General features: G+C 34.8%; 1 protein-coding gene across 1 annotated transcript; it reads right to left on the reverse strand.

The window, feature by feature from the left end:
• Positions 1-4,605: 4,605 nt before the first annotated feature.
• Positions 4,606-99,626, reverse strand: LOC138712642 (catalase-like). Its single transcript, XM_069844610.1, has 12 exons — positions 99,572-99,626; positions 91,674-91,703; positions 77,706-77,779; positions 73,810-73,984; positions 72,217-72,355; positions 62,380-62,530; positions 42,935-43,114; positions 37,805-37,996; positions 32,411-32,563; positions 27,160-27,392; positions 14,671-14,800; positions 4,606-4,827 (listed from the first exon to the last, which is right to left on the reverse strand). Exons 1-12 carry the CDS (start codon positions 99,624-99,626, stop codon positions 4,696-4,698), a joined length of 1,644 nt encoding a protein of 547 aa, XP_069700711.1. The 3' UTR covers positions 4,606-4,695.
• Between the last annotated feature and the right edge of the window lie 44,553 nt (positions 99,627-144,179).

A 144,179-nucleotide genomic window follows, 5' to 3' on the forward strand; every position in this document is an offset into this window, starting at 1 on the left:
ATTTTCGCGCTCTTTCTAAGCCTATGACCCGTTTATTTTAGAGGCTGTCATTTACATGCTTTGTGGACGTTAAAATTTGTTCTTACTTTCATAACACTGCGTAACAAATTTTGTGCGAGATCGTGCGTATTTGCTTGGTTTCCGCACAAAACCAATCCGAGGAAAGTCTAAAATTCCACATTCAGTATTCCCAACCTAACACACATAACAATTTCCATCTTCTTACCGCTTAAGTGACATATTGAATAGTTTAGTTCTCCTTGTGTCACTAAATGATGAACTGTTTCTTGGTTCCCTTCAAATCATTAGTACGGCAAACCTCATGGCTAGATTTTTCTCCTTTAACCAGTATTGTAAATTTGAGATACAAGTTTTGCAACAAATATTAGGGGCCCTTTTTTTTATCAAAATCTTCTACTTTGCACCAGGAATAGGGGAGACCCGGGCAAAGCGAATAATCCGGGCAAAGAGGATAATGCCTATTTCTTAGAAACGCCAACAGGTAGCGCCTTTTGATATGTTGGGGAAGAATCTCAACCAGATTTTGCTGCTGGAAGTGACTTGTCGCCATTCTAGCTTGTGAGAGAAGATGTCAGCGTGCGTTTCAAGAAAATTAAGGCCCGTATTCATAGACATTCTTAGCGCGGACTTCCGGTGGATGATCAGCGAACTAACGTTTTTCGTATTCATAAACCAGTGTTAGCGATATGATATGATATGATATGATATGATATGATATGATATGATATGATATGATATGATATGATATGATATGATATGATATGATATGATATATGATATATGATATGATATGATATGATATGATATGATATGATATGATATGATATGATATGATATGATATGATATGATATGATATGATATGATATATGATATGATATGATATGATATGATATGATATGATATGATATGATATGATATGATATGATATGATATATGATATGATATGATATGATATGATATGATATGATATGATATGATATATGATATGATATGATATGATATGATATGATATGATATGATATGATATGATATGATATGATATGATATGATATGATATGATATGTATTTATTTGTTTACACTGCAAGTGGGCAAGCACCCGGTGGCAGTGGTATATACAATATTAACAATACACAATAAAATGATAACCAATACACAATAAAATCTACAATACACAATACAATTTACAACACATATACAATTTTATACACAATACAATAAGAATACACAATACAATTTAACACAATAATAATAAAACATAAAATAAAATACCTAATTTTACAACACAACCTACATAATTATAGTCTTTCACTTTACTCTCACCTCATTCCCTGTAGTGGCACTATGACGCATTTCACTGACATTTTAGCACACATTTCACTGACACTCTGTAACACATTTCACTGACACTATAGAACACATTTCATTGACGCTATAAATTATCACTGATCGGAACTGTTCACTGCACTGTAAAACCATAATTTCACTGAATCACCTCGCTTCACTGATACAACAGTTCAAATAAGTCAAATAATTACATCCTTATGCATACTTATAAACAGAACTACATTTAAACTAAACATTTCTAGTCTAAAGCCCTCTTACACGCTATTTTTAAATAATTTACAATTCAAACCAAGGAAGTACACTCGTCAGGCTAGATAAATACATGTTACCTTAAAAAATTAGATGTTGAATGTCAACTTAATTTTAATTTGCACTTTATACACAACTTTTTAAGTTATTCTTGAATCTCCTTAAGGAAGGACAGCCCTCAAAGACCGCTGCAGGTAGGTCATTCCAATCATTTATAGTTCTATTTAAAAATGAGAATTTACCTACATCCGTTTTCTGTTTCCTACATTTGATTTTAAAATCATGATCGTTCCTACCATAGTACGTTGGCATTCAGTTCCGGTTACACCAAAACCCTCAACATCGTCAGCAGGAGAAGCCAAGTCAGTTCTTTTGATTTAGGCCAGTGCCAAAAGTGGATGCTCGAAAGACAGGAGGTAAACGAAGAAAATTTTAGCGCTCTGAAGTTCTTAGATCTATAGCAATTAAAAACGTTGAAACGGAAGTATGCGCAGGAGCAAAAGCATAAGAAATCCACGTTTTCAGTGCCAGTGGAACGTCGACTTTTTCAAATTTGTATTTTGTACTAATCTAACGTGCTGTAAATGGCTGTAATGACATTTCTTATCGTCTAATATGACTCATTAACATCGTGTTTATGTGTTGATTTAATTTTATTATCAGTGAATAAAAATTAAATAGAAATGTGAATATGTTATAGGGATATTCACTTTGCCCGGGTTAATTATTCGTTTTGCCCAGGTACCCGGGCAAAGCGAATAATTAGCTATATTTTCTTTCTCAAATCATATCACTATCCGTTGGTACTTGAAACGAATTGTTGTTTTTTAAATGTGTGGACAACATGTGTCACAACCAATTTCATGCTGTTTTTATTTCGGGGGCATCAAAATATAACCTGTGGCATTCTTTATTCTTAGCTTATTCGCTTTGCCCGGGTTTCCCCTATAATTCGTATGATTTCTAGATTAATGCGGTTAATTTGGATTTTTGTTTAGCTGGAACGAACTCACCATAAATATAGCAGAAACTGTCGATTTTATTAACACACGAGACATTTTGCACTTATCGGGTATAACATAAACTATTACTTATCATTGAAGCACACTTTAAAGAAATACACGTCTTACACAGAATACTAACACCACGGAAATCTCCTGGTAAACTGAAGCGATTTCTTACGGCGAACCTGTTTCTCTCCCTCCAAATAGAACCGAAAAGGACAATAAAATAATTTCCACTTCTAGAAGTGGTTTTGACAGGGTAGTCTATTGCAAAATATAAACTACAGTAATGTCATTAAAGCTCACAGTGAAAGGAATACACATCTAAAGTAAAATCAGATAAACTCAAGCGAATTCATACTACGAATCTGTTTCATCCCCTCCAAATAGACTCGTAAAAGGGCAATAAAATAACTTCCGTTTCTACACGTTTTTGTAACATGGTGGCCTACTTATATTAATATTGTTTTCACATAATGGACCGTCACATTATCAGTTATTTTTGAAAGGAACTAAGTCCACTTTTTAAAGTTTTGAGATAATCGTAAAAAACCTGTTTTGTGGATAATCTATCGAAGATTAAACCAACATATATTGTACACACATTTTTCATATCTACAATATATTTTGGTTTAATCTTCGATAGATTATTCACAAATCAGTTTTTTTCGATTATCTCAAAACCTTAAAAAGTGAACTTAGTTCCTTTCAACAATAACCGATTTATTTGTAAAACAAAATGGTTACACACGAAATACGTTGATTTTTTAAATAAAATGTATAGAAAATGAATTAGGCTATATTGTGCACCTCAAAAACCCGAACTGATGAAATATTTTGCTTGTTATTTTTTAATTCAGGAAGTCGAAGTTAGTAAGAATTTGTTAGTTTCATGTCTGGCGCAAAATGACTCTTGACCAGTGTAATCGAACACGTCCATATATGACTATTTCAGCCAATCAGGTTGCTGGGAATGACTTAAAACTGTCATAGTGATCAGTTAATGCTTACATTCTGGAATTTCTGACGAGTTAGAAGACTTTAATGCTTACATCCTCTTTCATTTCGAAATTTTATTGAAATATCTATAAAGATTTTGAGGCGCAATGAATTGGAGAGTATGCCTGCACTGGCTAGAAAACGTAAATTTAATCCTAAACCATGGAAACGTGCTAAAGAAAAACAATTAAAATACTGTAGGAGTCAAAGTAAATCGTTCAGATGTGAGTGGAAGGTAAACCCCTGCCTTCAGTGGTATAGTACTGTAATCCAGAGTTCTGATAAAAATGTAGAGATTCATAATGTTACGAAAATTCTTTATAAACATGTAGACATATGGAAAGTGATTTTTTTGAAGACCCTTTAAATGAACCACAAATTATCTGTGCAGAATTACAGTAAAATAAAAACTAAAAAAAGTCAAAGTGTTATTATTATGAGAATTGGATGGAAAAAACATTCTAAATTCAACGTTTCTAAATTTTAGAGTCAAGTATTAGTTTTAGAATGGAGTCATAACTTCCATAGAATTTTCTCATCATTACCCTGATTCTGAGTTCTGTGTGTCAAAAACGGACACTTAGGCCTACATATTTGTATGTTTCAGAAACGTACAAAAGTCAGTCTTAATTTCAAACGTGGACAGTGTAATATTTATTTACGTTTTAAAGTGCTTTAAACTAATATTTTTAAGTGAAAATCTGAATTATTTTGCTAATAAAGTTACCAATATGACACACAAAAATGTTCATAACCTAAAGTAGAAGTTAACGCAATGAATAAAAAAATATGGCTCTACTGACAATTAATAGAAATGGCTCTTGTCCGTCTTTGTTACTAGACTCCTTAAATGCTATTACAATAATAATGTGAACAATTTTAAAAATGCATAGGACATAGCGCATACATGGAGAGACAGAGTTGACACATCAACAAGAAATATTTTCTATAGGAAAACTAGATTGAAATATACAAGTAAGGTGATACAATGTTTTATTGAGTAAGTGCATTTCTTTACATACACAGAGAGTCATTTTAAGAGTTCTCTTATTAACAAGAGTAACATTTTTTTTTTTTCACTTTCTAAACACCCTTGGCTTATTTATCCTATAAGATTTTGTACAGCATGTGTTATATTGTGAGAGTTCTTCATGTAACTTCTGCCCGAAGTCGATGTGAACTTGCTTGAACATATCCACAACGCGGGCCTAAAACGAGAAAAATAATACTGTTAGGGGAGAGTCGGGTAGTATCTGACATCGGGTAATATCGGACAGTGCGTTTCTTTCATCTACCACCATATGGTAGTACTTGAATGACATGGTTACGTTTCTCTATGCGACATCACAGAAACGTAACCATGTCAATTAGGTACTATCATCGTGTGGTAGATGAAAGAAACTCACTGTCCGATATTACCCGATGTCCGATACTACCCGACTCTCCCCTACTCAGTGGTGAGCAAAATGAACGCAACCCACAAGACAGGATTTATATGGTAACTACACTATGGGAGGGGTTGCACTGTACAGTGCAGTGACGGATTTACAGTCAGTTGCGCCACTACACTCCTACCTACCATATGTAGAGGAGAGTCGGGTAGTATCGGACATCGGGTAATATCGGACATTGCGTTTCTTTCATCTACCACCATATGGTAGTACCTGAATGACATGGTTGCGTTTCTCTATGCGACATCACAGAAACGTAACCATGTCAATCAGGTACTATCATCGTGTAGTAGATGAAAGAAACTCACTGTCCGATATTACCCGATGTCCGATACTACCTGACTCCCCCCTAATTAGAAGAGTTCATTCACGTGATATTTAATTAATCATTTTTCAAAGCAATTTCTTCGAAATTGGGATTTATATCTGTGCATGCTATTTTCAGTTGCGCAAGTAGAAGAGCATCGCTTAAGCGGGATTTGTGGCTGGACTTTATAAATTTCATTTTAGAAAACAGCTGTTCGCACTGTTAGGTTGATGAATACATACCGTCATTTCCCATAACGATGGTCTGGAACACAACTATGGTCCACGATACAACCATTCAAAAATCATTGTAGAAGTAACATAAACCGTTCGTAGATAGCTGCAGTGACTTGAATTCAATCTACAGTACAGCAAAAATATAGATAAACGAGGTACTACGTTATGGAGTACAAAATTTGAATAGTGGTATCGTGGACAATAGTTATGTTCCAGGACCATAGTTATGGGAAATGACGGTATTCATTATTTTTTAAGCAAACTGTCTAAGCAGTGGATATGTAGTACTGGACATCTTTAAAAAAATTTTAACCTCCAGCAGATCTTCACATTCTGCTTTCAAGAAGCTATCATTCTGCAAATCCAGTACCTCTAACTGCAATTCTGGGATATCATTTTTAATTTAAACATGAAAAGGAGTGACAAAAATATTTAAATCTTTCTCCATCCTTTGAAAATCACTGAATCTGTGTTCTTTGAACTCGTGTAACAGGTGATCTATTTTAAGAATGTACATAAATTAAGTTCGCGTCCTGAATATTTGTAACTGATCCTAAACATGAGAAATAAAAGAACCGCCTTTCTTGTAAGTGTGATATCCTCTCGATTCATATGATTCTGCGAAAGACATTGTATCACTATTGAAGCTCCGAAGTATAGCAATCCAGTATAATCCGCCACGTACACGCGCAGTATTTTCGTGGAGTGGGGAAAGGGGAAAGTAGGGGGCAAGTTTGATGCTTCGCTGAGGTTTGACGTCACTGCGGAAATGCCGCAGGAATGCCCACCATTGCTGTTACTGAAGATTTAAAGTTATTGTTATCATCATATCATTGTATTATGGTATTAATAAAGATTGGTCGATAAATTCTGTTATTTTGTCTGATATTTCGTTAATTCAATGAAGCAAACCAAAATCCTTGTCATGTCACCTCTGAAACACAAATCGGTGTATAGTAGTTTGCCCCAATCTCCAATAAAACCTCATAAACACCACATATACGTACTACCAACAGTCATATCACACGTTCTGATAGTTTTCTGGTAATTTAATTGAGCTTAACGTACGTTTCTTTTCACGATAGCACAGGGATGTTCTACTGTCGCTCAAGTTCCCTTCTATCCCAACATACCTCCACCATCATCTCATCGCAGATGTAGTGTAGACCAACCTCTTATAATAATAATAATAATAATAATAATAATAATAATAATAATAATAATAATAATAATAATAATAATACTTACTTACTTACTTACTTACTTACAAATGGCTTTTAAGGAACCCGAAGGTTCATTGCCGCCCTCACATAAGCCCTTCATTGGTCCCTATCCTGTGCAAGATTAATCCAGTCCCTATCATCATACCCCACCTCCCTCAAATCCATTTTAATATTATCCTCCTATCTACGTCTCGGCCTCCCTAAAGGTCTTTTTCCCTCCGGTCTCCCAACTAACACTCTATATGCATTTCTGGATTCGCCCATACGTGCTACATGCCCTGCCCATCTCAAACGTCTGGATTTAATGTTCCTAATTATGTCAGGTGAAGAATACAATGCGTGCAGTTCTGAATAATAATAATAATAATAATAATAATAATAATAATAATAATGATTTATTTTAGCTGGCAGAGTTAAGGCCGTAAGGCCTTCTCTTCCACTCAACCAGCAAAAAGTGTATATACATATGCATGAACTTACAAAGAATCCAACAATTTGATTTAGATGAGAGTTACATGTATACAAAAGTTATTTACAAATTAAACAACAAAATACTATGAACTATTAATTAAACACAGAAATAAACTGTGTAGCAGAATTAAACTAAAATACATAGAATGTTAATATATTTCAAATAATATTAGATAATAGAAAGAGATTATTACGAGACAATTAAAATACAGCACAATCAGGATGATGTCTAAAGAAAAAAGTAACAATGTAGTCAGTGATAGTTTAAATCAGTATGATTGGAGTGAAATGCTAATAAGGTTATCTTTTAAGCTGTTCTTAAAGGTGTTTATTGTCTTGCAGCCCCTAATACTTTGTGACAAGGAATTCCATTGACGCGAGGTGGATATTGTAAAAGATGATGAATAACAAGATGTTCTATGAAGAGGTATACTTAGCGTTCCACAGATAAGTGATCTGGTATTTACGTCGTGGTTAGAGTATAGATAAGAGAAACGGCACACCCTGGATGACTCTGTCGGTAAATTGGTCTACAAAACCCGCATCATATGGGAGAATGACGAACAATCAAGAAACCGCCATTAGCAAAAAAAAAAAATCTATGTTTGAAAGTTGCACCATAGTACAGTTACGCTCCGGGATATTTTTCCTTCACAAATTTCCCATAATACACAATGTCCCTTTCAAACTTCCCACATTTTAATTAATCATTGCTAACAAAGTATGCGGAATTATGAAATGAGACCGGTATTATAAGAAAGAGAAACTCAAAGTATTGTTATTTCATTTGTTTGAAGTTAATTCATCTGTCACATGTTGGGCAGCAATGGCATAAAACAAAATGGCGAATCCGCAGAAACTCAAAGAATTTCGGAAAACGAATTTTGTGTCTTCTCGTTTTAAATTTAACACAAATTTAAAACAATATTTCTTGTTAACTTGCAATTTTCCAATTAATTTTAATGTAATGAGTTTGAAATTTAAATATTTGAAACAATGATTAACTTTACTAATAATAGTAAATAAATGTAATTGATTTCGGTGCTTAATCTGCTAATAATCGTGCTTTAATACTATTGGTGTGATATGAATAATGATCGACAATCCGCAGGTACAAATAAGTTATAATGTCTAAGGAGCGGATTCGTATGTAATTAAATAATCCTTTTGCTTGTGACAAAACACAATTAACAAAGTTAAAAATTCCGAACATGTAGTTTCAAGTTTAAAACCAGAATTTTATTTCACATAATAACACACATTTTTACAAAAAATTTTGTAAATACATAGGCTATTTTCAGGAAATCTATTATAAACACATAAATCGTGGAGTTTTTTTACTTAAATAAGTTTTTAAAAGAACTTTTAAATATTTTAAAACTAAATCAATTATATCACTCGAAGTACGTTATCTTTTTTAAGAATTATTGGTTGTTTCGTGTTTCTAAGCGCTATGTGGTGTATCCGTGATCCATTTTCATAATAGTGTCGCCTCAAATTCTGAGAACTGCTAGGCAGCATATCAGTGTTATTATTAGAGAATAAATTTACATGGACAAGGAGGAGAGATCTTGTAACACATAATTAGGAATGTTTATTGTTGCTGAAGATGATTTCATTCCTTGCTTTGTTTGTGAAACACAACAGATAAGAGCTGGGTATGAACATTATTTAATTTAAACAAATCTCTCGCCTCTCGCTCATGTCTATCAAGTAAGGCAATATATCTTCTTGTGATTCCCTGTTATCGGGCTTCGTCAATCGATATCCTTCAAGATATACTGAAAGATGGTTATTTAAGAAAAGAATTTGGCTTTCCTATTAGCAAATTTAAGCTTTTTGTGTGACACCATAAAAAAACTCGAAATATCCAAAAACCTGTTCTCTGAAACAGGGAGGTGCGTGCCATGGAAATTAAACTAGACTCGCTACCAGGTTCAGAAGCACAAATACTAAGGGACAAATTCCAGAATGTGTTTGGGAAAAACAGTGGATATAAAAAAATGTGTAAAGTTGCTCAAGTATTGGAGGGTGTGCCTTTAGGTGAAATTGATGGTGTATGTGCTTGTGACATTCCTCTCTTTAAATATGCACGTCTGACGTCCTGTGATGTGGAAAGATCGTTTTCACGGTATAAGTCGTTGTTCAGAGATAATCGGCATGCATTTGTGATGGAGAATTTGGAGATGACCTTTGTTGTTCACTGCAATTCTCGGCTAACTACTAGCACTCAAGTGTGTTTGGTGAGTACCTAATAACATTTTTTTCAAGCTAAGTAAGGTATTTTTGTCATATTTAAAAAAATATATATATATATATATATATATATATTTTTATTTTTAGCAAATATTTTCGTACTTTTCAGCACATAAAAAATAAATATATTTAAATTTTTTAACACATAAAAAATCCTCTCCCTAATAATGTCACATCTTCACAATATCAATAATCAGTATTATAATTTTAAATATTAAGCCCGTTCTCAAAGAAGTTGTCACGTAAAATTTTCAAATGATAATTGTGTTAAAAGTTGTGTAATAAAGATGTATAGTCAAAGAATTGTTATTCCATGTGTTAGAAGTAATTCATCTGTTACATGTTGGGAAATAATAGCATAAAACAAAATGGTGACTCCGCAGCAACGCGCACGAACTGTTTCCTGGTATGTAGAGATAATATAAATAATAATTGCAGTGCAAAGAAATTACCGGAGAGAATATGGAGGAAATGCATCTGAAGGGAAAACCATTAAGGCATGTTATGAAAAGTTTCTGGCGACTGGAAGTGTGAACAAACAATCCGGAGGTTCTCGTCGACGTGTTTCAGAAGAGAAGATTGGAGAAATTAAAGAGGGATTTCAGAGAAGTCCTCAAAACTCAATCTGGTTGCCACCACGTTCGCCAGACATCACTCCACTGGACTTCTTCCTGTGGGGCCGTGTATACGATCGTGTATTTGCGACTCCAGTACAAGATCTTCAAGATTTACGAACCCGATACAATTGCAACAGCATCAATGGACATGTCGGACAGAACGTGGAATGAAATCGAATGCAGACCTGATATTGTTCGTGCTACCAATAGTTCACATGTAGAGGTGTGTTAATGTGATGTAATGAAAATTCTTTGAGTTTCTCTTTCTTTCATACTAGTCTCATTTCGTAATACCACATACTTTGTTAGCAATGATTAATTAAAATGTGTGAGGTTTGAAAAGAACACATTGTATACAGAGAAAGAAACATAACTCTGAGATATAGCAGGACCAATATACTTCTTAAATTAATGTATTACAATTACAGCAATTCTTGCTTTGTTTATTTTGTAAATGTATAAATATCCTTTCCATCAATGTAATTAAAAACTTCGTAAAAATCAATAAGGAAAATTAATTAAATTCTTATCAGTTTTCAGAAGATATACAACATGAATTTTAGCTTCAGTTGTAATGGGAGTATATTTTAAAAAGTCGAAGAACTTCTACTTTTTTTTATTTGTCATCCGGAAGCTTTTACAGTTTTGCCTTTTGCTGAACATTTCGTCTGACTTACTGATATCACAGTAAAAGGGGAGTCTTGCTTTGAGAGGAATCTCAGAGGAATGAATATACATGTATTTTCCCAAAAGAGGTCAGCATCTCCGGGTAAAATATAGTGGTATTGATGCACATTAAGTCGAATTTTCAGACCACACACGGAACGAAAATTAAAAATTATTTTTTTTTCTGAAATAGTACTGAAGTATGAAGTAAGAACGATGTATAGTGTAATGTAATATAGTGATATTTGTTTCGATATAATAATAAAATAATAATTTAAGGCACAATGACGCTTGGAAACAATGATTTCGAAGTATATTTGCTTGCTGTTTGTTTTAACAATATGTAACTTCACAAGCTTGAAATCGAGACACTGATTCTGTAGTGCCGAATCCTAGATTTTAAAGCTAATGCTCATTTTGAAAGTCATTGAATGTGTTTTGGCTATTATTTCAATGCCATCCTTGTGCGTATAATGCATAGGATAAACATTTCATTATGTTATAATATGATAATTTAACAAAACTATTTTTGATTTTCAATTGACTATTAGGCCTACACTTTTACTACGTCAGTATACTTTTGACCAATAATACGGTACGGAATGACGTGTTCCAACCAATCATGGCTGCTTGTCCTACAATTTTTGTCACCCCCTAGCGTTTGTTCCTTTGTTTGCCAACATCGTACTTTCTATAATTATTGTACCTTTTAAAATTACTTATGTTTATTTCATCATCCTTAATTAAAATTTTTCTATCATTTATATAGTGTATATTATTTAGGTTATGTTATAGCTTCTGCTGTATGAGATTATGGATAGTCACGTATCAGAGATTGTTTAATATACAGGGATTTCATTTCAAAACTTCACACTCTAAATAACTAATTATTAAATTTAATTCAATTTAAACAAGAAACACGTCAATTTAGATATTGAGGGGGAAGTCTGAAACAAAGTTTAATTGCATTTTAGATTTCACCATCCACCCCCAGCCATCCCCATTTGAAATTTCAAATGGCACCCTATATTTTTATACTTAAATATGAAAAAGCATTCAGTTGTTTATACACCTCATTCATTTGTTTTCGCATCTTTTGTTTTCTATCGTCGTCTGGCAACCTGTACTTTTGTTAGTATCAGTTGATTGTAGGATGAAAACACAGCTTATTTTGTGTAATATCCTAAATTTAATCAATAAGAATGATTTATGTTCTCTTGAAGGATACAGGCCTAAACCCTTTTAAAAAAATTAATACACAAACACAACTATTACATGAAACGGTCAATAAGTTTTAGTAGCTTTATTCTCTTCACCTCTAATCAACAATAATAACAATCCAGGTTGTCATTGTTCTAAAACTTCGACACTGTTTTTTTTTTTTCAAAACATACATGTAGGTTTTAAACTTAAGCTGTCATTCTACCCAGCGCAGCGTCTGAATTGTGTTCATACCAAAGACGTTTTGCACAAATCTCTGTAAATATTAGGCACTATAATCTTCCAGCCACAACATCTTTGCTAAACAGAACTAGGAACAGGGCGTGATATCGCACTAAATTACTATTGAGTTAGATTAACACTGTCTACAATACTCTTGGTGTGGCAGAAGAATACTAAAGAATGCATCCGGTACTATATAGCTACTGTACTGCAGGTTCTCAGTTTGGTTACAATAGACAAGCTTGTGTTTTCGCCTCCCAATCACAATGCTAGAATCCACCTGCTAGCGGAGTGACCCCTCTCATCCAGGCAGAGGAAGTCTGTGTCAGAAAGACTATAGATTTCTTGTGGTTTTCTGAGATCATATTACGTCATTGTTTTGTTGTCAATAAATATAGGATATAAGATAAAAATTGATAGCACTTTCTTTTGGGCTAAAGCAAGGAGATGCATTATCACGTTTACTTTTTAACTTCGCTCTAGAATATGCCATTAGGCAAGATCAGGATAAAAGAGAGTCTTTGGAATTGAACGGGTTACATCAGCTTCTTGTCCATGCGGTTGACGTGAATATGTTAGGAGAAAATCCACAAACGATTAGGGGAAACACGGGAATTCTACTTGAAGCAAGTAAAGAGATAGGTTTAGAAGTAAATCCCGAAAAGACTAAGTATATGATTGTCTCGTGACCAGAATATTGTAAGAAATGGAACTATAAAAATTGGAGATTTATCCTTCGAAGAGGTGGAAAAATTCAAATTCTTGGAGGAACAGTAACAATTAATATTATTAATAATCATAATAATAATAATAATAATAATTTATTTTAGCTGGCAGAGTTAAGGCCGTAAGGCCTTCTCTTCGACTCAACCAGCAAAAAGTGTATATAGACTACATATGCATGAACTTACAAAGAATTCAACAATTTGATTTAGATGAGAGTTACATGTATACAAGAGTTATTTACGAATTAAACAAGAAAATACTATGAACTATTAATTAAACACTGAAATAAACTGTGTAGCAGAATTAAGCTAAAATACATAGAATGTTAATATATTTCAAATAATATTAGATAATAGAAAGAGATTATTATGAGACAATTTTGAAAATACAGCACTATCAGGATGATGTCTAAACAAAGAAGTAACAATGTAGTCAGTGATAGTTTAAAACAGTATGATTGGAGTGAAATGCTAAGAAGGTTATCTTTTAAGCTGTTTTTAAAGGTGTTTATTGTCTTGCAGACCCTAATACTTTGTGACAAGGAATTCCATTGACGCGAGGTGGATACTGTAAAAGATGATGAATAACAAGATGTTCTATGAAGAGGTATAATTAGCGCGCCACAGATAAGTGATCTGGTATTTACGTCGTGGTTAGAGTATAGATAAGAGAAACGAGACGAAAGGTAATTTGGTGTTGAGGTATGCAGAATTCGAAAGATTAAAGACAAAGAGTGTAAAGTTCTGCGTTCTTTAAGTCGGAGTCACGAAAGACTTGCGAAGGACGGTGATATGTGATCATATCGTCGGATGTTGCACACGTATCTGAAGCACATATTCTGAGCTCACTGTAACTTGACTGACAGTTCAGAAATTAGGTCACTTAACTGATACTCGGGAGGAAATTAAACGAGGAATAAATATGGGAAATGGGTGTTATTATTCGGTTGAGAAGCTTTTATCATCTAATCTGCTGGCAAAAAATCAGAAAGTCAGAATTTATAAACCAGTTATATTACCGGTTGTTATGTATTTGTAAAACTTGGACTCTCACTTTGAGAGAGAAACAGAGATTAAGGGTGTTTGATAATAAGGTTCTTAGGAAAATATTTGGGGCTAAAAGGGATGAAGGTATAGGAGAATGGAGAAAGTTACACAACACAGAACTGCACGCATTCTATTCTTCACATGACATAATTGAGAACATTAAATCCAGACGTTTGAGATTGGTAGGGCATGTAGCAAGTATGGGCGAATCCAGAAATGCATGTAGAATGTTAGTTGTGAGGCCGAGGGAAGATGATATTAAAATGGAGTTGAGGGAGGTGGGATATGATGATAGAAACTGGATGAATCTTGCACATGATAGGGACCGATGGCGGGCTTATGTGAGGGCGACAATGAACCTGCGGGTTCCTTAAAGCCATTTGTAAGTAAGTAGGTACTTTCTTTTTACTATCAGGAGACTGCAATGCGTGTCTTACAACCAATTCTGCCTTATACTGAACACCTGTGGAATCATAAATACCCAATGACGTTTGCACGAATGTATTGCAATAGTAACATTACATAGTATTAGAAAGGCCTCGTGTAAAATGCAGGAGCACATAATCTCATCCTCATTTTGATTATATTCCATTTACAATTTTTGCTTACCTGAATATTTGGCGAAGCATTTTTAACGTCGGCTGCAATATTCGCCACCAGTCGTTGCCTCTCATCTTCCAGCATGTTTAACCACAAGGTTCTTGGTTGACTGAAATTGTCGTTGTCGCGTGAATCATATCTGAAAGTAACAACTTTAATGAACCAAAACGAAAATTTCAGTAAAATGAGTACATTTGGCTTCTTAAAAGTTACAAATTTGCTCAACAGGCGTTTACTTAAAAAAAAAAAGGCACCCAGCCTTTATTCCTTTACGATTACTTATTCTTCGATAATTTTACGAAATAATATAAAGTCACTAACAGACATTTTGCATAATGACAATACAGTAGAATCCCATCCGGGTCTGTTAAGATTATCGAAATTTGGGATTACGTTTGGTTTGTTTGGCTATAGTTGAATCTGTTATCCAATATGGTTTAACTGGATGGGGAGGCATTACAAAAACTGATCTTCTTCCTCTAATAATGTTGCAAAAACGTATAATCAAAATTTGTTTGAAAAGGCGACTGGATTATCCAACAAATTTGATCCATTCCGAATTGAATGTTTCTAGAATTGACCAAATTTATAAATACTCTTTAATGAAATTCTATCATGAAAATAGAATGAAATTTGTAGCTCAGCCACATGATCATAATACAAGACGAAATGAAATTCTTGAATTACTTGAACCTAAATGTTTCACATCTGCTGCTTTACTACACAGTACAAATTATGGTCCACGTCTATATAATTCGATAATAAAATTTCATCCAGAATTGACTACTTTAAGCAATGAAATATTCAGATCTATAATTAAAAAAATTATATGACAGACTTCCCTGTATTTATATTATGTACCATGTATTGTAAAACAAGTTTATTTCTATCATAAGTATATTTTTTCTATCTTATCTTGGTTACTATATCAACATGACCTGTACTAATTATACTACTAATAATAATTTAATATTAATCCACCAATCTCAACATCGTCTATTTTTTCACTCAGTTATTACTAGTATTATTATTTACTAAATTTATTATCATCTTTATGTGACCTTTTTTCTTAAGTATTTTGTCTACAAAGTATGTATATCTATGTAACGGAACTGTCCCCGAACACGAGGTTTGCTCTTTCGGGGTATTTTAATGTAACGTTTTTATGTATGTTATTATTAAATAAATAAGTAAAATAAATAAATAAATAAATAAGCGGACGAGAGGAAAGATACCAGTAAAGCTACGCCTTATCCCGTCTCCAGTCTTCACTGTTCACTATTTTGTTCAGTTTCGAGTTCACAAGGAGTTGACAGATTTACATAATGGTATAGAAAACAAGGACTAATTGATTCATTACGTGCTCAGTAATAAAGTAAGTTTTACTGTATATTATACATTTTGAGTTTCTAAATACTGCAGCATTAAATTGAATTCTACGGTGTGTGCACAAAGTCCATATGGGCTATTCCATATGAAATCGATCAGTAAAAAACCTCGCATTTTTATACTCTAATTTCTTCCCTACTTATACAAGATGCTGAGGGGAGTGCATTTTCAAAAATATACTATCGAAAGTCAAACGGTTTTCGTATTATTGAGCGACAAATTTAGAGTATTTTATAAAAACAAGCCTCTTTCAGCGCTCAGAACTCTGGAACCATTTACTGCAGAACATTGAACGAGAGCTTATTTTGAAGCTGACATTTGATAGGTTATGTTAAGAAGTAATCCTTAATTTTATTGTACACAGAGAACAGATAATCTGATTTTACTTGTTTTTAGGCTTTTTGATCATTTGTAAAAATGTAAAAAATTATTGAGAAAAAAACCTTGCATTATTAAGAGGGATTCGACATTGTTTGCTTAGTGGTACGGCAATGAGTTTCGAGGGTATTAAATAGATTATTTTCACACGCCTAGACTTGAACGGCGCAGTACCGCTCGCACTGGCCGAGAGCTGAAGATAAGCGAGCCTTGGGTGTCGTTTTACTCCTGTGTTTATGAAAACTTGTGATAAAGCTAGCATAGCTATGACTGCTAGACGACACATCACTTGTTTGTCTCTTGGCCTTGATTGTCTCGGCTAAGCTCCCGTCTCACAGTCAGCTGGTTTGTTCACGCGCGTACTATTTATTTTTTTATTAGATATTTTCAATACTTTCTTATCAACATACCATCAGTAAAAAATATGTGTTTATTTGTACTTTCAATCGGAATCTAACTATATATTTTAAAAATATTTTTTCCTAGCCAAAGGCGTCTTAATGAGGAAAAATCTAAATTTCTTCATTTCCATGAAAAGTAAGAAAATCTGTTTATATGTCAATACAAACTTTAATTTCTCAGCATCAAAATAAACCATGATTTTGATCATTGGGTGAAAGGGTTTCGGAGCTACAACAGTTTAAAGTTGCTAATTTTATGAAAATACGATAAATTTATAGTACATTATGCAACGAGCCTATAATGATAGTAATTAAGAAGCGAGTATGGATGTTTATGAAACTCGCTTGCGCTCGTTTCATAAACATCCATACTCGCTTCTTAATTACCATTATAGGCGAGTTTCATACGACTTTTCATGCTCGACCATATTTCTAACTTGAAATTATTCAGATGTATACATTCTATTTGTATCTGACAAAATCGGAAGTGACCTTGTTCTAGGTCGTGAATTGTGAGATTTGCGGAGACGCGAAAGTATTGATTTTTTCCGAGAAACAATAATGTCATTGACCTTGATGTAATGTAACATGAACTATTTTTGATATAACACATGGGACACACTCACGGACAGGAGAACGCGAATTCGATTATGCGCACTGTTCAAAACATACAGAGGTGAGAAATAAAAAATAGGTTGCAGCCGCCAAATTACTCCTCAAGGAACGACCACTCATATAAATTGAGGGAAAGAAGGCAGAGGACGGACACTCAATCGTACTATCAGGGACTGGAATGCTTTACCTGCAGACTTACTAAAGGCTTTACCAACAACCAAAAATGTATTTAAAATAGGCTTAAGGACCTTAGTAATAGACGGTAATTATACACAGTACTTAAAGGGTGTAAATGATATGTTGTTATTGAAGTGTTGTATCAGTGAAGAATTATGTTGTGTCAGTGAAGTGTGTTGTATCAGTGATGAAGTATGTCGTGTCAGTGAAGTGTGCTGTGTAAGTGAAACGTGTTCCTGTCAGTGAAGCTTTATAGTTAATAATGGTAGTGCATAGTATTTGAACAGTGAAATGTTTTTGAAGTGTTAGTGAAATCAGGATAGAATCAGTGAAATGTGTCGTAGTTCCATTGCAGTGAGTTAGTTGACAGCGAAATGAGTGTAATTTGAAAGGTACTTGTGCAGATATGAACATATCATACTCGTGGGTTTTAGTTCGTTCTTAGTTTTAAGATACAAATTAGATTTATTTCAAATGTTATTTTAAGTGATTGTTTCATTTAATTTAGTATATTCCCTGTTGTTTTTGTTATTGTTGTTATTATTATTATTATTATTAATTATTGTTAGTATTATTTATTAGTATTATTATTAATTGTATTCTTAATTAATAAATTTATTATTGTCATTATTGAGTGTAATTAGTTACCACTGCCACCGGGTATATACCCACTGCAGTGTGAATAAATACATACATACATAACCTGGAAATTGATTTAGAATTGAAAAACGAGATAACAAATTGAATTTATTTGAATATTATTTACAATTAACGCTAATTATTATAGTAACAGAACATAACCTTCTGCGACAGTATTGGATTTCCAGTCTCCGTGACTTTTCGCTAATTCTCTTTCGATTGCATATCCGAGAATAATCGATACTTGCTGTTTTATAACGGTACAAAGCTGACTTGTCATTGGCTGAACACCTGTAAGCTGAGTAGTCATTGGCTGAAAACACCTGTACTTTAATTAGTAGGTGTACTTTAATGACATGCATTAAAGGACTGCTACCAGGTGTATAATTACTACATTTCGGCATGGTCGAGCATAAAATATTTTTAATTTAAACACTACGAAGTTCTGATGCCTCAAACTTTTCACAAAGCATTGTATCACATTTCTCTACGTACAAAAAAAGTTTCGTTGTATTTAGAAATTGTAAGGTCAATTTTCCCTATATTTCATTCGATTTGAGATGGAATAGCTCGTATACACGTTACATTACAAAATCTGTATACACATTACAAAAGACGCAACGTATCTCTTAAGAATCCAAAACATTCGTGTGTGTACCTCCGTGGTCTCTGCACAGTCGAATGCTCCGCTATGTTCTCTTGTTCATGTTATCCAAAATTCTTGGGGTCAATGTCTGGAAAGTTGTTTGCACCGCACTTTTCAGTTCGTCAGCGGGAGCTGCGATAAAACGCGCATTCTTCAGAAAACATTACCTTTGCCTGCTGAATCACTGTTGGAAATTGTTTCAGCATCCGACCACAAGCGTCCAAACGTCTCTCCAAATCACGATCTGATAATCAGTGTTGCCATATTTAGCGATAAGTCGCTAAATCTAGGGAATTTTGAATCAGTCTCGACGACAAACTTTGTAAAATACGATTAGCGACTTTTCTGCTGATTTTTATATTCTTCCATTTTTTTCCTTTCTTTTAAGTTAAAACATTCAACTGAAGTCATGCACTTCTTAGTTTTAGAAGAGGCATGGGTGGATGACTGAGTTGTCTAATGATTCATACGTGGAAGCCCTGATCTCATATTTGTGATCAGGGGTGAAAGATGCCGATTCAGTGATTCTCACGGGTTAGGTCTCTCTCTCAATGCTACTGCTCCAACACCCATAAACGGCCGCAACTTTGTCACGTGACAAGTCGTGAGCTCCAGCTAATTCTTGGTTCTTCCTCGCAACGCGGAGATTTTCCACTCCGAACCGACCCGGGCAATTGAATTTTTGGAATTTTGTGCCGACAGTTCGTGTGAAGTAAGTGAGGCTGTAGTTTTTGCTGGTTTTAATATACAGGGACATCATTTTATTTTTACTAACATTTTTAATATTAACCTGGCTATACCTTTAGAGAACCGGAAACACAGTTTTCTAGCCCCTTCCACGACTGTAGTTCGATGATACTGGCGTAAAACACAAACAAATCACTCTACTAGGTATAGGAGGGAGGAAAAGCAGTTCATCCATTTACGTAATCTAGAAAATATCGCGATTTTGAGTTCGATAATTTTCATTAGGTTTTTGTTTAATCAAAATACAGTACTGTATTAAGAATAAGTGTTTTTACTCACGACCTGAGTTATCCACGCTAACGTATTCATTATGCAGTGTATATTATACTGTCTACAGCACATTAGCGTACAATATAGAGAATGAAGTTAAATTTTAAAATAAATAACATATGGATATTTAAACACATTTTTGAAAATGGTGTCCGTTCATTTCGATACAGGCTTCAGTTCTTTTGTGCATATTATCGCACTATATACTATTGCATCTAATTCCAATTGCCAGTTTCGTCCTTCGTACTAGTAACTCATGTTGAAATAATTCTGTACTTACTCTATAAAAGAATACCTTACGTCTGTAAATTTAATCTTTACTTCTGCCGGACCCGCACAGATAAAATTACTCAGACATGCTATCTATTGTCCGTCCAAGGGGTTATGCCGCAGGATCGTAGAAAGAGGGGAAATCAAGTGACAGTTAATTACTTAACGAGGCCCTTTTAATTAAGTTATTTTAAATAGCTGTATAATATTACGTAAACGTCCAATTCCTAACAGAAATTAATGTTTTCAGAAAAGATCTAAGACAGCCCAGCTTTTACAGAGGGGGGAGCAGAAGCAGGTGGGGGAAATCGGGATGCGACGTAGGTAAACGGACACCTGTGCGAAAATATGATTCAATATTGAAAGCTCTTTCGTCACTGGAAAACGCGAACATATTTCTGGAACGTACTATACTCAGTAACTCAGTACTGCTTACTACATGCGGCCTTGATTCTGTGTGGAGGACGGTTCATTAGTAGAAGGGGTGGGAGTGAAGTACATTAAAAAACTCAGGTACAATAAAAATTGAAGTAAAAATAAAATGATGTGCCTGTACTTTAATATACAAGGTTTAAAAAATATTAGGTTTCATAAAATAAAAATTGTGGTCAAACGCTTGGGTGAAAATTTCCACACTTACAATTTGCCAGATAGTGTAGTGTCAATGATTGGATCAAGTGCAGTGTATTCACAATCAGCTGTTCCTACAACTTCCACCTCAACATCACAGCCGTCAACAACACAACCAGACTCCGCAAAAGAGGGTGACGAGGAGGAAATTATATTTTTCTCCGCATATGTATCTTTTTCTTATGTTTATTTAGTGGTAGTTATTAATTTTTAGCGACATTTCTGGGGATTTTGTTAACAAACTTTGGAGAGATTTAGCTACTTTTTGTTGAAAAGTTAGCGAGATTGTAGGGCGATATGTTGGCAACAGTGCTGATAATTCACCAACATTAGACGGACGCCAACACTTCAATTTCAGTTCCAATTTCATGTATTTCCGCATGGTTGATTCTGGTATTCTCAACTCAGCATCACGTTTCCGAGTGGATTTGACCGAAGATTGTTGGACAGATTGTGCCATGTCTGCACAACTTTCAAGCCTTGTGGATGGCCTTCCACTTCGCGAACACTGCCCGTTGTGAAAGCTTTCCATTCCCACACCAACAAAGTCTTCCTTGTCGGTGTTGCCTTCTCAAGCCGCGCAACGAAATCGTCCGTCACATGTTTCATTGACTGCCATTAACTTGGCGCTCATGGACCTACACAACGACCATCAAACGTTCCTCAATCGTGTATTCATTTGTGTCAGCCATTCCTTCAACTAATTATCTGAGAAAGGCAATAAAAACGTAAAAAAGGCACAAAAATCTTTGAGAAAAGCATTATAAGTTTTAAAAAAGGGATAATATATTTTAGCAATAAATTTAAATTATATTAACATAAACTCACATATTTACTTCGTAGGTGACACATGTTACTTATAAAATACTTTATGCTCGACCATGCCGAAACGTAGTAATTATACACCTCGTAGCAGACCTTTAATGCATGTCATTAAAGTACACCTACTCATTAAAGGTCAGGTCTTTCAGCCAATGACGACTCAGGTTACAGCCAATGACAGGTCAGCTTTCTACCGTTATAAAACCGCAAGTACCGATTATTCTCGGATATGCAATCGAAAGAAAATTAGCGAAAAGTCACGGAGGCTGGAAATCCAATACTGTCGCAGAAGGTTATGTTGTGTTACTATAATAATTAGCGTTAATTGTAAATAATAATCAAATAAATTCAATTTGTCATCTCGTTTTTCTATGTCTAATTTAATTTCAATGTTATCTCTGTAGGTTCTTATGGCCTATCATGGTCAATGTGGACATCTGTTCCTCGGAAAAAATCAATACTTTCGCGTCTGCGCACATCTCACAACATACGGGACATTGCTAAAAAATTAATAATATCAAGTTAGAAATATGGTCGAGCATAAAAAGTCGTATGAAACTCGCCTATAATGGTAATTAAGAAGCTCGTATGAAAATTATGAAACTCGCTTGCGCTCGTTTCATAAATATCCACTCACTTCTTAATTACCTTCATTATAGGCTCGTTGTATAATGTACTATTTTACGTGATTAACTGTTTTCACAAACCTTACATAACAAACTTTCCATAGGTTGAAAACACGTGGGCACCAAATTCACTAACGTAAGCATGAAGTTTAGCCTACTTTTCTGTGGTTCACTGAATTTAGGCATTATGCCTATAGCTAACCTTCTGTCACCTGACAATAATTTACTGTTCCTCACTCAAATTTCTTTCTCCTACAATAATAAACACGTGTAACACAAAATTGTAACAGTAAGCTTTGAAAATATGAAAGCAAAGAATTGAAAATGCTACGTGACAACTTCTATGAGAACGAGCTTAATATTTAAAATTATAAAGCTGATTGTTGGTATCGTGAAGGTATGACAATATTATATTTGTAACTGTGGATTGTCGGTCATTATTCATATTTCACTAATACTATTAAAAAACGATTATTACAGTCGCGACGCTGTTATTCCCGGCGTGGCTCCTCCTCTTTGCTTACTTCTCAGGAAATGAAGGCTCTATAAAGTCTAGTTAGGTAGTATCGTTCCCCATTTTTGTTCTTTCGTTGCCGAGCTACCAGACGAGTAATCTATTTGCCGCACCGTTAAACATTATCATGTCGTAGCTCCTATGATAATAAATCAAACGCACTGTAACTGAGCAAATAATTGAGCGGAAAATAACGTCCTCGTGTGCTTTCTGCGAACGCCAACAAAAGAGCCAAAATGGCGGGCGAACGTTAGGAAATGCATAACGTCATCATCAGCGAATCACAAGACGCACACGTTTAAATGTAGCGACCTGCAACGTGATTGGCTGCAGGAAATAAGAGCGACGAGACTATAGCACATTAAGCACCGAAATAAATTACTTTTATTTATTGCTTTATAATAACAATATATGTATTTATTAGTATGAAATATCTTTAAAAGGCAAAATAAAAACTCTCACCATCACTTTAATTTACTCCAAATCACATTTACTTCCACCCAGTAAGAAAGGCGTTTTGCCAAACATGCAGGCTCTACTCATAAGTAACACCAATAAAGCATCACTCATGAGGCAACTAGGCCAGAAGATAATGGGGTAGGGTGGCCAGTTCCTTTCTCCCTCCAATGCATACATCGCCCACTAGCTATATATTACACTAATCAAACTTCAGATGCATACAAACAATTATTCTTCCTCCGACACATACCGCCAAGTGAGATGTATTACCTGATAATAGATGTACAACAGTGGACCGACCCTTGTAGCTGATTTCAGAGCCTTGTTCACTCCAGAGCACGATAGACTGGTAACTAAAACTTTTTTGGTTCCAATCCTGCCTGGGAAGGAAACTTTTTTTTTTGTTCCTTATTCAAATTTATTCCCAATAATTTTCGATTGCTGATAAAAATTCACGTTCTGGGAATAATAAGTTAATTAAGTAGTGAAATATTTCTGCAATCTAAAAGTATTGGGAATAAATTTGAATAAGGAACAAAAAAAAGTTTCCTTCCCAGGCAGGATTCGAACCACGAAAGTCTTAGTACCAGTCTATCGTGCTCTGGAGTGAAGGCTCTGAAATCAGCTACAAGGGCCGGTCCGGTTTTTTTTTTTTTTTGCCACTACTGTACATATCAGTCAGAACCTTAATCAGAGGTATTAATGTAAGCAATGTAATTTAATTTAATGAAAGTGTATACTTTGTAATGCGTTTACGGACTTTGTGTGCATACTGTAGTTCAAACACTCCATTTTTGATTTCCTCTTCTCTATCCTTAATTTTTTTTTTTTACATGTTCTGATTATCCAGAATTTCAGATTACTATTCTTTTATTCTTATTTATTTTAACTCGTTTACCATTTTATTCTATTTTTCTAATCTTGATTCTTCTAATCTTACTGTGTGGATGAAATTCATAGCTTCTGTCTGTATGTTGTTAGCGTAGTTAAGCGCCACCTCTTGGACAGGAGGGACAAACGCAAGACAAGGAACGTGAACACAATCTCTATGGAAGAGAAATAAATCTCAACTTCCTTGCCGTGAATTGTATTCTACTCGGGTAGATTTGTAGCCGGAAACACTACCACTAGAACCACAGAGAAGGACAGTGTTTTATAATGAGCTACTACTGTAAATCATACATCACAATTGCTGCTTCTCACCTGGCAGGATACCACAAGATAAAGCATTATAGTACATTATGCAACGAGCCTATAATGATAGTAATTAAGAAGCGAGTATGGATGTTTATGAAACTCGCTTGCGCTCGTTTCATAATTTTCATACGAGCTTCTTAATTACCATTATAGGCAAGTTTCATACGACTTTTTATGCTCCACCATATTTCTAACTTCAAAATTATTCAGATGTATACATTTTATTTGTATATATCTGACAAGATCGGAAGTGACTTTGTGCTAGGTCGTGAATTGTGAGACGTGCGCAGACGCGAAAGTATTGATTTTTTCCGAGGAACAATAATGTCATTGACCTTGATGTAATGTAACATGAACTAATTTTGATATAACCTGGAAATTGATTTATAATTAAAAACGAGATGACAAATTGAATTTATTTGAATATTATTTACAATTAACGCTAATTATTATAGTAACAGAACATAATCTTCTGCGACAGTATTGGATTTCCAGCCTCCGTGATTTTTCGTTAATTCTCTATCGATTGCATATCCGAGAATAATCGATACTTACGGTTTTATAACGGTACAAAGCTGACTTGTCATTGGCTGAACACCTGTAAGCTGAGTTGTCATTGGCTGAAAACACCTGTACTTTAATGAGTAGGTGTACTTTAATGACATGCATTAAAAGAATGCTACCAGGTGTATAATTACTACATTTCGGCATGGTCGAGCATAAAGTTATGCAAAAGTCAGGTATCTAATGCCAGCGTTTATGTAATCAATGACATGGGTTCAGATAAATATGTAACTACTGTATTTGTTTTGTCTTGTAATGACTTATACGAAACCTAATGTTCCGCTCCTTCAATTTGAAATGTAAGTTACATTTAGGCCTGTGTAGCATGAGGTGGAAAAGTCCAAAAAATACAGAATGATTAAAAAATTCCGGCAGATAGAGAAAAAATGGAAAGAGGGAATACAGGATTGTTTCCGATCTCTGATAACGAATTTGAATGACATCATGTGCGTCAGGAGCCACACGACAGCTGAACTGTGGCGCGAGGTGACAGACCAGTAGTGAGTGATCTCTTACAGCGTATTCCGAATCTCACCGGACCGGTGGACAACAATAACGTCACGCTGCGGCGAAATAGGAACAAAACTCCTGGAAGGATCGATGGCTGTCATTACGACTGTATAGGTTGTTGTCTGTGCTACGCTAGCAAAATTTTTCGAAATGTCTGTACTGCCATCTCGTTCAAAGAAAAGAGAGCATAAACAATTTATTTCTTGAACCGGTAGTAATAACTGGTCCGTTGACATGTTCGCTCATAAGCCATTAACATATTGTTTTTACGTTGTGCTTATTACAAACAATACAGCAGAACTAAAGCAGAACACACCGCCATGACACAACAGTGCACGATGTCATTCGTCTGCTAATTCCCGTCCTATACTAGAACCAATCAGATTCACTGATGGTGGCTGATGGAGACTACCACCACCTCTGCAACTGCCACCACCTCTGCAAGCTGATGGCACCGGCGCGACACCGGTGGAGTATCAGTGACGCCATCGGTGAAATTCGGAACACCGTGATGCCATCAGATTGCTCAGCGCTGAGATTCGGAATACGCTAATAGTCAGAGTGCACGGCGACTCACAGCAGAAATTCCCAAGAAAATCGAGCCTTTTTGGGAGGTGTACATAACAACCCTTTCCGATGCCAAGTACAGTTAAGTGAAAATAAAAGAAGCCTGCAATAAACGAGGTTTCGTTATTTCCAAGAAAGGCATCTTCTGTGTACTTAATAAGATTGATAAAGCTCGAATGGAATTAATTTGTATCATCTCGTGGGGTGCGGCGACTTGTGACTAGGGGTGGATTTGCTTGCTTTTTCCACTCTGGAATTAAATTAATCCCATCCGAGATTTATCAGTCTTAAGTTATTAGTGGTTATTTAACTTCTCACAGTGCAAATAAACATTTATTTACATTGATAGCATAAGAATTCAGGGGAATTCCATTGTTGCCTGGCGGTTTTCCCTGAACTTGTATTGAAAGGACTGCGAATTATCATCATTTCGTAACTTACCAGGTACAATAAGTATCTAAAATCCGGCAGAACTAATGTAAAAGCCGTGAATTTAGCAGCATTGAGATTGGCGAATGTGTCGTACTAGTGTACAGTCTCAACTGTGCATTCCACGTTGAAAATTCAAGCACATTACATTGAAAACTACATATTTCCGACAACTACAGGGTTGTTTCCGATCTCTGATAACGAATTTGAATGAACTCATGTGGCATATTTCAATAGCGTGCACGGTTTTCGTGTAAATTTAATTTTAAGAACCCCTAAATTCAAGCCATTGCACGATGCAAATGGCAACGTCTTGGTAGAGACCAGCTCACCTACCGAGACTCACCGAGTTCGTTGACCTCTTACACCTGTATCACGAGTAGAGTGTTTAGCGGCGATGTTGCCGGACTGCTAAAACTTTGAACTTAATTTTCTAATTAGCCGTGCATTTAATCACAAAACGTAATATAGGTTTTCTATTCATTTACGTGTCCCTTTCAATCTGCAAGGTTATTTTACCTTCACTAAGTATATTGCCCTTTTTTTCATTGTTTTATGTCTCCTGTCCACCGATGAAGTGGATCTCACATGTTACAAAACATCCCGTGTCTCTACTCGAACCAACTATCCGTAAACTCGATCACTTGCCTTCCGACTGTATCGCTGAGGTTGAAGCGCGTCGTTGCAGCGCGGCTGCTCGTCGTGTAGTTGGTGAAGCTCGTTGGGTAGTAGCTGGGGTAGCCGTCGTCCATACGCTGCTGATACGCCCCTGCCCTCTCCATGCTCACCACCCTCGAGTAGCGCGGTCTGTTTACTTCTAGGTCTTGGAAGTTGGTACCCAAGCGATGCATCTGGGTCTGAGGGTATATGAAGCTCCGACCCTGTGTTAACAAATAACGGCGATGGTCCAGTAATATAATTATAATGAGCGGAGGTAGGAAGTTCGTATCGAAACTGTTAATTTGTGTGAGCTTGGACCATATATCTACTGAATGAAGAGGAATAACGTAGCTATCAAAGTCAACAAACCATCAAAACAAAGATGTACAGTCGGGTGGCGACCAAATTTGTCTTTGTGGCAAAGACTTAGGGCTTACAATAGGAAACAAAATGAACGAATAATATTGTATAAAAAGACAGTAATTGGTAATTAAAATCCTCTTAATTTTTAATATAAAAATTTACTCATACATATTATAAGAATAACAAACAAAGTACATAATTCTATTTATATAGCCTTCTTACAATTAATAATAATAATAATAATAATAATAATAATAATAATAATGCACATATTCAGTTCATCATAAGAAATACTCTTCTGTGTTTAGAAAAACAATATTTGTACCCAGAAAATGGTCTATACCATAAGATATACAGCTCGATTCAGCGTTAATGGCCCCTGTCCTTGGTTGTTTGGCTAGTGAGCGAGCTGTGTGTTGCGTCATAAGAAAGAAATTTAATCACAAATGTGCATACTGTTCTCCAACCAGGAGATCGACCGTAAAAGGAATGTGCTTACTATTGCCTCATCTATTGGAGCGAAGTAGATATATAATATTGTCGTTATAACGTCAGTTTAAAAACCATGCGCTCTCTTGCATATGTTATTTCCTGTGTGGAGGGATAAAAGACCAGGAGATTAAGAGTGATCTAATTTTGTAACTAGAGTAGCATAAATATGTGTGTGTCAATGTTATTGTTTGTGCTGTGAGAGCTAGCCAATAGACATACGAGTATCCACATGTGTGACCTTATGACATCTTATGACATCAACATTCATTCACAGCATTACCCCGCTTCGTCTCATTCCGCAGAGACTTTCTCGTGGTTAGAGGGGAAGAGGAAAGAGGAAGAATGGAAATAATATCTATGCTCGAAGCTGAGGGACACTCATGTCAAGAAAATATAAGTCATCATGACATTGTTTAGTCAACAGACGTAGAGGTTAGTAACGGGACGTGAGGAAGAATATTGTGTTTCAAGACGGAGTGTACCGCGACACGATAAGAAGGAAGTGTTAGGTATTATGACTGCGCGGCCTGACCTGTGTGACCCAGCCCGCCAGTAGTGATGAGTAACTCGCTTTTAGTCCATCTGCTTACTTTTAGCAGGGACCAAACTCCCTGAATCAAACTGTAACTCGAGCAAATCTGAAATATGATTCTTACTGTACATATAGGAATTTATTTACTCTTTCAAACTTTTCTCAACAGAAATAATTGTAACTACATACATATTCCAAAGAGCAAAAGCTCTTTACAGTGCTTTGACATGTATGCTGAGACTACGTAGGATGAGGTACAGTACAGTCCATTTCAAACTTACGTACCTTGTGAAGTGAGAAGTGACTGTGCATCTATGTATAAACGTTTTACTCAAACTAATTTCAGAAATAAGTACCGATATGACTTACCAAATATTCTTACACGCACATACATATGTATTATGCTGCCCTCCTAAGCAAAACACAGTAACTGTATGAAAAATTAATATTGAGTTACGCTTATCAAATTTCTCAGCTCGGTGAGCAATAACTGATTGAAAGTGCAGTCTTTTCTTTCTTTATTACATACATACATACATACATACATACATACATACATACATACATACATACATACATACATACATACATACATACATACATACATACATACATACATCTTCACGTCAATGGTGACAGGACACGGGATGACTAGAGCCTACCTCCATCGATTTAAGTTACTGGAGAGTGCAACATGTGCGTGTAATAGTGGAAGTCAGACTATAGATCGCTTGCTGTATGACTGCACAATATTAAGAAAACAAAGGGGAATTCTAAGAAACAGCATCTCGAAGACAGCAAGTTGACCACCTAACAAATATCAGCTTATAAAATTTCATCTTCAACCATTCATTATCTTCATCAATTCAATAGATTTTGAAATATTGTAGGAACGCATTTATTGCTAGGTTACACATATTTATCATTCAACTTTTATAAAATTACCAAATTGGTTAAAAAAAACTCACAATTCCAATATATTCCAATAATGTATATATACTTCCTTTTCTTTTTATTTAGGTTAAGCCATATATATGTATTTGTATTAATTCTCTATCTTCCTTAGGTAATATCAATGTATCCAAATGTATATTTATCGCAGGAAACTGAAAATCTAAAACATGTAGTATTACTCTGTAATGGAGCATGTTGTTCTATAAAAAAAATACATACATACATACATACATACATACATACATACATACATACATACATACATACATACATACATACATACATACATACATACATACATACATACATACTGCCCGTGTCTCGCTTCCTGAGCTATTTCTTTGCGGGGGGAGACGCAGAGGGGGAGAGTGGGAGGTCCTGTACAATTAGTAGTCTACTAATCTGCGTTCAATACATCGGCCTTTTCAGGTTTTCTTTCGTCAGCTATGGAGCAAGATCTGCCATCGACAAGCGAATGTGTAGGCTGTCCTCTCACAAAAGAAATTATGTCTTTGTCACCAATTCCTGTAACTAAATACTAATACCAGTGGTAGACTACTATCCACCTAATCACGATTGTCGTGTGTACATGTCCGTAAACTCTTTCCTCTACGGCAGTATTTCTCAAACTTTTTCCACCGCGAAACCCCTTTTAATCTAAAGTGTAATTGCGAAACTCTTGTAATATTTCATTAGTATTCAATAATTAACAGACAAGTGAAAGCTAGTATCTCGATAATTATGTTCAGTGGGACGAATGTGTTTGCTTTTTGAGCCTGCAATCTGGTTTTAAGGCGAAAAGTTGTAGTCTCATTTCTACTTCTGCATTTTGTTTGATCGGTATTTTTTTTTAGTGGACACATACGTAGAGAATTCAGTGATGAAAGTTATAAGTATTATTTTCCGTTTTAGATGTTCAAAAATAATAATATTACGGATATTATTGGGATATTATTATTATTATTATTATTATTATTATTATTATTATTATTATTATTATTATTGGTGGTGGTTTCATGTTATTATTGATTTATATTTTCGTAACATTAATACATAATTTTATAGTATCCTCTAAGTATAAAATAGCCACCGGTACAGCTCAGTCGGCTAAGGCGCTTGCCTACCGATCCAGAGTTCCGCTCCCGCTTGGGGTTATTAGCCTACTTGATTAGTTTTTCCGAGGTTTTTCCCAACCATAAGGTGAAGTCAGGTAATCTATGGCGAATCCCCGGCTTCATCTCTCCAAATACAATTTCGCTACCACCAATCATATGGACGCTAAATAACCTAGTAATTGATATAGTGTCGTTAAATAACCAAGTAAAACAAAGTAAAAAATAAAATTTAAAATCATATAGGGCTCGCGGAACCCCGGCAACATGCTCTGAGAAACGCTGCTCTGTGGTAATCCAGCAGTTGTCCAGACTAAACGAAGAGTGGCCTAGTGTGCACATACATTTTCGGAAATCGCCATCAGAGATAATAGCGATAGTTATAATCACGATTAGAGTATCCAGTATAAACAGTAAAGACCCCTGCAATAGCATTGGGTAATGTTTTCCGCACATGTAATAAGCTGCCGTGCCGCACGCTGCAGCTGCCGTGACGGTCCGAGCAGACCTAAGAGGAGTGGCTGTAAGCACTAGGGAGCTCTCGGCTCAGAACGTGAGACATAGGCAGTACATACACACACAAACACACACGTAGGAATTTTTTTACCCTTTCAAACTTTTCTCAACACAAATAATAATTTACCTACATACCTACTCCAAAGTCATGAGCAAAGCTCGGAACTTCGGGACTTGTGTCGTGTGCGTGACTAAGGTTACAGGTACAGCGTACACAAAACTCACGCTGCAAGTGCTCAGGGACAGTCGTATGTATTAAGAAAGTGGCCACAAATAATGACAGGAAGACGGACGAAGAAACTGTTATGTCGAATCCAATGACATTCAGAGAATGAAAGGTAAATGGTCTGTTTGAGGAAATAGAAAATACGTGTTGTTTCGAATGGGTATTATAGAAGTTTGAAAATACATTTTGTTTTAAATTTAAGATACAGAATTTCGTGGAGAATTCGGAGAAGATACATTATTTTTTTTTTCGAATGGAGAGTTTATATTTTGTAAGTTGTGCCACACACAAACTGGAGGCTGGAAACGGAATTCATTGAAAGGCATTGCAGTCCCTCAAATTGTAGAAAAATCTGTCCATAGCCATGGACCGAAACGTAGAGGGGCTTGCCCTAGTAGTGACACTAATTGAAAACTATTTTCGAGAAAAATTTAGGATATACTTATCTTTCTCAGATACGAGATCAGTTAGCAACTACTGAAAATCGAACAGGAAACAGTGACAGTGAAAACATTCAGTATTTTAAGTCTGCTACCGAAAAATCTTCGAATGTAGATAGTCATACACTGTAATAAAATGTACACAGCAGAACAGTAAATTTGATATATTTCTCATGTTTATTTTTATTATATATATGCTATGTAATTACGTGTTTCAACCTAACATAATATTATCAATATGTTGTTGCAGCCAGAAACCACTTTTGTAGCAGACCTGACAATACCTCCGTGCTGGAAGCGGGAGTTTGTTGACATTGAAGTCCGGTCGCTTAGTCACGTGCAAAGACACAAGTCCCCAAGTTCCGAGCTTTGGTCATGAGTTTATACAGTGCTCTCATTTTACGAGGAAACTTCGCATCATTCCGCCGCGCGTCGACGTCTTGCTTTCCCGATCACGAAACATCCCAGCTTATGTATGAGAGCACTGTATGTGCAGTTGTCGTTTGGAAATTCCCAGTATTATGTTAATAATAACATGACTTTACTGCCTAACCTAACTGATATGCAAGCAGTGCAAAGTATTTTAATGAATGGTTTAATCTACCTGAAGCACTTTGTCGCTGGTGAGCTCTATGCCGGGGATAAGGCGCGTGGGGCTGAAAGCTGCCTGTTCCACGAAGCGGAAGTAGTCCTTCACGTTTTGAGTCAGAGTCAAAATTCCGACAGGGTACAGAGGATACTGTTCTTCAGGCCAGACCTTGAAAAGTGAAAAGCAACATCAAGCTAGAAACAGTTATTTCACTTTCTTCTTTTGTCTGCATCGATGAATAATAATGTGTGATTACCTTAGCACCGTTATTTCACCTTTTCAATTAACGTAACCTTTCCCTTTATGGGAATACAGTGAAATAATAGTACGAGCGTCTTAATTACCATTATTAGATTAGATTAGATTTATTTATTTAACCTGGTAGAGATAAGGCCGTCAGGCCTTCTCTGCCCCTCTACCAGGGGATTACAACTATAACATGAACAATAAGATTACAATTAATATTAAATTTACAATTACAATTACAATAAAAATTAAAGTACGACAAGAATACCTGATTAATGAAAGCTAGACATTTTATCATAGAAGTTAAGAACAAAGAATATTTTTGTATTTACTAAATTACAAATTAAACCTACAATAACAAAATTCTATAGTGATGAAATTACCGGATATTGAGATATTTTGTGGTAGATTAAAAGAACTATTTACAAGAAACCATGTCTGAACGAGTCTCAATTACTGACCAAGTGCCTAGTAAGTTTGCGTTTGAATTGAATTTTATTTCGACAGTCCCTGATGCTAGCAGGTAGCGAGTTCCAGAGTCTTGGCAGGGCTATTGTGAAAGAGGATGAGTATGAGGAGGTGCGATGGGATGGTATTGTTAGTATTGTTTCATGGCGAGAGCGTGTGTTCAGATTGTGGTGGGAAGAAAGGTAAGTGAAGCGAGACGACAGGTACGAAGGAATAGAAGAGTTCAAGATTTCGAAGAGAAAGAGAAGTGAATGTAAATTTCTTTTCTTATCTAGTTTAAGCCAACCTATTGCTTCCAGGGATGGGGTAATATGATCATATTTACGAACATTGCTTACAAAACGTACACACAAATTATGAGCACGTTGAAGTTTCATTTTGTATAGGCAAGTTTCATACGACTTTTTATGCTCGACCATATTTCTAACTTCAAATTATTCATAAGTGTTCATGTTATGGTTATGTAAGTGAGGAGCGGAACTGACCTGAATTGTGAGATGTGCGCAGACGCGAAAGTATTGATTTTTTCCGAGGCACGATTGTCATTGACCTTGATATAATCTAGAGAATAACATGAACATTAGGCTTGATATGACCTGGAAATTGATTTAGAATTGAAAAACGAGATGACAAATTGAATTTATTTGAATATTATTTACAATTAACTCTAATTATTATAGTAACAGAACATAACCTCCTGCGACAGTATTGGATTTCCAGCCTCCGTGACTTTTCGCTAATTGTCTTTCGATTGCATATCCGAGAATAATCGATACTTGCGGTTTTATAATGGTACAAGGGTGATTTCTCATTGGCTGAACAACTGAATTATAATGAATAGGTGTACTTTAATGAGGTGCATTAAAGGGCTACTACCAGGTGTATAGTTACTACATTTCGGCATGGTCGAGCATAAAAGTGCTTGATTACATTCCCAGTGAAAACTTGACTTTGTTAGTCGTCAATGTACTGCCAAAAATCTTTCCTTCCCACAAATAATTTGAAATACAGGTCCGCCTGTAAGGCTAATCGAAAATTGTTCTTTCTTAAATGATTACGCCACCAATAATACAACATGTTGATTCGAAGTTTCGTTAAGTCGCGGCTTCCATTTCTGTTTGGGCTTATTACTTGATTCGGTCTCCCATCCCCCCCTAGATTTTTCCTAACTGTAAAGCGTTAGTCAAGTAATTACACGGCGAATCAAAGGCTTCATCTCGATGTTATCAATATATGATACGTAATTGACACGGCGTCGTCAAATAAACTATTAAAAATTATAAATATGTATGTCGTTTCCAATTTGGAGTCTTCCAAACTCCTGAAAACTCTGTATCAGGAAGTCTACTCACATTTCTTGTTACTTGGGCGCGAAGGACTGACGACGTACTTATCGCACGATGTTTATACTTTGTCGATGGGTGTGACACACACAGCCAAAAATGCAAAGGATTAAGTCTGGTGATCAGGGAGGTCGTATTGCTGGATCCAACTAATGTTCCACATACTGCACAATACATTAAAATCAGTAACTTGTATAGTCTGGGTCAGCTTACTTCATACCCTAAGGGTGACACCTAACCATTTTCCCCCCATTACTACAGTCGAGCCGTTCTTATTTCCGGCGTGGCCACGCCTTCTCGACTTTTGGCGTGAAGAAGGTAGGCAATAGCGGTGTTGCTAAATCTCTGTCAAGCCAATAGTGAACGGACGCAGTTCTAATAACTGGTTGTCGAACAATTAGTCGGTATTGTTGTTAGTATTGTGTTATCGCTGAGTTTTCAGCATCACAATGCCGCGGAGGAGTCGGAAGACCATCAATTCGCAAAGCAGAGAAATGATTCTTAGCGTTAGAGATTATTTCGAAAATGAACGTAAAATAAAAGTAGTTTATTGCCTTTAATGCAAGTGGTGCAACGGACAGCTGATGCGTGTGATGTGAACAAGTTCACGGTTTCTCAAATAACGACAGAGAAGTACGGACAATCCGGCAAAGAAGAAAATAAACAGAACTATGGCGGCGGCAGGTACTAACAATGATTGTAGCGATCTAGGCGTAGCACCTCTAAATTGAACAATACCGTTAGGCAAGGTTCTTCGTGTAATTTTTTTATGTAGCAATGACTTATCATGACAAAAATTTTAATACTAACATATTTTACTTAATTTACAGGTTGTGTGGTTTTAGTTATTCATTCACATAAAAAATGTTTATTTATTATATTTTACAGCTTTCTCCCATTTTAGTAATTTCTAATATTGTTTCTGTATTTACGAAAATCGTTACTTCAAATGGTCGGAAAAACCAATTATAGCACAACATGGTAAGTCTTCTGTGTCCTGGGATGCTAGGATCAACAATAACAATAATATATAATATTATGTATTCATATATTACTAATTATTTATCGTAGGAAATAATTTTTCGTTCGATGTTTAAGACTAGACATGTGCTAAAACTTCGTTAAGAGTACAAGGGTAGACTTGACAACACAGTAACATCCACCGTGAGCGGGAAGCGGTATGTCGTCTGCATAACCTTGACGACAACCACTGCCAGTGAAGCAGCGTGTCAGCTGACCAGAAGCTGTCGTGTGATTTGCTGCCGGAAATAAGAACGGCTCGACTGTACATACAGTATGGTAGTGGATTGTGGCGATTTTCTAGTTTGCAGGTTGAATTTTCTTTTGCCAACTTCGTTTCGAATTTCGATACTGACAAATACTACAAATGGTAGTGATTTTGTAACCGGTATGTTGGCAGCTGAGACAAAGGTTGTCGGTGCTGGAGTTCCATGAAATTAAAATTGTACTAGATTTCTGAGCCAGTTACTGGAAACTAGTGAAATTTGAACATACTAATAATGAATTAATATCAATACCGGTATTAATATAAATACCTAATAGTTCTTTTATGTGCTGCGTTGTGGTTATAATTCAAGACTACAGTCAGGTAATTTTTCCGAGTTAGTACTAATAATTTCATGTGGTCAAACAAAGTACATTTTTAGGTTAGGTCTCATGAATCAATTGTTTAGTCAAACCAATGAATTTCATATTGCCAGACAAAATACCTAACATGTTGATCTCTTTCTCTTATAGTTTGCACACGAAAATATAATTAATTGATTAAATGGCGATCTTACTCGTGTTAATTGTGTAAGCATGTGCGGCTTACAGCTGTTTCGGTGCTTCTTCACACCAACCTCAGAGCCTACTAGATCTCGGCGTCATCTCGAACTTCGCTGCCTGTTGTGTGGGTGCGTTCGATTTTTAAAAAGTGTTGAAATGTGGTGTCAAATAGTGTGTGTGTTCTGAAATTGAACTCTGTGTTGAGAATTTGATCAGGGTGTGTTTTAGTGTGTCTCTATATTTCATATTGTTCTAGTGTGTTGAGTTTTTGGTTTTTGGGTTGTATGTGTAGGATTTCCATGTCTGTATATATGTTATTTTATGTGTGGTTAGCATTAGTTATGTGTTCGGCATATGTAGATGTAGTGTGTCCTCTGGTTATTGCTTTAATGTGTTCTTTGTATCGAGTTTGGAATGATCTGCCTGTCTGTCCAATGTAGAAACTGTCGCAACTATTACATGTGAGTTTGTATCTGTGTGGTTGTATTTATTTCTTTGTGTTGTTTGCGTGTTGAGATGTCTTTGTAGTGTGTTTTCTGTTCTGTATGCTGGCATACTCACATGCAATAGTTGCGACTGTTTCTACATTGGACAGACAGGCAGATCATTCCAAACTCGATACAAAGAACACATTAAAGCAATAACCAGAGGACACAATACATCTACATATGCCGAACACATAACTAATGCTAACCACACATACAATAACATAAATACAGACATGGAAATCCTACACATACAACCCAAAAACCAAAAACTCAACACACTAGAACAATATGAAATATACAGATACACCAAAACACACCCTGGTCAAATTCTCAACACACAGATCAATTTCAGAACACACACACTATTTGACACCACATTTCAACACTTTTCAACAATCGAACGCACCCACACAACAGGCAGCGAAGTTCGAGATGACGCCGAGATCTAGTAGGCTCTGAGGATGGTGTGAAGAAACACCGAAACAGCTGTAAGACGCACATGCTTACACAATTAACACGAGTAGGATCGTCATTTAATCAGTTATTTATATTCAAGTGTTAAAAGTAGTGTACGAAAGATTCAACATGGATTACGAAAATATGTTACAAATTATTGAATTATTTAGAATAATATTCCAACATAAAGATAAAATACTGCAAGTAAATAAGTAATTCAGTACATAGGATCGTGTGATATCTGGTAACAGTTGGCAACACTGACAATACGGCAATATTTGCTGTTTAGGAATTGTTCTTATGTGACCCTCACTGTACAGATATATAAATTTTGAATGTTTAATACCGCTGCTACATAAAACAATAATGACGTTGTATGTTATGTTTATCGATGACACAATTGATTTACTTTCGTAGTTTTCAGGTTTTATTTTGTAACTGTCAAGTGTATTTCAAGTAGACATTGAAAACAATAAAGTTAATTAAAGGACTAGCGTTTAATTAACAATTATCAGTTACTCTCCCTTATCAAATTCCTGTTAATTAGGCTAACGTTGTTCTCATTACATAGAAAGGGCAATATTCGTTATCAGATCAGATTACAATGACGTTATCATTACCTTCGTGACGTCAAAAGCAATCCAGGGGAAGTTCTCTGCCTCCTCTGTTTTCATAATTTGCACAGCCAACGTCCATGACGGATAATTTTTCCTTGCTATGGCATCATAGAGGTCTCTGGTGGCGTAATCTGGGTCCGATCCCGCCAGTTCCATTGCCCTCTCAGCTGAAAGATTCTTCAGGCCTTGGTTTGACTGTAAGAGTTTGTTTCTGCTTTCATAAGAAAGTTTCAATAATCTACATGTCTGAAAGATACTTTTTTGCACGATAGAGTGTTTTGTCGTCGTTACTGAAAACGGTCACATCAATTTAAAGTTGATTTGACTGAATTCAGAGTTGCCAACCTAGTTAAGTATGTGTTGAAATATTACAAATAACTGCTTTACAGTTGTAATGAAAACCACTTCCTTCTATGTATGCTATAATCCTGCAATGCATGTAAAATCCATACGCAAAAGGCAATGTAAATTAATATAGCCTACATTATACAGAGTTACCGTAGTTAAAAGTCTCGCACCACCTAAATAACTTTTGAAGCATGTGGTTCAGTGACATGAAATTTGGTATGTGGGGATAACCATATACTAAGAACTCAATAATGGTATTACAGAGTTTTTCCTACTTCCGGTTTAACCGGAAGTAATCCCAACTCTCTTATTTTAAATGGAACACCCAATATATATATATATATATATATATATATATATATTTTTGAATAAAGCTCATTAAGAGCTTTTCAAAAAGTAACCACACTTGATACTTCTGTACAAATTCAGTGTTGCTAAATAAAAATGGAAGTGGTGCAAGATATTCCTAAAGCTGGTTAAATCATTCCTTAAATGGTTTCTATGATCGAGTGACACATTGTAGAGCAGCTGAGGGCTACCAATTTCAACACATAATTTAGAAGGTGAGCTAGCTTTTTTTCGTTTTTGTTAAGGAAGGAGTATTTTAGTATTTTAATATTCGATACACTTTTCTGTTTTCTTGACTAAGCAACACTGAATTTGTACAGAAGGATCGAGTATGGGTAATTTTTGAAAAGGTCTTAATGAGCCTATTCAAAAATAAAAATATATATTGGGTGTTCCATTTAAAATAAGAGAGTTTGAGTTACTTCCGGTTAAACCAGAAGTAGAAAAAACTCGGTAATAGCATTATTGAGTTCTTAGTATATGGTTATCCTCACATACCAAGTTTCACATCACTGTACCGTATGCTTCAAAAGTTATTTAGGTGGTGCGTTTATTATTTTAATATTTGATACACTTTTCTATTTCCTTGACTTAGTAACACTGAATCTGTACAGAAGTATCAAGTGTGGGTAATTTTTGAAAAGCTCTTAATGAGTACTATTCAAAAATAAAATAATATATTGGGTGTTCCATTTAAAATAAGAGAGTTGGAGTTACTTCCGGTTAAACCGGAAGTAGAAAAAACTCGGCATACCAAGTTTCATGTCACTGAACCGTATGGTTCAAAAGTTATTTAGGTGGTGCGGGACTTTTAACTAACCCTGTATAAAACATCACTGCATTTGAAATGTACTGAACTTTATTTAAACAAATTACAACTTCACTTAACAAAAATAAATAAAAATTATTGCAATTGAACACGAAATATTACAAGTACACGAATCATTTTTACTCCTTCACAATGAAATTGTAAGCTTACATTAAATATTATGATTTATATAACAATGCTCGCAACTGCCGAGGTTATATCAGCGTCGCCATTGTGCCGGAATTTTCTCCCACAGGAGTTCTTTTTCATGCCAGTAAATCTACTGACATGAGCATGTCGCATTTAAGTACACTAAAATTATTTTATTATTATTAAGTTGGTTATTTAACGACGCTTTATCAACTACTAGGTTATTTAGCATTGATGAGATTGGTGATAGCGAGGTGATATTTGGCGAGATGAGACCGAGGATTCGCCATAGATTACCTGGCATTCACCTTACTGTTGGGGAAAACGTCGGAAAACCCCCAACAAGGTAATCAGCCCAAGCGGGGATCGAACTTGCGCCCGAGCGCAACTTCAGATTGGCAGGCAAGCGCCTTAACCGACTGAGCTACGCCGGTGGCCTAATACACTTAAATACCATCGACCTGGGCCAGGATCGAACCCGTAACCTCGAGCACAGAAGGGAATGAAGAAGATGGCAGAGCTAGTCGTCGAAAGCTTGGAAGCAAATCTCCAACTCACCTGGCTGAGAACCCGAGAAGAGTTATTCTAATCACAAGGAAGTATTTTTTACATATCACGACAAATGAAATAAACTTATTTTTGTGCTCTTTCTGTACATTGAGAGCTTTTACACTTCTTTCTTGTATTAAAATCTGACTCAAGAACATACAGTATATATGGAAGCAAAGAGTATATTTGGAACTTCTGACTTAGACATCATTACGAACAGTTAGATTACTGATTTCGCTGGAGTCTAAGTGGCGTGCTGTTCTGTAGATTTATCAATTCAAGCTATAAACTTTCAGGATCTTCTATCGGCTGTAAGCCAAAAGGATTTCAGAAAAATCTCGATTCCTTATCAATTTTCACCATTTCTCCAAACTTACTAGTGAATTCTGTTGTAGGTGTTGAAGTAGGGTCTTATATATTTTGATAAGAAGATTTTCTGATCATTCTTTAAGATAGTTTATAGTCAAAGAAAGTGAAGTTGTCTATGTTCTACATGACACTGCCATATTTAAAATTTATCCATAAATGTTCTTAGCTAGTCGATCATATGTCGTGCAATTCTGTAATTCGCACGCACAATGTGCTAACGATATTTGGTATCAGTCTCACCTTGTTGGTATCCCATTTTTACCTTTAGCTGTTCTAAAGCAGATGTAGACAGTGTTTCTTTACTAAAACCTTCACTGTGTTTAATTTTAACATAAAATGCCATGTGTAAGAAAATGCAGTAGAACATAATACAAGCTTTATTTCCCTTCTTAATAAAAAAAATCTTTCTCTTTCGACTCATCACTAAAGGGAAATGATCTGGGGATTATATTGTTTTTTACTTAAAACGAGCCGCCACTTACTGCACACGCGAGCGAACTTGCGTCTTGCAAGAACCTCATATAGACACTACAGCTAGTACAGAGTCCGTTCTACCTGCACTGAGATTGTGTTCATACTTTGAGAGCACGAGTTGCCCACCCATGTTTATGTTGAATATGCACTCCCTCATATCTGACTGTTAATATAAATCTATATGACACATTTTGAATATATTACAGAATTTAGCTATCTCACAACTGTTTGGTAATAATGATGATAATTATCGGAAAACAGATAGGCTACATATGTTTTCCTTTCTCTAATATAAAAATTAAAAAAACACCCTTTCTGTGCATACTCTTACACTATGGTCAATACCAAACAACTGAAGAGCTGTTCTGGACTCTTGTTATCATCTAGTGGATACTTACATCGCTTGTAGTATGTGACACAGAACTGACATTAACTTACTATTAGGGACTGATTTAGGTAATAGAGACAATTAAATCACTATCTTTTGTAATAAACTAATAAATGACAGGATATGCTAACATGTAATCCTGTCAAAAATTGTTTTTTCACTCTTTTAATTGCTAAATAATAATAAAAATGCTTTTGAAGATGTAGTCAGGGACACGTCACAGAACTGACATTTCCACATTCAGAATTGCTGCTCAGGCATAATATGGTTTAATTACAATTGTCCAAATAATAATAATTAAATTGCAACATCATGGTTGTCATTGTTTTAGTATTTTGCAATTCATTTTTAATTTTCAGAGAGGTCTATATTGTACTCGTATCTTAAAAGTATTTATTTCAGTCACTGACTTCACAGCATATGTTTAAGGTGCTACACCTTTACATTACATATTTAAAAGACGTATAAACGTTTTCGTTGGTCTACGCCAACATCATCAGATACGAAGTACATTTCAGCAATATCAGTGCTCTCTACATAATATCTACAAATACAAAACATATTTAGTGGCATGCAAAATGAGACATATTAAAAACCAACATTGCTGTGATACACATTGACATTCTATATGACTGCCTTGATTGTCACTTACTTAAAATACACGTATAGATTACAAAAAATATTGATTTACATATATATATATATATATATACATGCAAGTCTTCACATATGAAATAATAAAATGACATGATTTAAAAGTGATAAAAATAATAAAATATAAAACTAAGATAAAAAGTGTTATGAATGTGAAGAGTTGCAAAATTACAGTAATTACATTTATTATATTCTTATTTCAGTTTCACAATAATATATATATTTCCATCATTCAGAAACGTATGCATCATGGTTTGTGTCACGTGATTATTTGAATATTTTTCAACTTTATATGGTTTTATTATAAATGCCAATGTATTATACGTTGGGTTGTTTTAGTAGCTAAAATTCTGTAATTTTCAGTCAGTTGCACAATAAATATCAAGGACATGTTTTGGCCAATTTCGTGATTTCTAGCCGTAGTAGATCTTAAGGTCCCTCTACACTACTGTAGGAGATCGTTGTCCTTAAGAGATTTCAGGCTTTTCATATTTCTTACTGAATAATAAAATTCTAAATATTTTTGTTCCATATTTTTCCACCGACTATAAAAATATGGTATATCATAATACCTTGTTGAAGGCTGCTTCGTTATAGTGCATGTGTTCAATAATTTTGAAGGCAGGTAGTTACACTTAATCATTCGTATAATTTATCCGTTGCATTTTATGCAGAAGTAAGCTATACGCTGTCATTACCTGTGTGCATTGTTTGGAAAATATTGCATTATTCAGTTCTTTTGAACATCATATCTGGGAATAAATGGATCTCGTTTAGTGCCATTTTTAAGCGCTGTACGTTGTGAGAACATATCTTCCGCGCTACACAGAACATTACTGTGCTGGCAAATACAAATGAACCGACGTGTTAGTAGTTTCTCACTCAATATTCCTGCAACTTCTAGCGTAAGTGAACACAAAGAAAATAGCAGCGGCAATTTCTATGTAGATTCTGCTTGAGAGTCTGTGTGAAACGGGGACTATGAGCACGTCTGTTCTTTTGTATCTGCTAGTGTACCACTTTAGAGGAATAAACGTGTGCTTACCTTGAGGTGGAATTTGCAGTACTGCGTTTCACCTGCATAGTTCACCAGTTTGTACGGATTACCTCCGAAGCCGTGAATGTGGCGATATCCGTCTGGCGTCCCGGTGTCACCAAACACGTACATGAGCGCGTGTACGACCTCCGGACGAAGAGCTGCGAAGTCCCAATAAGCATCAGCATCCTGCAGGAAGCATCATTGCCTAGTTCAATATTAAAGACAGGAAGGAAAGAAGCGTACTTATTTATAGTGGATCATATTACAATTCTAAATTTAACAGAAGAAAACTTGAAATCAGAAGTAAACACTGAAATACTAAAACAATTGTCTTCAGAGACAATTAATATTAGGTACCCTCCACAAAACTGGCTTCATTTATACACCGACGGATCCTTGATCTCCAGAGAACAAGGTGCCGGTGCAGGTGTTACGTGCTGTATCTTCTCACTTTATAGATCTCTTGGATATGGAACAACAAGTTTTGATGGTGAAATCATTGCAATAAGTGAATGTCTCAGGAATCTTCTATGTCACATCAATAAATTTAGGAATGCAGTTATATTGTCAGACTCCAAAGCAGCTATTCTATCAATCGTCTCTAAACACACACCTTCATCTCAAACAGCAGAAATAACTAAAATGCTCTCCCAATTAATATCACTCAATAAAAGAATTGTTTTCCAATGGATACCGTCCCATTGTGGAATCGTGGGAAACGAGAATGCGGATGCTTTAGCAAAGAAGGGCAGCACTGCTACTTACAGACCTGTTACTAAATCTACGTATTACTCTGTGAAGAGATTTATTAAATCTACATACTTAGACTTCAACAAACAAAATTTGATAACTCAATCCCAAGGGAAAAAAATGGAACTCTCTGCATCATAATCCACAGTTAATTCCCGATTTACCACGAAAATCGTCTGTAGCTGCATTTAGATTGGCAACAGGCCATGATTGTTTGGCCAAACACCTGCATAGAATAGGAATATATCAGTCCCCTAACTGCCCATTGTGCAACTCAAACCAAGAAATGTATTCGGAACACCTCAAAATCTGTGCTTCAGTGGCTGGTCATGATAATATCTTTGAAAAATATTGGAGTGCAAGAAGTCAAATGACTTTATTGTCAAACGCCTGGCATTATAAAACAACAACATATTACAATTCGATAAGGTCTCAATCAGGGTGATCCAACTCTCATTGGAAGATTTCTTACATGAAACAGAGAGACGTCTAACGGAGTTTGTCTTCAACAATTTATTTATCGTTCCTTCAATTATTTCTCAGTAGGTGGCAAACAAATCGAATTCTGCTCCAAACATGAGAGACCGTATTTTCATTTGAAAGTAAAATTTTGACGTTCGATTTCACTGACCACAGTACCAGCAGAATATACCGAGTCATCATTTTATTTTTACTAACATTTCTAATATTAAGCTGGCTATATCTTTGGATTTACTGTTCAGAATCGGAAACACTGTTTGCTACCCTCTTCTACGACTGGAGTTCGATGTTACTGGCATAAAATACAAACAAATCACTTTACTAGGTGTAGGAGGGAAGAAAAGTACTTCATATATTTACGTAAGCTAGGAAATATTGCGATTTTGAGTTTGATAATTTTTATTAATACAGTACAGTATTAACAGTAAGTCTTTTTACTCACGAACTGAGCTATCCATGAGGACGTATTCATTATGCAGTGTATATTATACTGTCTACAGCACATTAGTGTACAATATAGAAAATGTAGTTAAATTGAAAAGAATCATAATATGGATATTTAAACACATTTTTGAAAATGGTGGCCGTTCATTTCGATACAGGCTTCAGTTCTAATGTGCATATTATTGCACTATAGACTATTGTACGTAATTCCAATTACCAGGTTCGTAGTTCGTATCAGTAACTCATGTTGAAATAATTCTGTACCTACTCTATAAAAGAGTACCTTACGTACTGCAAATTCAGTCTTCACTTCTGCCCGATCCGAAAAGATAAATTTACTCAGACATGCTATCTACGTCCGACCAAGTGGTTATGTCGCAGGATCGTAGAAAGGGGGGAAATCACATGACAGTTAATTACTTGACGAAGCCCTTTTTTTTAGTAATATCTTTAGCAAAATCCTTTTATTTGAGTTATTTTAAACAATTGTATGGGTATAATATTACGTCCAATTACTAACAGAAATTAATATTCTCAGAAAAGAGCTAAGACAGCCCAGCCACTAGCCTTTACAGTGAGGCGAATAGAAGCAGGTGGGGGAAAGTGGGATGCAATGCAGGCAAATGGACGACAGTACCTGTGCGAAAATGATTGAATATTGAAAGCTCTTTCGTCACTGGAAAACGCGAACATATTTTTGGAACGTTCTGTTTACTATAACCGCAAGGCTACTATGACTGTATATGCGGTCTTGGACCTGTGTGGAGGACGGTTGAACTTCATTAGTAGAAGGGGTGAGAGTGAAGTACATTAAAAAACTCAGGTACAATAAAAATTGAAGTAAAAATAAAATGATGTCCCTGTATTAACCTGGCTATATCTTTGGATTTACTATTCAGAACCGGGAACACTGTTTGCTACCCTCTTCCACGACTGGAGTTCGACGTTACTGGCATAATATACAAACAAATCACTTTACTAGGTATAGAAGGGAAGAAAAGTAGTTCATATATTTACGTAAACTAGAAAATATCACGATTTTGAATTTGATAATTTTCATTAGGTTTTTGTTTAATGTAAATATGGTATTAACAGTATGTCTTTTTACTCACTAACTGAGCTATCCATGAGGACGTATTCATTATGCAGTGTATATTATGTGTCTACAGCACATTAGCGTACAATATAGAGAATGAATTTAAATAGAAAAATAATCATAATATGGACATTTAAACACATTTTTCAAAATGGTGGCCGTTCATTTCGATACAGGCTTCAGTTCTTTTGTGCATATTATCGCACTATAGACTATTGCATCTAATTCCAATTTACAGTTTCGTTCTTCGTACTAGTAACTCATGTTGAAATAATTCCGTACCTACTCTATAAAAGAGTACCTTACGTACTCTAAATTCAATCTTCACTTCTGCCCGATCCGAAAAGATAAAATTACTCCGGTATCGACTGTCCGTTCTATTGGTTATGTCGCAGGTCGTAGAAAGTGGGGAAATCACGTGACAATTAATTACTCAACGAGGCCCTTTTATTTAAGTTATTTTAAACAGTTGTATAATATTACGTAGACGTCCAATTACTAACAGTAAATGTTTTCAGAAAAGAGCTAAGACAGCTCACCCACTAGCCTTTACAGAGAGGCGAGCAGAAGCGGGTGGGGGAAACTGGAATGCGACGTAAGGAAACGGACGCACAGTATGATTCAATATTGAATGCTCTTTCTTCATTGGAAAACGCGACCATATTTCTGGAAACGTACTCTACCCACTAACTCTGTACTGTTTATATGATCGTAAGGCGACTTTGACTGCATATGCGGTCTTGGTTCTGTGTAGAGTACTGTTGGAAGTTCATTAGTAGAACGTGTGAGAGTCAAGTACATTATAAAGCTCAGGTACAATAAAAATTGAAGTAAAAATAAAATGATGTCCCTGTACTATTCACGTCATTTGTTAATGTGTAGACATCATCTGTAGTAATTTAATGGAGCCCACACAACCTGGTACACAGCATGAACTGGATCTGTTACGCAAGTTTTATAATTTTATATGTCGAGCCAAAATGAAATATTCAATTTCATACTAACAAAATTATTCCAGTTGCAATAATTTTATCTTCAATTTCCATATTAGGCTTAATACTATGTATAGCTGTCAAAAAAAAAAAAAGTGGCCGCACTCGTGAACAGCGAATATTTTCAAAGTCCACTTCGGGTCGCGGCGATGTTACACGATGCATGTGCTTGTACAAGCAGTTCCGGAACTATGAAAGTGTTCCATATCTGCTCCTCGCAGACCAGCTGTAGAGTGCTCGTTTAATGATTCAAAGGTTCTGGGTTCGGGCCTTCTTCAAGTTTTCATTTTATTTTTTAATCGTTCTTTAGCGATGTAAATGATATTCAAATTATCATTTATATCCAGTTATCGTTCTTGATAGATATCACGTTATTTATATTTTGTTATCGTTCTTTAGAGATATGAATAAAATTCAAGTCATCATTTGTATTCTGTTATCGTTTTATAACGATATGAATAATAATTATTACTATTGTAGCTACAGTATCTCCAATGGGGGTTAGCCCTATTTTACATATGTATGTTAGGGCTTTAATTTTATACACAAAAAAGATAAGCATAAAGAGAAATGGAAAAGAACATTAAATTAGCTTACGCGATGTAAACAAAACATAAACAATCCGTAAATTAGGCATTGCGATTGCAAAACAAATATCAGCTATCAATTTGATACATACAAAAACATTAACAACACACATACGTAACACTTCTATAACACAAATATGCAGCTTTCCGTACCATGCATCATAAATTAATACACAATAGTCACACAGACACAATCAAACTATAATTACGACATTGCGACGACATCAAGCATCACATAACTGACTCACATACATAACAAATCAAGCATCCGTTGCAACACATACACTTCAACATAGTAACCACACTTTTAAAGTTACAAATTTGGCTCCAAGAAGAATAAATAGGACACTGTTACTAATTACTATTCTTCTACAATTTCTTAAATACATCTGTAATAAATCTGTGAAATTCCGATATGAATAATATTCACGTTTTTTTATATTGTTGTCGTTCTTTAGCGATATAAATAATATTCAAGTTATCATTTATATTGTTTTCCTTCATTAGCATTATAAAATAATATTCAAGTTATTTATATTGTTATTGTTCTTTCGCAATATAAATAATCTGTATTTTATGTAAGTAATTATTATAACACAAATAAACATCTTTCTTTGTAAAATAGGTTATTTTATTTAGATAATTAAATACGTATTATATAATATCTTATATTAATTAAACAAACCGATATTTATCATTTATATTGTGTTATCGTTCTTTAGTGATACTGTATAAATAATATTCAAGTTATTTATATTGTAATCGTTCTTTAGCGATATAAATAACATAAATTTAATATTAGGTTTGGAAAAATCCAGTTGCATAATACTGGTATTAGTTTTTCTTTTGTATTATTACATTATACTATCTTGAACCACAATTAAATGAAAAGGAGTAACGAGGAATTGAACCTGAGACGTTGACATCTAAATTCCGACGTTCGTCCGCTGAGCTACGAGGGCAAAAGTGTGGAAACATTTCCGGAAAAATTGGCCCAATCACACTCTAAGATTTTCTGATGATTCGTAGAAGCTAGTCCAGGATGCGGGGGGCAAAGGCTAATTGAGATTTCCCGATCTCTGATAGGGTCAAACATCCTGATAGAATTAATATTTAACCCTTGCCGTGACTTTCGGTGAAGTCCGGAGGGCCCAATTAGTGAAATCCATTCTCCTCATCTCCACGCTTGGGCCCCCTGGAATTTAATAAGTTGCGAAAGAGATAGTGGTGTGCGGAAAGCAACGGGATGTTACCGCATTTAGGCCTATCCTTCCCAAGAAAAACTGCAAACATGAACAAAGGAAGCTCTTAATAGAAGAAGAAGGATCTTCTGTGGACCTCTGGAAAAAGAACTAAGGAAGAGACTAGTGAAGTGCTTTGTGTGGAGTGTGGCATTGTATGGGGAAGGAACATGGACATTACGACGAAATGAAGATAAACGAATTGAAGCATTTGAAATGTGCATGTGGAGAAGAACGGTGCGTGTGAAGTGGACAGATAGAATAAGAAATAAAATTGTGTTTGAAAAAGTGAGTGAAGAGAGAATGATGCTGAAACTGATTAGAAAGATAAAAAGGAATTGGTTGGGTCTCTGGTCGAAAAGAATAATAGACGACATTAGGATATGTGGATCATATGCGGAGACTAAGAGGAAGGCAGAAAATAGGAAAGATTGGAGATTGCTGGATTTGCAATGAAAGACCTGCCCATGGACAGAACACTTATGTATGTGGGTATGTTCAGAATGCCTGGAATATCGTGTCTAAGAACAGTCGCTATTTGCAAAGACTAGTCGATTCCATGCCCACTCGACTGCAAGATGATCGAGATAAGAGGAAGATACACTAAATATTGAATTGTGGCATTTTGTTTTGTTTTTTGAACGCTTAATTGTTTGAATGTTTTAAGACCGACGCCAGTAAATTTGTTTTGTTTATGCCACGAAAGATATTTTTATTCAGAATAAAATCTTTTTTCTTTACATTTACAGCCACAATATCATAATGATAAAGTCATGGCATAATATATTAATTAACCTGATGTTAATTACTAAAATAATCGTAAAAGAGAAAGGAGCCATTATGTATAGTTTGTCTCTCTCAAAAACATAACAAAAAAGAACATAAAAAGCACGAGGTTGTAGTCGAACGCAGGACCTCATGAATAAGAGGCCTGAACGCTACCATTACGCTATCGAATCACAGAGAGAATACTTCAATTATAACTGTAGATATCAGGCAACGTGGTCCAACAACATGTAACATCGCCTGTCTCCGAATTGTAGCTAAGATACCCGAAGGGAACTTTGTTTCAGGAGAGCGGCCACTTTTTCTTTTGACAGCTGTACACTAGTAATAGATATCTTTTAAAAGGCTTTGAGTTAATTTTAAACTAATATCCTTCAAAGCTATAAATAAAGTTTTCTGTGACATGCTGGAATCATAGAAAACATTGTTGTGATGTTTCTTACATCCCTAATAAATAACACATATTATGTATTTAATTCTTTTGCAGTTATTTTCTTGCAGCTTTCACCTTACAATAAGCTCAGTGTATGTGAAAACTACATCACAAAAATTCTCGTTATGTTTAATATGGTATTTATAATTTCATTAAATACATTTCCATATAGCCTATATGTTCAGCAGTAAGTATGCATTAACTACTTACCTGATATGTTGTTGAATAGAATAAAAGAACACGTATAATACACAATAACTTTTTCTTTGTTTTATTGGGTTATTTTAGGACGCTTTATCAACATCTTAGGTTATTTAGAGTCTGAATGAGATGAAGGTGATAATGCCGATGAAATGAGTCCGGGTTCCAGCAATTAAGTTACCCAGCATTTGCTCATATTTGGATTGAGGGAAAACCCCGGAAAAAAACCACAACCAGGTAACTTGCCCCAACCAGGAATCGAACCCGGGCAACCTGATTTCGCGGCCAGACGCTCTAACCGTTACTCCATAGATGTGGACTGTATTTATATATGTCTTATCTACAGTATACTAATAATAAATCTGTAGCCGAAAATTTTCTGGTAATTTTAGATTTTCCAAAAATAATTGGTCCTAACATATATAATTAACCACCCTGAAACCGAAAATAGCTTTTTTGAAATTTTTGTTTGTATGTCTGTCTGTCTGTCTGTATGTTTGTTACCTTTTCACGCGATAATGGCTGAACCGATTTCGATGAAAATTGGAATATAAATTAAGTTCGTTGTAACTTAGATTTTAGGCTATATGGCATTCAAAATACATTATTTAAAAGGGGGGTTATAAGGGGGCCTGAATTAAATAAATCGAAATATCTCGCTTATTATTGATTTTTGTGAAATATGTTACATAACAAAATTTTCTTTAAAAATGAATTCTGATAAGTGTTATTCTCTGAAAAATTTTGGTAGGACTGATATTTAATGAGATAAATGAGTTTTAAAATTAAAATAACTGTCATCTAAGGCCGTATAATGAAATAAAAAACAAATGACTTCGTTTATAAGGGGCCTTGGACAGCAACAATCGAAAGCTATGAAAGATAGCCTACAGAGAATGTTTCTGTGTTTGTATGAAGTAATATCGGAAGCTAAATTAACGGATTTGTATAATTAATTATTATTTCACCATTGAAAAGTGTAGTTTTTCTAGATGGACATAATACTATAATGTTATTACAGTAACTTCTGATATAATATAATATAATATAATATAATATAATATAATATAATATAATATAATATAATATAATATAATATAATATAGTATAATATAATATAATATAATATAATATAATATATGTAATGTAATATTATATAATATAACTAGCTGTACCCGTGCGCTCCGCTGCACTTATTTGAAATAAATATAAAGTAATTACATAATTAAAATAGAACATTGGGTCCACGGAACATTCGTGTTTGATAGAAGAATAAATCATTTAATATGCTACTTAATTTAAATTGTATTTAAATAATTAAAATGCTATCATTTTGGTCCAGAGACCACTCATTTGGTGCAAAGATAATTCGTTTAACATTTTTCTAAATTAATCTTGAATGCATCCTTTAATAAATCACTCCAAATTAATAGTGTTGATTGTGTACGAAGATCATTTTTATGTTAACCTTACTGTGCATCTTTTTTTAAGTTTATTTTATTCACGCCTTAACAGCTGTGGTCTTGTCGGGTGTTTAGAATGTCTGGGTATATCAGCAGGCCGTTTTTACTGTTGTCTATAATATGATGCAAGATCACTTCTCTACGTTTGCTACATTGTCTGATAAACAAATTTATTTAAAAAAATGGTCAAATATCGGTATTTTCTTCTAACACAAAATAAAAAATATATATTATTTATTAAGGAATGTAGTTGAAAGAGCATGATATTGCAAACATGAGTTTCAGCAATAAAATAAGAGAGAAAGAACATGAAAAGTTAACAAGTTTATGAGTTATGAGGGAAACGCTTTATCACTGCACAGTAAACTGCCACCATTTTGAATTTTGAAAAAAAAATGAAATAAATATTTTTTTTATCGTAAAAATATTTTTTTTTCCTACAGCAGAATGACAGTGTTTTACACATACGAATTTTCATTATTGTACATGATATAGTAATGGAGGAATAGTACATTATGCAACGAGCCTATAATGATAGTAATTAAGACGCGAGGATGTTTATGAAACGAGCGCAAGCGAGCGCAAACGACTTTTTATGCTCGACCATAATTCTAACTTTAAATTATTCATAACTTTCACGTTATCTTATGTGAATGGGAAGGGAACTGACCTTGTGCAATCTCGTGAATTGTGAGATGTACGCAGACGCGAAAGAATTGATTTTTTCCCCGAAACGAATGTCGACGACCTTGATGTAATCTCGTTAAACTTGATATAACCTTGAAATTGAATTCGACATTGAAAAATGAGATGACAAATTGAATTTATTTGGATATTATTTACAATTAACGCTAATTATTATAGTAACAGAACATAACCTTCTGCGACAGTATTGGATTTCCAGCCTGCGTAACGTTTTGCTAGTTGTGTTTCGATTGCATATCCGAGAATAATCGAAAACCTGAACTTTAATGAATAGGTGTACTTTAATGGCATGCATTAAAGGACTGCTACCAGGTGTATAATTACTACATTTCGGCATGGTCGAGCATAAAAAATATTAAATATTTCAAAAAAATGTTACTGCTGTAAGCTGTACCTAACCCCTTTAACCGCGGTATGTTTCGGAACATAACACCCGCGAATATGGGGGATTACTTTAGATAAAACATATCAGTTGTATCAGATGAGGTATGTGATTAATGTTTGCAGTTTCCCTATATGAGCCCTCTTATATTAATAAATAATTTACAGTAACGTCATTAGCTCTCAAGATATACCCTAGAATGTGCGCGATATGATCTGTGGAGTAGTGGAAATGTAACAATAAATGATCAGTAGGGGTAGGAAGTTCATGCCATTAACACCTACTAAATATACAGGGACATCACTTTATTTTTACCAACATTTTTAACATTAACCTGGCTATACTCGGAAACACTTTTACCCCCTTCCATTACAGGAGTTTGGTGTTACTAGTGCAATATGTAAACAAATCATTTTACTGGCTATAGGAGGAGAGAAAAGTAGTGTATCCATTTATGTTACAGGGAAATACGATAGGCCTATTACGATTTTCAGTGTGTTTATTACTTTTACGGTATTTTATCAAAATACAGTAGAGTAGTAACAGTTTTTTTCAGAAACTGAACTCTTCAGGCGGTTTATATTCATTATACAGAGTGATTTTTATAGTACTGACACATTTCTTTCATTAATTGTTTCAAAACGAATTGTGCTAGCGACAACTTATTATACCTAAAATGTAGAGGAATTTTGGGAGATTATTTACTTCTATAGCAAATGTTGAAAATGTCCTCCATCCTGCATAAGGCACAACTCAACACGTCGTTCCATGTTACTGGCCACTCGTTGGAGGACTCTGTTGTCAATAGCTTGAATCTCCTGTGTGATGTTGTGCTTCAGATCGTCCAATGTCTGGGGACGTGTGGCGTAAACCCTGTCTTTTAAGTCACCCCATAGAAAGAAGTCCGGCGTTGTCAAATCCGGAGATCTCGGTGGCCACAGGTTCCTGGAAATTATTCGGTCGTCAAAGAAACTTGCAATTAGTTCCATGGATTCATTTGATGTATGGCATGTAGCGCCATCTTGCTGAAAATATCCTTGACTCAGCTCTACATCGTCCAGTTGCTCAACAAACTCAAAGACAAACGTCTTAATGATTTTTTGGGTGACTGCTCCAGTCGTGCTCTTACGTCAACAACAACCGTGGGAAGCCTAGATGAACGATGCTTGCCCTTTTCACTCACCAGAGATCCAGTTGTTTCCAATTTGTTTACCAGTCCCAGTATTGTGTTTCTTTTGGGAGGATTGAGAACACCAAATTCTCTCTGGTATGCCCTTTGAATAGCTGTAATTGAATTCGTAATCCAGTATTGCTTCACAAGGAAGAGCCGTTGATTTAATGTGTACTGCATTTTCACGTTGACACAAAATGTCGAAAACAGCTCCCAACAATAGGAATAAAACATAAACATCTGCGCATCCAGTGCTGCCAACAATAGGAATAAAACATAAACATCTGCGCATCTAGTGACAAGGAATCGAAACTCCAGAACATTCTGCTTAATTTGGTGCTAAAATTGGGTCATTGAATGAATTTCCAACGGAATAATTAAAGAAAGAAATGTGTCAGTTCTATATAAATCGCTCTGTATAATGGATACTTTATTCAGCATATTACCGTACTTTCGGTAACTCTAATCTTTATTTCTGCTCAGTCCACACAGATAAAGTTAATGAGTCATGCTACACACCGTACCTGTGAGAAATAAGCAGGGCCGGGTGTTTATGAAGATCGCGAAAATCACGACATAATAGATATACAATAGGTTTTATTAATCTTTACGAATTAAGTGATTCTGATTAATAATATGCGGATAAGACAATAACGACAAATAGCGAAATAGAGTTCTAATAGCGAAATATGAACACAATTGCGAATTATTATTATTATTGCGTCATTTTATAGCGAATTTCATATTCGGAGTTCTCTTTTAGGACTTTTTTTTCATTTGAATTTGTTATACATTCAAGTAGGCTACATTACATGGTATTCCAGGTGTTCTGATTACAAAAGTGAACTCAAAAGACGGAGAATTCAACATTTCACTAATAATTTGAAAGTGTTAATTTGAGGGCTGCAAGTTTTTTTCGTTTTTAATGAATGTATGTTACATAGAGTCTCAATCCAACAGATATTGTCTATTGGCCCTACCGCACCTTTACCAGAATCCAACGAACCTTTAATGTTAATTATTTGTAAAGTAATATTCATACTGAGTTAATACGCCAATCTCAAGATAATTGTGTTTTCCAAAATTTCCATTAGGCCCCCTAATATCCGCCAAGAGTACAAATCAATCTCTAACAATCACCGCCGACACCAATATTAAAAAACACAAATGATAAAATTAATCTCAAAAAATACCTTCAACTGGAAATATGCTTCAACATTATAGGCCCTTCTTCTATAGAAAACGCAACCATATTTCTGAAACACACTATACTCTCTACTGTTTACTTCACTGCTAGCAGACTTCGAATGCAACAGCGGCCGTAAGTTTGTGTGGCTGACGGGAGTAAGAATTTCCAGCGACAACAAAATGAAACTTCAACGTGCTCATAATTTGTGTGTACGTTTTGTAAGCAATGTTCGTAAATATGATCATATTACCCCATCCCTGGTTGGCTTAAACTAGATAAGAAAAGAAATTTACATTCACTTCTCTTTCTCTTCGAAATCTTGAACTCTTCTATTCCTTCGTACCTGTCGTCTCGCTTCACTTACCTTTCTTCCCACCACAATCTGAACACACGCTCTCGCCATGAAACAATACTAACAATACCATCCCATCGCACCTCCTCATACTCATCCTCTTTCACAATAGCCCTGCCAAGACTCTGGAATTCGTTACCTGCTAGCATCAGGGACTGTCGAAATAAAATTCAATTCAAACGCAAACTTACTAGGCACTTGGTCAGTAATTGAGACTCGTTCAGACATGGTTTCTTGTAAATAGTTCTTTTAATCTACCACAAAATATCTCAATATCCGGTAATTTCATCACTATAGAATTTTGTTATTGTAGGTTTAATTTGTAATTTAGTAAATACAAAAATATTCTTTGTTCTTAACTTCTATGATAAAATGTCTAGCTTTCATTAATCAGATATTCTTGTCGTACTTTAAATTTTATTGTAATTGTAATTGTAAATTTAATATTAATTGTAATCTTACTGTTCATGTTATAGTTGTAATCCCCTGGTAGAGGGGCAGAGAAGGCCTGACGGCCTTATCTCTACCAGGTTAAATAAATAAATCTATATATATATATATATATATATATATATATATATATATATATATATATATATATAGGAATAGTTATTGGGGGTTTAATGACTTTAAATTATTGGGGATTTTGTGGATCATACATTTTAATAATTGCTCATGGTTTATGTTCTTCTGGTTTATTTTGCTTGGCTAATATTTCTTACGAGCGTTTAAGTAGACGAAGATTATTAATTAATAAGGGTTTAATAGGATTTATACCAAGAATAACTATATGGTGATTTTTATTAAGATCTTGTAATATAGCTGCTCCACCTTCATTAAATTTACTGGGTGAAATTAGACTATTAAATAGCTTGGTAGGTTGATCATGATTAACTATATATACTTTAATATTTTTATCTTTTTTTAGTGCTGCTTATACTTTATACCTTTATTCATATAGTCAGCATGGAATATATTATTCTGGTATTTATTCTTGTTCTTTAGGTTATTCTCGTGAATATTTACTTTTATTTTTGCATTGATTTCCATTAAATATATTGATTTTGAATAGTGATGTTGTTGCATTTTGAATATAAACTACTTAAGTAGTTTAATATAATAAAATATTGATTTGTGGTGTCAGTGATATAATTTATTTATCTTAGGTTATGATATATATATCAATTTGTTTTATTAGATTTGTATTTTTATTTATTTTTAGAATTATTTTGATTTTTATGGGGTTTTACTTTGTTATTAATAATATAATTTATTTTATTGAATGGGATATTATCAGCTTTAATTCTGGATCTGTTGTTATGACTTTTTTATTTGATTGAATATCTTTATTATTTATAGGTTTTGTTTTTTTTATTTCTTCTTTAGTTATTTTATATAGAGATGATTATATGGATGGTGATATAAATATTAATCGATTTATTTTATTATAAATATATATATATATAGATTTATTTATTTAACCTGGTAGAGATAAGGCTGTCAGGCCTTCTCTGCCCCTCTACCAGGGGATTACAACTGTAACATGAACAGTAAGATTACAATTAATATTAAATTTGCAATTACAATTATATATATATATAATATTACTGCAATGGGTGGGAGTCAAGTACATTAAAAAACGCAGGTACAATAAAAATGCAAGTAAAAATAAAGTGATGTCCCTGTACAAGCAAGTATGCCTTCAAAAACCTTGAAAAATGCCCATAAATATGCAGTAATACGATTCTATATTTCTCGATATCGCTAATAAATAAGTAGGCCTAATATAATAATAATAATAATAATAATAATAATAATAATAATAATAATAATTGAAATGAGATTATAGATCAAACTATACTTCCTTCCATAATGTATGGCAGGAGAAGTAAATATTTCCGGCAGGGGAGAAGAGAAGTATAATTGCTATTCAACCAATGCCAGAGGTCTCATTTCAATGCTTGTCTTGAAGATAGACGGGGACAGTTGGGATTCAGACCGTCCAACTTCAAGCCAAGTGTGGAATAAGACCTCTGCCATTGGTTAAACATTATGAAACGCAATATAGATGAGATTTAACTTACATTTATTGCTGAGAGTAGCACACTACTGTACCGTGACATTCGCTAGGTGTGACGCAAAACTTTCAATAACTTATTTTTCTGGTAAAAATCTATATATACTAGTGGCTTGTGCAGCAAATACTGCTGCAAACTAAGTTCGTTAGACGTTGAAATAAAAATTTTTCAGATTTATTTCCAATGAAGAATACTTGTCTTTTTTATAGTTATTTGCTTCCATAATAATGAAACATACTCCCTCTGAATGGATTTTTTTTAGGCCAAATAATTTTTTTGAACCTATCCAACTTCAGTTTTTGAGTTTCAACGCGAAAACGCAAGTATCAATGTCAGGACGATAGCAGTAGCTATTTCAGGTCATTGTGGATTGTAGGCAAAAGTTAAAAAAATGTCAGGTTTGCTAAGCTTTCGAACAATAGCATTTTCGTATAGCTGCTGCATGTATAACTTGAAATGTAGAGCGTAAAATTATTTTATCCTACTAAGAGATCTTGCTGAAATGATCTGGCGACTACAAAATTTTCTAGGCCTCTTATTTTATCAGTAAGTAATACCTTTTTATTTTTCCTTAGGAACTGTAATTTTTGCGCTCTCTCGAGCCAATACTGACGACAATGACACAGAGGCTATCAATATCTACACTACACCGCCATTAAGTATATGAAAAAGACCCAACCCCACTGGGTTAATAAGTATAGAAATATTTGATTTTTAATAACAATTTTATTATCTTACTTAAGTTTTGTGGTTATATATAGCAGTCACTCAGTAAATTATAGAAATGAAGATCTAAATTAAGATATTCTCTACATTTACTTACATAACCTCAAAACGTTTCACTTTCATGTCATCAATATAGCATCAATATTATGTACAATTAATGAAAAATAGACGCATCATGATAGTAACTATAATAAAATTTAATTTATAATGGTAACAATTCCATCAAATCAGCTCAGGTCTCGTAGATTTGAACATCCAATACACAGCTGTACTCAGAAAATTATACACTGCAGAATCAGTTTTTAATAACGAATTGAATTGAGCTCTAAGTATGTCGGCAACCCTGCAGGTCATGGCCTTCGTGTAATAGCCTATTGTTTATTGTAGTGTGTGTTTTGTTCTGAAATTCAATCAAGTCGGCCGTGATTGAATAAAATTAGTTCTCAAAACTGACAACAGATGGATTTTGGAAAATAGGAAAATTATGTAGGAAAATTGACATTTCACTGAAAACTACTACTTTTCCGAAAAACTTTGGGTTCCAAGCTTCAAAATGAGGGGCCATTTATTAAAATCCGTCCAGCCGTTTTTCCGTAATTTCCATTACCATTTCAAATTATATATATATATATATATATATATATATATATATATATATATATATACACTAATTTGAACTGGTAATGAAAATTACAGGAAAACGGCTGAACGGATTTTAATAAATGACCCCTCATTTTGAAGCTTGGAACCCGAAATTTTTCGGAAAAATAGTAGTTTTCAGTGAAATGTCAATTTTTAAACATAATTTTCCTATTTTCCAAAATCCATTTGTCGTCAGTTTTGAGAACTAGCTAATAGCATTCACGGCCGACTTGATATTCCCTTCGCTTTTTTGTAAAGGAGAAGAGAAGCGAGCATCAAGTCGGCCGTGTTGCATTTCAGAATAAAACATAGCCTACTACAGTAAACAATATTACACGAAGGCCATGATCTGCAAGAATGCTGACATATTTAGAGCTCAAATTAAATTGGTTATTAAAAACTTAACTTACTAAAAATAATTTACAGGTTCGATTCTGTGGTGTGTAATTTTCTGGGTACAACTGTGTATTGGATATTAAAAACTACAAAACTTGAGGTGGTTTGATGACATTATTACCATTAGAAATGAAATATTATTGTAGTTAATGCCATGATGTGACTATTTTTCATTAATTATACATATTAATGCTACATTGATGACATGAAAGTGAAACGTTTTGGGGTAATATAAGTAGATGTAGAGAATAACTTGAATTATATTTTGATTTCTATATTTTACTGGGTGGCGGCTATACAGTATATATAGTATATGTTACTGAAAGCTACAAAACTTACGTAAGATAATATTATTAAAAATCAAATATTTTTATAATTATTAATCAAGTTGAGTTGGGTCTTTTTCGTATATTTAATGGCGGTGTGGTGTAGATATTTATATGCGTGGTTCTCTTCAGTATTGGCTCGAGAGTATCCTTCATTGTTATGGAAGCAAATAACTTTCCGAATGTCTGGTATTCTTCATCTGCACTATTAATAAATCTGTAGCCAAAATGTTTCTGATAATTTTTGACTTTCTAAAAATAATTGGTGTTAACATGTATAACTAACCATCCTGAAACCGAAAATCGCTTTTTTTTTATTTTTGTCTGCCTGTCTGTCTGTCTGTCTGCCTGTCTGTCTGTCTGTCTGTCTGTATGTTTGTTACCTTTTCACGCCATAATGGCTCAACGGATTTCGATGACAATTGGAATATAAATTAAATTCGTTGTAACTTAGATTTTATGCTATATGGCATTCAAAATACATTATTTAAAAGGGGGGTTATAAGGGGGCCTGAATTAAAGAAATCGAAATATCTCGCTTATTATTGATTTTTGTGAAAATGGTACATAACAAAAGTTTCTTTAAAAATGATTTCTGATAAGTTGTAGTCTTTGACAAATTTTGATAGGACTCATATTTAATGAGATAAATGAGTTTTAAAATTAAAGTAACTGCCATCTAAGGCGGTGTATTGAAATAAAAAACAAATGACTTCGTCTATAAGGGTCCTTGGACACAACAATCGAAAGCTATGAAACATAGCCTACAGACAATGTTTCTGTGTTTGTATGAAGTAATATAGGAAGCTAAATTAACCGATTTGTATAATTAATTATTATTTCATCATTGGAAAGTGTAGTTTCTCTGGATGGACATAATGCTATAATGTTATTACAGTAACTTGTGAGTGAATTGAGGACAGGTAAGATTAAAATAGCTTCTTATGCACAGAAAACTTGATAGGTTATTCTGTATATTCATTTCCTGGTATTTCTTAAAATAATGTTTATGAACATATTCATTTTTATTTCAGAGAATTAACGAACAACGAGAGTGTATTGATTTAGTATGCAGTAATAGTACATTAGCTTAGCAATCCATTATTTTATAATACAAATTTTAACTATACTCAATTGAATCGTGTTAAAATACATAAAATATATATGCAATAAATGCAATGCAAAAAAATAGGTAATGAGCCAAGCAGATTATGTTGCGCTGTTGTAAAAGGTGTTACTCCTGAGATTCAAGAGCTCCCACAACAAATTAAAAACTTTCTAATTCGAGTACATCCGTTATCAACACACTTTTTACATAATATAATATAAATATAATAATAAATCTGTAGCCAAAATTTTTCTGTTAATTTTCGCTTTTGCAAAAATAATTGATAATAACAATAAATAACATGTTAAAGGAATTGTCATTGCACCTAATGAGTGGTCTCTGGATCAAAATGATTGCATTTTAATATTTTAAATACAATTTAAATTAAATAACATATTAAACGATTTATCCTTCTATCAAACACGAATGTTCCCTGGATCAAACCTCCCATTTTAATTATGTAATTACTTTAAATTTTTTTTTCTAACGGGTGCAACGGAGCGCACGGGTACGGCTATTTGAAAATAAATCTGAAAAATGTTTATTTGAACGTCTAATGAACTTAGTTTGCAGCATTTGCTGCACAAGCCACTAGTACTATTATAAGTTCACTCGATACCAATTTTCAAAAATAGAATATGATTGTTTAATTTCAGAAGTCTAAACTTTGCATTTTAAGCAATATGAAATCAGCTTTAATGAGATTAAATGCGAAAATATGCCGCAGTACATATTGAAATTATCATTAACCCTTAAATTAGCAAAACTTCATTTCTCACACTAGTTTATTAAACCGTGTCGGACTGTAAAGAAAACAATTATCGCAATGTTCTTATTTAATATGTTGTGCAAAAACTGGTCTCATTCTTGACCCCACTGTAAAGTTCGAAATTAATGTAGATCAACCAAAGCAGGTACATGAAGAGAAATGCGCTATTTCCCTTCCATGCTGTGATGATTTCAGTCATAAATATAATATTCAAGATTGGAATGTCACTGGACTTATGTTTGGTGCGCGAGGAACAATTCCCAAATTTACATTGGAGATCCTCAGAAAATTAAAGGTTCCTGAAAAGACTCTTCAGACAATTGCATCAACCATTTTAAAATCTTCATTGAAAATCATCAATCACCATCTCTATTCATCTTCATATATTCAATGTATATTATTTATTTTTAATAAATTTTTATCGTTTTGATAGATCTTGTCGCAGAATATTCTTTTTTTTTTAATTCCATTATGCATTTTTTAACATTTATTTATATTTTCTTCTTTGCTCATTTGAATTGATTAGGATGCCGATATTTTAAATCAAAGATTTGGACGGCTATCATTTCGATTTGATTGATTGTGAAATTTTAATTTTCCTACCAATTTTTTTTTCTATTGTTCTATTAAAATTATAGCACATTTCTATACTTAATCACTCATTTAAAGTTTGTGTGTATATTTTTGTGTGACTTTACTTTGTTTATAGTGTTTTTTCCTTTTTATTTCTGTTATTGTATTTGTATTTCTAGTGGTGTGGAAGAGAAGGCCTGATGGCCTTAACTACACCAGAATAAATAAATTAATTAAATAAATAAATAAATACTAACTGTTGCATCCTATAGAATACACTGCAAATTTAAGAGTTAAATATTATGCATTTAAGAATAAGGCCAAAATATGCAAATATATGCAACATAAAATTTGGTTTGATAAGCTTAAATGTTGATGATTCGTGAAGATAACTAACCAGAAATTAATTACAACCAATTGAAAAATATATCATGAACTTCCTGGCTCTAATGATGAATAAATAGCATTAGGCCTATTCTAAAATTATCACTTATTTCATATACGTTATGTTTGTTAGTTGCACTCACGATTTAAAAGCTATGAAATTATTCAAATCTTTACGTGTAAGTTTGTGACAGGATTCTTCTTATGAGTATGAAGCAGTTGAGGAAACAACATTGGGTCACGGATGAAGAAAACTGGAGTATTGAGGGTGAGGAGGTCGAATACTCCTTCATTTGTCTGGAATTTGACGGCGAGACCTCGGGCATCTCTGTAAATCAAACATAAAATCCATATAAGTATTGTTATTATTATTATTATTATTATTATTATTATTATTATTATTATTATTATTATTATTATTAAAACTTAAAATGTGTCCCAGTGAAACGTACAGCAGAGTTCATATAGGTCAGCTACTGTCATGCGTTTCCAATTCACTGTGGGCTAAAGCAAGGAGATGCACTATCACCTTTACTTTTTAACTTTGCTCTAGAGTATGCCATTAGGAAAGTCCAGGATAACAGAGAGGGTTTGGAATTGAACAGGTTACATCAGCTGCTTGTCTATGCGGATGACATGAATATGTTAGGAGAAAATCCACAAACGATTAGAGAAAACACGGGAATTTTACTGGAAGCAAATAAAGAGATAGATTTCGAAGTAAATCCCGAAAAGACAAAGTATATGATTATGTCTCGTGGCAAGAATATTGTACGAAATGGAAATATAAAAATTGGAAATTTATCTTTTGAAGAGGTGGAGAAGTTCAAATATCTGGGAGCAACAGTAACAAATATAAATTATACTCGGGAGGAAATTAAACACAGAATAAACATGGGAAATGCCTGTTATTATTCGGTTGAGAAACTTTTATCATCCAGTCTGCTGTCCAAAAATCTGAAAGTTAGAATTTATAAAACAGTTATATTACCGGTTCTTCTGTATGACTGTGAAACTTGGACTCTCACTCTGAGAGAGGAACATAGGTTAAGGGTGTTTGAGAATAAGATGCTTAGGAAAATATTTGGGGCTAAGCGGGATGAAGTTACAGGAGAATGGAGAAAGTTACACAACACAGAACTGCACGCATTGTATTCTTCACCTGACATAATTAGGAACTTAAAATCCAGATGTTTGAGATGGGCAGGGCATGTAGGACGTATGGGCGAATCCAGAAATGCATATAGAGTGTTAGTTGGGAGGCCGGAGGGAAAAAGACCTTTAGGGAGGCCGAGACGTAGATGGGAGGATAATATTAAAATGAATTTAAGGGAGGTGGCATATGATGATAGAGAATGGATTAATCTTGCATAGGATAGGGACCAATGACGGGCTTATGTGATGGCGGTAATGAACCTCCGGTTTCCTTAAAAGCCAGTGAGTTTTAATAAAACAGAAAGGAGGCAAATTATATTAGAATTATTGAATATGATAGCTATGAAACAAAGAACATTAAACAGTTTTGAATATAATGTCCACTTGTCAATTTAAAGATTTGAATCCACTCAAGAAATTTTAAGGTTCTTTTCTTACGATAGAAAGCAATTTTCTATATTTCTATGTAAGTCCTTGAAGAGTTCATATATATTTTTTATTTATGTAAGTTCTCGTCCCGTGTATGTGTTGTTCCATGGAGAGTCGCAGTGAACTTTTAAATAACTTTCCCATGAAATATGATTAAATTTTTAGCCTTTTCTTTTTTAAATAAATGACTATTTTGCATATCTCCATATAATTTGATCGTTATTGCATTCTTTCCATTCTTTGTCTTTAAACATTGTTTTCTGAAGCATTGTTGAAACCATCTCTTCGTTTTTTGTTCTCCATTTGTTTTTCCTTTTGGTCTGCAATTATGTTTTCATGTAATGCTCATCATTTGCTTCTTTTCTTTGCTCGCAACAGAAGATAATTTCGACATTAAAAATCTTTTCTGAATTAACTTTTAATTTGTAATGAGTTACTTAACTCACCGCACATTTGTTTCGAGATCCACTCTTGTCTGAGTGATATTTACTAGTATTTTTTCTTGTGTTATTATATTTCGATCTGCCCACTAGACTATCTAATGCATCTATATAGATTTATTGTACAGATGTTTCTGAGATATTGCCTTCATTAAAATATTCCTTAATTTTTCTTCTTCAATATATCTTCTCTTCTCTCTAAAACTACACCTGTGGTAATTTATTTTCGAAGATTTTTATCTTCATATGATCATTCTAGCCGTACGTTCTCTCAGTCTCTAGCAGATAGTGAGTACTCGAAGTATTTTCTCGGAGGTAAAAACTACAAGCACTAATGTCCTATTTCTTAATTTGCCGATTGTCTGCAAAAGAGAGATCCTTCAACTTTCGCTAACCTGTGGAGCCTCCATGGACTGTAATGGAGATAAATTTGTTATTTATGTACATTCTTGGGACATTATATACTTCATCATCATCATCATCATATTCCTGGCACGAAATTAGGCCATTGTTGGCCTGTTTCGGTTGCAGCTATACAGGATCCAATAGACGTTTCTGTGGACGTCCAGGTCGTCGTCGTCCTTGAGGGTGGTATTTTAGCATTTCTTGGGGTGTCCGGCCAGCTTCCATACGAGAAATGTGTTCAAGCCATCTGTTTCTGTATTCTGTAATTTTTTCTTCTAATGGTTGCATGTTGAGTTCCTGCAGTATATCCTCGTTCCTCTTGTGGTCCAGAAGTGTGTATCCTGCAGTTCGTCGCAGATATTTCATTCCAGCTGCTCTTAATCTGCTGATATCTCTTTGTTTCAGAACCCAAATTTCGCTTCCATAGAGGAGAGTTGGTAGTGCAAGGGTTTTATATAGCTTTATTCTGGAATGTTTCTCTACTAAACCTGGTTTTAGGGTATGGTCCTGATATTTGTAAAAATTTGTTAATTTTCCTGCTTACATCATTCTCTCCTTCGCATGATATATTACATCCTAAGTATGAAAAGGAATTGATCTGTTCTAAAATCACATTTTCAACGACAATATTGCTTCAGATTGGGTTTGTACCTTCAAATGCCATTATTTTGGTTTTTCTGGTGAAATCTTCATGCCATGTTATTCTATGATTTTATTTAGTTTAAATAGGCTATACCCATCTGTAAATTGTCTTCGGAGTTTGCAACTAATACTTGGTCGTCCGCGAAAAGAACTGTGTTTAGTCTTATGGAACTTGAAATTTGAATTCCTAATTTGTACTCCTCACACCAAAGGCGTATTATTTCAATTGAAATGACTTGGTGACAATGGGCAACCTTGTCGTACTCCTTGATTTATGGATCTATAGTTAGAAGTAAAATTATTAAATTTTACATTACATTATATACTTCCCCTTTTTAAATTATCGACCGAACTCAATAATAAATAATATGTATTGTTTTCTTTTCGGTGTAAAATTTTACTAGTAAATCTACTGCTTTTCATTTTAATGAATCATACTTCTTGTCAGAGTGCCCTCTTGTTTTTAAGTGTTATAAAATTTCTGGTGCAATTGATTCTGCCGAAACTTGTACGAAACTATTGTTATATTTGCATACCTGTCCATTTTCTTATACAAAGTAGCATGATAATTTCTTTATTCCACATAAACTATAATGTTTTGTAAGCATTTCTACGCTATAAAACTACGAACGAATAGGTGCTACAGAGGTGATAAGTATTATTTTCATGTAAGTCATCGTGAAGGGTTATGGGCCAGCCAGATTTTATATTTTCATATTTTCTGAGAGTGTTTGTGAAATAAATATATTATAAGTTTCAAATAGTCATTTTTCATATCCATGTCAATTTTACACTTAGAGTAAACATAGGTAATTTCGTGGCAGTGGTTATTTCGTGATACTTATTCTTTGTTCTTTTGTGAACTAACCAATGGTGTTACGAGATCCAAATTTCCGCCAAGGGATTGCATATGTTATCCAGTTTCCAGAAACATACAGCTAAGCTTTGTGTGACTATTGTAGTTGCTTCAGTGAGCTTTTATGTTTGGAGAGAGCAAGTTTGCGTCGACTTCTCAGGCGTACAAATTTTTTGGATGTTTGTAATTACATTACAGGCTTATTACTAAAGGTAAGCATATGATATTTGGTACAAACATTTATTGTATCTTCATGAAATTTTAGGAAATATTTTTGGAATTTTAGATACATCTGTAGTCGCCATATAGGCTTAGCTTTACTGATAGAAATCTTAGCTGTTTGAGGCGAAATTTTGTTGAGCATTAAGTGTTACATTTTATACTACTTTAAAAATTGTATTTCAATAGGAATTTTAGAAATCTGAAGAAAAGTTGTGATAACAAAACAGAAAACGGAGGCGCAATGGGTTCAGTGTAGCTTCTGTTCGATTTGTTATCATGCTAAGTGTCAATGGTAAGTGCTAGATGACTTACTTGCAAGAATTGTGACAGAAGATGGAACATGGCTCCACCATTTTGGACCGGAGACAGAGGCAGACAATGAAGTGGCATCATGCAAATTCACCAAAGAAATAGAAATTCAAAATTACACCTTCGGCAGGAAAAGTTATGGCTACTGTGTTTTTCGATTCAGAAGGACTCTTGCTTGTGGACATCATGCCACACGGAACCACCATTAATTCTGACGGATATGTTGCAAATCTCAAGAAACTTCTAGTTCGACTGAGTCGTGTTCGACGACATCGGGAGAAGCAGGATGTTCTGCTATTACACGACAACGCACAGCCATATGTCAGTCACAAGACCACAGACCAAATCAGAAAATTCGGATAGACAACACTGAAACATCCGCCTTACAGTCCTGAACTGGCACCGTGCGATTACCATCTCTTTGGTAAACTGAAGGATCCCTTCGCGGAACGAGGTTAGAAGATGACTCCCTTGTGCACGCTGCTAAAGAGTGGCTCAGACGTGTTGGTCCAGACTTTTACCGTGCTGGTCTACAGGCCCTCGTTCCTAGGTTACGTAAGGCAGTTGAAAGGGACGGGGATTATGTGGAAAAGTGACATTTTGTTCCTTAAGGATGCATCTACATTCTGTGAAAATAGCAAAGCTGTAGGATAAAAAAATAATTATTAAACAAACGTTATGCATTACTTTTGGAGTTACCCTAGTAATATAGGCTATAGTAAAGTCTGTAATAAAAGTGTTCACCCTTTCAGGGCAAAGAAGATCCCTTTTGAATTTCAATTTTTAATTTGATTTCATTCTTATTATGTGTTGATATGTATTTCTATGTTTTCTTGCTATGAATATTAGACGGAATTACTATGTTTGAAGTCTTGTAACAATAAATGAGAATTTCATTTGACTTTAATGAATTTTTCCACAATTCTTCTACCTCTCACAAAATTATCAATGCAATATCACAAAATTACCAAGGTTATCACGAAATAACCAACCTTTCGGCTTAAGTTGAAAAAGTGGTTTTTCGCACATATTCTAGAACGTATCCAATCTTTCATGACTCCAGATTTGTACAGCAAGTTATCGTCTTTTAGGTGAAAAAATCGAAATAAGGATATATTTACACATTTGCATTTAAAATTAGTTTTCATGAAATTATCACGAAATTACCAATGTTTACACTATATCAAATTTAATCCCTTGGTTTTTTTAAACCCCCAAGTCTTTTGGAGTTTCTGTATTTTAGTGTTAGCTTAAAATATACAAGGTGAATCTCGAGTAATATAATTCATTCTGGTGGATGATTCCTTTAGTAAAGTGCAACAAAAAAGTCAAATACCAAAAAAGTCAAACTGTAAATAATTTTCCAGAAAAATGTGCATTTTAAAATACATTAATTACGAGATCTTGCAAAGTTATGTAATCAGCAGGAAAATGAATATATAAAGAGTTATTAGCAATATTCCATACTTAATTAACACACTGTAAATTAAAACATATATATTTATCTCATTTATTTCTATAGTCCTCATTTCCTCCTGAAACTCTTAAAAATTCCCCCGTGGTTTGAACCACTGGTTTAGATCATATGATTGTACCACATGTTAAAAAAGGTAGAAAAACGCTGAACTAATGGATTGTGGTTCAGTTCCCCTCCCCATTGAAGTGATATCTATGAATAGCAACAAAAAGTCATATTCAACCATCAGCACTGCTGAGAATTACCTATAAAACAAGCTGCAATTAGGGTAAACTAGGTAGTTATTGACCAGTATACGGTGATTGACCGGTTCCTTTTTTCAAGTATATTGTGAATAAACCACGATCGTGATTTCACTTTTTGCTGCATATACCTCTAGTAACAACCCTTATTTGTGGTTAGTTGTCGCTGTTCATCCCACTGAGTTAGTGTCTGTTGTCTGAGAGGACTGAAATCGATTGGAAATGCAACTGAACGTAAACAAGTGTAAGTAACTAGAGAAATTGCTAAGAATAATGCACGCAATAATTTATTTATTCTGCAAAGGATACATAAATTCTGGTGCTCGTTTTTTACACTCACAGTGTGAGAAAAGGTATAAGGTTTCGGTCCACAGAATATTATTTTGTTAAAGTTTTTATATGACATAAAAATGCCCCGTGGTCAATCACTATAAAGTGAATGGCCGCAAACTACAGTGATTGGTCGTTCATAAATTATTTGTTAGAATAATGACCAATTTGCTCCAATTCTATATATGTTATCGGTTAAATGATGGGGATTTTTACAGGACTGATACTATATTATAATGCCTAAGCCAGGTAAAGTGCATTATACAGGGGAAGCTTTACGAAACGCTACAGAACCTGTCCACAGTGGATTTGATTTAAATGAAGCTGCCAAGAAGTTTGGTGTCCTAAAAGCAACCTTAGCGTCCAGAAGCAAATATCCCGTTGAAGGAAAATTGTTCTTTGATCCTCGTCCAGTGCTGGGTGAAGCCATTTGTAATAACATCAGAGAAATGACACACACTTGCTTCTGATAAGGCACAAAAGAGAAAAATGGAAGAAGAGGCAAGAGAAGGAAGGAAGCGAATAAGAAATGAAAGAAAAGGCAGCGAGAAGAGTTCTTTTCTTATTTTTTTAACTTGGTTATTTAACGACACTGTATCAACTATGAGGTTATTTAGCGTCGATGGGATTGATGGTAGCGAGATGGTATTTGGCGAGATGAGGCCGAGGATTCGTCATAGATTACCTGAAATTTGCCTTACGGTTGGGCAAAACCTCGGAAAAACCCAACCAGGTAATCAGCCCAAGCTGGAATTGAACCCGCGCCCGAACGAAACTTCGGATCGGCAGGCAAACACCTTTGCCGACAGAGCTACGCCAGTGGCGAATAGTTCTTAATGAGAAAGCTCAGAAGAAGAGAAACGAAACAGACAAGAAAAAAGTGAAAATTGTGAAAATGTGTTGTTCAATCACTAATAAATGAGTATTCAATAACTGTGCAGTAGACGGTCAATCACTAATAAGCGTGTGGTCAATAACTGTGCAGTAGACGGTCAATAACTGTAAAAGTGGACTTGTTGTGTTTATTTAATTTATCTTTGCATTAAAATTTTATTTTTTCTTTTGTTTATTGATTTTGATTTGTTTCTGAATCTTCACTTGACCCAATGCCTTTAAAATTATCTCAATAAGTTACCACCGTTTTCCGCTATTTCATTGTTTTATTACTCATTAGCTTAAGTGGTCAATCACTATACAGTTTACCCTATTTCCTGTATGCTGTTGAAGAAAGCCATTTCTAATCGAATCACAAACAGATCACCAAATGCTCTACATTCAAGATTGACGTCTTTCATTAGGTTTAAAATCTGCCAGAATCTATTCTGCGCTCTAGTCTCATAAAATGGTGAAATGAGCAAAATATGGAAATTAATTACCTTGCATTGTAACTTATAATTCACAGCAATATCGGATAACGAACACAACTTACGAAATGCTCCTTTTGAGACCAGTATTTACACTTCGCTGATTTGTAGCAGATACAACAGCGTTGTGTTTCATCTCAGAGTTCAATTGCTGTAACCCTATTCTAATCGATACATACCGAGACACGTAATTGCGGTCAAGCCACACTAATTGCTATGTGATATCATCGTCATATAATAATAATAATAATAATAATAATAATAATAATAATCATCATCATCATCATCATCATCATCATTATCATCATCATCACCATCATCACAGTCATTATATTTTAAAAAAACTTAGCACTACTCATTTTTGAGGAGACTAAAAAAACACGAGACGTTCAATGATAACGGAACTCGTTACTACATTGTCACTACATAGTCAGCATCTTGTAATACAGTAAAACCGGTAAGTTCACCTCTGTAAAGTGACCACCTGCCTTAAATGACCAGGTTTTTTCGGCAGGTTCCTATTTGTACTGTACAATAAATAGACTCTGTAAGTTGAAGACCTGTCTAACTTGAATCTTGACCTCAATTTCATGTGCTTGGAGCTCTTTTCCCCCCTGTGTAACATGACCATGATGTTTTATATCATGCTGTATAACGCACAAAATCTTGTGTGGTGCTGTACAAAAATTCCTCTAATGTAGTAAATCTGTTTTTATGAATAGCGGTGACTATTGGCACGCCTTCTGAAGGTCATTCTCCTCCCCTAGTGGTCTTCCGGGAAGCCTGGGCTGATGGAAGGTTAACGGTTCTTTTCTTTGACGTGAGTTCTTCAGGTTTTCTTAAGATTTCAGTTATTCTTTGAGCATTTCAAGTGTACACTAGTATTAGAGGAAATATTGAATGAAAATGATGAGAAAGAAGAGAATATGTCAGTGACAGTGACAGTGAAATTTCTGAACACATACAAATAGAGGATAAAGTCATAACTAGACAGTGTATGCGGGATGACTTAAGGAAAAGTGAAGTTGTTTCGTATCAGAGTATATGGCACGTGCCGCGCCGTCCGTCTTTTGTGTACCTGGCGAGTACAGCAGCGTACATAACGAAGGAACCCCGGGCCGTTCATAGTAACATTGCAACGCAATGTGTGCAGTTGTGTTATCCTGCAGGATAGGCGAAGACGATTCAGCTTCGACAACTTACGAGACTGTATCGTCGTTTACTGCAACGCTGGTAATTGCATCAGTGATCACGAGCTATGTGCTACAGTACGTCATTTTTCTTTTCATTTTGACTGTACGGAGATACAGTAGCATGTTGACGTCGTCTGTTTACGTTTAAAACCTATTCAGCCAATGGTCTGAATGAAAAAATTGTAACATATAGTAAATGTGCACCTACATTCAACGATAAGTCATCCCGCATCCACTGTCTAGTCATAACACATAGTGAAGCCCTAAAACACATAGACGAATTGATTAAATATTGTAACGTGAACAATAGAAGTGCTGTAGAAGGACATTGAAATGAATATGCTTCGTTCTAAAATTGTAAGCAGTAAACAAGTGCATATTACTGACGTCTTTCAGCGAACAGGTATTGTCCGGTGTAGTTCAAAAGGGCAATCAGTTTTTATTTTGTTTTAACACTTATGTAAACTTATACTGTAAGTACAGTACATAGTCTGAATAAAAATACTGTACAGTAAAATACTGTACTGTACTTACCTTACTGCACATACTGTATATTATTTAGGCCTATTTGTCCAACTGTGCCTACTGTACAATTTAGTCCAGTGCCATTAATTTCCGTGTACATTGCGTAATTACCCGTACGTATACATTTCTGAAGTGTTAATTACATAGATAACCATCACAGATAACATAATAATTTCTGTAAGTTGACCATCTATGTATGTTGACCAGATGTGGCTGGAACCAGACACGGTCAACTTACACAGTTTTTATTGTATTGCGGCGTAAAACAACAGAGTAAAAACACAATCCAAGGAATATGGACCCATTTCCAATAGAACTGAGATAATTTCCACCTCTGGAAGTGAAAGTGGATTTTCTATATTTGAAACTGACAATTCTACTACTTAAATCGTAGCAAATCATTGTTATTTTGACTGTAAATGTACCTCAAAGTGTCCGCAGAGTCACCTCCGCCAGCCACAGTTGAAAATCTCACGACTACTGGCCACTTGGATCCCGGTTTAAACGCTGCCGCCTTGGTCAAGTGTGTGACGTTTTCTGTCACTTCGAAATAGCCTTCTGCGCCTGAAACAGAATATGTCTGAAACTGTGACGCATTGATGCATTGCATATAGATCTATAGGGTGAACATACGTCCCGATTAATAGGAATTAGCCTGTTTTTGAGCCTTGAAAGACCTGTCCCGACTTTTTCTTAATAAATAAGCTTTTGTCCCGATTTTCGGTGTAAGTTTGCAAGTTATCCATGAGCGTAAAACAATTGTTAAATAACTGTGATGATTAATCAGTGAAGAGATTCAATAGGAACGATATGACTGGAGAAGGGTTAATCTTTCGTCAAAGATGCCATTTTATTTTGTTTCTTCAGGCATTCTCCGACAACTTTCTTTTTTGTGCGTAGTTCAGATGAGTTGCAAACACAGCGAAGTTCAGTTTTTTTCTAAAGTGGAGTTAAGAGTTATTCTTATGGAAAATTGTACATGGAATCTGGGTTTGCTATTATATTCTGGCAAAAGCTGACAGAAATGTGTTAAATTTCGCTTTAAAAACAGTATTCGTTACAAAGACGGCCACCTATATACGTATATATTATGCAAATGTAACTCTCAGGTAAAGCTCCCTGTGAAGCAGATTTGAATAAATTCAAGGTAGATACGTTAAAAGAAAACCATAATTTCAAGCCACAAAGAGTTTGTCTGCACTCGATGTGGGTTTCTGGCGTCTTGTCAGCCTACTCCAGTTATGTGGATAAAAAGGGAAAAATTAAACGGTGACGAGTGAAGTTCTGGGTAGCTCGGTCGGTAGGACATTAGTGCGCTAAGCCAAAGGTCCCGGGAGAGATACCCGGCCCCGCAACATTTTTTCCCTTGAATTTATTATCTCAACATGCATTTCGCAGTGTGTTTTTCATCAATATCTCAGAAAGTAGTTTTTGGTACTTAGCGCATTTAGAATGTTATGTCCTCAATTGTTTATTAACTTGGCCACTGTAGTGAAAGCAGAACACGTTAAATGACTCATTCATTGCAGATAGGTAATGATGATGATGATGATGATGATAATGATGACAGAAAGACGGTTGGGAATAAAAGTTTGTAATATACGACGATAAAGTAACCTCCAACGTTTATACAGTATTTTAATTCGTTAATGACAGAAAATTTCGCTCCGCCACCGGGGATCGAATTCAGTACCCCCAGTTCTACGCACTGAGTACTCTACCACTGAGCTACGTCGAGGCTCAATCAACAGCCAATCCGGTGCTGGGGTCCTGGGTTTGATCACTGGCGCCGGAGAGAATTTTTTTTCCGTCATAATTAATACAAATAAGAACCATAGCAGAGAATTCTGTAGGACGAAAAAATAATCTTTACATAGACTATTTTAAGATTGTATGGCAAAATGTCAGACTGTTGTCTAAAGCATAAACTTTAGGAGTGTACAATGGAAGAACACATTTGTCCGAAAATTTCTTACATACTAATCACAGCACTTTGCTGTTGCTTCATTCTTGCTTACCAGCTCCTTTGGCATGCACAAGTCTCTCAGGTATCTTCTCCCTGGCAACGTGCGACAGTCCTTGGATCAGGTCTATGTCTTGAAACAGTGTGGGTCCGTAAGGCCCAACAGTTAGACTAGCTGTAAGCGACTCCAACGGTTTTCCAGAAGGGGATGTCACCGTAATCGACCCAGGCTGGAGAAGAAGTCAATACGTCAATGCACTGTGTCACAGATGTCTCACAGTGGCACAATGTCCAACACACAATGTGCAGAGGTGCACTCATTACGAGTGACTAAGACCCAATTGTATAAAACTCCCTGACTAAAGATCAGCTTTGATTGAAGATCGGAAAGTGAACCGAGTTCAGACATTTCTTCTATTGTATAAAACTTTCCTGCGATCAAATTACCTTGGTTCAAATGCAATCCAAGTTCACGTGAAAAGGTTTTGGCAACATCGCATAAACAGGTGAAATATGTGATGCGCGAGCCATGTTGTACAGGTTTGCTCAGAGTTGCCAATATAGCGACTTTAACTCTTTTTCAACGACAATTTCTTTTACATTTTATATTGCTTAAATAGGGATTTAGCGACCTTTTTAGCACTCCATAGTGACAAAATTTTATCTTTCTTTGTTGATAATGAGATATCTAGCGACTTTCCAACTACTTTTTGGCGACTTTCCGTACACTCGGTTGGAGATACTGGTTTGTTTTGTGCATTGTAAATAATGGCGGACAATAAGAAGAAGGTTGACCGTTATGTTATGGTGTTTGATACTGCTAAACATAATAAAGCTTCATAAAACGACAAAATTTTCGTTTAATAATACAGTTAATTGAAAATTTATGAATGTATCCATCATATCCATTAATAATTAATGGTTGTTATAAACATAATATAATTATAGGTTATGTTATTTGATACTGCTGAACACGATAAAGCCTTATAAAATATAAGAATGTATGTGTACTAAGGCAGGAAATTAAAAAAAAAGTATATAAATGTATCTACCATATCTATTAATATTAATAACAATGGTTATTCTTTTTGCATAGTCTGCCACTCGTATATTTCAAACAGAAAAGAAATAACTGAACTTGGATCATTTAACTTAATCGGAGAAATTTCTTCAGTCAAAGTTGACTTTAGTTTAAGACAAATTAATCTCAGATTACATTTTATACAACACAAAATTCAAAGTTCAGCTAGAGGATCAATTTAACCTCTGATCTAAGATTAAACGGTTTATACAATCGGCCCTAAGTGGCCGAGATCCGACGGAATGAGCGCCACTAAAGGGAAACTAAAGGCTGGTTCACAATGAACCGGGAACGAGAACCAGAATGAAAACGAGAAGCAGAGACGTGAATATGAATTTTTTTTTATCCACAATAAACCGAGAACGTAGACGACTATGCATATCGATATGCATGTCAATAACGATATGTAAAGTCGATATTACGCATTCTGATGTTATTTGTGTATAATTGACCAATGGCGTTCTCTCATGAGTACAAGGCAGCCAACATAAACACAGGTTAACCAGCTTCGAAATTTCAACTGAAACATTTCATTAGGTACGGTACTATAAATATGCCCATGCATCTTTATTATCACAACCTATTTTAAGTCTACCATAACGTAAAATAATTAGAGAAGAAATATTTGTAACAGAACAAAAATGAACACAACAGTAGTTATTGAATTGAAGCATGAATATGTAGTGTGTAATACAACCAATACAGTAATAAAATATGATTCACTTACGATCGGTGTCCAAAGATGCAGCTATTGAAAGCCACGTATTCTCCTTCATTTATACGAGGCGCGCCGCTTATCGTAAACGTGAGGATTTTCCTCAACACTCAATGTTAGAATCTCATCAAATAAAACTTGCTCCATGATGCACAGCACAGAACAAAATAATGCATAGGTTATGTCACGGTCTTCTTGCTACAAAATATACGACGACAAAGTAGCTTTTAGATGGCAATAGAATGAATCTAGTGGGCTGTGATCGGAAACGTGAACTCCAAAGCTGAAACTTGGCCAACTTTCCGTTCCCGATCCCGGGCTCCGGCAACCTTTTCGTTAATTCTGAATGTCACATTTAAATGTACACATTTCAACAATTTTACCGTTTTCGTTTTCGTTCCGATTCTTGTTTCCGGTTTATTGTGAACCAGCCTTAAGACGATGGAACTTAAACTGAGGGGATTCAATCCGGCATCAGAACTGGAATCCGGTGTGGCTTAATGCATAAAGTGTCAGCACAGAGAGCTGAAAATCCGGGTTCGAGTCCTGGTGCTGGAGAGAATTTTTCTCCGCTCCACCCATCTTTCATCATATGGTAACGCAAATTCCTGCACGGAAATATCATATGTAGGGGAATATGGGGCAGGACGGGGAAGGGGGGACGGGGAAGGGGGGACGGGGTATAGCCTCTATCTTCCCAACAAGTAGTGCAATCTACCGAATTTTTTTTTTTTAGAACTTCAACTCATGTAAATATATCATCACACAACACTTACTGCCATTCCTTGCATCTGTTGTATGCTATTCGGTTGCTGCATCATATTGTATCATTCATTTGCAACTTTAAAGTGTTCTCTTGTCACACGTAAGTAGAAATGAGATTTATTTAGATAATCTATTTTAATGTCATATTATAGAATGCTTACCTGGCTTTTAATTCCGAAACTTTCCTAAATTTCGTGCGTTATTTTTCCTGCCAATACCTCACAACTTAGAAATTGTGACTGTGGGGCAAAACGGGGTGGGGCGTAACAGGACAGTACCCCGTCCTGCCCCACGTCATTTTTAATTAAATTTCACCTCCTGTAATGGGTTGTTCGCTCTGTTGTTTGTCAGAAGAAGGTTGGATTAGATGCGTATCATGTCTGAAATGGGCTCACAATAGTTGCAGTGAAGACGAGGATGCCACGCACATTTGCATATTTTGCAAATGACTTTTTCTCAAGTAAACTTGTAAATTTTGTAGTATTCACACTTTCAGTATATAATTTTTGTCACTTTTGCCACTTAATTATTAAAAAAAATAGATACCCCATTTTGCCCCATACGTGGGGCAGAACGAGGCAAAACACACATTTCGAAAAACTAATTTATTTTAAGGTTATAATGACCAGATTTCACTCGAAGCGCATATTTTTTTACTTGTTTACAGTGTAATAAAAGCATATATGTCATAAAACCCATACATTTACATTATTTGATACCAAATAAAAACATTCAAACATTAACTACCCCGTCCTGCCCCACGTTCCCCTACTTCAGTACATCACAATAATACTACTCGGAATAGTTAACGAATAAGAGATTGTCAAACATTTGGAAAAAACATCTTTTTACTAAAAAAAAGTATGAACTTTCCATCAATATGATATTAGAAGGAAATGTTACATACAACAAGAGTTATTGGCTCTCGAAATCTGCAAGCCTATTTCACTTTCACTCTGTATAATCAAATTTTGTGTTCGATTTCAGGCATAATGTAAAATTATTCAATATCACCATTATCATTATCATCATCATAATACTGACAAGTATTAGGCCGAGTGGCCTGTTGCGGTCTTGTTTTCTGTGTAAAATTATTAATACCCGATATTATGTTTACTCGTATATATTGCAAATTAATTACACTTAAGTACATTGGCTATTCCACATCAATTAGTGAAGAAAGTTCAAATCACTAAATTTATCCGCACCATTTAGCATGTAGATCAACTGAATCGAGCATAACGTGACCTTAATGTACATATAATTGCTCAACTCGACATTACACTGATACAGAGTTTGAGAAATTTAAAGTGAAATACCTGTTATAAATCTAAGAGTATTGTATGCCAAATTAATTATTGAAAATAGGACACATTTTTCATGTACATACCCCATGTATTTTTGAGAATTCAGTCAGCTGTAGTGAGGATGGATCTCGAAGATCGTAACTACAAGATAATTGTTCTGTAAGAAGCCAAAAATAATGTTAGCAGCTCCTGTGAACGTTAAATAAAATATCATGACATTTATTTCTCGAGATCTCTCAGTGTCAATTTTCATTATCCTTACTACATTCAGAAATGCATGGAGTACAAAGAAAGTATTTCAATCTCGAAAAAGTCTACATTCACATATTATAAATACAAATAGATAGCATAACTCTTCTATTTCTATTTAAAATTATAATTTTGGTTAAACCTCCATATCCCCACACCACACACGGGAGAATAAAATGTATTTTCATTGCTGAAAACAAAAACTCAGATATGAAAGACATCACTTTAGAGCAGGCCTGCACAAGGTTTGCGCTCTCCGAGCCGGCTCACAGCTCATGAGCGGAATGCAGATATTAGCTGCGCTCTGTATAAGGGTGGACTAGAAGAAGGGGTGATCTCGTACAAAATATACACAAAAGGAAGTACTGTTACGAGTGTTTATGAAATGAATTCCCGTTCAGTGTTTGCAAAACTATCTTGGACTATTATTAATTAATAAATATTTATTTTACAGAAATAATAAAAATTCTATACCTACTTATATGTACAATATAATTTTGTTATATTTTTATTTATCAGTACATCAAAACGAGGTTTTATACTGTTGGCAGCTGAAAGGAACAGTAGCCTACTTATCGTAATTAAACACAGTTACAGATGTTCGATGTCTGCGTTTATTAAAGTTGATTATAGAAAACAGTTGCTCGCAAATATAAATGTTGAGCCAAACATAGCAATCATTTCCACAGGCGTCCACACCGCGTCTAGCCGCGAAACCAGGTGGCCCGGGTTCGATTCCCGGTCGGGGCAAGTTACCTGGTTGAGGTTTTTCCGGGGTTTTCCCTCAACCCAATATGAGCAAATGCTGGGTAACTTTCGGTGTTTGACTCCGGACTCATTTCACCGGCATTATCACCTTCATCTCATTCAGACCCAAAATAACCTAAGATGTTGATAAAGCGTCGTAAAATAACCCACTAAAATAATTTTAAAAAAATCACAGTCAGCCTGTTTAGTCGTGGATATTATTGTGGATATTATTGCTAATGTTTAGTCTTGTAAAACTCAACCAGGCTAATACTATTATTCAAACGATCTTTAGCCCTTAGGTCACATTGAAGATCAATAAGTTCGAGCTGTAAATCGTTAAGTGTTATGTTCCGTCTTTTAGATTCCTCCATACTGTACTGTAGCAGTAGGTAAGCAACGTGAAACAGTTACTGAGAATAGGCCTACACACTGCACTCCACTAGATAACTGAGTGGTCGTTTCGTTCTCCTCTACCTATAGCAAGTCTATGTCATTCTTATGTATCTTCCTCTCTGTTTCGGCGAGCGGTAAACACCGCTCTCCCGCTCAGAAAGAGCGCGCGCGCTCGTTGAGCGCTGTTTGTGCAGGTATGCTACAGAGACACATGCGATCGCTGTAAGAACTATTAGCTCAAAACTCCGCTCCAGATACCTTGCTTTGTAACAGTTCCGTTTAGTGCACAACACCCCATGTCGGATGATTAGCAATGCAACATCTTTGAGACGACGAACATATGGTCCATGGAACATCCGTATTTTGTGCAAATATAATGCCTTTAACATATTTCTAAATATTCTTGAATATATTCTTTAATAAATCACTGGAAATCAATATGAATGCAGCGTGGATTGTTTACGGAGATATTTTTTGTGTTGGCCACATTCTGCAACATTATTTTACGTAAATAAAAACAAATGAAAATGCATTTAATATTCAACATATTTTTGTGCAAGGAGCACTTCAGCGTTTTATGTAATACACCAGGGAAACATAATTAAGAACAAATTAATATGATTTGTTCATAGTTTCGTTAGCTATGTAAATAAAGTAATATTATGAATTAGCCCATATTCGTAATAGTGCATAAAAGTGGAAATTGTGTGTTCGGGCTTGTAACACCATTGATATTAACGCAAATCAGACGTCAGTTCGGTGTGTGGTGTGTGAAATGTAGTATATAGGCCGGGATAAATAAACGGAAGATTTTTAAATAGTGAAATGAAACTTTAGATATTGTATTAAGTTAATTTATATGAAAATTTCGAAATATATAATATATTATGCCACTTGCATGTATCCGTTAGGCTACTTCTTGAAAATGGCATCCTTAAAATGCCCTCCACCAACGTGCATACGTTCTTGTAATCGCTCTTTGAAGTTTCTCAATACACTTTGCAACATTTCGACTGTGACGTGTGAAATTTCTTCACGAATTGCTGTCTTTAGTTGTTCAATACTTCGCGATTTGTTTGCGTATACTTTACTTTTGAGATACTGTGCCCCATAAAAATAAATCACATGTACTTAAATCGGAGAATCGTGTTGGCCAAGGAATGTCTCAATTCCTCGATGCGAAATACTACCTTACAGCACAATATGACATTAGAGAAAAGTGTTTGTTTCGGTGTCCCATACAACCTTCCGGACTGTGTTTTATCTAGCTGAATTCTTTCAAACTACAAGGATTGCTACTACATAATTTACTTAATATTGAATAACTAGAAGTACTATTGCGAAATATTGACCCAAAAAATTATGCACCAACAAGAATTGGTGTGAAGAACTCGTGCGAAACGTAATAGGAGTGGCAATATTCACTGGAAAAACGAAAGGACAAGATGTTTTTATCTCACGTATTGCTATGATACCCATTCATTTTAAGCAACTGCACTTTCAGTGCGACTAACATTTGCAATGGCCATATTAAAATGAATCTCAACGACAGTAGCTCTAAGTTGTATACATTGACTCGAAAACTACTTGTTTTTTTCATCCTCGACTATATTTTGTACAAAGGAGTGGAAAAAAATACACATATCAAAAAGCAACTCAATGAAATTTCTGTCATGTTGCTAATGTGAATGTACGTAAGGCGACTGAAAATAACACTACATTAATTCTAAAATATACGCCTCTCAAAATATTGTTCTTCACGTCCGAAAATATGTTACTGCGAAATTCTATCAGTCTTACTAATAAACCATGTATAGTTTTTATACGAGACTTATGCAGAGTTGAGACAGAAAACGTTACTAATAAACCGTGAATAAGCTATGGACGTATAAACAGGCTGTAACTATACAATGGGAATTGCTTTGCAGTGGTTATATACACGAAACCCCTTGTTTAAGCGTTGTATATAGAGAAAAAATGGCCACCCCTCTAACAGCTGTTCGTATCGACTATCCTTTTATAATGATGATGGTTACCTTGCAACCGCAGAACAAACCAAAGATCGTAGAATTATTAGAATAATATTGCTGTAGCTTGTACTCTTTGACCAAAATGTAGTGCAGTAATCGATTAGAGCCAGTTGTACTATCGATATTTAACGCCACACTAGAGCTCTACCGGATGCAATAGAGAACCTCAGATATTCTATTACCTTTTCTAAAGAAGTAATGACGAAACTATGACGTAGCTGTGTAACAGTTATACTGTTATACACAACGTATGTAGTGATTATTAGTAAGGAATTTACACACGACTTATAAACGAGCTACTCATTGTATAAACAGTTAAACGTCTGTATATAGAGTTTTTATTAGTAAGACCGTATCTGTATAACCACATTTCAAATGTAGTATATGTTACTGTATGTAATGTGGAAATAACAATCTCTTAATTTCTAAAATACCGTTAAGTCTATACGTCTCCCAGAATATTAGTCTTTATGTTAAAAAATGACTTATTGCAAGTTTATATTGTATCTGTATTCTGTGTATAAAATAAGAATTAATATAATATGTTCTGAATTTGTGAGATATAGTTTCCCAAGTCATATTTAAAAAGAAAACTGGGTATGATATAAGTGGGTGTAGAGCGGTCAAGGGGTAAAAAATCTTCCAATATAAATTAAATTATATATGTACATATTGATTCGATGCTGAAACTGATCAGAGAGAGGAAAAGGAATTATATATTCGTGGGGATTTCCTTTGTTCATAGTTTGATTTTTGTATTATTTTATTTTTATTTCTGGCGTTATGGAAGAGAAGGCCTAATGGCCTCAACTACACCAGAATAAATAAATAAAAACAAATAGGCCTAATATATAAAATTAAAAAAACCCGTTCAACGTCGGGCACATGATGATTTGTTTTCTTTTCAGTGCCTGAGTTACAACTGTTTTAAATTGAGTTAACGCTGGCAGACATTTCACTAAGGAGTTTATCAATTCATGTAAGTGACGTTAAGTAATGATTCATCTCAGTTTAGTAAAGACAATTCGTTTTGGTTGTCTATACTTAGGTTTCCGAGATTTCCGAAAATGTAATAACCAGTTTAATTAAAAATATAGGGACATCATTTTATTTTTACTAACATTTTTAATATTAATCTGGCTATACCTTTCTATTAACGATTGAAACAGGAAACACCGTTTGCTACCCCTTCCACGATTGGAGTAGGTATAGGAGGGAAGAAAAGTAGTTCATCCATTTATGTAAACTAGGAAATATCGCAATTTGAGTCTGATAATTTTCATTAGGTATTTGTTTAATCAAAATACAGTACAGTATTAACACTTTGAGTTTTTACTCACGAATTGAGCTATCCATTCGGACGTATTAATTATGCATTGTATATTGTACTGTTACAGCGTACAATATAGAGAATGAAGTTAAATTGAAAATAATCATAATATGGATATTAAACACATTTTTGAAAATGGTGGCCGTTCATTTAGATACAGGGTTCAGTTCTTTTGTGCATATTATCACACTATAGACTATTGTACCTAATTCCAATAACCAGTTTCGTCCTTCGTACGAGTGACTCGTGTTGAAATAATTCTGTACCTACTCTATAAAAGAGTACCTTACGTATTGTAAATTCAATCTTCACTTCTGCCCGATCCGAAAAGATAAAATTACTCAGAAATGCTATCTACTGTCCGTTCAAGTGGTTTTGTCGCAGGGTCGTAGAAAGGGGGTTGGAATCACGTGACAGTTAATTACTTAACGAGGTCCTTTTATTTAAGTTATTTTAAACGACTTGTGTAATATTACGTAGACGTCCAATTCATAACAGAAATTAATGTTTTCAGAAAAGAGCTAAGCTACTAGATTTTACAGAGGAGCGAACAGAAGCAGGTGGGGAAAACCGGGATGCGACGTAGGCAAACGGACGACAGTACCTGTGCGAAAAAATTATTCAATATTGAAAGCTCTTTCGTCACTGAAAAACGCGAACATATTTCTGGAACGTACTGTACTCACTCGGTACTGCTTACGCGCCCTCGGCTCTGTGTCGTGAACGGTTGGAAGTTTACTAGTAGAAGGGGTGGGAATGAAGTACATTCAAAAACTGAGGTACAATAAAAATTGAAGTAAAAATAAAATGATGTCCCTGTAGAAGTAGAAAGGAAAACCCGTGCAACTGCGGTTGCTTTCAGCTAGTTACATTATAAACGAAAGTTCTAAAGTACTTTTTGACTCCGGACTCGAAAATGGGTATGACACGAGCTGACTGGTCAGCACAAAGAGCAGTGCTTAACAATGTTTGCGTCACTACTAATTCGTTATCGCCGTGATAGTTTTCTGGACTGTACTTGAAAAAAAATGGATTCTCTATCTATAACGATCCACAGACTGCCTCCAGGAGTAGCAACAGTAAACACGCCAGAAAGCCCGTTGCTTCAATAGAATATTTTATGTTTATGGTAAACTTCAGCAGGATGAACCCATTATGAGGTTCTGCCGCAGGGAGAAATTATCACCGGTCAATTATACTCACGTCAGAACAATAGAGCCGAGTTAATGAAGCACTTCGTCAGAAGCAACATGGGTTAATCAATCGTCAATGAGAGAACACATACTTCTCTACTAGCTACTGACGCGAGAAATTACGAAGTCTTGGATCGGAGTCTGTAGAGCCTATTCCCTGTACCTTTCGGCAACAAATTATCCTCTTTTCGTTTCCTTTTAAACCACTTAGACAAGCAGCATATATATATATATATATATATATATATATATATATATATAATTTGAGCTGGTAATGGAAGCTACGGGAAAACGGCTGAACGGATTTTAATAAATGACCCCTAACTTTGAAGCTTAGAACCCACAGTTTTTCAGAAAAATAGTACTTTTCAGTGAAATATCAATTTTCTACATCATTTTCCTATTTTCCAAAATCCAACTTTCGTTAGTTTTGAGAACTAATTGTATTTCAAAATAAAATAAAACACGCACTGCAATAAACAATAGGCTATTACACGAAGGCCATGACCCGCAGGATTGCTGACATCTGATGGCTCAGATTCTTTCACATCATAATGCCAATATGTCGATCTTCAACTGTGTAATTTTTTGACACCGTATAAAAATAATTTACACACACGTGTGTGTGTGTGTGTGTGTGCGTGCGTGCGTGCGTGCGTGCGTGCGTGTGTGTGTGTGTGTCTTTTTTTTACTGAAAATTATAAAAATAACGTAGGTAACAATATTGTTATTAAAAATGAAATACTTTTATAGTTATGAATCAAGTGGTGTGGTTCTTTTCCGTATATTTAATGGCGGTGAGATATAGATATTTATATGTCTGATTCTTTAATTTTTCTTGGTAGTAATTGAGTCATGCTTCCTATTTTAGCTGCGTCTTTAAACTACATCAAAATTAATTTCATATTTCATTGGTTTAATCGATTAAATTTGTGATCGCTACCAAGCATATTTTGTTGTAAAGAAAATAGCAGGCCATTTCACTTCTTGTTACTGTGATGAGTATGTTTATTTCTCACAACCAGCAACAAATGAAACAATGAAACTGCTAACATTTACGATGAACAATTTTATTTAGGGCGCATGATTCTACGATTCTGACATCTATCATTCGCTCATTTTCTCCATCTCAGCAATAGATTCTTCAAAACAGCCTGTGTTACTGAAAATATAAGGATAACATTCATTGTTAGACAAATTAATCCAGCAGTATTTGGTAGATGAGTATTGTCTGGAGGAAGCGCAAAAATTACAATTCCTAAGAAAAGTCCAAAAGGTATTATTACTTACTGATAAAATACAGTAAGAGGCCTACAAGATTTTGTAGTTTCTTGATCACCTCAGCAAGATCTCTTAGTGGGAAAAAAATGATTCTGCCCTCTATTTCAGGGTAGTTCACGAAACATGCAGCGGCTATACCAAGATGCTAAGTCTTTTGTTCAAAGCATGAAAAACCTTACATTTTCTTAACTTTCACCTACAATACCCAATGATCTGAAATAGCTACGGCATTACTCTCACATGAAAAACTCGCTGATCGTCCTGCGATTTCGCATTGAAACACAAGAACTGAAGACGGATAGTTTCAAGGAAAAGTATTTGGCATAAAAATACATTCAGGCGGAGTATGTTATGGAAGCAAATAACTTTCAAAATGTCTGGTATTCTTCATTGAAAATGAATCTGAAAAAAAAAAAATTATTTGAATTTCTAATGAACTTAGTTTGCAGCATTTGCTGCACAAGCCGCTAGTAGGCCTATAAAATGAAAATTATCATACAAACAGGGTTGCCAGATTTTAGATCTACCAAGGCGGGACATACTTTCTCAATCATACAGGCCACAGTACTTAAGTTTTGTCTTAAAGGAAATGTGATATGAATAAGGACAGAGTTGTCACTTTCATGACTGTACAAAGAAATGAATAAAAAATTATCTCTTTATATCCAGTTGAAACAGTAAGCTTTACATGAAACAACGAGTCAAAGTCGGGATAGGAGATAAAATGTCAGAAGGAAGTGAAATTGGAAGAGGAGTACGTCAAGGATGTCCTTTATTACCTACCCTGTTTAACATCTACTTGAAGGATTTAGTAAAGAAATGTTTTCAGAACATGGAAGGAGTGATAGTAAGAGGAAGAAGAATAAAGTGCATCAGATTTGCTGATGATATGGCGTTGTTAGCAGAAGAAGAAATGATACTAAAGGATATACTACTGAAGCAAAATGACAACTGTGAGCAGTTTGGAATGAAGGTAAATGCCAATCAGACGAAGAGCATGGTCATAGGAAGAAAAATATAGAAGATAAACTTACGAATTCTAAATGAGGCGGTAGAGCAAGTGGCCAGCTTCAAATACTTGGGGTGTACTATAAGCAGTAACATGAGCTGCTGCCAGGAAGTCAAAAGGAGGATAGCAATGGCAAAGCAAGCTTTTAATAGGAAAAGAATCATCTTCTGCGGACCTCTAGAAAAATAACTAAGGAAGAGACTAATGAAGTGCTTTGTATGGAGTGTGACATTGTATGGGACAGAAACATGAACATTACGACGAAATGAAGAGAAGCGAATAGAAGCATTTGAAATGTGGATATCGAGAAGAATGGAACGTATGAAGTGGACAGACAGATTAAGAAATGAAGCTGTGTTGGAAAGAGTGGGTGAAGAAAGAATGATGCTGAAACTGATCAGGAAGAGGAGAAGGAATTGGTTGGGTCACTGACTTTGAAGAAATTGCCTACTGAAGGATGCACTGGAAGGAATGGTGAACGGGAGATGAGTTCGAGATAGAAGAAGATATCAGATGATAAACGATATTAAGGTATATGGATCATAGGGGAAACGAAGAGGTACGCAGAAAATGGGAAAGATTGGGGAAAGCTGGGTTTGAAGAATACTAAATGAATGGAACGAAATGAATGAATTAATTAATCAATCAATTAATCAATCAACGTGTTTTAGAAGAATGGAAAAATGCATATTGGAAACGAACGTAATGCATTCTAAAGAAAATTGAATATGGACAGTTAGTTGGAGAACACTGTGAGAGGAAATGAAAAGGGCGCCTGAAACGCGTTCAGAAACGTTGTTTTTAATTTCCTTGGAAGTAGAAAATACTCAAGTTATGTTAACATAGCGAAAGTGATGCTACGAAGTTTCAAACAGATTGGTTGCAACATGAGTGTCAAAGTATATTTTCCGTCATTTCCATCTAAATTATTTTCTTGATAATTTAGGAGATTTAAAGAGGAACAAGAAGAAAGATTTCACCATGATATAAAAAATAAATAAGGTAGCAAGGGAACTGTAGTGGTAACATGGTGGCTGATTGCTAGTTGTTGAAAAGGAACTGCTCTCAACAAAATTCGAAGAGATCAACAACGAGGAAATTTGAAGTACAATATTGAGGTAAGTTTATGAATGTGATCGTTAATGATTAATAGCAAATTGAGTTCAGTTTTATCCCACAAAATACCTGTTGAAAATAATGATCATAACTTTTCACAAACCTATAACTTCATTTCTAGGTAATAATTCATTTATTAGCGTTTATTCACATTTGTATGATTTGTATGAAAATCTGATGTACTTGAAGAAATTGAAGATTATTTTCAAATTCAGCACAAAAAACCGTTAAGAGTCGCATATCAGATGCAAAAACGCAACAAAATTTCAAAATGCAGATCAGTATTATCATCTAAAATAACGTATTCAGGGGCGCCAACTTTTGAAAAATATTGGATGGGCTCAAACACGAGTTATAAGTTAAAATAAATAAATCTCACAAGTAATAATAATACTGTAATAATAATAATAATAATAATAATAATAATAATAATAATAATAATAATAATAATAATAATAATTGTTGAATTACACCGCAAAACTCTTGCAATTATAAAAGAGACACTCACAAAAATACAAAGTCTAAAGTTAAGTTTATGTGAGAAATTTCAGAACCTTTCAAAGTAAAAGCAGGAGTAAGGCAAGAAAATGGACTCTCTCCATTACTTTTCAACAATATACTTGAAAAATTAATACAAGAGTGGCATAAACAAAAAACAATCCTCAAAATTAATCAACCAATCACATTAGGCAGAGGAAAATTAAAGACAGATTGCCTAGCATTTGCAGACGACTTAGCAATTTTACCCCATGACGTCATAACAGCTGAAAAACAGATTGTACTGTTAAAAGAAAAAAAAACAAACGAAAACGCCAAAAAAAGGAATCGTGGAGAAAATCGGTCTCCAGATATCCTTAAAAAAACAGAATACGTTACCTGGAAGCACCAAAGTAAAATCAATATGGTAAAATTAAACGAATCCCACAATGTAAATACCTTGGCGAAATGATTAGGAAAATGGAATTGAAACAAAAGCGAACGAAATTAAATGCCAAAAAATGGAGACAGCATTTTGGCTCACTGAAAATATTTACAATAAAAAGTGCATATCCAAACATACAAAATTAAGACATTATAAACACGTCATTAAACCAGAATTTCTCTTGAAACGTTAATTTTGAATAGAAAAGCAGATGTCGAAAACATTGAGAAAAAAAGAATGCAAAATCTTAAGGAAAATTTTAGGCCCAAAAGTCATAGGTGAACAATACGGACTGAAAAATAAACAAGAAAAATAAACACCTACATTCATAGTGACATTAGAAAAAAAATAGGTTAAAATTTTAGGACATATCAAAAGAATGAACCCCGACAACGTCACAAAACAAATACGAGTAGTTGAATTTTATGAAAACAGGAGTAAACCACAAACAGATACTATAAAATGAATTGCTGAAATAAAAAATAACTTAAAAATGCAGAAATCACACAAGAAGACATCTTAAACAGAGAGATCTTTGGAGTCAAAGTTCATAAAATGGCAAGTTGACAAAGGAGATAAAATCGACGAAAAAGACTGGAACAAGGTGGACTAAAGAGAAAAAAGAACCCCGCGGCCAAAAAATGAGAGAACTTTGGGCAAAGAAACGCCTCTAAGTACTTTCCTTAGTGGTAAATGGGCTTATTCGTAACTATAATAGTAATAATAATAATAATAATAATAATAATAATAATAATACGACAAATTATTGGGTGGGCTCGGGCCCCACGGGCCCATATCTGTTGACGCCACTGAACATATACGCCAGCCGTGGCGAAAATGTGACTCGCGAGTACATTGTGGCTCGCAATGATAGCTGTGCATTTCTGTTGCTTCCTACCTCCCCTAACCCCCACCCTCTCACTCACTCGAGTCAAAACTACGTTCCATTTGTATTTGTCTCTGACCTGCGAGTGGCGTATCGTCGCAATGTCTCTCTCGAAACCATGTACCTCTACAAAAACGAAGGTTTCAAGTAGGATGGGAGGACGTATTTTTTGCTGCCTATATGATGCAAATATTAAATGTATGATTTGTTCACAAGTATTACGAGGAAAACGGTTGTATAACATAAAACGGCATTATACTACAACATTAAAAGTTTGTGTTATTATTATTATTATTATTATTATTATCATTATTATTATTATCATTATTATCATCCGAAGCTTCGTTCTTTTGCTTGCTGTGTTGAAGCCATGTTCGCTACAACTTACGTTTGTTAAAAATTATTTTCAACATTGAAAATAGTAAAAACCAAATTTAGATCACGACTGATAGACAAATACCTTCGTGATCAACTACGATTGGCAGTGACATAATTCCTGATTTTAAAACTCTGTCGCAGAAACATTCTGAAGACAATTAATTTTAGATTGTGATAATGTGTCCTATGTTTTCTTATTCATTTCTTTCTTCGTTACACGTACTAAACATTAGTTTGTAACCTTATACTGTATAAAATTACATTTAGTTGCTTGATGTAAGGAAAATGGAAATCCGTTAATAAGTCAGACAGTTACTTCACTTCCCCTTCTGGTGTCCGCCTCCCTCAATAGGTGCTATGCACGTTACAGGTTACACAGTGGCTCGGCGCACGATCGCATTTTCGCCACGGCTGATATACGCATTACATTTCTTTAAACTCTAAGGGCCGTATTCATAGACATTCTTAGCGCGGGCTTCCGGTGGATGATGAGCGAACTAACATTTTTCGTATTCATAAACCAGTGTTTGCGATATATGATATGATATGATATGATATGATATGATATGATATGATATGATATGATATGATATGATATGATATGATATGATATGATATGATATGATATGATATACGAGTATGATATGATATGATATACGAGTATGATATGATATGATATACGAGTATGATATGATATGATATGATATGATATGATATGATATGATATGATATGATATGATATGATATGATATACGAGTATGATATGATATGATATACGAGTATGATATGATATGATATGATATGATACGATATGGTATATGATATATGACATGACATGACATGACATGATATCGTCACCTGAATACAAGAACTAGGTAACTCGAAATTTGCGTTTTTTACTTACCTCTTTTATAGCATAGCAAAAATCGCACAAAATGTAGTCCAGGATCTAGGTAACTGATCGAACGATACCAGCGACATCTATTTTCCAATATAACAAATAGGTAAAAGAAAACGAGACATATTCCTTAGTGCAATAAATAAGTAAATAAGCAATGTCACAAAATATGAAAAATCAAGTTACCTAGTTCTTGCATTCAGGCGAGATATGACATGATATAAAATATGATATGATATGACATGACATGACATGATATGATATATGACATGACATAACATGACATGACATGACATGATATAATATATGATATGATATGATATGATATGATATGATATGATATGATATGATATGATATGATATGATATGATATGATATGATATGTTATGATATGATATAACATGATATAAGATATGATATGATATGACATGATACAAGATATGATATGATATGATATGATATGATATGATATGATATGATATGATATGACATGATATAAGATATGATATGATATGATATGATAAGATATGATATGATATGATATGATATGATATATAACATGATATAAGATATATGATATGATATGATATGACATGATATAAGATATGATATGATATGATATGATATGATATGATATGATATGATATGATATGATATGATATGATATGATATGATATGATATGATATGATATGATACGATATGATATAAGATGTGATATGATATGATATGATATGATATGATATGATATGATATGATATGATATGATATGATATGATATATGATATATGATATATGATATATGATATATGATATATGATATGATATGATATGATATGATATGATATGATATGATATGATATGATATGATATGATATGATATGATATGAATCCTGTACAATTAACCAGTCGATAGCTGGGGCTAGTTTAGCAAGCTCGTAGCGCGGGCTAGCGAGATGTCTATGAATAGCACCCTTAATGCATACATTTTAATCTCATTTTGTGGCTGTGAACTGAACCAATGCAAGCTATTCTCTGTCTCTTCATGAAAACTGGAGCTAGTGCTTTCACGTGGTTTTGACCGTCTCTATTTACAGAGTTACCGTTATTGCATCACCTCAAGACGCTGTTATGGGCTTTCCAGTTTGAAGATTCGTTGAATAAAACATGAAATAAAACATTCTTTGAAAACCGAGGTACTGAAGCTTCCCAGGCTAGGGTTGTCCAACATATCGCAGTGTTGTATCTGTCTTTAAGAAAAGAGCACATTAATGACATTCACAGAAACCTACACACCAATACCAATAAATCAGTATTTAGTGAAGTTAAATCACTATTGAAAATGAAGAAACATGTCACAACAAACTTGTTCATGAACCATATCGTCTCAAATACGAGATTGCAAAAACAGATGAAATACAAATTTATAAATAACTCAGAAGGAAAGTAAGAAGCCATAAATTGATGGAGACATAAATGCTGCTAAAAATGAAATGTAAAACATACAACATTACAACCAAAACCAATACTCGTCAAACACTACCATGACTCATTAGTCATTAATACAGTATGGAAAACCTCGCCAGACAGGCTAGTATATACGATTTTCTATTATTACCTGTTTCCTTCACATTATCCGGGAATTGATCTGCAACAGAAAGAGGCGTAAGTTTAAAATTTATTATTTTCCTTGTGTAAGTAGGCTATATTAAATAAACTGGAATATAGAATATCATAAAGTATTACTGCTTTCTTTTCTTGCTCCGCTACAATTACATTAAATGAATATAAATACACAGGTAATTCTAAAAATTAGTTGCAACACTTCTAGGATTCAGCTCTACAAGCGGTAATAACATAATCTGGTAGGCTCGCTATGCTGGCAGAATGAGATATAGTGGTACCTGATAGTGATAATCATATTATTTGTAAGCTCTGTTATAAGCAGGGAAAGGGATTTGGAGTATTATAAAGAATGGTGAAACGCAGTATAGATATTCGTAGCTCAGTGACTATCAAGCGAGCTGCGTCACGGCGCAAGGAAGTGTACAGTCCACTTCATACAAACTTACACGCAACGTCTGTAAATATATTTCAGAATAAACAAATGGAATAGTTTAATGACGTGACCTACATACATAATCTGCATTTCTTTTTGAACTACATGTGCTTTTCTTCGCAACGCACAAGACACCAATAAACAACATTACAAATATACATAATTAAATATGAACCTCTGCATCTTCGCGTGTCAGTGGACATATTGATGTTGATAGACAGTTGTCTTCTTTATGGAACTCGCCTCTGAATATGTAGATTGAAACGAAATGGCATTTTCAATTAATGCTATGCCTTGTTATGCCTTGTTATAATAAATTGTAAATATTATTTTCAAATTTTCAAAATACAACTTTGCTCTGTTGCAAGGAAGGAAATTTTGTAACATGGAAAAACTCCGCTCCCCATCTGCAGAGACAATTAGAGAGTACTTGAAACAAGATACGTCAATTAAATTTACATGTTGATTGACGTCATTGGGACACGTCTTTGTTAGTACATCTGAAATCCGACTAAGATTATCGTATCCATCATTTTTAATCAAACCCTGTTCATTTTTTCACCAACACGTTTTCCTATTGCACCTTCTACTGCACTCAGTTTATTTACAATAGTCCTCATAATATTTATTTGCTCAACTAGTTCTACTCCTGACTTTCCTTATTGAATAATGGCATCCGGTAAATATCCAAAATTTGACTTAATATCCGTGACTTCTTTCTCGATTGTTTCATCATTTAGCAGTTCCTGGCGTATTTGAATCGCAGCCGCGTCATCGGTATCGAAAGACTGGACCACTTTCTTCACAGATTGGAGGTGACGTGCGTAATAATTGCAAGCTTCTAACCATGACCCCCATCTCGTAGGAACTGGACATGGGGGAAGCGACAATTTAGGGAATTGTTTCCTGAATTTTGATACTTGATCTGGAGGTTTTACAAATATAGTCTTTCAATACTGTATTGTTAGTTGGTTTCACTTTCGGCATTGTACCTGCACTTCACTACTCTGAACTGCAAACCTGCATGTTGAAGTTCTTATGCGACAACTGTCCCGTTCACCTGTTGTTGACGTGTAGAGACCTGCGAGTATGTCATGGAGGGGAGGACTTGGTATAAAGGGTTGTAAACAAATGACTGTGTAGATGCCAATACTAGCTTTTACTACTCCAAATTCCGTTCCCTAGTTATAAGGCAGTATTCTCATTTACACTTTGTATGAAGTAATGATATTAATAAAACTTATCTGAAACGTCCTTAGCCAAACAAATATGGACAAGAACAGGATTCACTCAAAGTTCTGTTTTGAAACGCCACTTGCGTCCCAATGCTTATTGGGTAACGTCTACGTAAGGATTGGGTAAAATTATGCACTCTGTTCTTGCACGGTGTACTACGAGAGAACTGTGCTTATAGAGTGCACGAAAACCGGTTTATTCAAGTTGCGGTACGTACTGTATGTTTCAAAAGAAAATGTTATTCTACCAAACTAAATAAGAACACAAAGTAATGAAACACTTCCTTAAACACAAAACAAAACATGTCTGTTGCACATTAATTCATATTACTTAATTTCTCAAGAGTTCGAGAAACTGTATTAGCACAAGCTATGTGAAGAACTGCCGTTAAAAGCCCATCATTTCTTGTTTGAGATTTGTTTATTTTGTAATAGAAAATAACTGTTCACGTCTATACGTCGAACCAAATAAACACAAAACTTTCTCACACAGCTTATGCAGATTGGGAAAGCGTCCTCTTGGGAATCCGTCATAAAACTGCATAAGACTCGACCTTGAATCATATTTCGCTCGCATCTCTCGATCACATCGCAGGTCAATCAATTCACACTATAATGAAGGGGGGACGTTATCAATAATCAGTTGGAATCAGAACATGTAGCAAAAATACGCAAATCCATTTCCAGGCAATCTAAATCGTGGAACCTTGATGTAAATTCCTCTAATAGACCGGATAGAATACATGCGTACATTTCGAAATTTTCATTGTTCAAAATTCTATGCGCTTAGATAAGGATGGGAAATGATATATTTCGCCCCTTTGCATTTGACGTATCCATAACAGCAATTTCTCCTTAAAAGCTGCAATTCTATCTGCAAATTGTGTATTAAGAATTTCTTTTCCCTGAAGCCCTAAATTTAACTCATTTAAAAGCTGTGTAAGATCTGTTACAGCTGCTGGCACACTACAGCGCTCGCACTTGGAATTCCCCGTGCGCACGGAGGGCAAATGCACTCAAACGCCCATCGCTGGTAGACGTCGTCAGATGTTAAAGGTGAATGAGGATTTGATCAATATGAAAACGGCAAAACAAACCCAGGCTGGTTATAAGTTAATAAATAATTGAATATATGCAAATGAATATAAATATAATATACAATTATGATACACTACTTAAATAAATAATACATAAGTGAAAATGTCAGAACTAACAAGGACAATAATCGCAATCAGTCCAGCACAGAACCTTCTAGAATACACGTACAACTATGTTCAAGTAAGAGCTAGAACACCGTCTTTTCTATCACGAATAAATCACTTAGAGTTGATGAAGGTTGGGTGGAGCACAGAAAAATTATCTCCGACATCGGGACTCGAACACGGGTTTTCAGCTGTAGCCTACGTGCTGACCCTGCTGATGCTTCATCCACTAAACCAAACCAGATTCCAGTTCCGATGCCGGGTTGAATCCTCTCACAAGCAAACATTCTGATGGGGGCAGAAAAAAAAAGTTAATTTTTTTTTCTTTCACCTTGTTAATAATGTCAAAAGAAGTGCTTATACAAATTTTGGCCATTCGACCGCAATTACGAGGGCCGTAAAAAAAAGTTCACCGGGGCTGTTAATAGAAAGAAAACACTCTTTCATTGGAAAAAATCATTGAAACAGAGAAAGCAATTTTTGAGCTATTTTTCGACATATTCCCCATCGAATTGAGACATTTGTCATATCATGGGGTCGACAGAGAGGTGCAGACGGCTGTCAAACGCTGGTTCCTATCCCAGAAGGCTGACTTCTACGACAAAAGGATACAAAAATTGGTCCCATGGTATGACGAATGTCTCAGTTCCAGTGGGGAATATGTTGACAATTAGCGCAACAATCTGTTTCAATAAATCTTTCCATGCTATTGTGCTTTTTTTCTGTAAACAGCACCAGGGAAAATCACTTTCTGGACGGCCTTTTAAGTGCAGTCGAGTGGCCAAAATTTGTATAAGCACTTCTTTTGACATTATTAACATGCTGGAAGAAACAAAAATAACTTTTTTATCTGCCCCATCAGAATATTTGCTTGCCAGTTTAAGTTCCACCTCTTAATTTCCCTTTAGTGGTCAACCTTCATGAACTGTGTCACATATATGTGACAGTGGCACAATGTCCAACACACCTGTCGGTGACTCAGGAGAAGAAGAGAGCGGACTGAGGAGGAAGGGATGTGAAAACGTATGACAACACGTGCAATATTTGTACTGCAGTAAGCGGAAACATTAGGTCTCCTTCTGTTCAACTTAGCTTTAATTTCCATACGCATTGTTACTCATGTTTCCTGCACGAATAATAACCTGGCTACTGGGATGCTTATCTGAGCGATGTTTATAATAATCAGCAGCGATAGTCAAGAAGGTCACATTCTTTCCGCTCGTCTTCTCCTGAGTAACGGACAGTATGTTCAGAGGTGCACTCATTACGAGTGACTAAGTGGCCGGGATCCGACGGAATGAGCGCCGTCTTAAATCACTAAGTGATTGATTATTTACGCATATCATATTACTGTGATGATGTACTTTGACGGATCCCGGCCACTTAGTCACTCGTAATGAGTGCACCTCTGCACATAGTATGTTGGACATTGTGCCACTGTCACACATCTGTGTCACAGTACATGAGGGTTGGCCACTAAAGGGAAACTAAGAGGTAGAACTTAAACTGAGAGTATTCATTCCGGCATCGGAACTGGAATCCGGTGTGGCTTAGTGGATAAAGCGTCAGCACGTAGAGCTGAAAACCCGAGTTCGAGTCCCGGTGCCGGAGAGGATTTTTCTCCGCTCCACTCATCCTTCATCATATGACAATGCAAAATTCCTGCATGGAAATATCATTTGTACTTCGGTACATCACAATAATAGTTACAGTTGAGTTACGGTAAAGACAATTTAGTATGATACTCTCATAATTATGGAGTTTACTTCCTTGGTTTGAATTGTAAATTATTTAAAAATAGCGTGTAAGAGGGCCTTAGACTAGAAATGTTTAGCTTAAATGTAGTTCTGTTTATAAGTATGCATAGGGATGTAATTATTAGACTTCTTTGAACTGTTGTATCAGTGAAGCGAGGTGAGTCAGTGAAGTTATGGTTTTACAGTGCAGGGAACAGTTCCGATCAGTGATCATTCATAGCGTCAATGAAATGTGTTCTATAGTGTCAGTGAAATGTGTTACAGAGTGTCAGTGAAATGTGTGCTAAAGTGTCAGTGAAATGCGTCATAGTGCCACTACAGGGAATGAGATGAGAGTAAAATGAAAGACTATCGAAACTTATGTAGGACCTATACATAATTATGTAGGTTGTGTTGTAAAAGTAAGTGTTTTATTTTATGTTTTATTATTATTGTGTTAAATTGTATTGTGTATTCTTATTGTATTGTGTATAAAATTGTATATGTGTTGTAAATTGTATTATGTATTGTAAATTTTATTGTGTATTGCTTATCATTTTAACTGTGTATTGCTAATATTGTATATACCACTGCCACCGGGTGCTTGCCCACTTGCAGTGTAAATAAATACATACATACATATGTTATTCTGTTAGATTGAATAAAATTAAATTTGAAAGATAGGCACTTAGCACATTTAGAATGTTAGGTCTTAAATTGTATACAATTCACTCTGTCAACCGACTGTACCTACATATATGATGAACAAGAGAAACGAAAGTACACAAATGCACTGTCCTCTTCTTTTCACAGCCTATAATTGAGGGGTTTTCCGGAAAAAGGGCGTATACGTCAATATGGTGAATTGAGATACAGATAATCTAAGATTTTAAAACCCACCTGAATAAAATGGTATACAGATAGTGAACAAAATTATACATTAAATTAAAAATCTTAGCGAGTATAAATGTTTTGTAGCATTTAGGCAATTTATATTATTAAATTTCCTTATATTTGTACCATATAAAACTTCGGTCTATAAGCCATTTATCCATATAATGATTTGCTTAGGGGATTTAATGTAGATTTCAGATTTAAATTTCACACGGAATTGAAACAAAGATGCATTTTATGACATTTATTATCTACTTCTAAAGTAATTTACATTATTTCAGATAGACATTAAGTACGCAAAGCAAAATCTCTGAATATAACAGAAAAAGAAAATCTCCATTTTGTGTGAACATAAATAAATAAAATTTATTCTTTGTATGATCCTGATAACAATAAGCCCAAAAATTTGAATATTGTAACAAATCCCTTTATAGAACGTAAAATATTTCCGTCTGAATCTACGAGTTTCATAAGTTTGTTTACTCTTAAAGCAAGGACAATAATGAACATAAAAAGCAGTCAAAGGAAACAACTGGACTGACTAAATTGAACTATATATATTTGCTTAGTCTCTACCAAGAGAAAACACACACAGTACAGTATAATTAGCGAATTACAGTAGCGTGCAAATTAATCCGAACAACGTAATTACTTATGCAAAAATACTCAAACGGGATAAAAAAAGGATCTAAGACATACCTCAGTAATCTATGTGGCCTCTCTTGTTCCTAATAACAGCTCTGAGACGATTTGGCATGGATTCCACTAGTTTCCCACAAATATTCTTCATTTCTTCATCGCGAAACCATACACCAATGAGGGCAGAAATCATCTTCTACTTTGTAGAACAATCCATTTTTTGCATTCTTCTTTTGCAAATTGACCACAAGTTCTCAATGGGGTTGATGTCGGGTGAGTTGCCTGGCCAGGGGATTACCTGAATATTCTTCTTGTTGAAGAATTCTGTAGTTTTTCGAGACGTATGGCATGGTGCCAGGTCTTGTTGGAACACACCTCTGCCATCCGGAAATGATTTTTGCAGCTGGGGTACGATTCTGGTTTCCAATAAGTGAATATATTTGTCAGAATTCATCATTCCCTTGATAGGTATTAATGCTCCAGGCCCTTCATGTGTAAAACAACCCCAAAACATTACTTTAGGGGGGTATTTGGGTGCTTGTTAGAGATGAGCTGCTGTTACTTTTTCGGATCCTTTCCGTACGTAAGAAACACGGTGGCCGTGGACCTCGAAATGAGACTAATCGGAAAAAAGTATTTTCTTCCAGTCATTCACTGTCCAGTGTTGATGTAATTTTGCCCACATTAAGCGTTTTTTGCACATAACAGGGGTTAGCTGTTGCTTCTTAATAGGCTTACGAGCCCTTCGTCCAGCTTCCAAAAGCCTACGCCGCACTGTTGTGACGTGAATATTCGCCCCGGTGGTAGCCATTAACTCGCGGGTTAAGTCGACAGCAGTTAGTCTGGGATTTAATTTACTTTTCCTGACAATTAAACGATCATCTGCAGGTGAAGTCTTCCTTTTCCGGCCACAATTTCCTTTTTCCTGGGATGTGATGGATCCAGTCTCCCTGTATCGTTTTATGATCGAATTAACAGTAGCCAAACCGATGTGACATTCTGCAGCAATTTGCCTCTGTGTCATAGAAGAATGCTCTGCTAATGTTATAATTTTAGACCGTTTTCGTGGAGTTGTATCCATTTGTGAAGACGACAGAATGTACATAGGATTGCAGTATTAAGTCTTCAACACAACTGAAATTCGTATAAGTACAAAACGACAGGCAAAATGTCACATATTATAAAAAAAATAATGACAGACTTTCAACAATGGAATTACTCGTACTACAGATGTCAATTAAAGCGGTATGAGCAGCTGTGAGGCCAACAATGACAGAAAATGTAAAAATATGTCGTGTTCGGATTAATTTGCACGCTACTGTATTCACTACATTTTAAACCGTTTTCCCGAAGAAGGGCGTAGAGGTCTATCCGCCTTTCTTCCGGCAAACCCCTCAATTATAGCCACTGCTACTTAACTTTTGTTAAAAATGATCAAATACTGGGCTTTATAATTACGAGTATAACAAGCTCACTTAAATAAAACTGAAAAATGGCTATAATAGAATCAATTATTATCAAATAAAATACAGAGCGCTGTATTGCCCATTGTAACGTTACAGGAAAGAGGCATTCACTTTTTTATTAATTAAATTCCAATATTCCCGAATGAAATTATTGTCAGATAACGTACAACTTACGCTAATTTTAGTGCATCTTTATAATTATCGTACAATTAATTTTCATTTTGATAAATATTTATTTGAGAAATACTTTCTGAGGAACATATTTCATGTAAAGTAGTTGCTTACCTCTCTTTAGACATACGTATCCATCCTCATTCTGTCCTATAAAAGGATCAGACATTAGTAAAATAATGTTACGAAATAAACAGTTCACAAAAAGATTAATTGCTGAAGTTATTTCTGATGTGTAACGTCTATATTCGGCCTAAACTAATAGAAACAAATTAAGGATTTTATACAACGGAAATTCAAACGTAATACACAGTAATATGTAACACAACATACTGAACTTCTACTATTTATCGTTAAGTGTCTTGATTCACACATATCGATTGCTAAGAAATGATACCTCGTTTCTGTAAATTTGTAGGTGAATTAAAATGATTTTAAAAATTAATTTTTCTCAAAATAGAAAAACTTTTCGTATATGTTTCTGCTTTGCAAGATCTTATACTCGTGGACAAAATATTAGTTAACAATCCAATTTTGTAAACATAATAATAATAATAATAATAATAATAATAATAATCAGGGAACGGATTTATATGGACTAAAAATATATGAAATATGTAAATATATATGTAGTTATTTTTACCAAAATATGGAATTAAATATGGATTTTTACCAAAATATGGAATTAAATATGGACTTAAAATTATAAAAAAATGACTATGTACGTTAAATATTGGTACATTTTAATCAAACTAAACAAAAAATATAATGGACGTACCTTATCTTCCAATGTAGTTTCAACAAAACACAATTTTTATTGTCTGTTACCATAACAATAGGTTACAAACATTTCTTTCAAGTGCTGAAAAGTGAATCTTCTTCTATTGTCTCTGAGGATAGATTTATACTGACTAAAAGAGCGTTCGACGTCACAAGAAGTAACTGGTACATAATTCAATTTCACAATGTCTGCTGGGGATAAGTCCAAGTTAATCTTCACTGTTGATTCACCACTCATCACAGCAACAACCTTTTGTAGTTCTTCATATCCAGGGTTTTTTGAAAGTACAGTGTCCACCTTAGCTCTTACTGCATCTGCAACTTTACCTCTACCACGATTCAGTTGTTCCACAGTACTATTTATAATTTCAAAACTTTCAGATAGTGAAAGGTGCCTATTTTGGAGACTTTTGAGCGTTTTTATGATGCATGAAAATGTATGCTGAATGTGAGCTAAGTCATTCTTCACACTTATGTCACAGGTAACTGTTTTCGCAGTATCAATTGAGACTGCATCTTCAGAGTCCAATGCAAGGAGAACATTGTTAATAGAGTCTATATGTTCGGCATAATATTCAACTGCTTCTAGCCATGTACCCCATCTAGTTAAAATTGGCTTTGGTGGCAATGGAATTTCAGGGTACATTTCTTTCAACACGTTAACTCTACTGGGAGCTTTGAGAAATACTTTTTTCACTGATGAAATCAACAAATCTACTTTAGGGAAATTGTCTCTGACCACTTCTGCCACACGATGAAATGCATGCGCCACACAAGTAAAATGAGTCAATTTAGGATATACAACAGATAATGCTTGTCCAGCTTTGACCATATAAGGGGCAGCATCGCTAATAAAGAATAACACATTATCGTACATAATACCCTTTGGCCACAGGATACCCATAGCTTCGTTGAACAGTTTAACTATAGTTTTGTTATTGCACTTTTCTAGAACATCACAATGTAAAAGAATTCGTTCAGAATATTGTTCACTTAACAAACCGATAACTACATTACCAACAAGTCTACCTTCTTTGTCGGGAGTCTCATCAATGGAAACCCAAATTGAACTATCTTTAATTTCATCTCTTATCTTCTGTATTGTCTCATCGTAGATGGATGGAGCATACGTCTTCCTAAGTGTTGACTCATCCGGGATTGTATGTTGAGTATATTTTTCAAGGAATTCCCTGAAGACCTTATTCTTTAGTTTGTAGAGAGGAATATCAGCAGAGATGAGAGAACGGCACAGGTCGATGTTAAACTCAGATCTTACATTCGATGTTGTTGGTTGTGTTAAAAACAATTGTCTCTGCTTGGAATTTAGTTGTTTGTTGGCCTGATGTTTACTAGTTGTAATGTGTTGTTGCACCAGGAACTTTTGTGTAGATGATACTGCACACTGACACAAATTACAAAATAATATTTTATTGTCAGTTGATAAACCATCTTCTTTAAATTCTGAAATGTAACTTGTTAGTTTTGATTTTAAATTGACTGAATGACGTACTTTTGGCATATTTACCGTCTTTATAGTATGATTTACAAAACTGAACCTATGTGTACTCTGACTGGCATTTAACTGTTGAGCTGCACAACTGAAGTCTGTTAAAAATTTTAAATTAAATTAATACAGTTTTGTAACTTACTTTCCCATTGTTGATAGGACTGCTAATTTTCAAATAACTCTGATGTTAAAGGGATTACTGAACATGTGTTTAAATCTCTATTGTTGAAATGTATTTTTAAAAGTTAATGGAATTTTGTTTTGTTTTATTGTTAAACCTAATATAATATGGACTGTTTTATATGAAATATGGAAAATATATGGAAATTAACGAAAATATGTACTAAACTCTAAAATATGGAAAAATATGGAAAATAAAAGTAGGATTTTTCAACCCTACACATTGTGAAACATAAAGATAATGCAAAATATAAATTATATTAGCTTTATAAGTAAATATGTATTTACATATAAATCCTTTCCCTGATAATAATAATAATAATAATAATAATAATAATAATAATAATAATAATAATAATGTAGTTAAAGTAAATGACCATTTTTTAGATACGAGGTATCACTTTTTAGCGATTGATATATTACATGTCTCTTGGCATGTTACTAAAGATGTAATAGGTTATTTTCGACAAGATGTTACGTGTAATAGTTTTAATAATTTAAGGGGAGAGGATGGTATTTTTTAAAATGTTTTTCCTATTTGGTGTAAAATATTAATTTTTTATATGTAGAGAGCTCATAAGTGTGGCAACTCAACGAAATAAAAATATTTTGAAAAAAAAAATTATTTGGGGGCCCAAATTTGAAAAAAAAAATACCCAATGCAGAATTGTACTAAAACCGATATATCTAAACCGTCTTTAAAGACAGATCAAACAGTTTTTTGCAATGTATTTGCAAAAGCATGTTCTACAAACTGTCTGTAACAGAATTTTGATGTTAGTCCCTACGTTTGTAAAATAAACAATTAAAATTTAATAACAATTTTCTGATTTCCTTTCTTGCAAACAAACGGACGTATTTTTTTAAATTAAATCTATAAACAAAACTCTGTTACAGAGAAAAGTTTCCTAATAGTCTAAAGCAGTAGCGGCTGGTGGTCAAATTAATGAGTGTGCTACAATCTCTATACCGGCCTAACGTATACACTTATATGTATTTATCTTAATTTGAGACTCGCCTAGTGATGTCCATACGACGTTCCTTCCTACTGCAGAACTTGTCAATTACCCTGGAGTTACACCCCTCCATCTTGGAAATCATACTCATTTCTATTGACAGTATTGCAAGAGCAGTGAGGCGATCCTGGGACATAGTGTTCCTTAAAAACGTTTTTATGTGTTTAAAGAAAGAAAAACATCTTTCTGGCTCAGCAGTGGTCATTGGTGTTGTAACCAAAATATTTAACAACTTCGTTACTTCACAGAATGGATACTGTGAATTGTTGGAGGCTACTGTATGTTATGTATTGTAACAATTGAACAGCTCCATCTATATTTCGGAAGTCGGGTCTTCCATATAGAACTCCAAGTTGTGTCTTTAACACTCTTTTGTTCAGTACAGTATAGCTGTTGACAGCAACTTCAAGTTCGCGTTCAGGAAAATTATGAGAAAAATTGTCAAAAAATTTGCTGTTTAACAATTTTGTTGCGTCTAGGTAGCTTAAAGACTGAAACGATAAGTAGTTACCTCAATTATACTGTTACGTAATTCCTTGGCTTAAATTTTCTGGACTGACTGATTCAGGAAACCTCAAAAACCAGGTAGATGGCAGCAGTGGTTGGACACTTGAATTACCAAACACATTATACATAGTTCCGCGTTCTTCCACAAACAAGCACTCTTTCGTTAGGCTTTACTTTTGCAATCTCCAAGCTGTGTTGTGCTGAAGCTGACTACAGCACTTCCCCGCGTAAAAATAGCCAATCAGAGCAGTGATTTCAGCTTCGCACATGCGCATTAGTTGCCTACATTTTCATGTAGAGTTTTGAGTAGCACATTGTACCCCCTGAGGCACCAAAGAGCTAAGAGCGAAGACTAAACACTCTATAACGCGTCGTGAACATAACCACGGGAAATTGTCAAATGACAGATCAGATACTATGGTGGTATTACAAATACATTATTTGAGCCAAAATTATCATTGTGCTGTAGCACTGTAGCACATAAGGACGGGCCGCCCCTAGTCTAAAGAATGTGTATTCTAAATTTCATGGATGTATCTTTAATAGTTCAGAAATTATATCCATTTTTGTCTGGCAATGTAGCAAAAAAAAAAATGAAAATATACTGGAAACCGATAAAAGCCGGCAGGAAGTTTAAAAATGACTTCTCAACATCCGATAAGGGCACAAATACTCCTAAAATGTTATCCAATGCATTTCACACATATCAAACAATATTTTAAAGAAATAATTTTTTTTTTAATTTAATTTACCGGAAACAACAATAAAAGTGGGCGAGTGATTTAAAAATCCATAACGCAGGAAGTTTAAAAATGGCGACTCAACTCCGATAAGGGCACAAATAACCACAAAATGTTATGCTATGCATTCCACACATATCACAGAGTATTTTAAAGAATTTTTTTTTGAAAATTTACTAATTTTTACCAAAAAATACCATCCTCTCCCCTTAAAGACGTCATACTACACAATAAATACATCTGTATGAGTCTATTTTGTATGAGCTACATCTCTACTACTTCTGACATAGGCTAATATCAATTTTTCTTCATAGAAAAATATTAACTGTAGACATGTACGTGAGAAAAAGAGATAAAGATAAACTTGTACAAATTATTTACTGTAGATATGAATGTGAACAATGGGGACCAAGGTAGACACTTACTTAAAGGACGTTAACTTAAAATAATACAAACCAGGGACAAACTCACCTTTATTGTAGTCTGCCCAGGTGTGGAGTACCTGTTGGGCAAAATAATTAAAAATGCATGAACATAAGAATTTGAAGGTAAAAATGGTCAGGAAACTTCGTGTTGTTACAGGAAAAGTGGGTGAAGGATCTATAAATAATTTATAAATGATTGGAATGACCTACCTGCAGCGGTCTTTGAGGGCTGTCCTTCCTTAAGGAGATTCAAGAATAACTTAAAAACTTATGTATAAAGTGCAAATTAAAATTAAGGTGACATTCAACATTTAAATTTTTAAGGTGACGTATTTATTTAGCCTCACGAGTTACTTCCTTGGTTTGAATTGTAAATTATTTAAAAATAGCGTGTAAGAGGGCCATAGACTAGAAATGTTTAGCTTAAATGTAGTTCTGTTTATAAGTACAGTATGCATAAGGGTGTAATTATTTGACTTATTTGAACTGTTGTATCAGTGAAGCGAGGTGAGTCAGTGAAGTTATGGTTTTACAGTGCAGTGAACAGTTCCGATCAGTGATAATTTATAGCGTCAATGAAATGTGTTCTATAGTGTCAGTGGAATGTGTTATAGAGTGTCAGTGAAATGTGTACTAAAGTTTCAGTGAAATGCGTCATTAGTGCCACTACAGTGAATGAGATGAGAGTAAAGTGAAAGACTATTGAAACTTATGTAGGGCCTATACATATGTAGGTTGTATTGTAAAATTAGGTATTTTATTTATGTTTTATTATTAATTGTAATAATTGTGTTAAATTGTATATAATTGTATTGTGTATTGTATAAGTGTATTGTGTATTGTAAATTTTATTGTGTATTGTTTATCATTTTATTTCGTATTGTTTATATTGTGTATACCACTGCCACCGGGTGCTTGCCCACTTGCAGTGTAAATAAATACATACATACATACATACATACATACATACATACATACATACATACATACATACATACATACATACATACATACATACATACATAGAAGACAGATGCATATTAGTTTCTACAAAAATCATACAATTTTGTTATCATAAAACTAAATAAATCTCATTCAGTAATAATTATAAAATATTAAAAGTACTAATATAGGGTAAAGGTTGGTAATATTATGATATGAGTAATATTGTGATAATTCTTTTTGAGAATTTATTAGCCTACAATTTTACTGAGCGAGAGGAAGAGCTGTTTTTTGCTTCAACGTGGACAAGTTTTTGCACAAAACCGGTCCTTCTCTCGCTCAATAAAATTGTAATGAATTCTCAAAAAGAACTATCACAATATTTACTCGTATCACAGTATTAGCAACCTTTACCCTAGTTAGACTTGGACAACAAAACTCTGTATGTCATCATAAAATTGGGTACCGGTATCTGGAATAATTTTCTTTAGAGTCCAAACATTTTATGCGTCGAAATAGTCACTTAGAGCCATATTCATAGACATTTTTAGCGCGGGCTTCCTGTGGATGATCAGCGAACTAACATGTTTCGTATTAATAAACCAGTGTTAGCGATATGATATGATATGAATCCCGTACAAGTAATCAGTCGATAACCGGGGCTAGTTTAGCACGCTCATAGCACAGACTAGCGAAATGTCTACGAATAGCACCCCTAAAGTTATTTATACTGGGCGAGTGAATCATCTCTCATAATTTCAATCGAGAAGGGAAGTTTAACTTTTATGATGCAAGATGTATCATCATGGATAGTTCGTCAGTTTTCCGCGTTGGAGTCTGTGTGTTGTTAGCAGTTTTCCTATGGAATGATGGGGAAAAATATTTTATAAATGTTGTCAATTTTAAACAGATATTATGAATACCCATTATTAAAAAAAATTAAATTATGGTTTATTTAACGACGCTTGCAACTGCAGAGTTTATATCAACGTCGCCGGTGTGCCGGAATTTTGTCCCGCAGGAGTTCTTTTACATGCCATTAAATCTACTGACATGAGCTTGTCACATTTAAACACACTTAAATACCATCGACCTGGGCCGGGAACGAACCCGCATTCTCGAGCACAGAAGACCAGTCCTATACCGACTACGCTACCGACGCCGACTACTACCCATTATTATTTACATAATTTGCCAGTTTTATATAACTTATATTATTACTATTATTTTAATTTTTGTTATTATTAAATTACAATTTCGTCTTTTTGTAACCCTACATTCGGTTTACAATTTTATTTAGTGGCCATATTAATGACGTCTATTCAGCTATTTAGATGTTCACGATCCTGTTATGTTTGAATATTAAAGTCACAAGTCGATCATGTGAACAGATCGGGTGGCAGAGAGAATGTGTTGTCAGTGGCTTTCAATTTAATATTAACCATTATAGTATTCATCGGCACATATTTAAACCAAAAACTATAATACGTAGTAGGCTATACATTATTTTGCATAAACATACTCGTGTAATAATTTAAACTCATAAATCATCACGTGCTCTACATTTGAGAGTAACATGAAAAAAACTAACAATAATATTGTTGATATATTAGATACCTGTAATACCGACTGGGATGTGTAACATGAGATGTAATTCCAATTTTTATAATCAGTGGCAATAACATACCTTACAATTTCAGTAATCTCTTGATCGTGTACATTGAGCTCGAGATCTTCTAATTCAGCACTTAAACATGGTGCTAGTTTCGGCCCAAGACTTTATAATAAGTTTACAAATCATTTTCCAAATTAGAAATATTTTAAAATTGAACCTTTTAAAAATGAAATTTATAAAATTATTCATGCTATATAATATTTAAACATCGTGTATCTTTTAGCTTTTTATTCTTATCGACTATCTTCATATTGAATGTCAATGGTTTCTGTCTGATTGTCAGTTTATATTAAATGTATTTTTTATCTGTTTCTCTTTCTTTTTTTTTTTTCTTGTGTGTTAGTTTTCGATCTGAATTAAGTTAATAAGTGTATTTAGTAAACTACCTTTGTAAATTTTATATTATATTACTAAGACCACACCGTACATGAGCATGGCTCTTAGGGTAGTGGCTAAACACATTTTTTGTGGTATACTTTTGAATTTGTACTCACTTTACTTACTAGCTAAATAAATAAATAAATGCATTTGTCTATGATTTAAGTCATCCATGACTTACTGTAATAAGTGACGTCACAATATTAAGAGGAATTGTGACCAGATTTCTCGAATGCCAAACGTATAAAAACCTTTCACGTTAAAAAAAATACTTGGGTCCGGTTAATGTCATGTTTACACGATATTCAGAGAAATCTGCAATAAATATCGCTGTGAATGTTTAAATTGTTTTAACTTTTATATCCGAAAGGGCACTGTTTGCAGATAATCTTTGTTACTTTTGCAACTGATTAGAAATTAAAAGTGTACAATGAATCAGTGGTTGGAGAACTTAATCAATCAAAACTCTTGGGGTGCTATTCATAGACATTTCGCTAGCCCGCGCTACGAGCGTGCTAAACTAGCTCCGACTATCGACTAGTTACTTGTACAGGATTCATATCATATCACATCGCTAACACTGGTTTATGAATACGAAAAACGTTAGTTCGCTGATCATCCACCGGAAGCCCGCGCTAAGAATGTCTATGAATATGGCCCTTAAAGCCTTTTTTTATTTATTTAGCTAGCTAGTGAGTACAAATTAAAATTATAAAACAAAAATGTTTCTAGCCACTACCGTAAGAGTCAGGCTCTTGTACGGTGTGGTCTTAGCCAATAATATAACATAAAATTTACAAGGACAATTTACTAAATACAGTAAGTAACTTAATTCAAACCGATAAATAACACACACGAGCAAAAAAAAAAAAAAAAGAGAGAGAGAGAGAGAAACACATTTAATATAAATTAACAATCAGACAGAAGCCAGTGATATTCAAGAAAAACATGAATGTAGTCGACAGAAATAAAAAGGTAAAAAATACACACATTTGTTAATATTATATATCATGAATAATTTTATACATTTCTTTTATTTCAAATTTTTCAAATTTGGAAAATGGTTTGTAATTTTATTATTAAGTCTTGGGCCGAAACTAGCACCATGTTTAAGAGCTGCACTTGTATGACATTTAGGCTCAATTAATGGGAAAGTAGACTTTTGTCTTCGAGTACGATATTCATGTCGATTAGATTTATGTTCTACTTGATTTCTGTGGTAGTAAGTTAGTAAACTATATTTATAAATTTCTTCAATAGTTAATACATTAAAATCTGTATAAATTAAATTTGTTGGGTAAACCATATTTTGGTTAGATAAATTTTATTAATCTTCTGTGTAATAAAATTAATGGATTAAGTACAGATGATGCTACTCCACCCCAATTTATTATACCATATTGTATTAATGATTGTACCAAAGCTAAAAATATTATTCTCAATGCCTCCTTAGTGATAAAATTTCGAAATATTATGAATTTATAAATTGTCTTTCTTTTGATATCCTATAAATTTAATATGTCGGAGGATCTCCACCATCATGTCCCAGCTTAAGGACATCGTGATTTGTACCTCTTAGAATTCATAAAAGAAAAAAAAACCGTTGCTTGTGTCCAAGTTTGAACTCGCGGTACTTGAGTCAAGAGAAAAGTACAAAAATCATTAGAAATTTATGTAATAATAGGAATAGCAAGTAAAATATATGATGTATAAAGAGAAAAAGACGAATAATATGATTATTAAGCTGGGATTTATGCCTATATGCCTATTTTAATCCTTAACCTGAAGGCGGAAGATTTTAGGTTACATATCCATTTTAAGATATTGTGAGTATTATATGCGAATTCTATAGTGCCTATAATTTCCTATTTCACTAGTAAATGCCTATTTGCTTATAAATGCCTAAAAGTTGCCTAAATATTCGTATTATATATTATACTTGAATTTACTGACCATTCTATCGATATTTTTTGGATCTGTAATTTGTTTCTTTTTTATCTAGCAGAGGAAAGTGATATAGAACTATCGATAATTCTGTCTGTTACGTTTTACTGCCAGCAGAGCGCGGAGAAATCGAATAATTGAAAATCAACCAATAAGAAAAAATGTATTTCGAAAGCCGCATGAATCATTGTGGTAGTTGACTAGGGTAGTTGTTTTAAACTGTGTATCCGTTTTGTGAGTTTGTGAATTGAGCATGGAGTTGAGTTTTCTGCTGTAATACGTGAAGTATACCGTGGAGATATGCCAAAGCAAAAGTCATCAGAAGCACTGATTGGAAAATACATTGACATTACTGCGTTCCCACTGGTTTGGTCCCCAGCTGAGATTGGATCCCTGAAGTATTGCCCATCACTTTATGTGAAGTGGAAGGGAGTTTCTCCCAATTTAAGAACATTCTTACAGTCAATAGACATCAGTTCTCATTACAACATTTGGAGGAATATTTAATTATTCACTGCCATAATGACATTATAGAAAGTAATGTATAATGCAACGCTATTGTGTTAGCCGTTGAGAATTAGAAATTTGTTAGTGCCTTTTTTAAATGCCTATTTTAGAATTTTGAATGCTTATTTTTCCTGCCTATTTCAACTGTTTTAGTGCCTAAAAATCCGCAGCTTGATGATTATAAAGGAATTCCTAATGAAGGGGAAATGTTCAATTCAATTCAATTTATTTGAACATTAGACATACAGTTTTAGGCTTCGTCAGAATACATTGAAAAACATATAAATACATTAAAAAACACTGATAATAAAAGAAACAGTAAAATTTAAATAATACAATGAAAACATGAAATAATTTGAAACTTTTAAATTAAAGAAAACTAACTAAATTGCAATTAAACTTATTTTTTTAAATACAATTTCATACAAATTTGTGTTGAAAACTTCAGCAACAGAATAAAAAGGATTATTTAATAACCAATTGTAAAATCTAGTTTTGAAGCTATTGATTGGTAATTTATAATATTGACTTGGGATCTTCTTATATAATTTCATCCCCATTATTAAAAAGTTTCTGTTGCTCTTGTGTAATCTACAATATGTAATATTAATTTGTTCACTATTTCTAATTTCATGATCATGTATATTGGCCACTAATGAGTAATTGTCAATGTTTTGTCGAGTGTAAAGTACTACATTTATATATATATATATATATATATATATATATATATATATATATATATATATACACACACACAAATTTATGATTTTTAAAATCAGTGATTGTCTGAAAAGTGGCCGACAATGTTCCAGATCGTTTGATTTACATAAAATTCTAACGGCTTTCTTTTGTAAAATCAAGACGCTTCCAATTTTGGTTCCATTTCCCCAGAAAATTAGGGCATATCGGATTATCGACTGAAAGAAAGAACAGTAGGCACATCTTAAATAATTTTGAGAAACGCAAGTCGTTAATTTCTTTAACAAATATAAAACTCTTGATAACTTCGTGCTGGGTTTGAAGATAGCCTACTGTTCGTCCGGTTTTAAATCTTGGTCTGGTTCAATGGCTAAACGCGTGTTACAAGTTTTATCTCGAGGTTATTTCCAGAGCCTCTCTGAGCAATATGGACTCACCTGCAATAGCAACAAGACAAGAGTCGACTGCATCGCGTGCGTCCAGGCTTTAGACGTACTATGCATCAGCAGCTGTTTATATCGCCCGTGTGAAATGGGCTGGTGCTGTGCCCGTCATGCGAAATGAGGCGTAACTTTACTATAACGCCTCGTGCACTCCTGCCAATTAGTCACCCAGCGATGCTAGCGTGTAGAAGGCACACAATACAGACGTCTATACGGTATATTCTTATCAATGAAGTAGGCCAGCGTTTTCCAAACCATTTTACCTACGGAACACTTTCTAATTATACTTAACATAGAGGTATCCAGTTATCAACAGTAATCTCACTAGAGGTTTTGATTTATCTAGAGAAAATCAAAACTTGAGTGGGACTTAATTGACTATTACACGATTACAAGAAAGTATATTAAGATTAGAAGTAACAAAGTACTCCAATACAATAAAATATTAATTGACTTACGAAAATACAACTGTCTTCAAATGTATTATTGTACGATCTCTAAATTACAAATATTACGCTAGATGGCAGTAGTGTGTTATGTTTAGCTGTTTTCTTGTTATCAGTTGTGACAACTATGGAATCTTCATTGAACTCTGTGGACGGTTACTAGCCAAGAAGGCTTTGTTGATTCAATTTCATTTTTATTAAAAAGTTGCATTCCACTTCAATTATCCGGATCCCAGTAATCAACGTCACTTGACAGAAGATTTTCAATAAATTTTAGTATTAAACAATCTCTGATAGGTGACTATTCATAATATCATATAGCAGAAGCTATAACATAACCTAAAGAGTGTCAGAAAGTTTTAATTAGGGATGATGAAATAAACAAGAAACATTTTAATTGACGATGATGAAATAAAAAAAACATTAATAATTTTAAAAGAAACAATTATTGAAAGTAGGTATGTTCATTTTTGTTCTATTACAAATGTTTAGTGGTTGGTGGTTCAGTTGATGTTATATTAGACGTTCTATGACGACAGTGTGACCATGATTTGCAAATATCGTATATATTTGGTGCACTTTTTGCTTAGGACGAATTTGTTCAATTAACGAAAAAAGAGTGAACTTCCTCATATTTTCTTCACATGGCACTCCATGCCTTCGCAGGTAGTCCAACATTTCTTTTTTTACCGCTGATTTGGTTGGTACCTTGTCTAATTGTTTTCCATGATAGGGCGCATTGTCCATGACGATTACAGATGGAGTAGACAGATTGGGAATAACTTTTTCAATCACCCACTTTTCGAAATTGTTAGAGTTCATCTGTCCATGATAGAAGTCTGTTGCTGTCCCCGCCTTGTATACTAATTCGCATCCTTCTACAAAGCCATTAATCCCACCTAGATGGACAACAATGGGTCTGTTAGACGCATTAACGGTAGTCAAAACTCTCGTAACGTCTTTATGCTGCCAGCACTTGCGAAACGTTAAATTGGTGTCTACCCATGTCTCGTCCAGGTACAAGATTGGTTTACCCTCTTCCCTAAGCTTTCTAATTGTCTGTAGGTATCTACACCTCCAATTTACAATGTTTTCCCTTTCAATTAAAAATGTTCGTCTCGATGCACACTTCTTCCATCTGAAACCCATTTCCTTTAGTATTCGTCGTAATGTTGTCGCCTTCCATTTGAAATCAATTCTGTCTTTTAACACAGGCAAAAGTTTCTTGCAGCTTGGTACTACTTTCTTGTTCAGATAAAAATGCTCAATTATGTCCTTTATCACTCTCCGGTCAAAGTCATCTACATTTGCGTTCCGATAGTCTGGACGTTTCCGTTTTATTCCAGGTGTCGACAAAACACTTTCTTCTTCTTTGCAGTCTTTCATTTCTTTCCTTATACGCTGTATCGTTCTTATAGATACATTACAATACTTTTTTGCCCTTTCTGCAGATTTCGTAATAGGAATGCTAAAACATTGTTGTTCTTTTCTTCATCACAGCATTTTATCACATTTGCAATAATATTTCTTTCTCCGCTATGGATTGTCAGTCCTTGTTTCCTCTTTGTCGACATATTTACAATTATTTGCAATTAATAAACCGCTATGTAAGCCTAAACTGCCACTATACAATAATAAAAACTCCACTAACTGCATTATAATCAACTATATTAACACCAGAAAAAAACCTATTATTAAAGACTTGCGATATATTGAAACTATTCATGTTGAAACAAATAAAACACAACCAAACGCCACTATTATTTCACAGACCCGCAGACACTCTCAAATATACGTGCAGTAGATGTTTGTGAAACAGGAATATTGCAGTGAACAGCGCGGTGCGCATGCGCGACTGTTTCCCCTCCGCCCCGTCTAAGTACTTCACCCGCCTTCTCCTGGCGTGACATTATTTATTTATTTATTTATTTATTTATTTATTTATTTATTTATTTATTTATTATCTATCTATCTATCTATCTATCTATCTATCTATCTATCTATCTATCTATCTATCTATCTATCTATCTATCTATCTATCTATCTATCTATCTATCTATCTATCTATATCTATCTATATCTATCTATATCTATCTATCTATCTATCTATCTATCTATCTATCTATCTATCTATCTATCTATCTATCTATCTATCTATCAATCTTCCTGTCTGTCTGTCTGTCTGTCTATCTACCTACTTATTCATCCATCTATCCATTTATCCATCTATCCATTTATCCATCTATCCATCTATCTATCTATCTATCTATCTATCTATCTATCTATCTATCTATCTATCTATCTATCTATCTATCTATCTACCTATCTATCTGTCTATCTGTTTTTCTAATTTATTTTTTTTATTATTTCTCTACTTTCAACATTGGCCAAGGTTACATTTTAGTGGGCCTACACTGCATTTACTATAAAACATTCATGTTTTCATTGCAGTCATATTACAGAGAAGTTTCTGGTGCAAAGAAACCGCAAATATTCTATGATATTTTACTGAATGTTAAACAGTTATTGTCGGTCTGGTTAGCGTAGTCGGTATGGTGCTGGCCTTTTGTGTTCGAGTTTGCGGGTTCGATCCCGGTCTATGTCGATGACATTGAAGCGTGCTTAAATGGAACGGGCTCATGTCGGTAGATTTATTGGCATGTAAAAGAACTCCTGCGGTACAAAATTCCGGCACACCGGCGACGCTGATATAATCTCGGCAGTTGCGAGCGTCATTAAATAAACCATAATTTTTAAGCGGTTATTTAACAGTGGTGGAATAATAGTGTGAATTCAATCTGAGTGAAGTTTGCGGTGATATAATCGCAAGTTAGTTATTATTTGCAATAAATATTTGCGTTAATTACATTGTATAAAGTGATAATACATTATTTCGTAATGTTACAAGATTTATTACTGTCTGTAGTAACAGCACTTGAGCAATGTGTTTCTAAAAGAGACACACAATACAGTCTTCATGATATATTACCATTCTTACGTCCATACAGGTTTAAGTATGGCCATTTGAAGTGATTAATTGCATCCACTACATCAACTAAACTCGTATATTTTTAAATTAGCTTTTACGGGAGATCACAGGAATATATTAACTTACTCAACACTTTGTTTATAATGGAACTGCAATATTTAACACGAAAAGGTAGACGATTGAGCATATTATTGGGGAGTATGCTAATTAATATGTGTATAACATAAAGAACAGCAGTGTGATGTACCGAGAAACTGCTGATAATGTCATGTGGAGTCCTCTTCCTCTATTTAAGGATACGTGTTATTTACATACCGAAAATCTGTGATACAGGATCCCCAGATTTAATAATAATAATAATAATAATAATAATAATAATAATAATAATACTTACTTACTGCCATTTAAGGAACCCGGAGGTTCATTGCCGTCCTCACATAAGCCCGCCATTGGTCCCTATCCTGAGCAAGATTGATCCAGTCTCCATCATCGTATCCCAACTCTCTCAAATACATTTTAATATTATCCTCCAATCTACGTCTCGGCCTCCCCAAAGGTCTTTTTCCCCTCCAGTCTCCCAACTATGCATTTCTGGATTCGCCCATACGTGCTACATGTCCTGCCCATCTCAAACGTCTGGATTTAATGTTCCTAATTATGTCAGGTGAAGAATACAATGCGTGCAGTTCTGTGTTGTGTAACTTTCTCCATTCTCCTGTAACTTCATCCCTCTTAGCCCCAAATATTTTCCTAAGCACCTTATTCTCAACACTCTTAACCTATGTTCCTCTCTCAAAGTGAGAGTCCATGTTTCATAGCCATAAAGAAAAGCCGGTTAATATAACTGTTTTATAAATTCTAACTTTAAAATTTTTTAACAGCAGACTGGATGATAAAAGCTTTTCAACTGAATAATAATAGGCATTTCCCATATTTATTCTGTGTTTAATTTCCTGCCGAGTATCATTTATATTTGTTACTGTTGCTCCCAGGTATTTGAATTTGTCCACCTCTTCAAAAGATAAATTTCCAATTTTTATATTTCCATTTCGTACAATATTCTGGTCACGAGACATAATAATATACTTTGTCTTTTCGAGATTTACTTCCAAACCGATCTCTTTACTTGCTTTAAGTAAAATTCCCGTGTTTTCCCTAATCGTTTGTGGATTTTCTCCTAACATATTCACGTCATCCTCATAGACAAGCAGCTGATGTAACCCGTTCAATTCCAAACCCTCTCTGTTACAATATAATACAATGACAATTCTTTTTATCTTCCCAACACACCAATAAAATAATTATTTAATAATAATAATAATAATAATAATAATAATAATAATAATAATAATAAATATAATAATAATAGTCATACCTAAATATAATTAAATTATTAAACTCGATCATGGTTATAGTTATAACTTCAATTTGACTGCGTCCGTAAGTAATCGTTCAGCCTTTACTTGAAAGTAGTTATTGTCTGGCAGGCCTTACTTCTTTCTTCCGAAGGACGATATCCTAAAAGTTCATAACATCCTTAAGAATATATTGTCTTCGAATGCGATTGAAGCCAGGAATTCGGTTATAACGAGCTTGGTGACCACTTGTTTATCTTTCAGAAATAGGTACAGCCTTAGAAAAACGTTTCGTCGCACAGATACTTTTAGAGTCCCAGAAAGAAGGCACTGCGCATGATCAGGGAGTGAGCGGCCTGGTTCAAAAGAGGAGGACTATAGGGCTGTTTCCGATCTCTGATAACGAATTTCAATGACGTCATATGTGTCAGAAATTATACCGACAGCTGAATTGCAGCGAAAGGTATGTGATTTCATAATCAGAGTGCACGGTGTATCACAGTAGCAGTGCCCAAGAAAATCGAGCTTTTTTGGGAGTTGTACATAACAACCCTCTCCAATGCCAAGTACAGTTACGTGAAAATCATAGGAGCCTGGAGAAAAACGTGGTTTCGTTATTTCCAAGAAAGGCATCTTGTGTGTACCTAATAAGCAGGCTTCGAGACTTTGGACCCGATACAATAAGTTTACTGTGCATGCAATATAGGTTGTTGACTCGCTGCAGGTAGATAGAGATGTGTTGAGGTAACAACGTTGCTATTTAGAGTAGAGTACGGCAGTATGGTGAAACACACACATATATACATTCTGAAAGTAAATATATATTACACAATGATAATGTCAAAAGAATGTGAAAAGCATTTATTCTCCTGTCTTTTATAAGCATTTGTGTTTAATTATACACAGTGTTAATGGTGGAAATAAGCATGTAGCAATTTTAATTTCTTCATTTATCCTATTGGTCGTCTTTAGGAAGTGCAGTTACAGTACCGAATTGCAATGTACCTACTACAAGATACATTTTCAGTGTCTCAAACGTAAATCTTTTTCTGTTATCTGCCAAAGTTTGTACTGTAGAAAGCTGCGCTCTACGTCGCATGACGTGATAGGAGCAAAACGAAAAAACCTAACACCATTGCAGTCTCTAACAGACAGTCCTTTATTCTCGGGTGACTCTATCCCCACTAATTTGCTGTTTATGTTACACAATGTTCCATGTCCGTTATTTTTACATAAAATTGATTTCCACTTCTGTTTTACACGTTCAGTAACCGGTGTACTTGATGTCTCATTAATTCTCTGCATCATTTTCTCAATTAATTTGAAGGCTTCCGACATCTCTTGCTCTGACTTTTCTAACCGTGTAATAGTTTCAGACACAGTTTGTATGAAAACCAAATTATTCGTCAGAACCTTCAAATCCAGAGCGTTTTCCTTTGCGTATTTGTTGACATTCATTCTACAGTACTCCCAACCACTGTACGCGTTACCGCTATACTCAGTATGCCGTTATGCGGATATCCCACTGAACTGCTCTATTGCGTCCGAAGTCTCAAAGCCTGCTAATAAGACTGGCAAAGCTCGGATGGGATTAATTCCAGAGTGGAAAAAGCAAGCAAATCCACCCCCCGTCACAAGTCACCGCACCCCACGAGATGATACAAATTAATTCCATTCGAGCTTTACCAATTTTATTAAGTACACAGAATATGAACCAAGTAAAATACGTTTAGTGTTTGAAATCAAAAATGATTTATACGTTATACCGAAATTATAATATTATGTTCGTTGTTTCAGTTGGCATTCTTGTCTTGCGTCGACGTGTCGTTACGTATTATCATTTTCAGTTAGCAAAGTGAATAAGTGAGTGTTAATTATTAGTTTTCTTCATTAACTGTGTTATTTCGTGAAGTGAAGGCTTTGAAGTCGTATTTATAGGAATGCAATACAAACAGCGGGCGTGTGAAAAAATGCAGTCGATGCATAGTGCAAGTGGGTCACATAAACAGAAACTCAATAAAAGAGAAAGGAAAAAAGTTTTCGGAAGTTCTTCACCTCAGACAGTGTTTTGGAGACACATATCCTGGTTTCTGACTCTGCGACACCCTCAACTTCACGCCAAACAGATTCCCAAATTAAATCCCCAAAATTGGAACAAGTTGAGACCGTTCTCCTTGACGAGGTTAATGTAACCGACGCCGACCCCGTAAACTCTGAAAAAAAAAAAAAAAAGAATGTGTGTATATATATATATATATATATATATATATATATATATATATATATATATATATATATAGTAACCATGATAAACTCATACATTCTAAAACCGGTACTGATGTAAAATTCAAAATAAATTTATCTGAACCTGCTTCATGGTTAAATTTAACTTCGGACGACATTGATTGCATAATACGGAATTTTCCAGTACAGAGCGATATCAACAAACTAGATTTTTCAAACTCGAAACGCGTTTACGCTGATTAAGCGAGATACGCCTCTAAACAATTGTTTTTTACTACGCTATCGAATTGGCTGTATAAAAAAGTGAGTGGATACTATACAGTAGAGCGTCGATTATTCGAATACCGATCTACCGAAACATCGGTTAACCGAAAGCGTTCCAGTCGGCAAATTCAAATTTGCGCGCGCGCCATGTAGAAGTTTCGTTAGCGCTGTTGCGAGATTTAGCGGCAAAAAGAGTCTCAGCTCTGAAGATAAAAAAATTGGACTTCTTTTCCTAAACTGTAGGCCAGGGACGGCTCTACAATAAGAACTGTAGAGCTGCAGAACCACCATTTAATTGGACCTGAAAAAATTAAAAATGTAAAACGTGCTTTTATGTAATCTAGTTCATTGTTTCATTTATTTTTCCCATTCATTCTCCTTCGATTCCAGATTTTACTGTCTGAAGGAGCCTTGAACTGCTCGAGAATTTTATCTGTAGTGTACTTTTCGGATCTGTGTTCGGCAGTTTCTGGAGCTCAACGAAGGGTAGTCGGCAGCAGAAAACTGGTTTTCTTCACCGTCCCATAAGACTGTATTAGAGCTGCAACCAAAGCAGCTCTCTCCGAATATACAGTACAAAAGAACCGTCAACAACTTCCTCTCTATATGACCTGCGTTAGAACACATAGGCTTCTGGACTACTGCATATCATTACAGTTCCAGTGTGTTATAGTACTGTGGGTGGTGATGTGATGTGATTAGTCAGTGTGTCTAAGGAAATATTTTATATTAAAAATTAATGAAATGAAAAACCTAATCGACCAACCCTTTTCGAAATTAAAAGAGAAATTGCACGTTAACTTAAGAAATTAGGACGTCCTACACAAAATTTAAGTAGGCCTACTGAAATTTCTGGAAAAAGTCGATGAAATCATGTAGCCTACTAGCATTTTAATACCGAAATATGTGATGGAAACTATAGGTTTTTTGCTGCGCTCATGAAAACGCTTTCTCCCCCTCCCATGTAGGCTATTCTGTTTACATGGACAAACACCGGAGTGAAGGATTTAGTTAATTTGACTTAAAAAACTAGAAAAGCATGTGGGGCACATCTCCACTACGTGACTAGTTGTACCAGGTGGAAGAGGTGTAGCGCACGGATGGTTGGAGTACAATTTCGGGTGCACAGTCAACTTCGAGAAGGGGCTGTAATTACACGCGTTATCCGATTTAGATGCAATAAACAGCATGCGTTTGCTAAATACACTATTTTTCATGCAGAACTGCCAACCTTTGTAACCGCGGGCAGCTACTGCTGTAGGCCTACTTTAATGACCATTTTGAACTTGTCAAACTAGGCTAGTCAGTTCTCTGTGTTATTTGTAAGACGTGCGATACAAAATATATACTGTATGTACAGTTTTGTGTTTAATATCAGTTTTTTGTTTCACACTGCTCCTATGACACCGGTACAATTTGTTTTAGTAAATGATCGGTTATCCAAACACCCCCCCGACCCCAATTGTTTCGGATAGTCGATGCTCTACTGTATTCAGAAAGTAAAATCGTTTTTTTTTTTTTTTTTTTTGTATTCTTGTAAACTATTTCACCGCGGTGAACATTCATTCACACAGGGATTTAATGACTGGAAGAACATAATTAGATTAACTGAACATCAACGTAGCAGTGAACATCGCGAAGGTACAAAGAAATTTGTTATTGGAGGGAATAATTATATTAGGTAAAATAGATTCCGCGTTCCATCAATAGTATTTACAAGCATGTAATTGCCAGTGCCGGATTTAGGCCTAGGCAACTGCCTAGGGCGGCAATTTCCAGGGGGTGCGACATTCTCTCTCTCTCTCTCTCTCTCTCTCTCGATATATATATATATATATATATATATATATATATATATATATATATATATTTACAGTGAAATTTGTTTTCAAAACATTTGTTGGTAAATCTTTTCTCAAGTTTGTTCTTGAACACCTTGTGGAAGTCGAATATTGTTTGTTAGCTCATTGTCGCGGTAGCGGCGAGAGTAAAAGGAAAGTGTGCAGCTGCATAATTATATTGTAATGCCGGTATGATAAAGTTTGTTCGAATTTCACATTAACATCTAAAATCAAAGGCAAGACCGCCTTGAAGCCAAATGTTAATTGAAACGGTGAAGATGGAAAGGACAGCTCCGATTTCATTGAACCCAATAATGGGAGCGTGTATTGCTTTAGCTATTCTATCAGAACACGCGGAATAGATGTTGCCAGAATTTATGCAATGTATGTATTTAATATATAAGAATGCGCTGGGAAGAGAGTAGACTTGACAACTATGTCTATGTCTTCGTCGCACCGCGGTAGCTGACTCAGAACACAAAGGAAGCCAGGGGACTAAATTTCCATTGTCGCTAAATCTAGTGTTGCCATATATAGCGATAAGTAGCTAAATCTAGGGAATTTTGAATCAGGCTCGGCGACAAATTTTGTAAAATACGATTAGCGACTTTTGTGCGAATGTTTATATTCTTCTACTTTTTTCTTTCCTTTAAGTTAAAACATTCAACTGAAGTCATGCACTTCTTAGTTTTAGAAGAGGCATGGGTGCATGTTGAGTAGTCTAATGATTCATACATGAAAGCCCTGATCTCATATATTTGTGATCACTGATCAGTGATCAGGAGTGAAAGATGCTGATTCAATTATTCTCACGGGTTAGGTCTCTCTCTCAATGCTACTGCTCCAACACCCGTAAACGGTGGCAACTTTGATTGGCACGTGACGAGTCGCGAGCTGCAGCTAATATAATCTTGGTTCTTCCTCGCAACACAGAGATTTTCCACTCCGAACCGACCCGAGGCAAATGAGTTTTGGAATTTTGTGCCGACAGTTCGTGTGAAGCAAATGAGACTGTAGTTTTTGATAATTTTAATATATTTAATATATACTTAAAATGTGTTACAATTTGCCAGAAAATGTGGTATCAATGATTGAATCAAGTGCAATGAATTCTAATTTTAATTAGTGATATTTATTATTAATTTTTAGCAACGAGTTAGATACTAGCAACGAGCTAGAAGTAGAATACTTCTAGCTCGTTGGATACTAGTATCTAACGCGTTGATTTTTAGCGACATTTCTGGGGATTTTTTAAACAAACTTTGGAGAGATTTAGCTACTTTTTGCTGAAAAGTTAGCGAGATTGTAGGGCGACATGTTGGCAACAGTGGCTAAATCCATGGCTTGTCGTTAACGTAGAATTCGAACATACTGAAACTGCTTAAATTTAACTGCTCGTATAAACAAGAATGCATTGTTGAAAATCAAATTGGATGTGTGTTTATTATTTATCGCTATGAATAGTAATGACGACTCTCAGTTGCATTTCCAATAGGCCTATAATACTCGTATATTGCCAACAATAGTATTTAATCACTTTCCAACATGTGCACTATATAATTCGATATGAAAGGTTTATTTCGCAAAGAGTTGGAGTTTATTTTTCAATTTACTCCATACTTCCTATATTCGTAATAATTACACCACCAACAAAACCAATTTAAAAATAAACCACAGCCTATTTTACACAAATCAATTTTGTTTCAACAATGAATAAGTTTGAATATGTTTCTTTGCAGCGAGTCTGATGTGCTTCGTCAGATCGATTTGATGACGTATCAATGCCTTCTCTGTGAAGAAAGTGCAAAGGAAATCTTTATAATTCACAAGTAAGATGCATGTATATTTTTATTCCAGTAATCTATTGTTTTCTGCATTGTAACATTTCATATAAGACTAATAATTTAAACTAAACATTATTTGTATAATAGGCTAGCTGTTCATAAACTGTTTGTAGGAGTTGAGGGGGGGGGGGGGACAAATTTTAGCATTGCCTAGGGGCGGCACTATACCTACCTAAATCCTGCCCTGGTTATTACCATAGCTTTCTGAAACTGTACAAATATGTCAGGTTCTGTTTTGTGTACGTGTGCGTTTTGCTTTTAGTAAAATAGTCTTCCTGCGTGTTTTATGTGTGAAATGGGTTCCAAATGTTGTAATGGCACCAAGAGGAAGAGAAAATTTCACGTGAACAGACATTAGTGAAGTTAGTGCTAGTGACGAAAATAATGAAAATGTTGACACATAAACTAGGCCTAATATTAATAAAGTCAAGGTATTATTATAGATAAAGAATGGTTTTAACTAGGGTAGACGAGGATAATTGTAAACAGGGGGTAATTGTAAACAAATGCTGTGAGAAATACAAAACTCAATATAAAAATTTTAATTCGGGGGAATATTTAACTTAACATGTTGGTTAACCTACAAAGCAGTTTGGCGCCAAGTAGGAGTAACTGCTTATAAAAGTTGTGAACGAATGTTTACAGTCGAGCCTTTCTTATTTCCGGCGTGGCCACACCTTCTCGACTTTAGGCGCGAAGAAGGTAGGCAATAGCGGTGTTGCTAAATCTCTGTCAAGCCAATAGTGAACGGACGCAGTTCTAATAGCTGGTTGTCGAACAATCAGTCGGTATTGTTGTTAGTGCTGTGTTATCGCTGAGTTTTCAGCATCGCAATGCCGCGGAGAAGTCGGAAGACCATCAGTTCGCAAAGCAGAGAAATGATTCTTAGCGTTAGAGATTATTTCGAAAATGAACGTAAAATAAGAGTAGTTTATTGCTTTTAATGCAAGTGGTGGAAAGAACAGCTGATGCGTGTGATGTGAACAAGTTCACGGTTTCTCAAATAACGACAGAGAAGTACGGACAATCCGGCAAAGAAGAAAATAAACTGAGAACTATGGCGGCGGCAGGTACCAACAATGATTGTAGCGATCTAGGCGTAGCACCTCTAAATTGAACAATACCGTTAGGCAAGGTTCTTCGTGTAATTTTTTTATGTAGCAATGACTTATGACAAAATTTTTAATACTAACATATTTTACTTAATTTACAGGTTGTGTGGTTTTAGTTATTCATTCACATAAAAAATGTTTATTTATTATATTTTACAGCTTTCTCCCATTTTAGTAATTTCTAATATTGTTTCTGTATTTACGAAAATCGTTACTTCAAATGGTCGGAAAAACCAATTATAGCACAACATGGTAAGTCTTCTGTGTCCTGGGATGCTAGGATCAACAATAACAATAATATATAATATTATGTATTCATATATTACTAATTATTTATCGTAGGAAATAATTTTTCGTTCGATGTTTAAGACTAGACATGTGCTAAAACTTCGTTAAGAGTACAAGGGTAGACTTGACAACGCAGTAACATCCACCGTGAGCGGGAAGCGGTATGTCGTCTGCATAACCTTGAAGACAACCACTGCCAGTGAAGCAGCGTGTGATTTGCTGCCGGAAATAAGAACGGCTCGACGATAGTAAGAGTCTACAAAAATGTTGAGATAGAATTTTGTTTCACCTTCATTTTTGGCATTGCGCTATACTGGAGAATTAGCACGGTCACTTTGAACCGTGCCGTTACGTTTACTACCAAATTTAAGTAAATACACAATGTCACCAACATAAGAACATGACGTTGGTGTGTGGCGTAGTTGGCGGGAGAAATTTTTTCTCTCTCTGTCTACCTCCTTCGTTCTGAACATTATTGAGAGATAGCACCACTGTTAGCGACAATGTGTATTTGCGTAAATATTCCGAGTAAATTATGACGAGTGCCTTAGATGAGAGGCTCGGGACAGAAACAGTTTTGCTGTAGCGCATGCGCGGACCTCTTATGCAGTGGGAGCGTGATCCTTACTTGAATTTATTTTTGCGTGTACTTGCAGATTAAATGATTGAGATCCCTTCTTGCTCCGGTTACAGGCCTTGCATTTACGAAGGTTATGTTATGTTAGGTTAGCTTAGATTAGCTTAGCTTAGGTTAGGTTAGATTAGCTTTGGTTAGGTTAGATTAGTTTTGGTTAGGTTAGCTTAGCTTTGGTTAGGCTAGGTTAGCTTTGGTTAGGTTAGGTTAGCTTTGGTTAGGTTAGCTTGATTTGATTCGTCCATGTAGTAGTTAAAATTATATAATATGACAGTTTTTGATTCGTAATATTGTTAAAAAATAATAGGCCTATAATGAAAGCGGTGAATAATTTCATGGTCCTTAAATTTTTTTTTCGTAAAAGACTAGGTATTTTTCTATAGGCCAGAAATAAAATAGCAACGCCGTCATAATTACGTACTTTACGCTTTGGCGAACATTAACCGGAAATTTACTTTCCGTCATTTTAATTGTATTCCGTGAAACACACCTTTTTTCCTGTTAATTTCCTTGTGATAACCTAGTTTATTATCTTATTACATCTTCATTTTCTTTTAATGCATTCAAAAAACCGCCGTTGTACTACATAAAACTTTGAACTTGACTAATGGAGTGAATTATTAAAGAATATAGTCGCAAATTTGACTACCACCATTTCGATTATATTTTGTTTGATACGGCTCGGTATGGCCCGGTGACTAGTGGCCAGCGAGTAGAGTCGACTATCGATATTGGTCTGCCGTGCGTATTATCCAGTTGTTCCTTATTACAATGGTTTTGAGACCTCCCATAACCTCAGTTCATTAAATTATGACGTGTTTACATTTGCCCCATAGTTTTAATTGCTTGGGGGTAATTGTAAATATGTTTTTTGTTTTACTATGGTTACATATCTTACTTTTCAGTAATCATAATGTCAAGAAATTACATTAGGAAGTGACCCCACCTAACTACACTGTAGAGGATTTAGAGAGGGTTGCTACAGATGTGAAAAATAGTAATTACAGTTATTGTCAAGCTCAGGAGAGGTACTGAATTCCTATATTTTTTAGTAGGTTATTTTACGACGCTTTATCAACATCTTCGGTTATTTAGCGTCTGAATGAGATGAAGGTGATAATGCCAGTGAAATGAGTCTGGGGTCCAGCACCGAAAGTTACCCAGCATTTGCTCATATTGGGTTGAAGGAAAACCCCGGAAAAAAACCTCAACCAGGTAACTTGCCCCGACCGGGAATCGAACCCGGACCACCTGGGAATTCCTATATCGTTATATAGGCCTATTATAGGTTAAAGGGACGAAATGTAGTCAGTGACCAAAATTGGAGGTGGAAGGAGTACAACTCTTTCTTCTGAAACAGAACAAAAATATTCCGTGTCTGATAGCCCAGGCGAAAATCGGTGTTTACAATTACCCCTCCCTCAAAGAGGTAAATGTAAACTAACAATTAAAAGATGGAAAAAAAAGTCAACCTTATTATTTTAAACCCATTTTCAGGGAAAAGAAAGATCTAAAAAAACACAATGTTTCTTTGTCATGCTTACCGTTACTGAGGGTTATGTAATGTTGAAATATAGGCCTATTTCAATCAGTGAAAAGTGTTTACAATTACCCTGGTCTACCATATATTATCTATGTTAGCTTGCCCTTCGTGTTTCATTAGTGGTACCACTACTGTTTATATTAGAAGTTTAGACAATCAGAGATTTGGATGGGAAATGGCTGTTGTATTCTGCATCAACTGTGATTATGAATCCCCGAACTTTACAACCTCCAGACGACAGGGTAAAGACTCTGAAATAAACAGAAGACTGTTGATGCCATGAGAGAGATTGGTTGTGGACAGAGTGAAGCAAAAAAGTTTTCTGCTATAATGAATCTACCTCCATCACCAACTATGAAAGCAGCTGCGAAAGAAGTGAAAACAAAAAAGGGTTCTGAGTGTGAAGTGTCAGTGGATGGAACGTGGCAAAAACGTGGACATTCATCTCTCACTGGTGTTGTTTCTGCAGTGTCGGTTGACACTGGTAAAATACTTGATGTGACAGCCATGTCAAAGAATGTCATAGGCTGTAGGACACATTCTAACCAGTGCTATCATGGTAATTCTTTTCTTCGCCATACGCTCCACCCCTCATTTCTCCCTTGAAATAGCCTATATTTTACTCTCCTTTCTCTATCTCTCAGACTGTCATTTAATGATTTTTAATATTAAAGAAGAAGTAAAGAAATTGTTTTGCTTTCCATTTTAATTGTACAACAAGTTTGGGTGAAACGAGTTTTGAGTGACTTCCGCCGAATTTGGAATAGACACAAACATAGAAAACAAAAAATAACTCCCTGTTCAAGAGCGCCACACTCAGTCGCTTTCACCTTCATCTTGACGATAATAGAAGCCTAAACTAACCTAACCTAACATAACCTAACCTGTCACTAAAATCCTAATCTATCCTAACTTGTCACAGATTCGCCTATATAATGCATAACAAAAGCCTAAACTATCCTAACCTAACCTGTTACAATTTCGTATATGCAGAGCATAATAAAAGCCTACACTAACTTAACCTAACCTGTTACTAAAATCCTAAACTAACCTAACCTAACTTATCACATATTCGTCTATACAAGGTATAACAAAAGCCTAAACTATCCTAACCTAACCTGTCACAGTTTCGTATATGCGAAGCATAATAAAAGCCTAAACTAACCTAACCTAACACTAAAATCCCAAACTAATCTAACTTAACCTGTCACAGATTTGCCTATACAAGTCATAACAAAACCGTAAACTACCGTAACCTAATCTGGCACAGATAAGTACGTAAAACATAATAAAAGTTTAAACTAACCTAACCTGTCATAAAACTCAATTTTCTTACCCCACACACTTCCCGGAGGTAGGAAAATAGCCAAATTTCTATCCCATTGGAACATTGCAAACTAGCGTGAAATGTTTGTAATGTCTCGTAAGTTACATTGGTACGACATGAAACGAGAATGCGGATGCTTTAGCAAAGAAGGGCAGCACTGCTACTTACAGACCTGTTACTAAATCTACGTATTACTCTGTGAAGAGATTTATTAAATCTACATACTTAGACTTCAACAAACAAAATTTGATAACACAATCTCAAGGGAAAAGATGGAACTCTCTGTATCAAAATCCACAGTTAATTCCCGATTTACCACGAAAATCGTCTGTAACTGCATTTAGATTGGCAACAGGCCATGATTGTTTGGCTAAACACCTGCATAGAATTGGAATATATCAGTCCCCTAACTGCCCATTGTGCAACTCAAACCAAGAAATGGATTCGGAACACCTCAAAATCTGTGCTTCATTGGCTGGTCATGATAATATCTTTGAAAAATATTGGAGTGCAAGAGGTCAAATGACTTTATTGTCAAATGCCTGGCATTAGAAAACAACAACAACAACAACATTGGTACGACATGTGAGACTGCTGAAGATACATAATATATCCGCAATAGGAAAAGAAGTCACTCAAAGCTCGTTTAACCCAAGTTTGATTTAAAAAATACATCATGGAGCACCACTGTAGACATACACTTGTCTCGATGAATCTTGGAATGTGTATTTGCAGCACTTCTTGTTATTCAACCATTACTTTATATAATTCTGGATTCCAGTGCTGCAGAGGAGGACAATTTTTGTTAATGAACATCAAACAAAAAACATTAGGAACAGCAAGAAATGATCTAAGATCTGTACAAATCTCCCCATACAAAAATTAGGCATCCATATGCTGTGTGACTCCATACAGACAACATTTTCTTTTCCCCATATGATTAATTAAAAAATTGTAGGTTCCAATACAATGTATGGCCTCATATGATCTCCATGACAGCACTGATTCTATGGAAGACAAAAAATCACCTGCATACCTTTCGTGGCAGGCTGATCATGCAGCAGTGTGTGCTAAAAACTATAGTGGCTCATCTCCTAACATGGAGCCCAAAGGTGCAAAATTAATATTTTGTCGTTCTATGGAAAGTAGGTGTCTGGAGTTCACTGAATTCTTTGGGAATGAGCATGAGAACGGGCAAGGGTAGAACACTTCAGATTGCCTAACTTCAAGGTAAACATGGAATGAGACCTCTGCCATTGATTGAATAGCAATTATACTTCTTTCTTCCTCTGCCGGCAGTGTTTACTCCTTCTTTCAGACATTATGGAACGAAGTATAGTGAGATATTACACTAATCAGACTAAGATATTTTATATTATTACTTACTTACTGGCTTTTTAAGGAATACGGAGGTTCATTGCCGCCCTCACATAAGCCTGCCATTGGTCCCTATCCTAAGCAAGACCAATCCAGTCTCTATCATCATATCCCACCTCCCTCAAATCCATTTTAATATTATCTTCCCATCTACGTCTCGGGCTCCCCAAAGGTCTTTTTCCCTCCGGCCTCCCAACTAACACTCTATATGCATTTCTGGATTCGCCCATACGTGCTACATGCCCTGCCCATCTCAAACGTATGGATTTAGTGTTCCTAATTATGTCAGGTGAAGAATACAATGCGTGCAGTTCTGTGTTGTGCAACTTTCTCCATTCTCCTGTAACTTCATCCCTCTTAGCTCCAAATATTTTCCTAAGCACCTTATTCTCAAACACCCTTAACCTATGTTCCTCTCTCAAAGTGAGATTCCAAGTTTCGCAACCATGAAGAACAGCCGGTAATATAACTGTTTTATAAATTCTAACTTTCAGATTTTTTTTGACAGCAGACTGGATGATAAAAGCTTCTCAACCGAATAATAACAGGCATTTCCCATGTTTATTCTGTGTTTAATTTCCTTCCGAGTATCATTTATAATAATAATAATAATAATAATAATTATTATTATTATTATTATTATTATTGTTACATTTGGTGAAATGAGCGTTGAGTGACTTCTGCCGAATTTGCAATAGACACCGACTGATTTCAATTGCCAACATAGAAAACAAAACATCACTACCTGTTCAAGAGCATCACACTCAATCACTTTCACTTTCATCTTGACGATAATAAAAGCCTAACCTAACCTGTCATTAAAATACTAAACTAACCTAACCTAACCTGTCACTAAAATACTAACCTAACCTGACCTGTCGCAGATTCGCCTATACAAGGCATAACAAAAGCCTGAACTATCCTAACCTAACCTGTCACAGTTTCGTATATGCAAATCATAATAAAAGCCTAACCTAACCTAACTTGTCACTAAAATAGGCTACTAAACTAACCTAACCTAACCTGTCGCAGATTCGCCTATACAAGGCTTAACTAAAGCCTAAACTATCCTAACCTAACCTGTCACAGTTTCGTATATGCAAAGCATAATAAAAGCCTAAACTAACCTAACCTAACCTGTCACAGGTATGCCTATATAAGGCATAACAAAACCCTAAACTACCGTAATTTGTTTCCCTGGTCCTTAGTTCTTATTTCTACTTCCAGACGCCCAAGAGGAGTCTTTTCATTCACCATAAGGAATGCAAGATGTGTCTACCAGTCAAATGAACGAATTTTTTTATTTTTGGTTGATAAAATTACTCTTCTGTAACTTGTCTTATTTTAGACTAGTATTTTTCCTGGATCAAATATACAATATAAATGAAGTAAAAATTAACCAACATTTAAATCGACACCAAACTAAGACAAAATTAGCCTAGCTACTAGGCCTACATAAAAAGTATTTTCGCATTTAAATACATACATGAAGCTGAACAGATAATGTACCAATTTAGCAGGAATTTGATCGCCACTAACATAATCAAATCGTGTAAATCTTTCACAGACTTCATCACTCAGTGAAACATATTGCAAAACAGTCGAGAGTAGAGATTTATTAGAAATGTCAACTGTGACATCCATAATAGCAGCAACAGATGACATCTTCTCCATTTCTTTAACAAGTTCTGCATATACGTTGTTAAGTAAATTTTGAATGTCACTTGGAAAATTGTTGCTGTTTCTAAATGATATGATAAGCATTCTTCCTTTTGATCCATTATGTGTAGTGATAGATTTATTGATATTAGTTCACAAAAGTAAAAAGCTTAATAATTTAAAAAAAGATTGTATTGTATTGTATTTATTCATTCCCTGTACAATCTATTACAGATATTAGGTTCGTCATTAGATACAAACACACAAAATACACATACAGACACACACATACACACAAGTAAGATTTCTAGTATGAATTTAATTTTAACACTCTTAAGTTTTCCAAAGAATAGTAAAACTACCAAAGACACAATAAATAACAATATATATATAATACATTTTTCGTTTACAAGACATTAAATAAATAAATTAAGAGAGATTAGGTAAAAACAAGATAGTCCTACATTATTATTAATATTGTTTGGAGAAAAAATTATGTGCACCAGTAATGAAGGTAGGTACTTTGCTTTATAGGTTTAATGCAAGAAATCAGTGATTTTGAACAGCATGGACTGGAGCAGAATAGTTTTTACCCTGGTTTTGAAACTTTCATAATTTAAGTGTTTAATATCCCCTGGTATCTTGTTATATAATAAGATACCTGTATGAGAAGTACTGTTGAGACTTTTGGTAATAGTATGACGATTTATATGCAAGTTGTTGGCAGTTCTTGTGTTATGGTTGTGAGTTTCAGAGTTCCTTTTAAAATAGTTAAGATTCTTATGTATAAAGCAAACAGATTCTAGGATGTAGATGCAGGGGAGTGGTAAAATATTTAATTCTTGAAAAATTTCTTTGCTTGGAGTGCATATAGGAACTTGTTTTATTATTTTTATTATTTTCTTTTGAAGCTTAAATATTTTCATAGCTTCAGAGGACATGCCCCAAAGCATTACACCTTATGAAAGAATGGAATGTACATGGGCATAGTAGACTACTTTCAAGGTTGGAAGAGATATGCTTTTCGTAAGAATTCTAAAAGCATAACATAATTTGCACAGTTTTCCAGAGAGAAAGCTTATGTGTTGAGTCCAGGACAAATTCGAGTCAATCCATACTCCCAAGAATTTTGTGCACTCAACTTCTTTTATATTTTCTTATATAGTCAATATATATTTGCAAGTTTGTATGCGTTTTATTTCGATTAAAATTAATAAAAACTATTTTGTCGATATTTAGATTAAGTCTGTTATGTATTAGCCACTCTTTTAATTGATTATTAGCTTCATTTCTGTATACAAAAGTAGTTATACATAATAAATGTACAATTTCCTAAACTAATTCATTTATCGCAAATCTCAATAATTTATTGGTCCAAACTTGCACTTACGTCTGGTTTTAGTGCATATTTAAACCAACCATAATAACCATTAAGACTTTAAACCTTACTTACCTACTCCTTTTCACAATTTACTACCATAAATATTTTTAAATCAATTTTTCTTTCCTTCTTTTTTACTTTAAACATCTAAATTTATTCTATAACTTTCATATTTATGTTTAACTAATTCTTCCATGTCATCACACTGCATCCAGGTTAGCAGTTGTTGACATATAGCCAGCACAATGCAATAGCTGAATCAGTATTTTTCAGTGCGTACAATATGTCAGTCTAAATTCTTGCAGCAAGTTATTTGCTTATTTATACATCTTGCATCTTACATGTAAATACACTTGACATATTAAATTTAACTCAATATCAATTACAGTTACAGCATTCTTTTCCATGCTCACATTTTGGTTTAATTCTATTCTACTTTTTATTAAATTTATTTTATGTGTAATCTTATTGAAATTTAGAGTCTTGAATATACAAATTTATTTGATGTTGTCATTATAAACAAAGAAATTTTACTATTAAATACATCTTTCTTGTTCAGATTAATTCCATTATGTGTAACAGTTCCTTGATTATCACTGTCCACTGTGTGCTCTGAATGCCAGCTCTTGTGAAGCTAAGAAACAAATCGCATCAGTAGAAAAGGAATGTAATGTTACTAAAACAAATCAACATTCAAATCACGTGCCACTCATTTTCTCCAATAGTGATCGGCACTGTTTTTTCTCCAGCTCGATATGGAATGGTCAAAATATCAGAACAGTTTGCTTACCTGTATTGTAGATTATAGGGTTGCCAACTCTAGAGGGCGGAAATTCAGGACACATTAAAAAAATTAAAAAAAAAGCACATAAACTTATAATGAATTTCAATGTAAATTGTTTGAAAGAATACTTGTTGCTTGCTTTGTTTTTGTTTAATAGTTCTTTGTCTGTTGAAACAAAATCATAAAAAATTCTCTACAGGAAGTAATAAAGTTCGTCTTTATTAACAGTTCTGATTTTACAAGTTCTGGCCTAATCCGGTTCCTCTCGTTAGTTCAGAGATTTTTCATTAAAAAAAAAAAAAAAAAACTGGCGCCACATGAATATTGCTAATTGGAAGAGTACGTATGTGTTCAGCAATTTTCTTTAAGTCTGGCACACATGTGTCTTCAAAACAGTGTTCCAGCATTCTTGAGGAGTTGGTAGATCTTTCAGTATCGGCATCATCTCTTTCAATAGGCAATACTCTTGGTACAATGCATTACCGTTTTCAAAGTCCAGTTCTAAATTAATATGCAATATATTCACAATTTCAGTAAGGACACTGAATGTGAAAGTATTATTAAGATTTACTGTAGAAAAGTGATTTTCTTAAGAAGTGAAGAATAATAAACATAACATTTTTGCAAATAATCAATGGCCCTCTGATACACATTCAGTGCTTCCTTCTTAAAGAGATGCACATCAGAATCACTTAAGTTATTCAAATGCTGATTTACTACCAAGCCATGTCACCAATGAGCATCACGAACTCGCTTCTATGTATTGTCCAAAGAGCTTATAATACTTACAAACTCTTTGCTTCTATCCATCAAAAAGTATATTGTATAATTATTATAAAATGACTTTTGTAACCATTGCAAACTACGTCGGATCTCTAATAATGAAATATCAATACGCAATTTCAGAATATGATATTGCAATGGACAAAATTCCGGACATTAAGCAGCCTGAAAACAATTTAATTTTAAATAATTGTTTAAATGGCGATCTTACTCGTGTTAATTATGTAAGCATGTGCGGCTTACAGCTGTTTCGGTGCTATTCGACACCATCCTCAGAGGCTACTAGATCTCGGCGCTATCTCAACTTCGATGCCTGTTGTGTGGGTGCGTTCGTGTATTGAAGAGTTGTGTCAAATAGTGTGTGTGTTCTGAAATTGATCTGTGTGTTGAGAATTTGATTGGGGTGTGTTTTAGTGTGTCTGTATATTTCATATTGTTCTAGTGTGTTGAGTTTTTGGTTTTTGGGTTGTATGTAATTTAATTTTTTTCCTGCTGACCGATTTCCTGACAATCCGGAAAAATTGCGGACGGTTGGCAACCCTAATAGGCCATTGAAACAGTACAGAATTCCTTAGCAACATTCCACTCGCGTGTTTTTGCTCTATACTCTAATGAAGAAATTTCCGTACATGGACTGCTGAAGCACTTCGCTAACTATTGACTAGAGTCAACTCTGTCTTTAAATATCAATGTTGAGTCTTCTTCAGTCATAGTTTCCGCTCTCCATTACCGTTTTCAGTCACTATCGTTGATCGTCTTTCACCTCACCTTTCATCTTTAGCAGATTCTCAATTCACCAAGCCAATAAAAACTGTAGTACATGAAGGAGCGACTTCTCAGAGAGCCTACCGCAGATGCTTAAGTGATATTGTGACTCATTTAAGCCACTTTTAGAATCGTACAAAGTCATGGCATCATAATTCATTTTCACCATTACACCACACACAGGTCTAAGCACTTTAATAATTCTGAATTTGCAGTGCAGAGAGTTAAATGATTTGACAGTCTTATAATATTAGTATTTAGTATTAGTATTTATTTATTTAACCTGGTAGAGATAAGGCCGTCAGGCCTTCTCTGCCCCTCTACCAGAAGATTCCAACTATAATATGAAGAATAAAATTACAATTAGTATTAAATTTACAATTACAATTACAAATAAAATTACAATTAGTATTAAATTTACAATTACAATTACAAATAAAATTACAATTAGTATTAAATTTACAATTACAATTACAATAAAAATCAAAGTACCAAAAGATTACTTGACTAATGAAAGCTAGATAATTTATCATAGAAAAACAAAGAATACCGGTATTTTATATTTACTGAATTACAAATTAAACCTAGAATAACAAAATTGTATAGTGATGAAATTACTGGATATTGAAATATTTTGTGATATTTGCTGTGACTAACACACAGCATAGTACTTTGTCGTTTTGTTCCAGATTGTTGCATCTCAAACTTGCATTATACTGGTAGTGAGCATTATATTACTTGCAGAAATTTTTTGCCATTGCAAGACTTATTTTGTGCTATTTTACAGTAATAGCAAAAAAAAAAAAACCGGACCGACCCTTGTAGCTGATTTTAGAGCCTTGTTCACTCCAGAGCATGATAGACTGGTAACTAAGACTTTTCGATTACTGGTAAAATTCATGTTCTGGGAATAATAACTTAATTAAGTAGTAAAATATCGCTGCAATCGAAAAGTATTGGGAATAAATTTGAATAAGGAACAAAAAAAAAAGTTTCCTTCCCGGGCAGGATTCGAACCACGAAAGTCTTAGTTACCAGTCTATCGTGATCTGGAGTGAACAAGGCTCTGAAATCAGCTACAGGGGTCGGTCTGGTTTTTTTTGCCACTACTGTACATTCCTTAAACAGCATTCGAAAATTCCTTCTGCTATCACTCAAGAAAATACTAGTGGAAACACAAGTAATGCCCCACTTCGATTATTGTGATTTTCTACTGACTGACCTCAATGTCAACCAGTCGCAAAAATTACAACGTGTTCATAATTCTTGTGTTCGCTTCACCTTCGATGTCCGTCGCGCTGACCACATTACCCCATCCTTCCAAACTCTAAACTGGCTACGACTTAACGAACGTAGAAATTTTCATTCCTTTGCTTCTCCTTTTCCAAGTCCTTCACACTTCTACACCTACCTACCTTGCCTCCCGTTTCAGTTACCTGTTATCATATCATAATCTCTTCACACGCACGCAAAATAGCCGCATACTAGCCATACCAACACATAAGACATCATCGTATTCATCATCATACACAATCTCGCTCTCGCGCTTGTAGAATACCCTACCCAGTGACATCAGAGACTGTCGGAATTTAGTAGCGTTCAAAAGCAAACTTATTAAGCATTTTCTTACTGCGTAGAGTAGGTTTAATTTTTACTTAATCAATAAAAGAAATGCTTCTCTCTTCTTAACTTTTACAATAAACTGTCTAGCTTTTATTAATTAGTTAATCTTTTAGTACTTTGATTTTTATTGTATTTGTAAATTTAATATTAATTGTAATTATAATTGAAATTGTATTATTAATATTGTAGTTGTAATCCCCTGGTAGAAGGGAAAAGAAGGCCTGATGGCCTTATCTCTACCAGGTTAAAGCTTAATTTGCATAATACACGTCACTGTACGTAACAGAAAACTACAAATTAAAGTCATGCAGAGTTAGTGTGCACTCAAATGTTGGTTGCTTGACTGTTGTCAGCCCACTTTGAGGTCTGTGGATATAGAGGGAAAAATTGGATCGGTGTCGGGTAGAGTTCCCGGGTAGCTCAGTGGGAGAGCATTGGTATGTTTAACCAAAGGTCCCGGGTTCGATACCCAGCCCCGGAACAATTTTTCCCTCGAAATTATTCAAATTAACTTTACAGGGAGTTATCCCTGAAAGCTTAATTTGCATAATACACGTCACTGTACGTAACAGAAAACCACAAATTAAAGTCAAGCAGAGTTAGTGTGCACTCAAATGTTGGTTGCTTGACTGTTGTCAGCCCACTTTGAGGTCTGTGGATATAGAGGGAAAAATTGGATCGGTGACAGGTAGAGTTCCCGGGTAGCTCAGTGGGAGAGCGTTGGTATGTTTAACCAAAGGTCCTGGGTTCGATACCCAGCCCCGGAACAATTTTTCCCTCGAAATTATTCAAATTAACTTTACAGGGAGTTATTCCTGAAAGCTTAATTTGCATAATACACGTCACTGTACGTAACAGAAAACCACAATTTAAAGTCACACAGAGTTAGTGTGCACTCAAATGTTGGTTGCTTGACTGTTGTCAGCCCACTTTGAGGTCTGTGGATATAGAGGGAAAAATTGGATCGGTGTCGGGTAGAGTTCCCGGGTAGCTCAGTGGGAGAGCGTTGGTACGTTTAACCAAAGGTCCCGGGTTCGATACCCAGCCCCGGAACAATTTTTCCCTCGAAATTATTCAAATTAACTTTACAGGGAGTTATTCCTGAAAGCTTAATTTGCATAATACACGTCACTGTACGTAACAGAAAACCACAATTTAAAGTCATGCAGAGTTAGTGTGCACTCAAATGTTGGTTGCTTGACTGTTGTCAGTCCACTTTGAGGTCTGTGGATATAGAGGGAAAAATTGGATCGGTGTCGGGTAGAGTTCCCGGGTAGCTCAGTGGGAGAGCGTTGGTACGTTTAACCAAAGGTCCCGGGTTCGATACCCAGCCCCGGAACAATTTTTCCCTCGAAATTATTCAAATTAACTTTACAGGGAGTTATTCCTGAAAGCTTAATTTGCATAATACACGTCACTGTACGTAACAGAAAACCACAATTTAAAGTCACACAGAGTTAGTGTGCACTCAAATGTTGGTTGCTTGACTGTTGTCAGCCCACTTTGAGGTCTGTGGATATAGAGGGAAAAATTGGATCGGTGTCGGGTAGAGTTCCCGGGTAGCTCAGTGGGAGAGCGTTGGTACGTTTAACCAAAGGTCCCGGGTTCGATACCCAGCCCCGGAACAATTTTTCCCTCGAAATTATTCAAATTAACTTTACAGGGAGTTATTCCTGAAAGCTTAATTTGCATAATACACGTCACTGTACGTAACAGAAAACCACAATTTAAAGTCATGCAGAGTTAGTGTGCACTCAAATGTTGGTTGCTTGACTGTTGTCAGTCCACTTTGAGGTCTGTGGATATAGAGGGAAAAATTGGATCGGTGTCGGGTAGAGTTCCCGGGTAGCTCAGTGGGAGAGCGTTGGTACGTTTAACCAAAGGTCCCGGGTTCGATACCCAGCCCCGGAACAATTTTTCCCTCGAAATTATTCAAATTAACTTTACAGGGAGTTATTCCTGAAAGCTTAATTTGCATAATACACGTCACTGTACGTAACAGAAAACCACAATTTAAAGTCACACAGAGTTAGTGTGCACTCAAATGTTGGTTGCTTGACTGTTGTCAGCCCACTTTGAGGTCTGTGGATATAGAGGGAAAAATTGGATCGGTGTCGGGTAGAGTTCCCGGGTAGCTCAGTGGGAGAGCGTTGGTACGTTTAACCAAAGGTCCCGGGTTCGATACCCAGCCCCGGAACAATTTTTCCCTCGAAATTATTCAAATTAACTTTACAGGGAGTTATTCCTGAAAGCTTAATTTGCATAATACACGTCACTGTACGTAACAGAAAACCACAATTTAAAGTCATGCAGAGTTAGTGTGCACTCAAATGTTGGTTGCTTGACTGTTGTCAGTCCACTTTGAGGTCTGTGGATATAGAGGGAAAAATTGGATCGGTGTCGGGTAGAGTTCCCTGGTAGCTCAGTGGGAGAGCGTTGGTACGTTTAACCAAAGGTCCCGGGTTCGATACCCAGCCCCGGAACAATTTTTCCCTCGAAATTATTCAAATTAACTTTACAGGGAGTTATTCCTGAAAGCTTAATTTGCAGATATATTAGACATTTAATTTGTTTATGCTTACTTTGTTTTACAGGAAGATATTGCAGAAAGACATGTTTGCAGGATCAAATGAAAGAACACATACCTTGCTTATGAGCTCCGTTTTGCAAGTACCACCAAATGTAGAACATCAAGGGGAAAACAGTGAAACAATGAAAACTTGGTCAGAAGGAAAGAATGATTTGAAATGCTTTGTACCGAAGTGCTAAAGAATAGGGAGTAAGCCTACTTGTAAAATGAAGAAGCACAAATCAGACGATTCCGATGCAAAGTTAAAAGAAGTGCTGGAAAGGCAGCGACCAGTTTAAACAGATTGTGGAAGATTTGGTAGAAATGGACCGACTTAAACTTCAAAAGAAAGAATTAGCAGTTTCTTTGGCTGCAGAAAGAAAAATAACATCGAAAATATCCAATGAAATTGCATCATTGAATGAAGAAGGGAACATATTTGCTTTACAAGATAAGATGGAATCATTATCTTTGAGCATATGCTATGTATTTTGGGCTAGAGAGGTTAGTAGATTACAGAACATTATTTCTCTACTGTGTGGTTAAATATCATAATTGCATCATTACACTCGTAGTTGTGCGGGTAATTTCTCATTATTATGCACTTACTCTTTGTACAGTCCAAAGCAGATGTTAGTCCACAGGATACAGAAAGAAACTGTGAAGTTAAATGTAAAATATTGAGATAAAATAAGTAAAACTTGTTGAAGTCAATCGATTTTTTTTTATACATCTTGATTACACAACTTTTAACACTGTATCACTTCGGAATATATATGATAAGTACTTTGTGTTAAATATTAACGTACCTTGTTAACATGTTTTGACCTATTTTCGGTCATCTTCGGAACTGGTCGTTGTTGGTCCTGGCACCTCTTGTTTCCTGTGTGGGTGCGTTCGTAGTGTAGAGTCAAAGAGTGTATGTGTTTTGAAATTGAGTTGTGTGTTGAGAATTTCGTTGGGGTGTGTTTTTGTGTGTCTGTATATTTCATATTGTTCTAGTGTGTTGAGTTTCTGGCTTTTTGGTTGGATGTGCAGTATTTCCATGTCTGTGTTGATGTCTCTGTAGGTGTGGTTGGCATTTGTGATGTGTTCTGCACATGTGGAGGTGTTTTGTAATTTTGTTATGGCTGTGTTGTGTTCTTTGTAACGTGTTTGAAATGATCTGCCTGTCTGTCCTATGTAGAAGTTGTTGCAGGTGTTACATTTGATTTTGATACGCCTGTGTGGTTGTATTTGTTTGTTTGTGTTGTTTGTGTGTTGATGTTTTTGTAGAGTGTTATTTGCTCTGCATGCGATGTTGTAGTTTAATTTCTTGAATGAGGTTGCAATTTTTATGTGTTTCTTTGTTTTCGTATGTTAGTGTGATGTATTTTTTGTGTTCTTGTGTTTGTGTTGTATTTTTATGTTTTTTGTGGTTTTGTTTTGTCTTATGTATTATGTTGTCTATTATGTTGGGGTTGTATCCGTTTTCTTGTGCTATGTATTTGATTGTGACTAGTTCTTCGTTGTAGTCCTGTTGGTTCATTGGTATGTTGAATAGCCTGTGTACCATTGTTCGGAATGCAGCTTGTTTGTGTTGTGTGGGGTGGTTGGATGTGTTGTGTATGTGTGTTGTTGTTGTGGTGGGTTTTCTGTATACTTTGAAGGTGTGTTTGTTGTCTACTTTTATTATTGTGACGTCTAGAAAATTTAACACAAGAAAGTTCTTATCATGCATATTCCGATATTTTTTGCTGACTGAGTGGAAGAAAAGGCCTTAGGGCCTTAACTCTACCAGCTGAAATAAATCATATTTGCTATTATTATTATTATTATTATTATTATTATTATTATTGTTGTTGTTGTTGTTGTTGTTGTTGTTGTTGTTGTTATAGAATGAAAATTAATCAATCCAAAACTTTTGTCATTTCCTTCTCATGGAAAACTACTTCCCTAAAATTTTATTATTCTTTTAATAATGTCATAATTGCTAGAAAAGATTGTATTAGAGATCTTGGTGTCGTACTAGATTCTAAATTATATTTCCATGATCATGTGCAATATATTTTATACTCATTCATTAAGAATGCTTGGTCTAATTAGGTCTATAACTTATTCTTTTTCCATTCTTATGTGTCTATTAATTTTATACTATACGTTAGTTAGATCCAAGCTTGAATATGCATCTGTTGTATAGAACTCCATTACTTCCACTGATTTGGCTAAAATGGAGAATATTCAAGGAAAATTTACCTAATTCCGATGAATATAAATATATTATTTTATAACTGCAAATATTTTAATTGCTGTAGTTTATTTGCCAGATCTCAAGATCTTGATTATTTATTTTTTTACAAAGTCATTAAGGATGATATTGATTGTGAATCCTTCTTACGCAATATCAGTCTTCGTATTCCTGCTAAGAGTTTATGATTTCAAAAATTTTTTTATAATAGAAATTCTAAATCTCTGTCTCCGATCTGCAGATGTATAAAATATGTTAATTTGCAAGGATTGAAGTTGGATCCATTTAATGTGTACCAGTAGCATATACGTTTTGGAGTTTTATGTCAGTTGTTATTAATTTATGTTTTTGTTTAGATATGTATTCTAATATTATTCTCGTCATGTTTCATATCATTTGTATTATATTAATTTATATGATTCCATTTCTGTATTTTAAATTATCATTATTTTTAATTGTCACTATTTTAATAATTATTCCTATGCACTTTTACTGTAATTTTTTTATCATTGTTAATGTTTTTGTTATGAAATTTTCATGTGCTGTTACTGTTATTGGCCTGTGGTTGTTGAAGGCCTACACAGTACATTAAATATTAGTAAATAGATTATAATCTATATTATCACATGTTTGTTTTTTCACGAATATTGAATGTCACTGCCTGATGTCATAGTTTTCATAAATATATTATAACTTAGGCTTATATAAAATATTACAGCTAATGAATTGGAAGAAGAGGTACGATGTCACTTGCGACCAATTGCAGAACTGGAAGAGAAAGGACAACTCGAGAAGAAACAATTCTCATATCTGGAGAACAGACTGTATTACAACTGTCAAATAATACTGTAAGTACTGGATCAATGCGTTTGATCTTTATTATGCATAGACCTACGTTTACAGTGTAATATTCTTACCACATAAAAAAATACGGTATTGGGATCACTTAGATTTTATAATTCTTTGAAGTGTGAATATATTGTATCGTTGGATATGTTAGTGTTACTTCACTCTTTTATGTTTGAATAACAGCTTAATTAGAAAGAAATAAACACAGTTATTAATATTGAAGGACTGTTTTTATGAAGCTTCTGCTTTATAGATATTATATCTGTTGGATGAGTAATATAAAAAATGAAAAGGCAGTTATAGTTGTGTAGGACAGAACTAGCAGTGTTGCAGTCCCAAACTTTATAGTGCCAGAGCTCTTTATGTTTTTTAACCTATGGGAAAGGGGGAAGGTTTGGATGCAAGAAAATTAGACAAAGAAAGAAATTCCACAAAATAAGACTGTCAGGACAATGCAAGGAAACACCAATCAAAACCTACTCCATTAATTAGTTTCTGAAGCTCAAGTAAACCGAAATGGTCACTGTAAGGGTGATTATTCTGCGCAATGTAGGCTTAATAAGCTGATATAAATTTCGCTTTTGTTGATTCACGGTGGGCTGCACTCGTTTATTCGCCAACATTTTCAATTGATTGCTTTTCAGACGTATCAATAATTTTTGCGCTATACCGGTATTATGAGCATTGGATTTCTTGTGTTCATTAATTTTTTTTTCGTAGTGGCTTAAGCTGATCTGATCTGATCTGATCTGTTCGATCCATAGTAATTTACTGAAAATGAACACCATTCATTAGACACAGAAATACACTCTTTTTTTAATACACCTAATGTAGTTACTTCATGACACACTATACAGCCTAGCTTACATTGCTTACAATCAATCCACGGATAAGCTTTTTTGACCACAAATTTTCTTCATTCCCATACATTCGGCCACTCACTTTGCAGGCCGACTTTTTGGCTTTTATTATTTTACTATTTTGAACATTATGGCGTTGAATATTCTTCGCAGTCATACTGGAACTGTATCTTCTATAACATTATCTGTGGTTGAATTACTAGGTTCATCAAATAGAAGGGATGGGCTTGAGATATCAACAATATCAGGAGAGGAAGCTTTTGTAACTCCACTAGTAACAACAATGACACGATAAAAGAAGGAAGTTATTGGTTTTTGTCTATATTTATTTTGTTCCATATTTACTGAAGGGCAATAGATAAAAACAAAAGTTTCAAGCAGTCTTTTAGTCACGTTATAGGCATTAAATTAACTGTTTAAAATTCGCTTCGTAAAATAACTGGGAAACAAACACAACACATTTCGGTAAGTAACACCAGAGACAATCTCTGTATCGTACAAAGACGCGAAAACTAACGAAATACGATACGAAACGAAAGTGAATTAGGAATGTGATCATTTCACGCATGCGCACTAAAGTTTAGTTTGGTGGTCGTCCTGTCACTGATTCTTCCCCAATTTCTCACCACACACCACACGCTCCTAGTGGTCTTGCGACCCTCTACTTCCGAACTTGTTCCGATTTTCTAAAGGAAGCACAGAAAATATAATCACTAAATATTCTGTCATTAACTAAGATATCGTTAGCTGGAAAAGTATTGTGATGTCAAAACAGATTTTAAAATTTCAAATCAGTGCTGGAGCTCTGCTCCACCTTCGAACACAGTGCCGGAGCATCGCTCCACTCTGCTCCACCTCCACTACATCCCTGAGAACTAGTTCATTTACTCAAATAGTTAATTTTATTTGAAGTTTTTTTTTTTTTTTTGAAAAGGACCATAGTCCAAAAAATATAAATTTCAGGTATTAATCATGTGATGAACATATTGTAGCGGCCATCTACTGGATTAATTGTTAGTGGAAAAAATGACCATAATCCTATGTTATTGGAGTGGAAATTTTCAATGGTTTTCATAAAACAACCACAGTCAAAATACTTATTTTGTGAAAACAGCCATTGTCCAGGACGATTTAACATTAGAAATATCCCATTCATATCATATTGAAACATTTATCCAAACATTTTAAACTGTAGTAGATTTTGGCCGTACTGCTTCTTATTACGAGGGAAAAGCGACCTCAGAGAAAAATATTTTAGCACGTGAATTGTTGTATTAGTTATGGAATCATCTTTAGGTGCAGTTTTTAGGTCTCAAATTTATTCCCACTACCGCAGCAGAAATCATGCATGTGATAAAACAACTAAAAACAAAATATTCCTCTGGATATGATGAAATTCCAAGTAAAGTTCTGAAAGCTTGTTCTGAAATATTATCCCATCCGTTAAGCTATCTATGCAATTTGTCAATGAAATGTGGTATTTTTCCAGAAAGACTCAAATATTCAATAGTAAAACCAATATACAAAAAGGGAGATAAATGTACTATTGCTAATTACAGACCCATATCATTATTAACAACATTTTCAAAAGTGTTTGAGAAAGTTATGTATAATAGATTATATCATTACCTGGAGTCCAACAATATATTAGTTTTAGAACAGTTTGGATTTAGAAAACAAAAATCGACAGAGAATGCTGCTTTTAGTTTGGTGGATGAAATACTAAATTCATTAAATTCGAAACTACATGTAGGTGGGATTTTTTGTGACTTGGCTAAAGCATTTGATTGTGTAGACCATAGTATATTAGTAAAAAAATTGAAGTTTTATGGTATTAAAGATGAGATGTTGGGTTGGTTTACATCGTACTTATCAAATAGAAAACAAAAAGTAGAAATAAATGTACCAAATAGTCATAAAGTTACTTATTCAGAATTTAGAAATATTAAACATGGTGTTCCGCAGGGGTCAATTTTAGGTCCATTGTTGTTTCTAGTTTATATTAATGATTTAGCCTTGACCATAAACAATTTATCTAAAGTAATTTTATTTGCAGATGATACAAGTGTAATTATTTCAAGCAAACAATACGATCATTTTATAAACACTTCTAATACAGTGCTGAATCTAATGAATGAATGGTTCCATGCAAATAAACTAGCACTTAATGTTGATAAAACCAGTGCAGTCAAATTTAGTACACACAATAGTG

This window comes from Periplaneta americana, chromosome 13 (assembly GCF_040183065.1).
Source record: "Periplaneta americana isolate PAMFEO1 chromosome 13, P.americana_PAMFEO1_priV1, whole genome shotgun sequence".
Classification (NCBI taxonomy): Eukaryota; Metazoa; Arthropoda; class Insecta; order Blattodea; family Blattidae; genus Periplaneta; species Periplaneta americana.

Bases quoted from the DNA above. Each gene is read 5' to 3' on its own strand.
- LOC138712642 (XM_069844610.1), bottom strand. From the start codon at position 99,626: ATGTCTGATCCTTTTATAGGACAGAATGAGGATGGATACGTATGTCTA. The intron at 73,985-77,705 runs GTATGTACATGA...CTTCTTCTCCAG, and splicing joins AATTCTCAAAAATACATGGG to CCTGGGTCGATTACGGTGAC. The intron at 62,531-72,216 runs GTACATTTACAG...TTTGATTTACAG, and splicing joins GACTCTGCGGACACTTTGAG to AGATGCCCGAGGTCTCGCCG.